The following is a 144,179-nucleotide window of genomic DNA, read 5'->3' on the forward strand; positions in this document are numbered from 1 at the left end:
CATTTGCTCGCTGGATCCTTTCGGCCAATAAACTGGCTCATAGCATTGATTCTTCACGGGCACGTGAGAGGGGAACGAGAGAAATCGTCCAGCCACGTGCTGCTGTCTGGCTCTGTGTATCAGTCTCTGATCCGGCACTGTAACTCTGCTTAATATCACACACTGAAAATATGTACATTTTTTCATGCGTTTCCATGTTTCTTTCTTTTTCTTTTCTTTTTGGCTAGACGTCTCTATGGACTTCCCTCCATATGGTCATTTTCTGTCTGTTTCAGTCTGTCCTTTCGTCCAACTATCTTCTAACCTTTAAAGCTATAATATATAATAATATTTTACTTTTGTGCCAGTTTTTCAAAGCAAAATGTATATAATTTCACCCTGATCTAGATACATTCTTTTTCAGATTACCAAATCTGGTTTACTAGTGCTCTACGGAGCCCCTAAAGGGACATGGTGATGGAAAAAATATGAGATATGAGATATGACAAAAAATATGAGATATGAAATATATTATGAGATATGAGAAAAAATGCATTTCAATGATTTTGCTTTCTCTCAGAAAAGTTTTGTAGCGTTCACCCAAGAAACGTTGCGTTCGCTCACAAAGAACATTTGACTGGTTCATCTCTTATGATTGTGCGAATTTAGTTTACAAACAGTGATTAAAAAACTATTTAATTGATATTTGCAGCTGTTTGGTGTTATTTTATGGTGCCAAAGTCTCTTTTTTTACTTTACTCTACAGTTAAACTAATCAAGAGCAAAATAAAACATACTGTATGTGTGTGTATATTACGTGATACAATTTGACCAGTTTTAAAGTTTCATTACATTTTTGTTCCTGAAATCCACCCTTTTGCTGGGATAATCCTGATTTGTTTGGTTCAAAGGTATCCCAATCTTAAAACGTTTTGAAAAAAATAAAAAAATAAATAAAACAATGATTTGATCCCGATCAAAACCAAGATTGGATTTTGTGATCTAATCTGATTTCAGAATGCTTTTTTTTTTCTTTTGAACAACCCATTTTCAAGATTTGATCCAATCCGATTACTTTTGAACTACTGGGCCCACACTCTAAGGGCCCTATTTTAGTAATCTGAGCGCATGGTCTGTAGCACATGGCACAGGTCCACTTAGGGCGTTTCCGAATCCACTTTTACTAGTTTAACGATGGAAAAAACAGTCGGCGCACCAGGTGCATGGTCTCTTAAAGAGTCATTGGTGTGTTTTGGGCGTAACGTGTAATAAACCAATCAGAGTCTCATCTCCCATTCCCTTTAAAAGCCAGTTGTGCTGGCACCATGGCGGATTCACTATTTGCATGGCGGAATTTGCGAATGGAAAGACTGAACACTTCTCCAGAGAGGAATCCTTTTATTTTTAATATTTAAAAATGTTTGTGTGCTGCTGCTCATCCCTGTGTGTGTAATAAGCAGAGTGTACGCCTGTTGTGCACCCGCCTACAGGCACATATTACTAACGTGCCCTTTAAATAACACAAAAATAACTTTAGACCATTTGACCATTGACCAATGACTTTAGACCAGGTTTTTGTTGGTCAATGGCGCAGCCATTTTCAGTTCCTCAAAATAGCAACACGGCAACAATGCGCCTGAACACACCTCGTTTTCAGACCAGCACACCCATGGGCGAACAGATGGGCGTGCGTGCATTTGCTATTTAAACAACGTAGTGCTGGACGTGAAAATGATAACTGCGTCAGGCTGAAACTAGCAAAAAAACACTTACGTTGCGCCTGGCATCACAATGCGCTGGGTGTATGACAGGGCCCTAAGTAATTCAGGGGCCTATTACCACAACTTAAATAAATGCATGGTTGTAAGTTAAAAAATCTAATTTATTGTTTAAATGAAACATTTTAAGTTGCAAACATTATTTTGTAGAGTTCTGTTGACAAAATAATGTTGATCAGTACATTACAACTTAATATCGTCTGTAATGTAAACTCAAACTTCTGCGCTAATAGTTTTTTCTATTTTTAATTAGGTTGTAGTAACTAAATGAAATTGTCTTGATAACTTCGGAAATTAGGCAGTGGATTTCTAGTTCCCAGCATGCTTTGCATAGGACTGGATAAGGAGAATAAATGTTGAAATTAAGTGTTAATTTATTTGTTTTTAGTGAAGGGAAAGATCTGTTAGTGTTTACTGCTGTTATATTTGACATTTAAAAGAGTTTCTGTAATGTTGAAGTTTTTGTGGTTAACATTGTGCTATAGAGTAGATACATGAAGGTAAACACTACATTGACTCTAAGCAACGACTGGGCTAATGGCAGTGACAATAATATCTTACTTGTTCATTAAATATACATGTAACATAAGTTTTGTTAGCTTGTGCTATGATAGCTGTTGATCTGAACTGAAATAGATAAGATTAATTGGTTAATATAGGGCTACAACTCTGGTAGTTGGAGCGACTTAATTTTTTTGAGTAATCAACTTAAAAATTTGTGTTTATGCTACAAATTATTAAGTACCTCTAACTCAATGTAGCTTGTTGGTTGAACATAAATTCGCTCAAAGCGGTCATAACTAAAAACAATTGATGCAAACTGTTGCATGAGCTAACACATTATTTTTAGAGTGCAAATGATACCATTTCATTCTGCAATTAGAACGAACCAAATCACTAAAATGAACCACACATCCTAACGGTGCAGACAGCGCCTGTTTGACTGCAAAAGCTACACTATTTTTGTTAATCCATCCACCCATCCATCCATCCATCCATCCATCCATCCATCCATCCATCCATCCATCCATCTGTCTGTATACCTCTTTGTTCCTTATGTGCCAAATTCTAAGCAACTGTAGCCTACTTGGAGTTAATTGCTTCCATACAATAAAAACACCTGCATGAAATGACTGCTCACTAAAACAGGCCGAGTGGAGACTCGTCTCTGAGTAACTGCTCTAACACAGATAAACAAACAATCAGGCACCCAGTCATCTACTTATGGGCAAATGTGGACTGAGGTTTCTGTGCTTTTGTTGTACTTAAGTGCCCAGCATGTGAAAATTAGTGCAGAGCAACTGATTACCCAGTTTGGCTGCAAGTGCCATAAACGTCATTCACACACAAAACTGTGTAAATGCAGAGCCCCCCAGTGGCAGGAATGGTTTAATGCATACACTGTGAACCCTAGAGCTCAAAATAATGAATTGGTTTTGAGTAAACTTAAATTAAACAAATTAGTTCAATTAAAATAACTTTTATGAGTATTTAGAACTTTCTTTTTCTCTTGAGTTCATAAAACTGACACATAATCTGAAATGTTTCATTGTTTTGAGTTTTGTGAACTTGTTTCTTTTAATTTAAACTAACATAATTTTTTTGATATCCCAGCATGCTTTGCCATGACACTCGAAAGGGAGAGTAAAATGCTAAAATTAAGTGTGCAAGATAATGTTAATCCTGTAGAAAAAAACATGCTGGTTAGGTAGTTTTGAAGCATGACAGCTGGTTTGAGCTGGTTTAAGCTGGTCATTAGCTAGCTCCAGCTCAGGACCAGCTTAACCCTTAATCGTCCCTTGGGGTCCAGCTGACCCCACTGGACTTTTCCTCCATTTTTTAAAAGTGTTCCCTTCATCTCAGGGCAATGAGACTCAGTGACTTTTCCTAAATAATCTATCTAAACATGCAAAAAAATCTGGGCTTGATTTGGTTGTTCTAAAGGTGTGTAAAAAAAAAATTACCGTTTAAGTCCCTCGGGGTCAGATTGACCCCACATTGAAAATGAATGGGAAAGTGTAAAAAATACATTTTTTTCAATTTTTTTGTCAATTTTTTTTACTAAATCCAGTATAAATCTGAAAATTTCCACATTTATATCAAGGTCTGGTTCTAGAGCATAAACACAAAGTAGAACAAACTTACTGTCTCATACACACACGCACACACACACACACACACAAACACACGCATGTGTGTGACTGCAACAGAGAGCATTTGTATAGAAACTGGCAAATAAAATCAACAAAACTGGCATAAATCTGAAAGATTTTCATACATAAATGAAGTACTAATACTAGAGCACAAATGCAATATGGAACAAGCATGTTCACTCACACACACACACACACACACACACACACACACACACACACACACACACACACACACACACACACACACACACACACACACACACACACACACACACACACACACACACACACACAAACACAAACACAGGTGTCTGGAGCATTTTTTTGGATTTTGGCAATGAATGGGAAAATGTAAAAAAATGCTTTTTTTTTCACTTTGTTTGTAAAAAAAAAAAACTAAATCCAGTATAAATCTGAAAATGTCTACATTTATGTCAAGATCTGGTCCTAGAGCATAAACACAAAGTGGAACGAACTTTCTGTCTCATACACACACGCACACACACACACAAACACACACATGTGTGTGACTGCAACAGAGAGCATTTTTATAAAAACTGGCAAATAAAATCAACAAAACTGGCATAAATCTGAAAAAATTCCATACATAAATGAAGGACAAATACTAGAGCACAAATGCAACATGGAACAATAATGAGAAAGAGAGGGAAAAGGACAAATAAAAGAAAGATGAAAGGCAGCTTAACTTTTGCATAACTTCCCTATGGACCTCTATTGGATAATGTGGTCATTGCACTATCTTTCTCTTTAACTATAATTCCTAAAGTTTTTCCACAAACCTACAGATGGCAGTATTGTATCCCTAACACATAGAGCAATGTCCAAAAACTATTTATATTTATTTAAGATCATCATTCAAGTGATTTTTTCATAAAAAAATATTTTTTAATGAGCCAATTTATGACATAGTTAAGTATTTGTGCAGTAAATAGGTAAAAAACTTCCAAATACCCACAAAAACACAGCATAAATGTATAGTTGAGAAGTAAATACAAAAAAATGATATATAGTTTTCCATGTAAAAAAATTATATTTCCTTATGCAATCGCTCTGTAAAAGTTTGGGGTCTATCTGACCCCAAGGGACTCAAACGTAAACCCTACTTGAGGGGCGATTAAGGGTTAAACCAGCTCATGGCCAACTAAGGACCAGCATAAACCAGCTCAAACCAGCTGCCATGCTTCAAAACATACATAACCAGCATATGCAGTTTTTTTTTTTTTCAACAGGGAAGTGGGAGATTTAGTAGTGTTTCATATTTTGCTGTGCTAATTTAGAAGAGTTTCTGTTGTGTTGGGTTTTTTGGGGATTACCATCATGGTGGCGAGTGAGCTTGGTTTGAGAAGAGATACACTTGAATGCCAAAAGTATAAGGACACCCCTCCAAATCATTGAATTCCAATCACTGCCATGGCTACAGGTGTATAAAATCAAGCACCTAGGCATACAGACTGTTTCAACAAATTTGTGAAAGAATGGATCACTCTCAGGAGCTCAGTGAATTCAAGCATGGTATCATGATAGGTTGCCACCTGTGCAGTAAGTCCATTTGTGAATTTCCTCACTACTAAATATTCCACTGTCAACTGTTAGTGGTATTATAACAAAGTGGAAGCAATTAGGAACAACAGCAACTCAGCCACAAAGTGGTAGGCCACGTAAAATCACAGAGCAGGGTCAGCGCAAGCTGAGGCACACTGTGCGCAGAAGTCACCAACTTTCTCAGGGTCAATAGCTACAGACCTCCAAACTTTGTGTGGCCTTCAGATTAGCTCAAGAACAGTGCGTAGAGAGCTTCATGGAATGGGTTTCCATGGCCAAGCAGCTGCATCCAAGCCTTACAACACCAAGTGCAATGTAAAGCATCAGATGCAGTGGTGTAAAGCATGCCACCACTGGACTCTAGAGCAATGGAGACGTATTCTCTGGAGTGACCATTCATGCTTCTCTGTCTGGCAATCCGATGGATGAGTCTGGGTTTGCCGGTTTCCAGGAGAACGGTCCTTGCCTGACTGCATTGTGCCAAGTGTAAAGTTTGGGGGAGGGGGATTATGGTGTGGGGTTGTTTTTCAGGGGTTGGGCTTGGCCCCTTAGTTCCAGTGAAAGGAACTTCTAATGCTTCAGCATACCAAGACATTTTGGACAATTTCATGCTCCCAACTTTGTGGGAATAGTTTGGGGATGGTCCCTTCCTGTTCCAACATGACTGCGCACCAGTGCACGAGGCAAGGTCCATAAAGACATGGATGAGCAAGTTTGGTGTGGAGGAACTTGACAGGCCTGCACAGAACCTCAACCCGACAGAACACCTTTGGGATGAATTAGAGCGGAGACTGCGAGCCAGGCCTTCTCATCCAACATCAGTGCCTGACCTCACAAATGCACTTTTAGAAGAATGGTCAACAATTCCCATAAACACACTCCTAAACCTTGTGGAAAGCCTTCCCAGAAGAGTTGAAGCTGTTATAGCTGCAAAGGGTGGGCCAACTCCAATTAAAACCTACAGATTAAGAATGGGATGTCATTAAAGTTAATGTGCATGTAAAGTCAGGTATCCCAAAACCTTTGGCAATATAGTGTATATGTTAAATGTTCTATATTGCGTACTCATTCAGCAAATTGTTATGTACGGTAGTCCAGTAGTGCACAACACAATGAAATTTAAAAAGCATACATAAGTTCACAACACAACTAAATAAATCCACAACACAACGAAAAAGCCGCAACACAAAGAAATAAAGCCGCAACACAACGGAATCAAGCCACAACACAACGAAATAAAGCCACAAAAGAACGAAAAAGCCACAACACAACACAACGAAAAATCCACAACACAACGGAAATGCTCCCGACCACTAGGGGACTCTCGGAGTGCGGTAAAGGTAGTTTTCCTTGCATTGTTCTATAGATTCGCCAATCTTACAAATATTTAAACACTATGATCAGTTTTAAGTGTGCAATTGTATATCGACATGAAATATCAATTCAAAATCACCTACGTGCATTATAGCTGCATATTTATACTCGAGAACGCTTTGACCCGCTGCCACGGCACTAAGGGAACGTCTGCCAATTCCACCAAGTTGAAACATATAATTTGTAATTTGTGAGCTTCAGAAAATCTGCAACAGTGAGTAATTAAAGACATGTTTTTTATTGTAATTTGTTTATCCACATTCATGTAATTGTGAATTGATATTGTAATTACATATGCATTACGTAATTACGTTAAAAAAAAAAATTTCACACATAAAAAAAGAGGGGGACAGTTGTGGCCTAATGGTTAGAGAGTCGGACTTGTAACCCGAAGGTTGCGGGTTCGAGTCTCAGGTCCGGCAGGAATTTCCGGTGGGGGGAGTGAATAACCAGCACTCTCCTCCACCCTCAATACCACGACTGAGGTGAGACCCTTGACCTCCCCGGGCACCGCAGCAATATGGCTGCCCACTGCTCTGGGTGTTCACGGTGTGTGTGTGTGTGTGTGTGTGTGTGCACTTGAATGGGTTAAATGCAGAGCACAAATTCCAAGTATGGGTCACCATACTTGGCCACACGTCACTTCACTTCACTTCATATACTGGTTCCGTTCTGTACCCCAGGGGGGTTGACTTGCTGCTCTCCCAGCTCTGTCCAGAGCATGACGAGTTTTTGCCCAGAAAAGAACCATACCTCCAGCACAAACTGTATGCTATTATTGTAATAAACAATATACTTGACGAAGTGGTCCTGACTGAAATTACATTAAACTGACAAAAAAAAGAGCTGAATCTTGTAATAGCTTAAAAAAAATAAATTTAAAATGGCTTAACTTATTTTGATGAGTTGGAATAACTTATAGATCATGTATTTTTTTTTAAAGTGTAATGAATGAAAGTAATTTACATATTAATAATGAATAAAATATAATGCAGTGCATATATATGGACAGTTTGGTTTACTGATAATAAAATATTAAGCGCTTTTTCCATCCACACTTTTTTACACTTTTCTGAAAACTCTTTCGCACAAATCCACCTCTTAAAAATTTGAGATAGTTGCGGAAAAAGCTCCGCTCCACTTATGAGATGGTTAAATCAACTTAACGGCTGGGTTGCAGTCTCAGCAGAGCACGAAGAAAGCAGGATGGATAGGATGCGAGAAAGATACATCATTCACCTGTGCATTAAAAATCGTCTTTCAGCGCCATATGCTGTCACCATTCCGAACAGGCTTTCCCAAACTTTCCAGAGACTCCCACCGAGCTCCATCCGTCACACATCCATCTCCACATACACGAAGAATGCTGAAGCGTGTCTGTCAGGGTTGATCAACGCATGGGATGCGCACTGAAAACACATCTGTCCACACTTGAGCAAAGTGACTACGGATCAATCACATATGCAGCCAGGTTTTGATTGCTGGCCCCAAAAGCAAGTCTTCCTTCAAGGATTTCATTGTATCCTCAGCTGTGCAAACTCAGCATTCACGACCTTAACTTTTGCAAGTCAAGTTTCAGACATGTGCACAATACACATCAATCAACAAATGAGAAGCCAAAACATCTCCAAGTTTTACAAATAAACAGCCGAGGGAATGTGGTTACTAATCCTAGCGCTAAGGGTGTGATGAGTCAGCTTCGCCTTACACCCCATGACATTTTCACGCTACATAAATTAGTGATTCACCCGTCCAGTTGCTGTGGTGAATATTCCCCTTTCCCACGCGTCGATTTGATGTCACTATCCACTTTTAGAGGTGCATGATTTGAAACGCCGCCACTTCTCAGCCACTCCCGGCCTGTGTTGTGCATGCGTTTCCATGGCTCTGCTGTAATGGTTTCACAGGGGGAGTCGGTTCTTGGATGGGGGCTAACTGTAAACGTGTTGTGGTTTTGGAGGTCCAGGCAACATTTCTTGCATTTCATCCGCTGGAGGCAATTGCCGGCGAGGCCAGTACTGAGTGAGGGCTCGGATCAGCAACATAAAGCCTGCCATTTTTCCAGAATCACGCAACAGCTGAGTTACTTAAGCTTTTCATGAAGGATGAGGACAGAGAGTTGGCTCAGAAGATATCCCAAGGAAGCTGCCTCACCATTTCCACATAACAGTGGCTCTCCTCTCAAGAAGTGGGAGATTCCCTCTTTCTCTTTTTCTCCATCTGTAGGGGCTGAGCTCAAAAAGACACACATCACAGGCATTGAACATCCAAAGGTTAAGTCACTTGTTCCATGGCAGAGTTACCTTATACGCCCGGTACTGGCACGAGGAGATGTTTTATTGATGCCACTTGCTGAGTGTCTTCTGGACCACATTTGAAAAGAGTTGGCATAGAGTGGGATGAAGAGAAAGACAGAGAAGGTGAAGATTAAGATAAAGGAGGTATCTGAGGAAACCTTGTCCGCTCCTTGACCTTGACTTTCCAGTCCATCTTAGGATCAGGAACAGAAGTAATTGGAATATCCAAGGGAAGTTCTGACATTGCTTTACTTTTTCCACAGTCACGGTCAAACCACTATTGCATAACCTTGGCTTGGTGAGATGGCACTGTGTACCAGGTTGTGTTTAGCATACATCATCAAAACAGGGAAGTGACCGTTTGTTTTCGTACAATGCCCAAATTTAGTTGGTTGTGTAATCTCGGATTTCCTTACTGGGGAAATCCGTGTTCTTTTGGGGGATTCCATCACCATTGTGCACCAACCACAAGTTGCACCAGTCAAACTGACCAAAAATGAAAGATTAATTATTATTAAAGTTATAAAGCTAAAATCAAAAGCTATTCAGTCAAGAGCAGTGAGGGATTTCCTTGTCTTTTATGGTTTGATTAAAAAGCAGAATATTAGATATGAATATTAGACTGCTGTCACTTTAAGACATAATGCACAGATCCAAAATACTGATACTGATACACGTGTTGTCTTTCTCGACTGTTTACGTTCACTTAAGACATAAACTGCTATGTTTGCTAGGATACCCACAGGCATGTTGACAATTTTTGTGTGAATTTGTGCGTTCAAGCGCAAGACTTGAAATAACTCAATATTTGTGTGTTATCTGAACACATGGTACAGGCTTTCCATGTGAGTGCTTCAGATGAGTGCGCACACACATATTCTCACAGAACGCGCAAGTTCTCTTTCACGTCTTCTTGCGCTTGTATGTTTAAATTGGCAAGGCTTAAATGAGTTTAGTTTAAACACAGTTTAAGCACTTGCGCACTATTAACACCCGGGTTATGACAGCGTAAATGACTGGTCATATTAGCACATACGGCACTCATATTGAACAAAGTTTAAAAAGAGTGACTGTTTTGTCTAGGTTTTTTGATCATCACTGTTGTAATGTTTTGGGAAGCCAGAATGTGTATCCATCAACAGAAACATACATTAGCTGAACTCTGTCTGTCTGTTTTACACGTTATTATTTTCAACAAATTATATTATAGATGTGTTGTCAGATTTAAGATGAACTATGGTGCAAGTGTATGCCGATACGTGGGTGGAGAAGGGTACAGTCTGATTTTTTGCAGAGAACAGTTGCACCCCTAAGGTGTTTTGGAGCTGTAACTACTCTCTGCTGGACGGTGGCCCTCCAGGAGCATGGTTTGACACCCCTGCTTAAGACAAAAGCTGATTTGGCTATACTATTTACAATATCTGGGAATATTACAGGTTCAAACTCTGCAAAGGGTTATCCATGAAATATCGCCATTGTGCCCTGGTGCAAAGGTTTGCAGAAACAATGAAGAAATATAGCTGCAAGCAGCAATTTTCGAGGCCAAGGACAAAATGACCAATGGGACATGCAAACATGGCTGTGAGCCTCAGAAAAACTGCAACAGTGAGTAATTAAAGACATTTTCAGATTCTTGTCAGAAATATCACAAATACAATCAAACACTTGTAATATGATGAATTTTGTGCCGCCCAGGCGTCTTGAACTGCCCCCGCCACCCAGGCGTCTTGCACTGCCCCCGCCACCCAGGCATCTTGCACTGCCCGCGCCACCCAGGCATCTTGCGCTGCCCGTGCCACCCATGCGCCTTGCCCTGCCAGCTCCAACTCCTGACCTGTGGCCAGTGATGTCTCCAGCCCCTGATCAGCGTCCGGTGATGACTCCGTCTCCCGTCCTGTGTCCTGTCATGGCTCGGTCTCCCGTCCCACATCCTGCCATGCCTCTGGCTCCTGTCCCAATTCCAGTGAGGGTCGCAGTCAGCCATCCAGACCCGCCTGATGGACTGATGGACCTCTGCCAGGACACCTGAACAGCTGGAGCCCGTCTGGTCCGTCCCTCCAGCACCGCCCTGGCCTCTAGCCAGGTCTCCTGACCCGCCAGAGCCCGCCTGGCCCGTCCGTCCGGCACCACCCTGGCCTTCAGCCAGGACTCCTGACCCGCCGGAGCCTGCCTGGTCTGTCCCTCCGCTCCCGCCCTGGTCATCTGCTGGGCTTCCTGAATCGCTGGAGCCACCCTGGTGCATCCCTCCAGCTCCGCCCTAGTTTTCTGCTGGGGTTCCAGGCCTGCCTGAGCCTCCCTGGCTCAACCCTCCCTGGTCCATGCTGGAGACTTTCTGGACTGTCCTGCTGGCTCTGACTTGGCTCCCCTCCCCCTTCCCCTCTCTGTCTCTGTGTTTTGATTTTCCTGTCTTGTGTTTCGGCCAGGTGGCATCCCTTTTGATGGGGGGGTAGTGTCAGGGTTCTGTCAATTCAGTCTAGTTTACTCTTGGTTTGTGAGAGAGCCCTGACACTCCTGTATTGTTTGTCTTGTCTTGTGTGAGCACGCAGCTTTGAGCATGCTCGAGCTGCGTGCTCTTCTGTCCTTGTGTTTTGTGTGCGGGGCGTGGTGTTCGGATCCGAGCACCCAGCACCAGTCTAGTTTGGGTTTCAGTTTTGTGTTGGGATTCGGACATTCAACTCCGCGTGTTTGTTTTCTCTCACGAGAGCACGGATTGAGCATTCGCTCGTTCTCGTGCGCTCTGTCTTGTCATTTGAGCGTGTGCTCTTCTGTCTGTGTGTTGTGTAGCACGCGGTTCATATTTACTTCGGCCTTGTGCTTTCATGTTATGTTTTGTCTTATGTTGTGTAGCACATGGCTGGTGTTTTTCACTGGCTGCGTGCTTTCATGTTGTCATGTTTTGTGTGAACATGCAGCTGATGAAATCTCATCATGTTCATGTCACGTTTGATGTGAGCACATGTCTTGTCAAGTGTTTCTTTTTGCCATGTGCTCATGTCTATTGTTTAACCCCACCCACCTTGTTTCCTGATTATTGGTTAATTTGCCCCACCTGTCTTCCCTGTTTAATCTCCTTGTGTTTGCAGTCCTGTGCGCAATCGTCATCGAATGTACCTTGTGTTTCCCTGCTCCCTACGCCAAGCTCATGTCAAGTCGTGTTTTTTCCCCTTGGGGTGGTTTTGTTTTGTCTTGTTTTATTTTATTATTATCATTAAAAAGCCCATTCCTCTGCATCTGAGTCCTCGCCTCATCCCTTCACCAACCCTGACACATGCTCTCATTGATGTGTTATTCAAGAACAGCTTGATCTATTGAAAAGCTTTTGATATCTTTTTTGCTGGCATTGTATGAAGATGATCTGGGCCAATTTTACTGAAATTCAGACCAACAGTCTAGAAGTTAGAAAAAGAAGGTTTTCAAAGAAATTCAAAATGGTGGACAGCAAATGTGATCAAATATGACATAATTAGTGTCATTGTTCGTAGTATTACTCAAGGAATCTATCAAGACCAGTTTCATTAAAATAGGCTAAATTAATCAAACTTTGTTTTGAAATGTAATGAAAAAAATGTTCCAAAACTATTTGAGTACCTTCATGGCATGAGCCTGATGACACATACAAAGTTTCTTAATGATATGCTAAGGCATTCGTAAAATATAGCATTTTACAACAAAATACTGTAGTTAGCACTAATTTCCCATAGTAGGTTTTTACGTTCAATTATAGCACCAATCCCACCACTTTTGTACGTGTCCTCAGAGTGTGCTCATAGATAAGAGTGTGTCAAATTATGTAAAAATATCTTAGTTATAGACACACACACATACACACACACATATATATATATATATATATGAGCAGATAAAACATTTCTGACTTTGATTGTATTTTTTTTGTCACTTACAATGCAAATTTTTACATTTGGCCTCAAACATTTTCAGTTGCTATGATTTTGAATTTTCTAAATAAAAATAAAAAACGGTAAATCACAACTTCGACAAACCATAAGGCAAAACATAGCTCGTCAAGGATTCAGGAATCTAACGAGGTGACTGCTGTGAAAATAAGTCAACCACATCCAAAGTTATATTTTTTTAAATATTTATTTTAACCACTAGTTTAAACTGACCCAAAACTTCTCAGGCTCCTTGAGCGCATGGTGCCGATTACCCATACCAAGTTTCAGAACAATACGTTAATGCGTTCATAAAAAAAAGCATTTTACTACAAGATTCAAAATGTCAGACGTCTAAAATGAATGATATGGTAAAATTGGTTATCATTCGACTTCTTCATTCGAAATCTAACGAGACCAATTTTATTACATTTTTTGGCAAACCATTCAGAAGTTATAAGCCAAAAAATATATGTTTCATATCTCTGGACCAGCAGGTGGCACTATGCCGAAACGCTGCATGTAGCCTCAAGTCATGCTTGTGATGAAATGTACCAAGTTTGGTCTAAATACACAAAAGCGTTGCGGAGATATAGCATTGTGTCCAATTTGATGTGCTCTTTGTCGAATTTGTTCACGCGTTATTCAAGAACGTTTGGGTTTATCAAAAAGCTTTTGATAACTTTTTGCCAGTATGGTCTGAAGATGATCTGAATCGACTTCCATGAAATTGGATAAACTGTCTAGGAGGAATTCGAAATTAGTTTTTCAGAAAATTCTAAATGGCAGGAACATTTTCATGATGGACAATGGCATATGGTGCAATCGAATCAGCCAAGGATTATATCTAGCCATGGTTGGTTAAGACTACTTCAAAAGAAGACGTTGGATTTACAAAAACTGGGAACATTGTAGGTTCAAACCCTGCAAGGGGTTATCCATGAGCTATCGACATTGTAGAAACAGTGCAAATTCTTGTCCACTTGGCAGGAAACTATAGCCAAGAATTACCACTGCCGACAGTTCAAATCCATGCCCAGCCAGCACAGTCATGTGGGGCCCATATGGGCGTCACCTGGGCTATCTAACTGGGGCCCAGCCAGTTTTGTCCTCACTTTCCATGTAGGCCCCACATGGGCTAGCCCAGATGAACTGAACACTGCTCAGTGTGCACACTACAGGCTGTTAAATGTAACTGAATCAGTGTTGGAGTTAATGAGATAATTAAGTGATTAATGAGTAATGAGTGAATATTACTGAAGACTCCTGATGATAACAAGCAGAATCACTGAAGGACAGAGAAACACAAAAGACTTCAGACACGACTTCACAAACAGCATTATCAGCTTCCCTTTTTACCTATTAGATTGACTTTCTGTTATCTTAGTTTTTATTGATAATTCCCACTGAGCAAAGGTGTACGTTGAAAAGACGTCCACTGAGGAGCCAGAATGAAAGTTTTTATGACGTCTGTTTTTGACGTGTTCTGCACGTCCGATATAGACGTTCATGGAACCTCAAGGTTAAAAACTAGTTTGAATGTGCTCATTGTGGACATATTTCCCATTTGTAATTGCAAAGCAACTCACAGACAGTGTGTGTTTGTCCAGAAATCATGAAAATAAAAGAAACTTAGCACACACCTTTGGACACTTTAGACAATTTAGCATCTGTAATTCACACATCTTTGGATCGTGAGAGAATCGTGGGATTCAATCCAGGATCTTCTTGCTGTGAGGAGACAGTGTTTCCCACTGAGACACTGGTGCTGCCCTTAATCACAGACATAAGACACACTTTGACTATTTCTGTCAGACGTCTACAGAAGCTCTTACTGAGAATTAACAGAGGTTTAGATGTTGATATTTATGGTGAATTTGAAGTCACCATTGTGGTGGGAAGCGTTTGCTTTAGTTGGGCTCTTGGTCCCTGTACTTGAGTTAGCTTTTCTTTGGATGTTATAACTGTGTGTGTGAAACACAACACTTATGGCTGAGAAAGCAAAGATAAAGTGATTTCAGGTGTTGTCAGCGCCTTGTTGATGACTAAATCATCAGAAGTTTAGAATCTGATGTTGTGCTTTTGAGTTTTAGGTTCTTGTTCGGCAAATAATAATTTGTTTATATACTATAGTCCCAGAGGCCCAGTACTTCGGCTGGTGGTCAGGGTGACTTGACGGTTACGGTGTGGAACAAAGCCCCGACGCTCATGCCTCGGGCCACACCCCCGTCTTGCACATTGCAACCCGCGAGCGTTCAGATGCAGATCGCGGGGCCGGCTCCGGCCCTCCCGCGCATCTCGTTTGGCGCTCCGGAGGAGGATGCGATGTCGATCACCGCATCACAAGGTGGGCTCGAGTCCTCTGGAGATGATGACTCGGCTGTGCTGCCGCCCTCGGGCGTGCCAGCATTGCCCGAGTCAGATCCAGAGCTGACAGCCATGTTGTCTCGGGCAGCCGCGAGTTTAGGGATCGAGTGGAACCCTCCACCCTGTCCCAAACGCTCAAGGCTCGACGATTGGTTTTTGGGGGCTCGCGCTGACACCCGTCAGTCCCTGCCCTCAATACCTTTCTTTCCCGAGCTGCATGAGGAACTCACGCGGTCCTGGAAGTCCCCGTTGTCTTCCCGCGACCGTTCGGTGGCTTCCTCCGCCTTCTCCGTCCTCGATGGGGCGGCAGCTAAAGGGTACACTGGGATCCCTCCAGTTGAACGTTCTGTTGCGATGCAACTGTGTCCTCAGAGCGCTTCAACCTGGCGTGGTGATCCTAAGCACCCCTCCAAAGCCTGTCGGTTCACATCAACCTTGGTGTCGAAATCGCACAGAGCCGCAGGGCAGGCTCCCGCTTCGCTGCATGCCATGGCGATCCTCCAGGTCTACCAGGCCAGGATCCTCAAGGACATGCACGAGGGTGGAGTTGATCCGGGGCTCTTAAATGAGCTGCGTGCCGCCACCGACCTCGCTCTCCGGGCGACGAAGGTGACCGCACGCTCCCTGGGTCAAGTGATGTCCACAAATGTGGTCCAGGAGCGTCACCTATGGCTGAACCTGGCCGATATGCGGGACACCGAGCGGACCCGGTTCCTCGATGCCCCCATATCCCAGGCCGGCCTCTTCGGCGGGGCGGTTGAGGACTTCGCCCAACAGTTCTCAATCGCCCAGAAGCAGACTGAGGCTATCAAACACGTACTGCCCCGGCGGCCAGCTGCTGCCTCCACCCAGCCGCCGGCACAGTCGCCTCAGTCTGCTCCACGCCGAGGACGCCCTCCTAAGGCTCCCGCCCCTACCACCCGGTCCAAGCAGCAGCCTTCACCCGGGCCGGGTCGCGGAGGAAGCCGTAGGAAGGCGTCCAAGTCCCCTCAGGCCGCCCCGCGCCCCGCTAAACGCCAGGCCAAGCGGCGCTCCTGAGACGGACGGCTCAGGGATGGGAAATTCTTTCGAGGAGATGGTAGCAGGACCACTCCTTCCCCCGGTGGAGGGCCGGGGGAGAATCCTTTGTTCAGCTGCTGGCCCCCGGGTCAGCAGCACCCTATGTTGGTCAAAGAAAGAATTAACACTCCCATCCCTGAGCCCACAGAGTCCGGTGATGACGGTGCGCGCCACCCACGGGTCCCGCCACTCGCATCCCACTCTGTCGCCAGCCTCCTGGCAGAGCAGACCCCAGTGGAACGTGCGTCCTTCCCTGGTCTCCTCTGTCAGGACGCAGCTGTCAACCGTGCCCCCGCACCGGGACGCCCCCACAGCCTCCCATGTCCGGGCCGGTGACGCTGCATCGCTGCAAGCCCACACCGGGTACGTCTGTACACCGTATGACCCCGCTGGTGCAGTTTCTGGATGTCTGGCTTCAGCTTCCAGGGCTGTCCCGCTGGGTCGAGCGGACCGTCAGGCGCGGCTACGCGATTCAGTTCGCGCAGGTTCCTCCCATCTTCCGGGGAGTCCGTTCCACCATGATCGGGGCCAACGCCCCCGTCATGCGAGCGGAGATTCCCACCCTACTGGCGAAGGGTGCGATCGAACCTGTCCCTCCAGCCGAGATGAATTGCGGGTTTTACAGCCCGTACTTCATTGTACCCAAAAAGACCGGTGGGCTACGGTCAATCCTGGACCTGCGCGTCTTGAACCGTTACCTTCACCGGTTTCCGTTCAAGATGTTGACAGCGAAACGCCTTTTCGAATGCGTTCGTCCACACGATTGGTTTGCAGCGATCGACCTGAAGGACGCCTACTTCCATGTCTCCATTTTACCTCGACACAGACCGTTCCTACGGTTTGCTTTCGAGGGGCGGGCATATCAGTACGCAGTTCTACCATTCGGGCTATCTCTGTCCCCTCGCGTCTTTACGAAGATTGCCGAGGCAGCCCTTGCGCCCCTTCGGCAGCACGGGGTTCGCATCCTGAACTACCTCGACGACTGGCTCATACTGGGTCACTCTCGAGAGCAGGTTTGCGGACACAGAGATTTGGTGCTCCATCACCTAGCCCGTCTGGGCCTTCGGGTCAACTGGGAGAAGAGCAAACTTTGCCCCGCGCAGAGGATCTCTTTTCTCGGTATGGATATCGACTCGGTCGCCATGTGCGCGCAGCTTTCGAGCGAGCGCGCGCAGTCTCTGCTGACTTCCCTTCGACAACTCGAGGGCAAGAGTGCGGTTCCACTGAAACACTTTCAGAGGCTCCTGGGGCATATGGCATCTGCAGCCGCGGTAACGCCGCTCGGATTGCTTCATATGAGACCGCTTCAGCACTGGCTACGCGATCGAGTCCCGAGATGGGCATGGCGGTCTGGCAGGCTCCGGGTACAAGTGACTCGGGCCTGCTTACAGACACTCACCCCGTGGTCGAACCTCAGTTTTCTACGGACCGGAGTGTCCTTAGAACGAGCTTCCAGGCATGTTGTTGTGACAACAGATGCATCATCCACGGGCTGGGGTGCCATGTGCAATGGACAAGCAGCCGCGGGCTCCTGGACAGGACCCCAGCGCCTTCTGCATGTCAATTGCCTCGAGTTACTGGCAGTACGGTTCGCCCTGCACCGCTTCCGAGCGTTGCTGAGGGGTCAACATGTGCTAGTCAGGACAGACAACACGGCCGTAGTAGCGTACATCAACCACCAGGGCGGTCTACGCTCCCACCGTATGTCTCAACTCGCCCGCCATCTCGTTTTGTGGAGTCAGAAGCGCCTGAGGTCCCTTCGTGCTGTCCACATCCCTGGAGACCTGAACTGTGCAGCCGACGAGCTCTCACGGTTTCAGCCTCTCCCCGGAGAGTGGAGACTCCACCCCCAGACGATCCAGCTGATATGGGAACGGTTCGGCGACGCACAGGTAGATCTGTTTGCCTCCCAGGACTCTTCCCATTGCTCCCTGTATTATTCCCTGACCGAGGGCACCCTCGGCACGGATGCACTGGCGCACAGCTGGCCATCAGGGCTACGCAAGTATGCGTTTCCCCCAGTGAGCCTTCTTGCACGGGTACTGTGCAAGATCAGGGAGGACAAGGAGCAGGTCATTTTGGTCGCCCCGCTTTGGCACGGCCAGACCTGGTTCCCAGAACTCTTACTCCTTGCGACAGCCCCTCCCTGGCCTATTCCTCTGAGACCGGACCTCCTTACTCAGAGACGGGGCACCTTTTGGCGCCCGCGTCCAGCGTTCTGGAAGCTCCACGTGTGGCTTCTGGACGGGACACGGTAGGTTTGAGTAGCCTTCCACCTGCGGTGGTCGCTACCATCACTTCCGCTAGAGCTGAGTCTACACGACGTCTCTATGCGTTGAAGTGGAACCTCTTCGTCACATGGTGCTCTTCCCGCCAAGAAGACCCCTGGAAATGCCCGATCGGGTCCGTGCTATCTTTTCTCCAGGAGGGGGTGGAGCGAAGGCTGTCTCCCTCCACCCTTAAAGTGTACGTGGCCGCAATATCTGCCTACCACGATCTCCTGGGAGACAAAAAGGTAAGTCAGCACGACCTGATCATCAGGTTCCTGAGGGGGGCGAGGAGACTGAATCCTCCTCGCTCTCCTCTCGTTCCCTCTTGGGACCTCTCAGTAGTCTTAAGTGCTCTGCAGAGGCCTCCCTTTGAGCCTTTGCGGTCGGCCGAGATTAAGTTCTTGTCTATGAAGACGGCTCTGCTGACCGCATTGGCCTCGCTTAAGAGGGTCGGGGACCTGCAAGCATTTTCGGTTGACGAAGCGTGCCTTGAGTTCGGGCCGGCTAACTCTCACGTGATCCTGAGACCCCGGCCCGGATATGTGCCCAAGGTTCCTACCACTCCGTTCCGAGATCAGGTGGTGAACCTGCAAGCGCTGCCTTTGGAGGAGGCAGACCCAGCCTTGGCATTGCTCTGTCCAGTACGCGCTCTCCGCGCCTACGTAGACATGACGCAGTGTTTCAGGACCTCAGACCAGCTCTTTGTCTGTTATGGTGGAGAGCGGAAGGGAAGCGCTCTCTCAAAGCAGAGGTTGTCTCACTGGATAGTGGACACCATTGTTTTGGCATACCAGCAGCAAGGCCGACCATGTCCCCTTGGTGTGAGGGCACACTCCACCCGGAGTGTGGCCTCCTCTTGGGCTCTAGCGCATGGCGCCTCGCTAACAGACAACTGCAGAGCTGCAGGCTGGGCGACACCCAACACATTCGCCAGATTCTACAATCTCCGAGTGGAGCCAGTGTCCGACTATGTACTCGCCCCTACGGGTGGCCGGTAATGGGCCAGGCTCAGGTGTCTTCGCTTGCTCGCCATTCCACTCCAAGGACTGGATACGTGCGATATTTTCCTCAGGTGAGCTCCCCGAGAGCCCTGAGCTCCTCCAGCACTGCTTACGCCGACATCAGTTCAGTCTGCCCTTTCGAGCCCAGACCCTCATGTCCGGCCAGGTGCTCCGTGTGCATGGTTCCCCTCCGGCGACCCCCACACGAGTATTCCCACCGTAAGCCTCCTCAGTGAGCAGGTGTCTTTCCCTTGGCAAGTCCCTGCCACCCCTAGGGTTAAAAATCCACCTTCGGCTGGTACCCTAGAGATCTTCCATATGCAACCCTCAGCGGGTCATTTGTGTATTCTCTAAGTCCTCCCTACGGTAGGCATCTTGGCATTCCCTCACTGGGATATGCTTCCCAGTGTACCTTGGTAATCCTGTGTTAAGTGGGAGTCCTACGGCCTTAAGTGGCGGGTCTCACACTTACGCAGGGCACTGGATGACAGCCGAGTGGCGTTGTTGAATAGGATCCCCCATTCGTTAGTCACTAACGTACGTCGTAGTGACTGAACGAAAGGGAACGTCTCGGTTACGTATGTAACCCTCGTTCCCTGAGGAGGGAACGGAGACGTACGTTTCCTTTGCCACGTCAGCTGTGCTGCCTGGAACGCGGAGTTCAGTCTTGGCTCCTGCAGCAGTAACATAATGCGATGTTGCCAGCGTACTTCCTGATATACCCACGAGGTGGGGCGGAGTTACGCATGCAAATTCCGCATGCCCATGGCATTGGCACTGCCATTGGGCGCTGTTGAATACGAAGAAGATGATTGGCTTCTAAGCGAAACCCCCATTCGTTAGTCACTAACGTACGTCTCCGTTCCCTCCTCAGGGAACGAGGGTTACATACGTAACCGAGACGTTTTTTGAAGTTGTGTCTGAAGTCTTTTGTGTTTCTCTGTCCTTCAGTGATTCTGCTTGTTATCATCAGGAGTCTTCAGTAATATTCAGTCTTTACTCTATTAATCACTTAATTATCTCATTAACTCCAACACTGATTCAGTTACATTTAACAGCCTGTAGTGTACACACTGAGCAGTGTTCAGTTCATCTGGGCTACCCCATGTGGGGCCTACATGGAAACTGAGGACAAAACTAGCTGGGCCCCAGTTAGACAGCCCAGGTGACGCCCATATGGGCCCCACATGACTGTGCTGGCTGGGTGGTTGTGCCGCCTGAGGTTAAGACTGCTTCAAAAGAAGACTTTGGACTTATTGCTTTGGATAAAAGTATCAGCTAAATGACAAATTGGTTAATAGCCACTCCAAGTGCATTTAAGGCCACTTGTCATTGAGTAAGCTTTTGGCAGACACCTAACAAGAGGTAGGCATCTTTCCAAAGACGCAAATGTTATCTTAAAGACCTGGACATAATGTAGAGGTTAATCTGACAAAGAATTAAAGCATCTAAAACACACAGCTGATGTTGCTAGTACAAGTAATTTCTGGTGCGTACAGAAAGTAAATTGTTTACAGTTTGAAATAAAAATAAAAATGAAATAAAATCTAAATTGTAAATCAAACAATAAATCAAATTGTTGTGCACTATTCTTTATTCGAAAAATAGAACTTGTGCTGTGACCACCATGAAAATCATTGTGGAAATAAATAAAATTAAAAATATACATATATAGAACAATCTTCTGTGATAATGGACTTTAACATTTAGAATAAATACATTTAATACACTTGTGTGTGTGGCAAGTGTTTTACAAAAGTAGAAAAATTAACCACTGCAGGAGAGTCACTAAACACAAATCACATCACTAAAGTTGAAATCAATTATGTATAATGCAAATCCTTAGTCAGTAAGCAGTGTCTTTGCAAAAAAAAATAGCCACGAGGGCCAAAAACGTTACATGTTTAAGTTGCAAACATAAATATGGAACTACTCTTTTTTTTTGTATTCATTAGTATAGCTATTGCAAACGTTCTCTCTTCAGTCAGTCCGTGTTTCAAGACACAAGGAATTATGTCTCACATTGCAAATAAAAACGAAGAGTAAGAATCAAAGTAAAGGCACTGACAAATGAAAAACCATAAGAAAGAAATACAGGCTTTCCATTACAAAAGAGAGGAACCGACATGATGCCTGGACGTATGTTATCTGGTGTAGTCACATGACACGGATACTGTATGCGTCACTAACGTGTTCATAAATATGGCTTTGACATTGCAGTAATAAATCAGCCCATTGGTAAAAACAGTAAACATAATCACAAATACATTGCTTTTCTACATTAGATCACAACCTGTCCATCCATCATTATGATGGCTGCACACTTCACACTTCGAATCAAATCTTTTGTCCATTTACTTTCTTCACAAACTATCTTCCTGCAAAGTCCACCATGGCAGAAGAAGACCTCTCTTGCATTCAAGAAAAAAGGCAAGTGTCTGTTGAGAAAGTACAATGTCTATTGGTGCTGTGTCAAAGAAAAAAGGTTTTATAATGTGTAAGGCTGTCAAAATTTGAAAAAGAGAAGAATTTCAAGTACAGTACCTTGGGTTTAGCAGTTTGAAACTCTAATTAGAAGAGCTCTCCCGTCTTGCATCAAGTGCCCTATAATGAAGACATACAACATAAAAAGTACACAAATGAACAACATGCAATTCAACTTATTCATTACAGTGACAGTTTTTCATGCCTTCATACTGAATCAATAAGTACATCAACTATTATTGTCTTGACTGACGGCTTGAAATGAACTCAGAACGGAAGCTTTTCTGCCAGGGTTGAGTCTAAGAACCAAAGAATGTTCATGGTTTGCTTTCAGACATGTATTATATGATCTATTTTACATTTATATATATGTGTATATACTCGGGGGAGGACTTGAGGGCTTGAGTTTATGTTCGGGTACTACCTACGCTACAAATGACCTCAACATCATTATGGGGCATAAACTACACAAAAATGTAACTTTTTGAGTACCTTCAGGGCATGGTGCCGAAGACACATACTGAGTTTCGTAACGATATGCCTGTGCGAAACCATTGCATATAACAATATGCAAAACCATTGCAGCTTTGAATCTTTTTGTCATTTTGTTTTTAAAATTACAGCCATGTTTTTTAAGGCACACCAATGTCATAATAGACTATGACAGCAACTAAGACAAAGACACTGCATGTCAATTTTGAAGTGAATCAGACCAACGGTACTGTAGTTAGAGCCAATTTCATGTTTTGTTTAATTATAGCGCCACCAAGTGGCACAGTCCCACTGCTTTTTGTGTGTGTGTCCTCGGAGTGCCCCCATACATAAGCTCGTCAAATTTGGAGTAAATATCTCATTTCGTTTAGGTGTTATAGACATTTGTATTTCTGAGCATATAAAAAATGACCCACACCTGAATTTGATTGAATTTTTTTTTATTTGAATTAATTATATTAATTTGGCCATCCTACGGTGGTTTCATCTTGATTGGACTAACGGTTTTGAATATATTCGCCAAAGTTGTTTAAAAGCTAAATCACAAATAAACCATAAGGCGAAACCTAGCATGTTTGGTATCGTTAGACTCGGATTCAGGAATCTAAGGAGAAAATAAGTCAACCACATACAAAGTTATAAGCATGTAAATATTTGATTTTTCCACGGCATCATGCTGATTACCCATACAAAGTTTTGTAACAATACACTAATTTGTTCATAAAATACAGCATTTTATTACAAAATTCTAAATGGCTGATGCCCAAAATGGCCATCATGAAATTGGATATCATTCGTTTCGGCATGCCGCCCCGAATCTAACGAGACCACTTATATGAATTTTGGGTAAGAAGTTGCAGGCAAAAATATAAAAAATGTTGTATCTCCAGACCAGTAGGTGGTGCTGTGGCGAAACACAACATGTAGCCTCAGGTAATGCTTATGATGACATGTACCAAGTTTGGTCTGAATATGATAAAACGTTGCGGGCATAGAGCTTTACATCTATTTTCGCAAATGCTTCGTAAAATTCGATTGCACGTTATTTGAGAACGGTTGGACAAATCACCCTGAATTCCATAACTTTTTGTTGGCATGGTCTGAATATCAGAGCAACGGCCTAGGAGGAGTCCAATAAAATAGTTTTTTTTCGGGTAAATTCAAAATGGTTGAAACATTTTCATGATGGAAAATTACATCATATGATTAATGATCGAAACTACTTAGTCTTGAGCCAAGGAATCAGAGGAAAAAAATATTTTTAGCCCTTATGGTTAATAAGTTATTAGCATAAACATGAGTGAAACTTTGGACAGTTGGTGGTGCTAGAGGAATTGAGTTAGTGACTCCAAATTTGCTTTGGTGACAGTTCAAACTGTCCTCTATGAGTGTGCCAAATTTCACAACTTTAAGCGGTTCTATGGGCTGCCATAGACTTCCAGAGCGGAAGAAGAACGTCAATGATTTCACCTTCGGTGCTTGGGGCCCCTAACAATGACACTGTGTGTGGCTATTATTACCAATAAAATGAAGTCTGTATCAATAAATTCCATCTTTGGATTTACATATACTGTTTAATGTCTCAGACATGACATATATGGATTTACACAGCAAATTATAATTTCATACATTTTGTTAAGAGATTAATGTTTTAAATGGAACATTTTAATATATAAATATTAAATTATTGAAATAATAGTGTACCTTTTAACTATGAAACTAAAACCGACACCACGGCAAGTCTTAATGAGTGAGTTGAATCCTTCATTCAACTGATTCTTTCAAAAAACGCTAATTCATTTAACTAAATAAACAACTGTATTTATGAATGAGTAGTGTAATTCAATCATTTAGCTACTCATCTGATTCGTTCAAATACGCTGATTCTTTTGAGGAACTAAACACTGTGTTGCTCTGAGGCGCAGCGGTTGTTCTGCAGTTTGTTCTTTGACAGAGCAAAAAGAGAATGTGTCTATGAAAGTTACTCAGAAACTTGTGGTTTATTGAACTGTTGTATAAAATCAATGTCACATTTGCGATAGTGCAGATGTTCGGAAAAATAGCCCTTGCCTATGTGATACCTCATATGTCATAGGCTTATGTTATAAATAAAAAAACAGGGACTTTTTTACTCATTTTGATGACATTTCTGCCAATATAGTATGATGGCAATGAGAAGGGAGAGAGCGCTCAAAACTTTTCAGGTCGCACGATTTAGTAGAAAATTAATAGAAATGATCATTCTCTGTAAAGAAACGAGGACATAATTATAATTTATCAAGATCTTTCTAAATATGCACACGTTGGGGCTAAAAGCCTTAATGAAGCTGTATAAAGTAGCCATGTGATCACAGTGGAGCAGATCTGCGATTCAACATGTGTTTATCTATTTGTGAAATAATGATAAATATCAGTTTACGCCGTTTAATTATGGCCTCGAAGCTTGCAGTCTGAGGCTATTAGCCCTATTTGTAAACCTCGCTCGCACTGGCCAGACAGTGGAAATGTAGAAAATATTTTCTGACTGTCATATAACTGAACAAATCAAACAAACGTAAAAACAGGTAACGGAGGGACACCCCCTACTGGGTGGGCCAGTCAAGCCCAATGGTAAGTCCAGCCATGTGTATACTTGTGTTTCCATGTGTTGGTCTTGTTTATCAAACAGTGTTCCAAAACTTAGCAAGCTGCCTTGCTGTTTACAACCTAAATAGGCAGCATACGTAAATGGATCCATTCCAAAGAGGCAGTTCCAGTAAATGGAACCTTCTAAGGGCCCATTTTGAAAGTTCCGCAAGTGAAGCACATAGAAGATAGTACAATCAAGTGTTAAAATGATGCTAGCTTAGAAATACACAGCACACACAAATACGGAGTACTAATTGCCATCTATTTTTTATTTCGGAGAGTCTATTCACACCACATGCAAATAGCGTGCCTTGTTGGCAAGTGCTATTCACACTAGCTCCGCCTAACAATGCCTGGTTGGGCCAAACAAGATAAAAAAACAAAAAACGGTAACACTTTACAATAAGGTTCATTAATTAACATCAGTTAACTACATTAGTAATGATCTAATAATGAACTGCCCTTATAAAGCATTTATTAATCTTTGTTAATGTTAATTTCAACATTTACTAATACTTTATTAAAATCTTGTTAACATCAGTTAATGCACTGTGAACTAACATGAACAAACCATGAACAGCTGGATTTGTATTAACTAACGTAAAAAAAGATAAACAAATACAGTAACAAATGTATTGCTCATGGTTAGTTCATGTTAGTTAATACTAATGTTAACTAATGAAACCTTATTGTAAAGTGTTACCAAAAAAACACTCATATAATGTCTTAAATGGGGTTCGAATCCGCCTTTTGCAGAGCTCGCTCTTATTCCTTTTTTCATCACATCACATCGGAAAGGCATTTACTTTCAATAAAAAATAAGAAAATGTTCTAAATGTGGAAATCAAGTGCCTAATGAAATGTTTAATTATAATAAAAGCATTTATTGGGTAGGGTTAGTGTTAAGGTGTAGGGAGGGCTTTTATTGTCCCATTAAGACGGCATCCATTTAATAATTTTAATAAATATAATAATTTACACTCTGTTATTATTGCATCTTATTAATGTACAACAATATTGAGGTGCAAATAGTATGTATCTGTCAATATAAAGTATAAATTGCATGTAATTACTATTTCCATTGCAAAGAACTTCTACTTTTATATGGTGTAAATAGAAAATATAACTAGTTTCATGCTATTTCACTTAGTGTAAAAATCGTCTATCGCTAAGAAAATATGTTATTTTCACTTAAATAAATATAATCTAGTTGCTATTTACACAGTGCAAATAGCATATATCGCTATTTGCACTTAGTGCAAATAGCCTTTTTATTTTTTATTGCTGCGACAGAATTTTGGCAATAAGAATACAGCAAATTTAAGTTATAATCTTTTTTTTTTTTTTATTTGTTACTTTTTATATAGCGCTTTTCCAGGCACTCAAATCGCTTTAGATAGAAGGGGGGAATCTCCTCAACCACCACCAATGTGCGGCATCCACCTGGATGCTGCGACGGCAGCCATATTGCGCCAGAATGCCCACCACAAGAGTGATGAAGCCAATTGTATATATATATATACATACAGTATATATATATATACATACAGTATATATATATATATATATACATACAGTGTATATATATATATATATATATATATATATATATATATATATATATATATATATATATATATATATATATATATATATATATATATATATATATATATATATATATATATATATATATATATATATATATATATATATATATATATATATATGGGGATGATTAGGACGCCATGATGGACAGGGGCCAATGGACAAATTTGGCCAGGATGCCGGGGTTACACCCTTACTCTTTATCGAAGGACATCCTGGGATTTTTAATGACCACAGAGAGTCAGGACCTCGGTTTAACGTCTCAATCAAAGGACGGCAAGTTGCCAACCATTTAGAATAGCCTCCTAGTCGGAAAGTCACCTACAAAGACCTAAAAGGCCTCCCTCCTACGTAGGAAGCTTACTAGGTTTTGGTACATAGCCTGAGTGTGTGTGGCTTGGCTCCAAACTACAGTGAGCGATCTGTCCTGTGCTTGCAGCTGGTATGACAGTTAACCATTACTCAACCCCAGCGTTCATTTTTCAGTCTGGTTCACTCCACCTGTCTGGAACTCTATACGGCACCTGGCACAGGTAGAACACCCACGAACGGGCCTGCTGTCTGGATTTGTCTTGCCATGCCATTGTAGCTCAGAACATTGAGCTCTTTTGAAGACGTATTAACTACCAGTGCACAAAGAGTTTAATTCATATCCAGAAATGGACTGTCTCGAAAAAAGACATACTTCAAGATACAAAAGAAACAAATCTCTGCTCTTCAAAGGTATGAAAATAATTGTTCAGTTTAGTATTAAATATGGCTTTTGGATCTGAGCAAGGGCACCAGTTTTGAGTCTTTAAAACTCCCTTAATATATTTGACTATTATATGATTGGGTCAATAATCATTGTTGTGACTTTTCAGCACTATGTGTCATACATGTAGCAATTCTATTTATAATAATTTAGAATTCTTTTCAGGCAAATTTTTTGACATGATGTGCCATTTTGATATTTTCGTTAGTTAGTTTCCTTGATCGGCTAGTTTAAGTGTGTTTGGATAGACAGACAGACAGATGGAGGACAGGTGGACAGATAGACAGATGGATAGACTGAGAGATAGACGGATAGACAGATGGATAGACTGAGAGACAGACGGAAAGACGGATTGATAGATGAGAGAAAGACGGATAGACAGATAAACAGATGGATAGACTGAGAGATAAACAGATAGATAGACTGAGAGATAGATAGATAGATAGACAGACAGACAGACAGACAGACAGACAGACAGACAGACAGATAGATAGATAGATAGATAGATAGATAGATAGATAGATAGATAGATAGATAGATAGATAGATAGATAGATAGATAGATAGATAGATAGATAGATAGATAGATAGATAGATAGATAGATAGATAGATAGATAGATAGATAGATAGATAGATAACTCAATAACTATTTTTACCCAATTTTCCTGTTCTATTAAATAAATCTTTTAGCAATGTGCATCGGGAACAGCAGATCAATCTGCACCATCCAGCCTAAGCGCGCAGTGCTTTCATTTCATCACTCTTGTGTTTGGCTTCCAATAGAGCTCATAACTGAATAAAACAGGCTGAGGTATTACTGCAAGAGGCTGTTTGGCAAGCAGAAGCAATTTACCCATTCCTTAAATAAACAGCATTAATATTAATATCTATATATAATTTTAATCTCTTTTGCTATTTTTGCCCGCATGCCAGTGTTTCTCCTCCATCACTGGCACGTGTGCCTAAGGTTGCTGTCCCCAGTTCTATAGAATTTATTGATTTACGTTTATGTGCTGCTGAGGTCATGCTTTACTGAAGGACAAGGGAAGTTCGCTTTCCAGTAAGTGATGCATTTAGTGGTTTTGCAGTCTGTTATTTGGCCCGGGCCTCTTACTGGTCGCCACAGTGCATGTTAAAGAAAAGTTCTGGGTTCAAAACAAGTTAACACAGCATATGTGATAGCCTATGCAGTCGATTACCACGCAAAGTAGTTCTGACTTGTTCCTCAGCTTTTAAAACAAACAAAAATTGTGTTTATAGCAATGTACTTACAATGGAAGTCTATGGGGCAAGAAGCATGCAGCTCGTATTGTTGTTAAAACAGAATTCTTGCATACAGAAATGTTATTTAAAAATGTAAATTGTTTATCCCTGTGAATGTCTTGCCCTATAGATTTCATTGCGACTGTAAATGCATTTTTTGCTAATTTTTACAAACTGAAGGACAAGCCAAAATATTTTCTGTGGTCATCAACAACATTTCACATATGCTTTCGGTTGAGCTTAAGTTATATGGAAACCAGAACATTCTGATGGTGCACGTGTATTGGGTCTATTATCACGGGTTTGTGTTTGTACAAACACTTACCCTTGGTGCTGTCGGACAAAATCTGCAAACTGGCGGTCCTTGGCATACAGCTCGATAATTCGAATACGGTCCTGGATTTCCTGTCATGAGAGCGGGAAGGTGAAAGAGAGGGCGAAGAAGATAGACAGTTATATAACAAAAGGAGCTGACCTCTTTGCCCCAGTCCTCCTTTCACTTCTAGACGTCTAGACCACTTTAAACCAAGAGCAAAGGTGAGACATAATCTCATGAAGGGTTTCTTTAATTACAGGCACTTTTACGTCTCAGCAATTGATTTTTAGTCAAACTAATACGTTTAAACTAGTGCTGTCAAAGCGATTAATCGCGATTAATCAAATTGAATAAAATTGAATATAAATCAATTGCTGGGATGTAAAAGGGGCTGTAATTAAAGAAACCCTTCATGAGATTATGTGTTTTACCTTTGCTCTTGGTTTAAAGTTAAACAAAAACGTTTATGTTAGATGCGAATAATCGTGATTAATCGATTTGACAGCACTAGTTATAGATTTTTTTGCATCACAGTTTGGAAACTTTTTAGATGCATTTAAAAATGAATTTTGGCACACATTCAAACATTTTTATTTATACATTTTAATTATTCACTCTTGTTCCATTTCTGATAAAACCCATTCATAAATATATTGTTACAATTTACAAATAACTTCATACAAATTCATACAAAATCGCCACCTCGTAAAATAGTTATTTTTTCTTATCAATTCAATTCATAATCAATTCAATATATTGCACAATTATTAGCTTACTTTTGACAAAATATTGCAGTATCACCGTTTTGCATGACTAATTGTTAATTTTTTTTATGTCGGAAAGATGTATTTTTATTTATTCATCAACTTAAAGATTAACAACCAGATTCAATACACATCATGTGAGCTGTACTTCCATCCCATCTCCATCTCCATCCCATTCCATCCATCCCAAATGTGAAACTCCGTCATAAAACGAGTTACATTTTACAAACAATTTGTACGAATTCATACAAAATTGCCACCTCGTAAAATAGTTACGTTTCTTATCAATTCAATTCATAATCAATTAAATTTATTGCACATTTATGAGCTTAGTTTTGTCTACATTTTTGCAGCATTGCTGTGTTTCGCATGACTTTTTGTTGATTTTTTTTAATGTCGGAAATATGTATTTTTAATTATTCGTCAACTGAACGATCATCAACCAGATTCATAACATATCATGTGAGCTGTACTTCCATCCCATCTCTTCATTTTTCCAGACTTTCAATCTTAAAATGTGAAACTCCATCATAAAACTACAGGTAGTTACATTTTACAAAACATTTTTTACGAATTCATACGAAATCACCAGTTCATAAAATAGTTATGTTTTCTTATCAATTCAATTCATAATCATTTCAATTTATTGCACTATTATTAGCTTAGTTTTGACAAAACTTTTGCAGCATTGCTGTTTCACATGACTTTTTGTTGACTTTTAATTTCGGAAAGATGTATTTTTTATTATTCGTCAACTTAACAATCAACAACCAGATACAATATAACACATCATGTGAGCTGTACTTCCATCCCACAAAACCTTGTTTTAGACTTTTAATCTTAAACTACGACACTCCATCATAGAAATATTGTTATTTTACACTATTTTGGTATATAATTACATAACTATGATAATTAAAAAAAAAAAGTAGTAGTTCTGCACCCATTAACACTCCACTAAATGTTTTATTGTTAAACTGAATTGCAGGTGTTAGTGAATAAAATACATTCTTCCTCTAAAACTGTTTAGTGCCTTCAGTTCTGACTGTTACATAAGAAATATGATTTATCTACCCATCAAGTATTGTTTTCCAAAGAGGACATGCTTGTCCATTCTCCATTGTTCAATGTTGCCAGGATATTCTCCAATGTGAATATATCAGTCACACAAACTTTGACAGTTTCATTGCTACAGGGAACAGTGCTTTAGTTGAAGGACATGGAGTGTTTTTAGGAATATTTTTGAGGAATATTCTATGCAAACATGTGGCATGGTGAACGCTATTAAAACTTTAAGTAATTCTGCAGACCACTTGCATAAATGCACACAGCTGAACAGCTGTGTACACAATGCGTACCATGAGCGCCTGATTTTATCAACAGACTCTTATGGCAATTCATAACTATTTTATTTTAATACAATTTTGAGTTAATTTGTGCAATCTCATGTATGATACTCTTGATGGTTAGGTTTAGTGGTGGAACATGCTTTCTTGTTCTAAAAATCGTAATTTAAAACAAAAGTTACTATTTTATGAGGTGGAAATTTCATATGAATTCGTGATTTGTGCAAATTCATACGAAATTGTCCAACCCCGATCTCACGGCAATTGGCAATTGTCTAATTCGTACAAATTAGTACAACCTCACTCTTACGAATTTGTAGGATTTTTGCTAAATCGTACGTATTTGACGAGTTGCCCAATTCGTATGATTAACCCTAACCCCACCCATAAACCTACTCATCACTGCGGTTCAGACAAATCGTACAAATTCATATGAGTGAGGCTATACGAATTTGTACGACTTAGCCATCTCATTCAAATACGTACGAATTGGTCGTGAGATAGTGTTGAATTGTCACCTCATTTTCTTCACCTCAAATTTCTAAATTTTATTAGCTTAGTTTTTACAACAAATTAGGAAAGATGTATTTTTAATTATTCGTCAACTGAACAAACAACTACCAGATTCAATATAACACATCATGTGAGCTGTACTTCCATCCCATCTCTTCATTTTTACAAGGTGGCAATTTTGTATAAATTCCGTACAAATTTGTATGAAATCACCCCCTCGTAAAATAGTTGTTTTGTATCAATTCAATTCATTATCAATTAAATTGCACTTTTATTAGCTTAGTTTTGACAAAACTCTTGCTACATTGCTGTGACGCATATGACCTTCAAAAGTTGACTTTTATGTCGTAAAGATGTATTTTTTATTATTTGTTAACTGGACGGTCATGTGAGCTGTCAAATCCATCCCACAAAACTTTGTTAAATGAAATACGGCATCTTCTAAGGTCTATTAACATGCACACAAATGCATTATTACAATACCTCTTTCGTAAGTTCACAGTTCTCATAAATGTGTCGTATTTCATCGCTGCTGAAGTCCGTGGAGATCTCAGCGCTGCCGGTGCTGTGCCCAGCGGTATATGGGTAACGGCGGTAGTACTGATTGTAGCCCGCAGTTGCTTCGCTTTCAAACATGGGATTGTACTTAGTAGCTCTTTCCAAAGATGGCACATTCTCTGCATATCTGTCGAAATGTCAGGCAAAAAAAAGTCAGATTATAAATAACAACATCAATGTATCAGAAAAAAGAAACAACCTTGATGCTAATTTGGGAAACACTGGTTTGAATCTGATCCAAAACATGTTCCTGTCTTTCTGTATAATGTCATACTACATACACTATATTGCCAAAAGTTTTGTGACGCCTGCCTTTACATGCACATGAATTTTAATGATATCCCATTCTTAATCTGTAGGGTTTAATATGGAGTTGGCCCACCATTTGCAGCTATAACAGCTTCAACTCTTTTGGGAAGGCTTTCCACAAGGTTTAGGAGTGTGTTTATGGGAATTTTTGACCATTCTTCTAGAAGTGCATTTGTGAGGTCAGGCACTGATGTTGGACGAGAAGGCCTGGCTCGCAGTGTCCACTCTAATTCATCCCAAAGGTGTTCTATCGGGTTGAGGTCAGGACTCTGTGCAGGCCAGTCAAGTTCCTCAACCGCCAAACCCAGACTCGTCCATCAGATTGTCAGACAGAGAAGCGTGATTGGTCACTCCAGAGAACACGTCTCCACTGCTCTTGAGTCCAGTAGCGGTGTGCTTTACACCACTGCATCTGACGCTTTGCATTGCACTTGATGATGACTTAGATGCAGCTTCTCATCCATGGAAACCCATTTCATGAAGCTCTCTACACACTGTTCTTGAGCTCATCTGAAGGCCACATGAAGTTTGGAGGTCCGTAGCTATTGACTCTGCAGAAAGTTAGAGACTTCTGTGCGCCTTAGCATGCGCTGACCCCGCTCTGGGATTTTTACGTGGCCTACCACTTCGTGGCTGAGTTTCTGTTGTTCCCAATTGTTTCCAATTTGTTATAATACCACTAACAGTTGACCGTGGAGTATTTAGTAGTGAGGAAATTTTACGAATGGACTTAATGCACAGGTGGCAACCTATCACGGTACCACGCTTGAATTCACTGAGCTCCTGAGAGCGACCCATTCTTTCACAAAAGTTTGTAGAAGCAGTCTGCATGCCTAGGTTCTTGATTTTATTGACATTTGGCCATGGAAGTGATTAGAACACCTGAATTCAATGATTTGGAGGGGTGCCCTAAAACTCTTGCCAATATAGTGTGTGTCAATAAATTAAATTAATAATTAAATAAACTAATAAAAAAAACTTTGTGGATATGCAAAATTGTGCAATAACTCCAACGGTTTGTATCTGGAGCCGAGGATGCCCTTGCTGTGGGCTTGTAAAAGTAGGAGATCGTCCCACCTATTTATGTCTGCCCAAAGGTCAGATAGTGGAGCCACGGAAAAAGTGAGTGGATTATCTCGGCCTGAGTGAGAACGGCTCAATGTTCTACTGTCCTGGCATTCATTCCTCTATAACCTGTTGATCAGGATCACTGATAGATCCCCTGCAGAGACATTGCGTCATCTTATGTCTGCCAAGATTTATCCTGGTGTTGGTGAAGCAAATCTGCAGTGTTTATGTTTACAGACAAAGTGATAAATTAATTGTTTTAATAAATAAATAAATAAATGTATAAAATTTTATATTAATAATATTCATAATGTTCATAATAACATTATTATAATTGTTATTATTACAACCCCAAATCAGAAATAGTTGGGACAGTATGGAAAATGCAAAAAAAAAGAAGAAGTGATTTCTAAATTTACTTTGACTTGTATTTCATTGCAGACAATATGAACACAAAATATTTCATGTTTTGTCTGGTCAACTTCATGTCATTTGTAAATATGCATCCTTTCCTGTCATTCAGACCTGCAACACATTTCAAAAATGTTGGGACAGGAGCAATTTAGGGCTAGTAATGAGGTAAAATGGTTAAATAATAATGTGATTTGAAACAGGTGATGTCAACAGGTGATTGTAATTATGATTTGGTACAAAAGCAGCATCCTAGAAAGGTCTAATCCTTTAGGAGCAAAGATGGGCCGAGGATCGCCAGTTTGCCAACAAATACGTGAGAAAATTATTGAAATGTTTAAAAACAATGTTCCTCAAAGAAAGATAGGAAGAGATTTGGATATTTCACATTCAACAGTGCATAACATAATTAAAAGATTCAAGGAATCTGGAGGAATTTAAGTGCGTAAAGGACAAGGGCGCAAGCCTAAGCTGAACAACCGTGATCTCCGATCCCTCAGGCGGCACTGCATCAAGAATCGTCATTCATCTATAAGCAATATCACCACATGGGCTCAGGACTACTTTGGCAAACCTTTGTCAAGTACCACAATACGTAGTTACATCCACAAATGCCAGTTAAAACTCTACTGTGCCAAAAGGAAGCCCTATGTTAACAGTGTCCAGAAGCGCCGTCGACTTCTCTGGGCTCGGAGGCATCTGGGATGGACCATCACACAGTGGAAACGTGTACTGTGGTCAGATGAATCAGTATTTGAGGTATTTTTTGGGAGGAATGGATGCCGTGTGCTCCGGACCAAATAAGAAAAGGATCTTCCAGACTGTTACCAGCAACAAGTCCAAAAGCCAGGGTCTGTCATGGTATGGGGTTGTGTCAGTGCCCTTGGCAAAGGTAACTTGCACTTCTGTGAAGGCACCATTAATGCTGAAAAGTACATAGAGATTTTGGAGCATAATATGCTGCCTTCAAGAAGACATCTTTTCCAGGGACGTCCATGCATATTTCAACAAGACAACGCAAAACCACATTCTGCACACATTACAAAGTCCTGGCTGCGGAGGAAGAGGGTACAGGTACTTGACTGGCCTGCCTGCAGTCCCGACCTGTCTCCAATAGAGAATGTGTGGCGCATTTTGAAGCGCAAAATGCGACAACAAAGACCCCGTACTGTTGCCCACCTTAAGACTTGTTTGCAGGAAGAATGGGACAAAATTACACCTGAAACACTTCATCACTTGGTGTCTTCAGTCCCTAAACGTCTTTTAAGTGTTGTGAAAAGGAATGGCAATATTACAAAGTGGTAAATGCTTTACTGTCCCAACTTTTTTTTAAATGTGTTGCAGGTCTGAATGACAGGAAAGGATGCATATTTACAAATGACATGAAGTTGACCAGACAAAACATGAAATATTTTGTGTTCATATTGTCTGCAATGAAATACAAGTCAAAGTAAATGTAGAAATCACTTCTTTTTTTTTTATTTGCGTTTTCCATACTGTCCCAACTTTTTCTGATTTGGGGTTGTAGTAGTTTTGGCTCTCATTTTGATTTATTATGAGTCAGTGGTTCCACTTTATTTACTTATTTCTGTATTTAGCTACAATTTAGCAGTGAGTTTTCTGTATTTGGTTCCGTTGTGAGTATTTGCAGGGTGTTTCTGTATTTGATTGCATTGTGAGTATTTGCACTGTGTTTCTGTATTTGATTGTGTTGTGAGTATTTGCACTGTGTTTCTGTATTTGGTTGTGTTGTGAGTATTTGTAGGGTCTTTCTGCATTTGGTTGCGTTGTGAGTATTTGCAGGGTGTTTCTGTATTTGGTTGCATTGGCCCTCATTTATCAATCTTGCGTAGAAACGGGCGTATATGTTGGCGTAAGATTATGCTTACACTCCTCTCACCGCCTGATTTATGAAGCTGTGCGCACCTCTGAAATCCAGGCGTACGCAAAACCTGCCCTTGATAAATGCCGTGCTGAAAACGATCGTCATTAGAATAACACGCCCCTATATATTCAAGTCTCATGCCTCCCCCACGCCCTCATTTTACGCCATGGACACTCGGAAGACGGCAATGAAGCGAAACTTCTCTGACGTGGAGATCGAGACCATCACCAGGGAAGTGGAAAAAAAAAGTTTTGTTTTATTTGGGAGTTTAAAGAGTGGGATTAAAGGCGCCCACAAAAAGGTGTACGGTGGAAATCCAGTTTAAATAGCTTTTTGGATGAGAAATTACCTATCACAATTAATTATTTTACAGCACGTGTTTTGAAATAATATGCATTTAATTTCGTATCACATCACATGTATTCGGGTGTACAATAGTGATGATGATGTGATGTGGAGTACCATTCATTCACATTAATATAATTGCATGACAATTTGTTAGATTCTTATTATTATTATGATTTGTATTATTAATGACGCTTATTGTTATTTAGAAGAAGAATTTCGTTATTATTATTATTTATTTTATTATTATTTAAAAGAAGAAGAATGTCATTTTTATTATTTTGTCAGTCTGAATTATGTTCAGTTCCAGTCCGTGCGCAGCTAACCGGGCCTAACCAACGTCAGGTAAAGCGCACAGGCTCGCAACTGGAGGAATACATATCAAATGCTTTGGTAAAGTCACACAAATTAAACATTGAAGTCCATGTTGCACAAAAATAAACACTTAAGTTTATAATTACTTCCCTATTCGCACGGGATGTGGGGAGCTCTGGTGATTTGTAATAATTGCAGAGAACGTCTGTGATCTTAATCCCGTGCAAATCGGCCATGTCTGTAATATGTAAAGTAAAAATTCCCCCGCAAATGACCTACCATATTTCGCCGAACACCGAGGTCCTGTGATAATATTAGTCCTGTGCGAATCGGCATCTATTTGGCCGGGATTAGGCGGATCGTATATAATTTTTGCAAGGTTTTTGTGTCCTGTGCGCATTTCTATCTTTATCTTTCACGAAGAATGGAGCTATAGGCTGCATATAATGCGCACCGTTATGACTTCCCGTGCGGCCGCGCGGATTATAGACTACTACTTTCACTTTAGAATGAGCACAATTTGGGAGTAGCCTAATTGCTTGAATGGTGTGTTTAATATTATTCTTAATGAAAAACACAAAAACAGAACAGTACAATGACAACTCGCTTAAATGGGCACTTTTACATTAGCTTTGAAACTGAATCTTCCGTCGTATATTGTTATTATACGAAATTATTTGTATTACTAAAACAATCAAAATTATATCTATACGACTGTTTATAATTTCATACAGCTATATAACGAAAAAACATTTTCAAGTAACATCATATCCGGGAGATAAGTCAGTAAATTCGAGTAAAATCACAGTTTATCTCGTGCGAATGCGCCACGCAAAATTCAGATGTGGGGGAGTAATTTCTAAATCACACGAGGTCCCCAGATAATACTTATCCCGTGCGAATAGGGCTTTATTTGTTGTTGTTGTTGTTGTTGTTGTTGTTGTTGTTGTTACAGTGGGTCATAATATAGCATATCTTTGTCAGTGCGTTTTGTGGTGTTAGGAATTGTTTTTCTGCGCATTTTCGCACTAACTCAAAACGTGCGTACACCACCTCCTGAGCTGGTGTAGGATTTGAGCGTGCGGTACGCCAACGTCCATATTGATAAATCTCAAAGTCACCGTGGTTTTGGGTGTACGCCAGGTGTACGCTGGAAAATTGGTGTACGCAAGATTGATAAATGAGGGCCAATGTGAGTATTTGCACTGCGTTTCTCTATTTGGTTGCTTTGTGAGTATTTGCAGGGTGTTTCTGTATTTGATTGCATTGTGAGTATTTGCACTGTGTTTCTGAATTTGGTTGTGTTGTGAGTATTTGCAGGGTGTTTCTGTATTTGATTGTGTTGTGAGTATTTGCAGGGTGTTTCTGTATTTGGTTGTGTTGTGAGTATTTGCACTGCGTTTCTGTATTTGGTTGTGTTGTGATTATTTGCAGGGTGTTTCTGTATTTGGTTGCATTGTGAGTATTTGCTGTGCGTTTCTGTATTTGGTTGTGTTGTGAGTATTTGCAGGGTGTTTCTGTATTTGGTTGTGTTGTGAGTATTTGCAGCGAGTTTCTGTATTTGGTTGTGTTGTGAGTATTTGCACTGCGTTTCTGTATTTGGTTGTGTTTTGAGTATTTGCAGGGTGTTTCTGTATTTGGTTGCGTTGTGAGTATTTGCTGTGTGTTTCTGTATTTGGTTGTGTTGTGAGTATTTGCAGGGTGTTTCTGTATTTGGTTGTGTTGTGAGTATTTGCACTGCGTTTCTGTATTTGGTTGTGTTGTGAGTATTTGCAGGGTGTTTATGTATTTGGTTGTGTTGTGAGTATTTGCACTTCATTTCTGTATTTTGTTGCGTTGGGAGTATTTGAAGGGTGTTTCTGTATTTGGTTGTGTTGTGAGTATTTGAATGGTGTTTCTGTATTTGGTTGTGTTGTGAGTATTGCAGGGTCTTTCTGCATTTGGTTGCGTTGTGAGTATTTGCACTGCGTTTCTCTATTTGGTTGCTTTGTCAGTATTTGCAGGGTGTTTCTGTATTTGATTGCGTTGTGAGTATTTGCAGGGTGTTTCTGTATTTGGTTGTGTTGTGAGTATTTGCACTGTGTTTCTGTATTTGGTTGTGTTGTGAGTATTTGCAGGGTCTTTCTGTATTTGGTTGCGTTGTGAGTATTTGCTGTGCATTTCTGTATTTGGTTGTGTTGTGAGTATTTGCAGGGTGTTTCTGTATTTGGTTGTGTTGTGAGTATTTGCACTGCGTTTCTGTATTTGTTTGCGTTGTGAGTATTTGAAGGGTGTTTCTGTATTTGGTTGTGTTGTGAGTATTTGCAGGGTGTTTCTGTATTTGGTTGTGTTGTGAGTATTTGCTGGGTATTTCTCTATTTGGTTGTGTTGTGAGTATTTGCACTGCGTTTCTGTATTTGGTTGCGTTGTGAGTATTTGAAGGGTGTTTCTGTATTTGGTTGTGTTGTGAGTATTTGCAGGGTGTTTCTGTATTTGGTTGCGTTGTGAGTTTTTGCTGTGCATTTCTGTATTTGGTTGTGTTGTGAGTATTTGCAGGGTGTTTCTGTATTTGGTTGTGTTGTGAGTATTTGCACTGCATTTCTGTATTTGGTTGCGTTGTGAGTATTTGAAGGGTGTTTCTGTATTTGGTTGTGTTGTGAGTATTTGCACTGCGTTTCTGTATTTGGTTGCGTTGTGAGTATTTGAAGGGTGTTTCTGTATTTGGTTGTGTTGTGAGTATTTGCAGGGTGTTTCTGTATTTGGTTGTGTTGTGAGTATTTGCTGGGTATTTCTCTATTTGGTTGTGTTGTGAGTATTTGCAGCGAGTTTCTGTATTTGGTTGTGTTGTGAGTATTTGCAGTGTGTTTCTGTATTTGGTTGTGTTGTGAATATTTGCAGGGTGTTTGTGTATTTGGTTGCTGGTGTTTTTTTTCTGTTCGCATCTGTTTCCTTCAGTTGCTGCAATAATTAATTTATTATTAAATAAAGAAAGAAAAAGAAAAAACAACAACAATAATAATATGCACTATATGTATTATCATTACTACAAGCCAGTATACAATGACCCCAAAAAGTATTTGGACAACCCCACTTAAAAGCATATGAATGTCATATTAACTGGTCCCATGGTCATTTTTAGTGCATGCTTTAAGCCAGGTCTAGTTCATCACAACATGGTTTACATATGTTTCATATCTAATTCAGTCACAGTTATCTAATACAGTGTGGATTTAGTGTCCAAATACTTCTTGGGGACACTGTATGTTATCTAGAGCCGATGGATATAAAAAGTTGGCATATCACCATATCAGCATAATGATGTATTGGATATAAAATGTTCACGACAAAGCTTATGACAGGAACAACTTGTTCGAAAAAGATAATTGATCCAACCTGCACTTGCCTAAGAGCATTTGTTTTCGTAACAACCAAAGAGAACATATTTTGTGTTCCGGCCTATTTGTTCATCAAGGCCATAAAAACTATTTATGTTTGTGCCATAAAACATTTCCATGCCCCCCATATGCATATTCCAGAGCACAGATTATTTTGTTCCTTTTCAACCAGGTGAGGTAACCAAATGTCATATTTATAAAGCTATTAAACATGTTGGGAAACACACTTTTTTTCTTTTCTTTGGGGCCTCAAACTCACATTTCAGAGTGCTTATATTTACAGCATTCATTCACAGCACTGACAGACTGAATGGCAATTCATGCTTCAAATGTGCATTACAACACCATAGAATTCATTCAAATTAATTGAACTGTTACTAATAATCCTCTTAGCAGATTTGTAGTCCACTAAGGAGTCCTGCTTGTTCCGAAGTTAATAGAAAAACATAAGCCTCTTAATTTCATCCAAAAATATGATCTTATGATTTATTTGGAGCATTAAGAATGTGTTTGTTATGCTGTAAGCACAGTTTGTACCGTAAAGGGTCTTCTGAATCATCCGTGTCATACTGGTCTCGCAGAGTCCTGGCGAGGAAAAAGATCACGCCTGACGCCACGAGGAGGAACCCTGCAACCGAGGCGATGGCGATGCCAACCACAAGTGGTTCTGACACATACTCCTCACAGTGTTCGCCTCGATACCACCAGTTTTCACCAACTCGACACCTAAAACAAGTGACATGAGGGTTAGTGAATTTCTTGTTTGGTTGTAGTGTTCCTTTAAGAGTTGTTTTCACAGCACACACCTGCAGATGGCTCCCTTGCCAGGTATGATGTCACATTTCCCATCATTCTGGCAGAAGTCTTCCTGTATGTCACAGATACTCTGACATGGCAGCCCGTCCACGCTAAAATAGCCAGCATTGCAAACGCACTCTGCCTCGCCTGACCAGCGGTTGACTAAACACTGGGAGAACTCATTACACGCTTGGAATTTACACGGATCAGCCTTATCACCTACCGGAAAGAAAAAAGTCAAATTGTTCATACATATACAGTCACATCAATAATGGTGATGAATTATAAATTATGTAAATAGGATCAGCACAGACAGTGTTCACAACATTGTTAAATAAAACAAAAGCTTGATCTAAAACTATTCAAAACATTTTTAGTATTTGATAATAAAGCTGAAATATAATGAAATATAAATATAAACTTAAATATTTTTTATAATACTTTTAATAATTGAAGCAATTAAATAATTAACTAAATAAATAAAAAACTGAAGTAAAAATCAATTAAATCTAAAAAATAACATTTCATTTTTGTATAAAAAAAGGGTTAAGCAGTTCTTAGAAATGTATTTTTTTAATTTATGTTGGTTTCATATGGTTTTGAATGTCATGCAGTGTAACCAAGTAAAAAGCAATAAAATATCGTCCTAAAAATTTGAAAATATGCGAGTGTATGCATATCTTATTATTATTTGCAAAAAATAAAATATATTTTTCCAGAAAATAAGTTTCTTTTTTTTTTTTCAAATATTGTCAATTATTAATTTATAAATAAATATAATTCGGTTTTCAGGGAGTCGCACCACATGACATGTTATTTAATAAAAGATTATTTTCAGAAATTTCAGCCAATTCAGAAATTAATAGAAGATGTGTATTTGAGTCCTTGTTTGCATGAATTGATTAATGTATTTTTAAATAAATGCAAAAAATATCTAAGCAAAAACATGAGCATTAAGTCATCTATTTATCGGATAACGTATAAGGTGGAATATACAATGACGTTAGAAGTATAGATGTCAGTTGGGAAATGTGACCTGTATATGCAACTGTAATGTACTGCAATGCATTACTAATGTGTTGTCAAAACAAAGCTAATTTTCTGATTCGAAGGATTCAGCATTTGGCCTTTAAAGATGCTGTGTGTTGACAAAGGAGCTCAGACAGAATTGACATGCCCACACACAGAGACACAAACAAATATGACTCACTTGTCTGATGCGTTAAGCGCTGCACGTCTCACTAGAACAAATCACCTCTAATCTGTCTGCAGTATGGAATCAATCCATCTATCACTCATCCTATCAAGGCCTACTGTTTTCTAAAGCCAGACTGGAATAACCCTAACCCTATGTCCTATATTGCAGAAGAAACCTGCTCAATATCAAGGTGTATCTGTAAAATGCACAGTTATCAAAACTTGCTGGCAAAATTCTAGGGCGTTTCTAGGATTGAAATTTGGTTGCTTGCTTGTTTTGGGTCGTTGCATATTGACAAAAGCAAAAGATCCCACCCCTAAATCTGTCCAATAATTTTGTCCCTGGGTAAATCTATGAGATTTTTTCGCCCATTTTAAAGCCTATTCAATTAGAATTATTCAGTAGCCTTTAAGTACTGGTATCAATTGAAGAAATGTTGTAACATATATAAGTAACATATATAAGTCACAAAGTCTCACTAAAACAGTTATACTAAATAACAAAACAAAACTCAAGACTACTCATAGTCTTAGGCTCAGACAAATTAAACATAAGTGACTATTGTTACTCATAGTCTTAGGCTCAGATAAATTATACATAAGTGACTATTGTTACTCATAGTCTTAGGCTCAGACAAATTAAACATAAATTAGGCTCAGAAAAATTAAATATAAGTGACTATTGTTCCTCATAGTCTTAGGCTCAGACAAATTAAACATAAGTGACTATTGTTACTCATAGTCTTAGGCTCAGACAAATTAAACATAAGTGACTATTGTTACTCATAGTCTTAGGCTCAGACAAATTAAACATAAGTGACTATTGTTACTCATAGACTTAGGCTCAGACAAATTATACATAAGTGACTATTGTTACTCATAGTCTTAGGCTCAGACAAATTAAACATAAGTGACTATTGTTACTCATAGACTTAGGCTCAGACAAATTAAACATAAGTGACTGTTGTTACTCATTGTCTTAGGCTCAGACAATTAAACATAAGTGACTATTGTTAATCATAGACTTAGGCTCAGACAAATTATACATAAGTGACTATTGTTACTCATAGTCTTAGGCTCAGACAAATTAAACAAAAGTTAGGCTCAGACAAATTAAACATAAGTGACTATTGTTACTCATAGTCTTAGGCTCAGACAAATTAAACATAAGTGACTATTGTTACTCATAGTCTTAGGCTCAGACAAATTAAACATAAGTTAGGCTCAGACAAATTAAACATATAAGTGACTATTGTTGCTCATAGTCTTAGGCTCAGACAAATTAAACATAAGTGACTATTGTTACTCATAGTCTTAGGCTCAGACAAATTAAACATAAGTTAGGCTCAGACAAATTAAACATATAAGTGACTATTGTTGCTCATAGTCTTAGGCTGAGACAAATTAAACATAAGTGACTATTGTTACTCATAGTCTTAGGCTCAGACAAATTAAACATATAAGTGACTATTGTTGCTCATAGTCTTCTTAGGCTCAAACAAAGTAAGTGACTATTGTTGCTCATAGTTGTCTTAGGCTCAGACAAATTAAACATATCAGTGACTATTGTTGCTCATAGTCTTCTTAGGCTCAGACAAATTAAGTGACTATTGTTGCTCATAGTCTTCTTAGGCTCAGACAAATTAAGTGACTATTGTTACTCATAGTCTTAGGCTCAGACAAATTAAACTTAAGTGGTGCACAAACTGTGATTCGTATCTAATAGTCCCAGTCATGATTGGTGCTAGTAATTTTAAGTTAAAAAAATGACTTCAAATTGGCAGAAAATGCTTAATATGCAAGGGAATCTATCCTTTAAAGAATCAAATAATGTTTAGTGAATATTATTGGCCACAGGCAATGCCAAAAAATGCACTGATGTCACAACTATTTGTTTGTTTTCCATGTTGTGTTATGTATGTTTTTTGAAGTACCTGATTCAACATCCAATGAATACTTGTCTATTGCAAGATTCATGGTTTGGTACGCGGTATTACAGAAGTCCTCTAAGATCAGGTACACTACTGTTGTCACGCCATTGGGAACTGGCTTCCCAAACTTCATCTTGCTGTTTACCACAATGCTGCCATTCCTGAAGTTCAAGATCTCTAAATTCTGGAAATTACTGAGGTTGGATTGTAGATACGGCACAAGCTAGAAAAGACATATATTGAAAAGAAGAATTAAAAGTGTGTTCCAGAGAGCAGCAATACAAGGCAGAATCAAGAAGGTGACTGAAGGTTCTAATTCCATCAATTATCTCATTAGTCAGTGTTCATAAAGACAACTATGTTAATGGAGTTAACGGATAGTATGCAAAGCCCCTAACAAACTCTCCTAATGTTCTACAACAACAACAACAAACATCAACAAATCTAAACTGGCGTTGTCCTGTATGTAAGTTTAGAATGTGCTTTACGGAATAGTTTACCCAAAAATGAATTTGTCATCGTTGATGACTTCCATGAAACACAAAAGATTTTCCACCGTTCACTTTCCTTGTATGACAAGTGCAATGAAAGTGAATGGTTACATCAGTCCCAAACATTCTGTCTATCATCCATTTGGGTTCCTTAAGGTCGCTACAGCCTAGTAACATGTTTAAAGACAGTTGTCATTAATGACTCAAGGCCTTCTTACTGATGCTTTGCTTCCCATAAAGTAGAGCAAGGTAATTACATAATAACTTTTAATTCCTAGCTAATTGGCTATATTTATCTAAATACCAAATATAGGATCATAGAATGAATGCGACAAATATATCTTACCAGCTCCTGAAATCGCTGCTCAAGAGCCTTGTATTCAGTAGAGCTCTTGTTGAACAGATCTTCTGAAAACATCATGTTGGTGACCCTGAGGCTGAAAAACACTATTAATGCCCTTCCAGGACTTGCTGGCAAGGCAATACTTGCCAAGTCAGTTCCACGGGCGAACCCACTACCATTATCTTCATCAGGGCTTGGTCCATCAAATGGGAAGATGTCAAATGAAACTTCAAATTCTGTTACATTAGGGTTAACTGGAGGATGAACTTTCATTGTAGTACTATCAGAGTTCACTAGTTCGGTAGGTAGGATGAGGTCTGTGATGTCAGATTTTGACCCTACTGTGTGTTCTTGTACTGAGTTGTCTGAAGTTTCTTCAGGATTAATCTTGTCAGTAGGTCTGAATGTTGGTTTATAAAATGATGGTACAGTGGTGGAACTAACAGTCTCCAAATGTTCTGAACCATCTTGAATGACAGACATTGTGGATGAATGAAATATTGTAGTTGAATGCCCATTGTCAACATTCTCTGATAAAACAGACTCCTCTGCAACTGTTGCAACATAAGTGTGCACTGCATCAGTTGGAGTCTCTGGAGTTGTCTCTTGAAGAACCGAATGAGTGGATGATTGGGTAGGTAGAGGTTCTGTGGTTGATTCTGGTACATGTTCATCCTCATCTATTGATGAATGTGATATCCGAGTGAACGGAGAGTCCTTTTCAGGAGACAGGGAAGCTGAATGATCTAAACTTGGTCCATCAGTGGCTATTGTTGTTGGGGCTGTTGTTGCGACCAAGATCTCATCCCCAACTATATCCTCTTCCGAGAGTTCAGTCACTGGGCTTTCCGTAGGCACAAGCTTGATGCTTTCCATCTCCTCATCTAGAATCTTGCCTTCTTCATTTGATCCTTCCACCTCTGTCCATAGGAGTGCAGGTAACTCTGTGATACCTTTGGTTACAAGATGATCAACAGGTTCTAAATAAGTGGTAGAACCTTCCTCAGAAACTGTATCAATGTCTAGGATTACAGGTAACTGCGTGGTTGAAGAGATTTCATATGGCTTTGTTGTGGAGGCCAGCGTTACAACTGATGCACTCACAGTCTCCTGGATCTGTTTGTTCTCTATTGCAGTAGTATACTCATTTGTAGTTACTGCTGTGCTTGGTGGGATCACAGTGGCCATAACAAGTCTTTCTGTATAGTCTGCATCAGTAGGTGAACTGACTGTATCAGGACTGTATGATGCATCCACATCTTGAGTTTCTGCTGAAGTGTAGACATGTAGCAAGGGTCGATTGGTCACATGTGTGCCCATAGTGGTAGATGCATCTGGAAAATAGTCATCATATTGTTCAGGGGCTACTTGGGTCTGCATAGAAAGCTCGACAGTCAAAGTCTCCATAGTCAAAAAAACTGGGGCTTGGTCAGTTGTTGTGTAGTGAGGATGGGTACGAATGTCTTGTGTCACAAGAATCCTGTCCAAGAATTGATCTTCAGGTGGGACATTTTGGTGAGGACGTTCAAGCTGTTCTTCTATAGATTTCCGATCTTCCTGAGGTTGGTGTGTATCATCATCATCCTCATCCTCATCGTCCGTCAAGACTTCTTGTGGTGTTCCTGACCCCCAAGGCCAGATGTCAGGGCCTAGGTGATCCCCAGAGAAACCCGAGCCCGAGCCAAGGTCAATAAAATCATTCTGAGTAGTCACCTCAAGATCAGGAGGTTCCACAGGAGAAACTGGTGTCTCTTCTATCTTGTGAGGTGTTTCTGTAGGTAAGGCAATTCCAGTTATTGTGCCTGTGATAGAACTGACTGTAGTTGCAGTCTGTATGAATTCCTCTTCTTCAAGAATGCCATCGTCTGAAACAGGAACACAACATTTTAGAACCATATTACTGCCTTTGTTGGGGAAATAATTCACAAGAGATAAGACTTACTCTCCGCACCAGGAGCAGGTGGGCTGCTTGAGGTCTCAGATTTAGAGGTAAACTCAGTGTCCAAATTCTTCAAAGACACTTCTGCTGGGGACAGAGTGGTACTTTCTTCAAAGATTATTACATCATTTGCATTTGTGTCCTGATTTTGTCCATCCTTCCAGGAATCAAAGGTGTCAACAGGGTCAAAGAAGTCATTGTTTGTAATGAAGATGTCATTGTTGGATAATTCCTGCACAGGAACATCTGGTGGTTTCTCAGAGGCAAGAACATTATCCTAGGATTTAATGATTAGTTAGTTAGTTACTATTGACTGGTGAATTAGAGATAAGCCAAAAAGATAAGCCAAACGCCCTTTTAACTTTCCTTACTGAGGCCTACATCCACTGAATGCCCGTATGTGTCCGTTATTAAAATTATGTCTCACCATTTGAACATCAAAAGAGTTGGCAGAGTGAAAAGAATACACTTATGGTCTAAGTGGAACACATTTTCCTTAAACTTCTCACTGAATTACACTAGAAAATATAATTTTTCCAGATAAATGTCCATGGAAAAATTGAATACACATAGTAAAAAAAAGCACACATGTGCATGAGATTCACACCATCCAGAGGATCTGTTCCTAGATGGTTCATTGGATGATGCATATTTGACCAGAAACCAGGTTTAGCTGTTCCATACACCAAACATTAACATTCATGCAGATTTGCAATATGTCATGTTGTATACATAATGACTGGTTGTATATACATCCATGAGTTATTCACACCATTTTATTTTCATGCAAGTAATGAGTGAGGTGCTACTGGAACTAGATCACCGTCAGTTGCACACATTGGCCTCATTCATGAAACACGAGCAGAACAAAATTCTGTGTAAATCATTCGTAAAACCATTCTTACGTAAACTGTCACATTCAATTCAGTGCGACAATTTACATAAGAATGGTTTCATGACCAATTTACGCAGAAATTAGTTCTTCTCATATTTCTTGAATTAGGTCCATTGATCATTTAATACAGAACAAATGGCTTAACTCTCTACAAAATATTTTGAGCATCCTACCAGTTAGGTTTCTAATTTGACTTTACAGCTGACCTAACAAACTAATATCCATCTTGAACAAGACAGATCAGATAAGGCATCAACTTGCATTGGCGTTTAGTAACTAGTATGCATCTTTGGAGGCAAGCATACTATTACCTGAGAGAGAGAACACACTTGTTCCCAGATCCAGACTTGGACATAATGCACCAGCCAAAACAAGACAGTAAATCTACTTAATAAGGGTATTGAAAAAAGTGCCAGTTTTGTCAAATGTAAGAGGAAAAACCGAGAGTAAATTCTAAGATTATTGCCATGTTTGGTATCCAATGTGTCTTTCTAATTAAACTACAGACTGCTCGGCCTCTGCAATAAATATATGTCACACTGAGATTAAAAACAGATTCTTTTCAATATTTCATAGTGCCTGAGCTAAACAATTTTCATAAAATAGCATGCTTACTTGTGTCTAGAGAATACTTGAGCTGGAAAATTGACTTGAATAGTTTTACAGACCTGCCGTATTATCCCATAGCTGTGCTATAATCTGTTTTAATGACATGCTATGAAAACCGAATTTATGTGCAAGGTAATCGTTCTTATCATGTAACAACAAAAACCTACATGTGATTGCCATTAGTGTGAGTCATTTTTCATTTAACAGCTTTGGAAGGATTCACATTCACACTTGAAAGTGATTGCATTGCAATGAGGTGAAAAAAAATCCTAAACTGCTGCTCTGAATAGTGATTCTGGACTGGACAGTCATGGTTACCAGTTTACTGGGTGGTCCTGCCAATGACCATTGACTCACCATCATGTCATTGGAGTCAAGCGGTCTGCTGGTTGGTTTGGAAGGCAGCAATGTCTCCACTGTGAAGCCAAAACAGAGACAAATCATATCAAATTATACTTAAAACTGCTCAAGCACAGTTCATACCCATACTGGCGTCTCAAGAGAGATTTGCTCTGAGAGCTGCAAGATTAGTCTGCCAAAACCAGAGATAAGAACCATGAAGGCTCCTTGCTTCTGTTAAAACCGCATACAGCCAAGCAGTGTAAGTAGATATCCAATCATTGTCAACATGCTGCATTCCGGGTTAATTCAGCTACAGTTTGCAATTTACCACTGTGACAGAACACAAACTTGAACCTGAATGTTTATAAGAAACATCAGGAAGAAGCATTCAACTCAACACCCTGATGTCTTGGGTTCCCTATAATGGATCCACAATGTGCCTCTATTTCTTAGAGAACGTCTTACCATTTTCCAGTTGCAAAGAATCAGGGTCCACATCCAGAGTGGTGTTTCTGATAAAATTCTCCTTGTGGAGGGCTTCAGTGATGTAGTTTCGGAAGTCTGTGATTGTGTAGACCACAGTGGGAAGCTCATCGGGATCAGTGAAGGAGTTCTCAACCATGTTGGAATGCAAGTTTATGTAATCCATGGTCTCATTACTTATTCCCGCACCATCGCCCTCGAGAACCACAGCGTAGTGCACCACCACTGCCAGGCCTCTGAGGAATGAAAAGAAAACAGTGACTCTTGCGGTCGAAAAACAACATAATGTGCTTCGTCAAAGGCTTTACTGGCTGTAAACCGGCCTCAAGACTGGAGCTGTTATGCATGAAATGACAGCAACATTAAGAAATAAATGAACAGCTTAATCTACAGTAGAGCAAGTTGGAGTTTGTCATGATGGAGCTTGCTATCTGTTCAATGATGTTTTGTCAGTTTGTCACATTTAATTGTTATATTTAACCAGTTGTACAGTACATTGGCTGTACAACTTTGTTTAACACATCCCTATGCCTAGTAGTAAATATTGAAGTAAAATAAAAAATAAAATAAGAAAAGAATAGCTTACAGTAAACAGCCTAAGATGGCTTGGTAGTTTTAGCTGGTTTAAAATAGTCTAGTTGTTCTTCCAGAACTACCAAGTTGGGGTTAAGCCAATCTGACTAGTCTCACAGCCTGGTTTAGCTAATCAGTCTGCTGGTCTTTAATTCTGTCTGAAAAGTGCCCAAAATGTCTTTAAAGCCACCAAAACAGACCAGCTTAACCATCATGGATAGGCTAGAAGACAGGCTAAACACTTTAGGCTGGTTTAAGTTTTGTAGGAGTAAAAAAATGCCAGTCTATTATCTAGCTTGCAACCAATTATACCACAGAATATTCAGCACAAGACAGACAAAATCTCCATCAGGATTCAATTCCCGGGCTAAATGCTAATTAGCTTTATGTGGCTTTAAGTGAGAACATCTCTGTTCTCAGGTGGTTTAAAGGACCTCGTGGAGCTCACAATATGCAGTTATCCATTGTGTGGTTTAACCGAGCCCTCACTGATAAACCACAGGGAAATCTTGCCATGATGACACTCGAGAGCAGAGAACATTTAGCATTTAATCCCATAATGCTTGGCAGCTGGGCATGCATTTAGCACAGCGACTTATCCCACTTAAGGTGGCAATTGGCCAGACAAAACTGACACACACATATGAGTATGAGCATCCTTTCAATCAATTGGTTTTGCAAGGCTAATGAAGCTGCAAGCACATGACTTTACCAAGAAAACAGTGTGAAAGTGATTTCAGAGCAATGCTTTATAAAACACTACACATGGTGGGTGGAAAATTCAGGCACATGAATTTCTCATTAGATGTTTTGGAGGAGATATGGGTCACGCAGCTGTGTGATATGGCAGGGTGGAGAGATGGATTTATCAGGTCCGGGTGAAACATTGCACAGAGTAGTATAGCCCAAATAATATTAATATCTGTTTTCTTCATATGTGATTAATTTTGACTTGTAAAATGAATGCATATCGCTCCAGAGCCAAATAAAAGTTAGGATACATACCCTTCAATGTCCTTCTGTGGCCTGGGATATTTTATTAAGGGGAAAAAAGAATAATATAAAGAAATCAACATATATAATTGTTCTATTTTTTATCTGTATGCACAATTTAATCATGTAAATTACTATTAAAAAAACATACCTGAATTCAAGGACAAATATTTTCTTGAAACCTGGGAGCCTTTCAAAAACCTCTTCAATCTTCAACAAAAGAAAGGATAAGCTATACACATACAATACTGTATATATGTACCCTCATGGGCATGCGATTATAGACTTTAATAATCTAAATGCTTCATTCCCGACATACTGTTTTCACTTGTCACACTATAGATGCAACTCACCTTTTCAATGAACAGCTCCGATAGATGTTGATAGGGGTAACTAGTTGGATCTCTCAGAGAATCATCATAGCTTTCACCTCTTAGCTTGATACTCAGCTCCACAATATGGTCTCCAAAAGGACGTATGGGGCGGACCAACATTTCATCAACTTCATTTCCAATCTATATATATAATTAAGAAAAGTGTAAGAGGAACTCACAATTACTCAGTTAAACAAGTTATATAAGTCTTAAGTGAAATAATTGTTATAATTATAAATTGAATGTGCTCACCATGTTGTTTTCATCTAAAATATCATTGGAAATGTCCTGTGGCAAGATTTGTAATGTGGTGGAGAAAGTCTTTTGAATAGTAGTTGTCAAGTTATTCAGTACAACTGTGATATCCTCCACTTTTGAGATAGGAGTTGGAGTGTCGTCCTCTGCAGGTTTCAGTTGGACAACATGTACGTCAGGTGTTTCAGGTACTTTCTCAGGCACCTCTGAAAGTTCAGATGTCGACAAAGGTGTCCGAGATGTGACTTCAGGCGTCACTGGCATGGCTTCACTTGTCTTCAGTATAACTTCAGGTGCTTTAGATATGACATAAGTTGTCTCTGTTATGACATCAGTTTCTGTAAGGACCTTCGGTGTCTCTGTTGCGACTTCAGGTGTCTCAGGTGAGGAGTCTCCTCTGGTCTCATGTACATCTTCTATGACTTCATGTATGGTTTCCACCACAACTTTTTGTGTGTCCTCTAGAATTCTTGATGGATATGTAACTTGTATGTCCTCATTTATGGCAGTTGTCAGTATATTTTTTTCCAACTCAGTAACAGTAAGGTATGGCATTGTGTCTTCAAAAAGTGTTTCCCCACCACCTTCACCCTTTTTAGATGTTTCTTCTAGCTTATATTTCATGCCTTCGGTTACAAATGCTAAAATGTCATTTTCCGGGGTAACAATGTCAAAAGAGTTATCAAGTGTAGCCTCGGGTGTGATTCCAGTTGTGGCCACACTTGTGAACTTAGTAGAAGTTTCTGTGAAGTTCTCTTTAACCAAAAACCTTTCAGTGCTTTCCTCAGATGATTCCTCAAAGATGGCAGCTTCAGTTACATTCCCTAATTCAGCAGTAGCATAATTTTTTCCTCCCTCAAAATCTTCAAGCGAGTTTTCAATAACTGTTACTTTCTCTGTGCCAATGTCTTCAAATACAACCTCAGAAGGATGACCTTCTGTTGCCTCTGTCATCATCTCGCCAGATTTCGTAATGGCAGTTGTGTCCTCATCCACAAGCGTGTCTCTCTCAGTAAACACATCCGAAGCTTCTGTAGTTTCCTCTGTCACTTTGGGTATCTCTCCAGCTGTCACCTCCGTAACTTCTGGGGTCTCAGTTATAATGTCCTCTTCCTCACCTAAATTATCCTCTGTGACCGTTGTAGGCTCATGCGTTTCCTTCGACACCTCATGAGTACTCTCTGTCTCAGTATCTGGTAGTTCTTTAACTATTGTCATCTCTGGTGTAGGTTTGCCCTCTTTAGTGTAGGGTGTCTCTTCCTCATCTTTGTCAAGTAATGTTACAAATGCAGTGTCTTCCTCTGTTGATACAACAGAAGTTTCCTCAAGTAGGCCTTCCCCTGTAAAATTTCTAGCATCCTCAGTTGACGTATATGCAGGTGCAGTGGGTGACATCATTTCTGGCAAAGTGGTCACATATATGATTTTGACAACACCCTTATCTGTCACAGATTTCGACAACCCTTCTGTGGGGGGAACCTCTAGCAGTTCAATAGGAGTTGTCTGCTTTGGTTCCTTTGGTAAGACATTCTGAACAGGGGATATTTCAGTAGGATAACCTACCAGAGGTCCATCAGTGGACATCATTGTAGCTTCTGAGATAACATCAACATCTACATGTTGAATGGTAACAAGTGCTGATTTACCAGGACTTTCAGTAACACCTCGTCCAACTTCAAGTTCAGTTTCTGAAATAAAATTTTCAGTGTATTCTCCAGTGACTATTGAATGAGTATTAGTACTTATTCCTGAGTCCTCAAGGGTTGTAGGGAGATCTGTCTCATACTTTGCGGAGGTGAAACCTCCCGGAGTTCTGCCAGTGGGCATCAATGTAGCATCTGACACAACATCAACTTCTACATATTGAATTGTAGCATCTACTGTTTTAACAGGATCTTCAGTAGCACCCTGCCCAATGTCCAGTTTAGTTACTGAAAAAAGCTCTTCAGTAGACTCACTTGTGACTCCTACAGGAGCATTGGTATTTATACCTAGTGAGTCCTCAAAAGTTGTAGGAACATCATGATCATATTTTCCAGAAGTAGAATCTTCAGGATATCTATCAGTGGGCATCATTGTAGCCTCTGACACAACATCAACTTCTACATACTGAATTGTAGCATTTTCTGTTTTAACAGGATCCTCAATAGCACCCTGCCCAATGTCCAGTTTAGTTACTGAAATAAGCTCTTCAGTAGATTCACTTGTGACTCCTATAGGAGTATTGGTAGTTATACCTAGTGAGTCCTCAAAAGTTGTGGGGACATCATGATCATATTTTCCTGAAGTAGAATCTTTAGGATTTCTATCAGTGGGCATCATTGTAGCCTCTGACACAACATCAACTTCTACATATTGAATTGTAGCATCTACTGTTTTAACAGGATCTTCAGTAGCACCCTGCCCAATGTCCAGATTAGTTACTGAAATAAGCTCTTCAGTAGATTCACTGGTGACTCCTATAGGAGTATTGATAGTTATACCTAGTGAATCCTCAAAAGTTGTGGGAACATTATAATCATATTTTCCGGAAGTAGAATCTTCAGGATTTCTATCAGTGGTCATCAATGTAGACTCTGAGACAACGTCCACATCTTCATGTTGAATGGCAATGACTGTTGTCTTAACTGGACCATGAGTAGCATCCAGTCCCTCCTGTTTGGATTCTGAATGAGGCTCTTCAGTGAATTCATTGGTGATTATTGTAGGAGTATAAGTGCTTTTCCATGGTGAATCCTCAAAGTTTGTGGCAATATCTTTCTCATATTTTTTTGAAGTGGAATCTTCTAGAGTTCTAGCAGTGGTCAATAATGTAGACTCAGAGACAACGTCCACCTCTTCATGTTTAATGGTAACAACTGTTGTCTTAACCGGATCATGAGTAGCATCCAGTTCCACCTCCGGTTTGGATTCTGAATGAGGATCTTTAGGGAATTCACTGGTGATTATTTTAGGAGTATTAGTGCTTATCCCTGGTGAATCCTCAAAGTTTGTGGGAATATCATTCTCATATTTTTTTGAAGGAGAACCTTCTGGAGTTCTATCAGTGGTCAATAATGTAGACTCTGAGACAACGTCCACCTCTTCATGTGGAATGTTAACACCTGCTGTCTTAATTAGACCATTGCTAACATCCTGTTTCACAGTGGTCTCAGTTGTGAGTTCAGTAGGTGAACTAGTGCTTGTCCCCAGTGTGTCCTCAAAGGATGTGGGGATAACATATTCATATTTTCCAGAAGTAGAATCTTCTGGAGTTATATCAGTGGTCATCAATGTAGATTCCGAGACATCATCCACCTCTTCATGTTGAATGGTAACAACTGCTGTCTTAACTGGACCATGAGTAGCATCCATTTTCACCTTCGGTTCGGATTCTAAATTAAGCTCTTCAGTGAATTCACTGGTGATTATTGTAGGAGTATTAGTGCTGAACCCTGGTGAATCCTCAAAGTTTGTGGGAATATCATTCTCATATTTTTTTGAAGTAGAATCAGTGGGCAATAATGTTGACTCCGAGACAACATCAACTTCATGTTGAATGGTTACACCTGCTGTCTTAACCGGACTATTGGTAGCATCCTGTCCTAACTCTGTTTCTAAATGAAGCACTTCAGTAGAGCCACTTGTGTAGGTGACTAGAGTAGGAATAGTAGTGCTTATTCCTAACGAGTCCTCAAAAGTTATGGGAATCTTATAATCATACTTTCTTGAAGTAGCCTCCTCTGGAGTTCTATCAGTGATGAATAATTTAGACTCTGAAACTATGTCAACCTTTTCATGTCGAATGGAAACAAATGGACTATCGGTAGCATCGTGTCCCAACTCATTTTCTGAATAAAGCTCTTCAGTAAAATCACTGGTGACTACTATTGGAATAGTAGTGCTCATTGCTATTGAATCCTCAAAGGTTGTGGGAATCCTGTAATCATATTTTCTTGAAGTAGACTCCTCTGGAGTTCTATCCGTGATCATTAATGTATACTCTGAGACAACGTCCACCTCTTCATGTTGAATGGTAACATCTAATGTTTTGACAGGACCCTCAGTAGCATCCAGTTTGACTTCCAGTTCAGTTTCTGAAACAGGTTTCACAGTGGTCTCACTTGTGAGTTCTATAGGTGAACTAGTGCTTATCCTTGGTGAGTCCTCAAAGGCTGTGATAAGATCAGGGTCTGGAGTGATGCCAAGCGTCATTTGAAGCTCTGCAGCTCTGGTGGTAAATAACATTCGGTCTGCAATGGTCTGTGGTGTGACATCCTGTGAATCTGTTACTGCTTCAGGAATCAGAAAACTGACTGGGTGAGGAAAGAGAAAGAAAGAGATGGAGGAAGTGATATAGATAATAGTAAATATAGTAAATATAGATCATATAGGTTTTAACTTTGTAAATTTCATCCATTAATTACACGCTGTTAATTATCTTCAGGATAGCAGGGACAAACTCCATTTACCTTATTGTTAAGGCTAAGACCATGCACAAATAATTAGTTATACTAGACTAAATAGCAGAACTTTATCTGAGGATCCTGACACCTCTCACTACAAGCCACTGAGTACCTAAAAAGGATTAATGTCTATTCTGAGAGAAGTGTATATCCTAAACCAGAGAGCACTAGGACTCTGTTGATATGACTGCAGGGTCTCATGTGGACATTAACAATGCAGATGAATCAGAGCATAACTTAAATCAACAGACTGCAAAATCAGTCAATAGAAAAAAAGGACTTTAGCTAATTATTTTGAAGTATTTATAAACACAGGGAATGTTAACACAGATCCATTGTTTAAGACGTATATTGTTTCAAACAATGTTGTAAACTAGACTGACCTTGTTTGGTTGTGGCCACATTTGCTTGTGTTGGCGCAGTAGTTGTTGTCTGATGTCTGTGAAAGAGAAGATAATTACACACTGCTTTTAAAAGGTCAATAACATACCCCAAAACTACAAAATCTAAACTTCTTATTGGTAAATGAGTTTAGTTTTCTGCTTCAGGAAATGAACTGAACCATAAGGAGGGCTCTCTAAAGCTAGCAGAAAGTGAACTACCTTTAGCAGGGACTAAAGGCACAGTATGATTCAAATTTTTGCATTCTGAAACCAGGGGTCTATATCCAACTTTAACTATTAATGGGTGGTTTTGTCTGCAAAGCACCAGTGTGTTCTCAGAATTTGCTGCCTTAGCTACCTAGCTAAATAAATTGTGTTTCGGATCATTCAATTAATGTTAGGGTTAGATTACATACGTTACAATCTGAGCTCCACACTGAGCATTTGCAGATTCATTTATATTAAGGCTGCAGGACCGTACTAGTGTATGTAGCACTATGTTGTTTTGTGCCCATTAGTAGCCTGGGAGTCCTACCTGCATTCAGGCTGCCATGGGCTGGTAGGTGCACTATCATAAGACAAATATAGGAATTGTGTGATTACACTGTTACTTTACAAACAGATGTGGGTTTTTTGTCTATATTAGCACACAATTATGGTAAATATGGATACAAGACAAATGTGCTGTGTTGACAAAGTTTGGTGTCAATTTGTGTACATTGGATTAAATCAGCAGTGTAAAGCTTGAAATTAAAATATTATATTATTATATTCATGTACCAAGATGGTAAATGTTTGTAAGCAGTTCTCACCTTGTTGATGTCATTGAAGCCACTCCTACCCTCTGCAAAATACCATAAAAGTCAGTTTGCTTCTTTTTGTTTAGTTTGTTTCAGTATCTTTGAACTGATAAGTTAAAAGTGTTGATTTGATAATTATTTGTACGGTATCATTACATTGACAATGATACTTACACTTGAAATCAGAGCAAGGTGCTCAGCTGACTGGCTAAAGCTCCGGCCGATGTCAAACACGCTAACACTACTGTTTTGACATTTTCTCATCCAGGCCTGGTACTCCTCTTTCTCGGGTAAGCGATCCCAGAAGATTTTGAAAGCCTCCCAAACTGTTTCCTGGCACACTAAAGGTACAGAAGAAAATCCAAACATACACAAACCCATAAGCATGCAAACCCAAACAAAGCAAACACAAATACTCTCACTTAAATGCAGGGGGAAAAGGGTACATACAAAAACAGCCAAAACATTGAGGATAAAGTACCTATTTTTGACTCTTTCTGAATATTTTTTACAATATATTTTTACAAAGTATCAATAAAATAGTGTATAAAACAGTCCATTTCTGTTTATTAGTGCATTGCCGCATTAGCTTTAGCAACAAGCTAACCTAAAACCGGAATCAGTCACGAATTGAATCTCCAGAGCACTTTGCTATTCAAACAATGCACTTTGTAGATTTGCTGTCCATATAGTGCACTTCAGAACACTCACTTATGAGGTTCCATTTCAATTGCTGCCAGTGTAGACAGCAGACAGTAAGGCAGCTCACTAGATTTTGGAAAGAGGAACTATAAACAGTGGAGAAAAATAATCTGCCAAAACACCAGCTATGAACTCTGCTGTAGTGGAAATTGACATCACTTATAATGGATACCCCTTTCATTTAGAAGTCAGAAATACAGAAATAACAGAATCGTTTCTTTATTTCTAAATTAAATAAAGAAAAAGCAATAACTAACATAATGGAAACATCTCTTATCCTTATCCACACATGTCAATTGTTCCAGACAAACATAGTTTCTTTTATTTCTCAGTTTGTGAACCAAAATTACTATTTCGGTATGTGCCGCATACTTTCTCAATGTACCCAAGCAAGTGGAAAATGAAATGCGCAGATGGGGTATGTTAACCCTTGCTAGACATTTTGCGGCTCCAGTCGAAATGTTCCACCTACATCTGCCCGCCATACCGGCAATGTATGACGACTACCAGAACTCAAGTGCGTAGGAGGGCAGAGGTCAGCAGTTTTCCTGGCAGAGCGAAGGATCTGATCACTGTCTACAGTGATTCAGTAGCAATGGGGACTTCAGGAGAGCGAGAGGGAGAAATGGGGAATTCTGGCCTTTCCTACTGGAACGACACATTTTGACTTTAACAGTGCTAGACAGACACCTCAGATACTTTGCCAGCCCCCTGCTGGCAGCCACACCTTCTTTATCAGCTTTAAAAGGAAAGTTCACCCCAAAATAAAAATGTATGTCATTATTTACTCAACATCATGTTGTTTGAAACCCATATGACTTCTATTTTTCCATGGAACTCTGAGGAAAATGTTGAGCTGAATATCTAGGACCTTTTGTTTCCATACAACCAAAGTGAAAACATTTCAAAACATATCATAAAAGTAGCTAAAAATGTGCACGCTATATACAGTATTAAGTACAATATATTTATGATATGATAATTCATTTAGCATATACATTGGGGACACACAACACTACGATTTAAAATTTTTGTAATTTTTTTAAATCAATGATTCACTCAAATTGTTATGGTGATTATATCATTTGTAATATTTCTTTTATATAAAATTAAACAAAATGCAATATAGACATTCACAAGTCGTCTCAGACTTTTGGACCCCACTGCACATGTAATAAAGCATCAAAGTGCACTATAATAGGTTGCCGTGGCTAAACATAATCAACTTTCCATTAACACACTGCAGGAATAACCTTTATGTAAAATGGCAACAATTGTTTCTCGAGCTGTCGTAGTTAGATTCACTAGGGTCATCTGGGTCCTATTAATGCAAACAGCGAGAGACATTATTCTCAGCGGTGGTCTCCAGTAGGGTTTAATACTTTGATTGCGTCTAACTTCACATGCTAATATGTGATCTTTAGAAAGAGCATGATGTGGAAAAGTGTGTTGAGTGCGTCTGAATATTTGTGCACGATTATAAGCAAGGCGGAGACAAAGAGAGCGTGTGTTTCTGTCGTTTCGAAACCGTGGTTCAAATATGCGGTTACTTGGACGTTAATGAAATTGGTCAGGTTGGCTTAGTTTATTATTATTGATGAAAAGTAGAGCCGTATGAGCTCATTTTTCTCGCATAATGATCTCAAAGAGCATCCATTCACACTATAGAAGTCTTCTGTACCTTTACAATTACCATTCTTGGCCGCTATCCCAGAAAACTGAAATCTCTGGATCTTACCTCGCAGGTGAAAGTAGTTGAGATGATTCTGTACTGCCTGTTGCACCGTCTCATGTGAGCAAAGTTTAACTCCATTGGGGAACAGAAGGTCTCTTTTACGTCTGGAGAGAGCCGTTTTCCCCTCACCAGACACGTAACTCTGTGTTTTACCTTTACTTGCCACCAATGAGCGATTCAAAACGTCATTGGCGTCCAAAAAAGTTGTATATCCATTTGATAAATAATCCTCATGAGTTCCAGCACCTGATGAGGAACGAAGAGTACAATGTCACAAGATTGCACAAAACAAATCTCCTCAAGATCCATATGTAGAGTAGATACATACCTGCATCAAGGGAACAGTGTCCGGTCAACAACAATAGTACCGCCAGAGCCCACCAAATGCATTTAAAAGGTAGATCAGGCATAATGATTTCTTATTCCAGCACACTTTAGAGAAAGAGTTATCAATTTTTAGTTTACGAACAGCTGTAATTTGGGCATCCTTCCTTACAGCCCCTAAAACTTCTATATAGAGTTGAATTAATTAGTCTGCATTGTCAGTACAACCTTTCCTTCTCTCAGAGGGATGCGATCACGTAGCTTTGAGCTGACGTCTCCCCATGCGGCTTAGCAGATGGCTCTTTGGAAGATTTTTCTTGCCCACTAATCCTATTTGTTAATTCTTCTGAGGAAGCTTGTCGAGAAACCAGTGATACTCCTTTATTGCCCACCTGTAGGATCCGTCTGGATGCAGACACATCCAAATTCCAGCGTAGATTGAGTCCTGTAATTTGCGGTCTGATCCACTGATGAGTTGTGACTTGTGCTCCATTGCTGCTATTGTGTGCAATGGGATTTCAATCTGAAGAGGGTTGCGATGATATCATTGTACATGCTTAATTACGCAATCTACCATGATGCTACAAGGAAAGATCTCTTGTTAAGTGTTTGACTAGATGTGACATCTTCTAAGGTTATCCCTTTGTCTACAAGTTCGCCACGTGCTGTGACCATACAGCTTACAGGGACTTCATCTTTATTGGGTTTTGGGTGTTATCCATCATGGCAGGGATAGTATGAACAGATGGCGCAAGCATGAGCCAAATAATGCCAGGTTTGGTAAGGTATCAATGGTTTGGTGGAGGATATTTAAACCACAGCTGTTCATTCAACATTTATAGAGTTAAATTTACTACATATTACTCTTTGTAAAGAGAAACTTTGACTGTTGGCTTGGCAAAGAATTGTCTGAAAGCTTAAGTTTAGTTTAAAGTCTTATGCAATTTGAATACTTGGATAGACAGAATGATCGATAGACAGACAGACTATTTACAGACAGACAGATAAATAGACAAAATTACAGACTATCGACAGACAGACAGACAGACAGACAGACAGACAGACAGACTACCGACAGAGAGAGAGACAGACTATCGATAAACAGAAAGACAGATAGATAGACTATCGACAGGCAGACAGACAGACATACAGACTAACTCTCAACAGACAGACAGACAGACAGGCTATCGACAGACAGACAGACAGACATACAGACTAACTCTCAACAGACAGACAGACTATTGACTGGCTAACTCTCAACTGAGAGACAGAATATCGAAAGGCAGACAGACAGACTATTGACACTTGACAGCCAGACAGACTAACTATCAACAGACAGACAGAGAGACTATCGACAGACAGACTGACTATCGACAGACATACAGACTAACTATAAACAGACAGACAGACAGACTGACTATTGACAGACAGACAGACAGACTATCGACAGACAGACAGACTGACTATCGACAGACAGAGAGACTATCGACAGACAGACTATCGACAAACAGACAGACAATCGACAGACAGATAGATAGACAGACAGACAATCGACAGACAATCGACAGACAGACAATCTATCGACAGACAGACAAACTATCGACAGGCAGACAGAAAATCGAGAGACAGACAGACAGACAGACAGACAGACAGACAATCGACAGACTATCAACAGACAGACAATCGACATGCAGACAGACAGACAATCGACAGAATAGATAGATAGATAGATAGATAGATAGATAGATAGATAGATAGATAGATAGATAGATAGATAGATAGATAGATAGATAGATAGATAGATAGATAGATAGATAGATAGATAGATAGATAGATAGATAGATAGATGATGGATGGATGGATGGATGGATGGATGGATGGATGGATGGATGGATGGATGGATGGATGGATGGATGGATGGATGGATGTGTGAATGTGAAGACTGCCAGATGGTACCGACACTGACCTAAAGGACACAGGGTTCAAATCCGTTCTGTTGGAGATGTGACAGATCAAATCCTGTGCGACATCTGCCATATCTGAAGCTTTGTGTTCTCTCACTCTTTCACTTCTTCGTTTTTTTATGCTTTCACTCATCCTACTAACAATGTCCAAAATGCAGCAGAGAAGAATTTCATGCATCTCAGCGTCATAATAATAAATATAATTTCTACCACATCTCAAATCACCATTTATTCTGAGGTGGAAATTACATTTTAAACTTTTTTATTATTATTATTAAAACAACAGACTCCTTTGGCTTGCTTGTCTTGGTTATGTCCTTGGTGAACAATTACACAAGTATTCGGGGGTCGGGGGGGGGGGGGGGGTGCACAATTACTGGTCATTTTGAATATGTATTATTATATACTATTAAAGTATGTATTATTATTTTGAATAAGCTTATAATTTTTATTTTCAGCTTTCATTTTAATTTTACTTGATTTCAATTATTTCTATTTATTTTTTACTTCAATATACCACAGTTTTTAAAATATAATAATTCATATTTTTATGATGGATTTTTTTCGAATAAAAGTTTTATTTATTTGGACGAGGGTAAAGCAAATAAATCTATGCATAAAAGGCATTTTTACTGACTATAAAGAGGACTCGCTTATCGTTACAAGCTGAAGAGTAATTCTTAGAATAGACCTTTTGCAGTCACAACACAGGCCTCCTTCACAACTACTTTCTCCAGCAGGAAGTTATGTAAGCGTTTAGGTAACGCTTGGCATCGGTTGGCATGTGCATGGGTTTGTGTCCTAACAGAAAGAGAAAGAAAGGGCTGGAAGAGGTCATCACGGGCAGCACTCCAACAACCTATTGAATTCAGACAGTCCGCTCGACTCTACCTATTTATAAAACAAACCTTGCATTTTTTTTGGACTGCAACACTATATCTGCCATCCAAGCGCAAATGACAAAGTTAGCGACAGACAGCAACGGTGACATTTCAAGAAGGTTTAATCGCTAGGCGTTATTTATTGGATAAAATGGTAAGTAGTTGGATGCTTGCCCGGCAGCAATCTGGGCGACGATCCAGAGAGCCAGACTGTAATCATCACAGACACTTACATTCACATTTACTGTACTTGCTTGATATGATTTAGCAGAAAGCCACTTACAGTTCATATATACTTCTTAAAGGAACAGTTCATCCAAAATATGAACAGAGATATGTTTTGTAGAAAGCCCTGGCTGCTCTTTTCTACACAGTGAACGTGAATGGGGATGGGAGTTATCAAGCTCCAAAACTGGCATATCGCTCATATATATATATATATATATATATATATATATATATATATATATATATATATATATATATATATATATATATATATATATATATATATATATATATATATATATATAATATTTATAGTTATAATGTGTTATTTTTCACTGTTACACTGATAACCAACTCTATATTTCTTCATGGCTGGCGAATTCACAAAATTAATTAAATTAAATTAATTGTATTATTATAAAAAAAAATGGATGACTAGTAATTTCCCACTACTTAATTCTGGGGGGAAAAAAACCCCAAAAAGATTATTGGACCAAAAACCTCTGCACGTAATAACCTATAATACTGTTTAACACTTGATGGCTGCTCTGTCAAGTCTTCATTGTCAGTTAGGAACCTGGGTGTGCTCTTTGATACCAATCTTTAATTTGAAAGCCACATTTGTAGATTTTAGCATCTGTAAAACATATATCTAAACTACGACATATGCTCTCAATGACAATGCGGAACAGTTTGTGACCTCAAGGCTAGATTTTTGTAATGCTCTACTGGGTGGTTGCCCTGCATGCTTAATAAACACACTCCAGTTATCAACAAAAATCACAAAAGAAATCTCTAGAAATAAAAAAAATAACTGCAGGCGGTAGATCCTTTTCCTATTTAGCACCTAAACTCTGGAACAGTCTAGCATTATTCAGGAAGCAGACACACCTCTGCTAAAAACACATTTATTTAACCTGGCATACACATAACACATTATCAGTTTCTATAATTCAGATCAGTTAAATGATTGTTCAGCTGCATAAATTAGGTCATCCGGAACCGGGAACACTTCTTATAACAATGTACTGGTTACATCATAAGAAGAATGGTATCTACACTAATATTAGTCTCTCTGTTTATCCTTAGTCAGCCAGATTCAGGCTGTATCCAGATCAGATGGTGGATCTGTGCCTAGACACAACCAACACGCAGCCCTGAATGTCAGCAGAGATTGTGTGAAATACTATCCCCAGTGAAGGCCTGAATCATAATCATGCACTGTTTGTTCATTGGCCAGAGGAGAACTGGCCTCCTGGCTGAGCCTGGTTTCTCCCAAGGTTTTTTCTCCATTCTGTCATCTCATGAAGTTTGGGTTCCTTGCCACTGTCGCCTCTGGCTTGCTTTGTTAGGGACACTTAATATTCAACCATATTGCTGATCTAACTGCATTGACACCATTGTATGAGAACTGAACTGAGTTGGACGATGACATCACTGTTTTCTCCAGAGCTGCTGTATAGATAAATGAACTAAATTAATAACTAATGATTTTTACAATCAACATGAATTAACACTGAATGTACTGAATGCTGGACAGGGTTTTCTTCTAGAGCTGCTATACAGCAGAAACAAATTAAACTTTGTTGTATTATTTATTTTCCTGTTATCACTGCAAAGCTGCTTTAAAACAATCTGTATTGTAAAAAGCGTTATATACACTCACCTAAAGGATTATTAGGAACACCATACTAATACTGTGTTTGACCCCCTTTCGCCTTCAGAACTGCCTTAATTCTACGTGGCATTGATTCAACAAGGTGCTGAAAGCATTCTTTAGAAATGTTGCCCCATATTGATAGGATAGCATCTTGCAGTTGATGGAGATTTGTGGGATGCACATACAGGGCACGAAGCACCCGTTCCACCACATCCCAAAGATGCTCTATTGGGTTGAGATCTGGTGACTGTGGGGGCCATTTTAGTACAGTGAACTCATTGTCATGTTCAAGAAACCAATTTGAAATGATTCGAGCTTTGAAGTAGCCATCAGAGGATGGGTACATGGTGGTCATAAAGGGATGGACATGGTCAGAAACAATGCTCAGGTAGGCCGTGGCATTTAAACGATGCCCAATTGGCACTAAGGGGCCTAAAGTGTGCCAAGAAAACATCCCCCACACCATTACACCACCACCACCAGCCTGCACAGTGGTAACAAGGCATGATGGATCCATGTTCTCATTCTGTTTACGCCAAATTCTGACTCTACCATCTGAATGTCTCAACAGAAATCGAGACTCATCAGACCAGGCAACATTTTTCCAGTCTTCAACTGTCCAATTTTGGTGAGCTCGTGCAAATTGTAGTCTCTTTTTCCTATTTGTAGTGGAGATGAGTGGTACCCGGTGGGGTCTTCTGCTGTTGTAGCCCATCCGCCACAAGGTTGTGCGTGTTGTGGCTTCACAAATGCTTTGCTGCATACCTTGGTTGTAACGAGTGGTTATTTCAGTCAAAGTTGCTCTTCTATCAGCTTGTCGGCCCATTCTCCTCTGACCTCTAGCATCAACAAGGCATTTTCGCCCACAGGACTGCCGCATACTGGATGTTTTTCCCTTTTCACACCATTCTTTGTAAACCCTAGAAATGGTTGTGCGTGAAAATCCCAGTAACTGAGCAGATTGTGAAATACTCAGACCGGCCCGTCTGGCACCAACAACCATGCCACGCTCAAAATTGCTTAAATCACCTTTCTTTCCCATTCTGACATTCAGTTTGGAGTTCAGGATATTGTCTTGACCAGGACCACACCCCTAAATGCATTGAAGCAACTGCCATGTGATTGGTTGATTGTATTAATTGCATTAATGAGAAATTTAACAGGTGTTCCTAATAATCCTTTAGGTGAGTGTAAATAAAGGTGACTTGACTTGACTATTATTATTATTACTAAAAGAAGGATGTGAGTGCCAATTAAAAAAAATATATAATTTTGGTGATATAATAATAATAATAATAATAATAATAATAATAATAATAATAATAATAATAATAATAATAATAATAATAATTATTATTATTATTATTATTATCATCATTATTAATAAGGAAAAATAAATAAATTACCAATAGATTATTATGTATTATTTATATAATTTCTAATTATATTATTAATTATAATTAATTAATATAATTTTTTTATATTACTATGATTATTATTATTTCTAAATCAAGGATGAGAGTGCAAAAACAGAGAGAGTAAAAAAATGTTGATGATATATTTAAAAATAATAACAAGACTAAAGAATAATAATATTAATAAAGAATAATTAGGAATGATTAAAAATAATGTAATTAAAAAATAAGGATATGATTGCTGAGACGATTTTTTAATAATTTTGATGATGATGATGATGATGATGATGATGATGATGATGATGATGATTATATAATAATATTAATTTAAAATAAAAAATTATTATAATAATAATTATTATTATTATTACTAAAACGATGATGAAAAAAATAGATCCTAAACAATTTTAATCATTTTGATGATGATGATAATAATAATAATAAAGAATAAATCATATGAATTATTGTTATTTCTAAAATTGTTATTATTATCACTAAAGCAAGGGTGTGATTATTTATTATTTAACTATTTTAAATAATTCTGCTGATATAATAAAATAATTAATTAAATAAATGATTATTATTATAATACAACTATTTATAATAATAATAATTATTGTTATTATTATTATTATTATAATTATAATTATAATTATTATTATTATTATTATTATTATTATTATTATTATTATTATTATTATTATTATTATGTTATTATGTATTATCAGCAATCAGATCCTTGTTTTAGTTCCTATACTGAACCTGAAACCGGTGGCCTAGTTGTCAGAGCAGATTATGGGGTATGAAACAGGGTTGAGGAGGGTGTGCAGGATCCCGTCTTTTCAAAGGCTTTAATTCGGCTCTAATCTCAGAGTCTAGTCGAGATGAACTAATCTAGGGCCATTTAGTGTAAAGTTGCAGCAGTGGAGCCTGATATTGGCTCAGTGAGGCTACTTCCATTGTCAGACCTGATTAGAGGAAAGCCCAGCAAAGATCCTAAAGATTCTAAATCCCACTGAAATATCCCAATCAGGCCTTGACTTTAAGGCCACACACACACACACACACACACACACACACACACACACACACACACACACACACACACACACACACACACACACACACACACACACACACACACACACACACACACCAACACACACAATCACGGTTAGAGCACTGCTGTCCATCTATGATGTGGGAGAGTCAGTAAAGGTCTCAACAATCATATACTGGAAACAGTGGGGTCCAAAAGTCTTTTTTATTTTATATTTTTATAAATTAAAAAAAGACATTATTAGTAAATAAATTAGACTAAAATAAAATAAAATAAATACAAATTTAATTTGAGGCATTTTTTGTGGAGCAATAGAAACAAAAGGTATAGGGAACTGTCGATTCTTGTACAGGTACAGCCATAATCTCTTGATTTTCCTTGCGGGAATCCTTCACTATCCTCAGGAATAATCTCCCAGTCAATAACATTTGAATTAGTGTGAGAAAGAGAGGGCACCCCGCAGCGAGCCGCTTTAAATCCCATTCCCATCCAACACTCGCCCACTCTCCTTCAATCCCAATACGTCCATGTGTATTCAACCGTATTCCTCAATGAAGGATGAGCTTGATGTATAATAATGATATTGAAATTATATACAAAACATACATCTCTAATTTCAACATCGTATTTTCCACCATATTGGATTTTGATCTGAATTAGAATATCAATAATTATCCCAAAAAAACTTGTTACATCATCGCGACCAAACAATTGAAGGGGGTGTGGCCACTTTTACTAAAATATCTATAACTTTTGAACGGAGTGAGATATTTTCACCAAAGTTAGTACACATATGAATGGAGCTTGGCTGGTTGGTGGCATAAAACAGCTATAACTACGGAACCGTTAATCGAATTAACTTGAATATTAGCATGCAATGTCTTTGTCCAATGTGCCACGATTGTCAATGAGGACAGCCGTGTATCTTGAAAAACATGGCTGCCACTAAACAATTAATTTTGAGCACCTATAGACAAGGTTAACAGAGGCTGATTGGAATGAAACTCGATGGGTTTGACTTCAGACCCCAAAGGTCTGAGATCTTTTACAAAATAATTTGGCCACTTGGAGGTATATTATGCGATGTTTTACAATATTCGCATCATACACCGATCAAGCATAACATTATGTAATCCTAATATTGTGTTGCTGCCAAAACGGCTCTGACCCGTCAAGGCATGGACTCCACTAGACCCCTAAAGGTGTGCTGTGGTATATGGCACCAATATGTTAGCAGCAGATCATTTAAGTCCTGTAAGCTGCGAGTTGGAGCCTCCATGGATCAGACATTATTAGTTCAGCACATCCCACAGATGCCCGATTGGATTGAGATCAGGGGAATGTGGAGGCCAAGTCAACACCTCAAATTCGTTGTTGTGCTTCTCAAACCATTCCTGAACCATTTTTACTTTATGGCATGCCACCAGGGAATACTGTTTCCATGGAAAGGTGTACATGGTCTGCAACAATGCTTAGGTAGGTGGTACATGTCAAAGTAACATCCATATGGATGGCAGGACCCAAGGTTTCCCAGCAGAACATTGCCTAAAGCATCACACTGCCTCCGCCGGCTTGCCTTCTTCCCATAGTGCATCCTGGTGCCATGTCAAGTCAAGTCAACTTTATTTATATAGCGCTTTTAACAATGCAGATTGTTTCAAAGCAGCTTTACAGTGTTAAACAGGAAAATAATGCAGCATAATTTTATTCAGCTGTATAGCCATTCAGGAGAAAACGCTGATGTCATCAGTTCATTTCAATTATCATACAGTGACAGTGTGGGCTTTAGATCAGTAATTAGATCAGTAATTTAGTTTATATGGTAAATTTAGTTTAATAAATATATTTATTTGGATATTTAGTTGAAACATTTAGTGTATAATAACAATTAAATAATAACAATACACAACGCACTTACTAAGGATTGATTAGCTGCTGAGTTCACGAATATTAATCACGTTGACAGCATTCGCTCAAACTGATTTGCTTAAATCAAAACAGGGAGAGTAATAGATGAGCGCCAGCCAATGAGATTGCCGTTTGCGCATTAGTTCCGCCCACTACAGGAAAAAAACTGCATATCTTCGGCTTGTTCTTAAAAGCTGAATAATTCCAAATGAACTCCATTATTTTGACAGGAAAATACAACAAAGAATATTGTTAATATGTAGCGCGTCAATTGTGCGTGGTATGTAATTTTCAAGCATGTTTAGGCCCTGAAAAATGCGATTCATTTGGGAGAAGAAGAAGAATCGGCTGAGCAATTACAATAGGGTCCTCACACAATCGGTGCTCGGGCCCTAACTACATAATCATGGAAAATTATACAAATGTATCTTACTAACTGCTAATGACAGGTTAGCTACACATAGCAAGTTAATTAACTGACTCAAAAGGCTGAAACATCCTATGGTGTGACAGATAATATCCACTGATGTGATACCTGTACTGTTATGCCTTACAACGAGCAGCCATATACTTTAAAAATGTGATTTTTAAAAACATGGTTGATGATTTAACAAAATGAAATGTTATTTCTTCTTTAACAAACAAATGAATTACATTTAAAAAAAAAAAAAAAAAAAAGTTTCAAAGATATTTGCTCTTGTCAAGGAGCTGATTTTTTATTTATTTTTTAGCTGAGTTTTGTTGATTTAAAGTCAAGTCAAGTCAACTTTATTTATATAGCGCTTTTAACAATGTAGATTGTTTCAAAGCAGCTTTACAGTGTTAAACAGGAAAATAATGCAGCATAATTTTAATCAGCTGTATAGGCATTCTGGAAACATTTCAAGTATCATACAGTGACAGTGTGGGCGTTAGATCAATAATTCGATCAGATGTGTTCCATGTGTTCCTCAGGTAAGCGACGCACACACACCCAGCCATCCACATGATCCATGTAAAATAAAACATGATTCACCAGACCAGGCCACCTTCTTCCACTGCTTCGTGGTCCAGTTCTGATGCTCACGTGCCCACTGTTGGCGCTTTCGGCGCAGGACAGGGGTCAGCATGGGCACCCTGGTCTGCTTTCTATCAGAACATTCACTTATTGAGCAATTTGAGCTACATAACTTGTCTGTTTGATCGGACCACACGTGCATCAATGAGCCTTGGCCGCCCATTACCCTGTCTCCGGTTCACCACTGTTCCTTCCTTGGACCACTTTTGATAGAAACTGACCACTGCAGACCGGGACCACTCCACAAGAGCAGCAGTTTTGGAGATGCTCTGACCAAGTCGTCTAGCCATCACAATTTGGCTCTTGTCAAACTCACTCAAAACCTTATGCTTGCCCATTTTTCCATATTTCTCACACGTTAACTTTGTGGACAAAATGTTCACTTGCTGCCTAATATCCACCCACTAACAGGTGCCGTGATGAAGAGATAATCATTATTATTCACTTCACCTGTCATGACATCAGTCATAATGTTTTGCCTGATTGGTGTATGTTAGGTCTCCTCATTCTGAAAGATTTTGTGAGGCATGGTGATTTCTTCTGCATAGTAGACATTATTCTATGATAAATATATGAAATAGGAGACTGAAATGAACAGAAAAAAAAAACACGTTCTATGTTGCATTCTGACATTATTTTCAAGACAATTAAGAATATTACAGCCAAACATGCTTTATATTTTTATGTTAGGTTTTATATTTTAGCTATTTTAGAAAATACATAAAATTGAGCCTGACACACATTTTTTTTCTTTGAAACACCCACACAATTGCACAGCTTGAAAATGTTTCCATTTACGACTAAATACTTTAATTCTTCGCTGTCACGCATCCAATTAATACAAGTCTAAATCTATAATTATTTTCTTTGGAAGCAAAATGCACATGAAAAACCAATCAGCATGGGCCATCAAACCAAATGCTTAAAGCAGCGCACCAGGGGTTGATAATGTCTGTACAGTGAAAGCTAACTTTAATTTTCTTTCAAAAACGTCCATTTCTTTTCATCACTCTCCATTTTGAAAGTTTTCCATTAATGAAAAGCATTTTAAATATATGCCAGGTACTGGATAAATAAAGTTTATGATGTTTATTATTATTTTAGTAGGTAGTGAGGGGTCCAGCTGAGCTCTGGCCAAGTCACACAAACATTAGAGAAAGCAGGGCGAAGCTTTGTTTCATTTTATCACAGACGGTCGTGTTCTCTTCTGCCTCTGGAAAAAGGACTGCTTTTATGTTCTTTTTTTGTCTTTAATGGACCAAATAACTGCATTATGGGGCTTCCAGTACGGCTTGAACTCTCAGGAACACAATGCTTGTTTGTAGTGATGGCACTATTGGTTCCAGCTGTGGCTGTCAGGGATATAGATTTATATTTAGTGATGTTCAGTCCGTAAAAGCATCACGCCGAATAAGATAATTTGGAAATCTGCTGTTGAAGCTAAAAAAATCTGGAGCAAGAGTTTTAAAAACACTATTATGTAGCAAAATCAGCATTTTTATGGGTTTAAATAAAAAACTAAAAAATAACTTTACTGGTAAAAAAAATTCTCTCTACGAATTTGCGACAGATGAATGTAACATTTTTGACACGTCTCTGAGTAACATTAGTAATTTATTTAAGCCACAACTTCATTCTTTAAAATAATTCTAATGAACAACGCAAAGGGCATTTTGACTATCTTGAGCACTTTTTATAATTACCCAAACATAGTTCACCCCTTACGCTTGTTATTACATCCGTCATAAACTTAGGCTATGGCTGTTGGTTGGAATATTAGAACTAAAAACATAGACATAAACTTACTCATGGGCATCGATCACTTCACTGAATAATTGCAGACTAAGAATTGAATAAATATTATTACCATACGATCCATCACAACATCAATGTCTGTCAAAAAATAACGTGCATAATACATGGTAGTATTCGCGAAAAACAGAGGTCGAGGGAGTTCATGCATTTCTTGGAAAACTCACTACCAGATGTTTTGACTCTGTCGTGGCCTTACGAGAATAGGGAGAAAATGGCGTCCTGAGCTGCTTTAACATGCTGTCTGTCAGAGATGATAACATGCATAATACATAACACGCGAGCATAATTTTTTCTTCACTAGCTGAAATTGAATCAGAATGATCAGAAACGGAGTGAAACATTCACACTGCATGGTAAAGAGAATAAACGCCAATCCAATTGAAAAACTTGCCAGGTTAGTGAACGCGTGACTGATATTTTTCTGATTCTGAAATTCCTGATTTGAATATTTTCAATAGCTTTCTATTCTTTTTTTTTCATAATTTTGGAAATAGATGAACTGTTAAATGTGATCTTCAGGTGAGAATTATCAAAGTTTGATAAAATATGCTGTTGCTGCATAAATAGACACATAAATCCCGTAGCAGATCTAGGCAGGTGGAGCTGGGGGAGGTAGAGGGGTTCAGAGGAACTCTAGCTTACAGCAAACACTGAACGGGATATAGAACAGCATAGGCCAATCAGAAATAATGTGATTGCTTGCAGATTGTATGTAAAGGATACGAGTTTCAAAAGTTTCATGACTGTACTATGAGGTATTTAAATAAGAAATTCAAACTCAATTTAAAATATTCAACTTTTTTATTCAAGTAAACTACATTTTTGTACAGAAATCAATAAAACATGAAATAAGTCACGCTTAAAAGCCATTTTAATACAAATAAATACAAAGTTAAATTATAAATATATCCTTTATCTTTTAATCAGTACAAAACAAACAAACTAAACGAAAGGCCCTAATTGTTGTTTGTTTACTGACAGGACATTTTCCCGCTGTTTTTATTTGAGGCTCTGCTCAGCCCCGCCCCCTTGTCTCCGGTACAGCTGCAGCACCAGCTCCCGTAGCTCCTCCCTCTTCCTGCGCACCTGATTCCGTGGAAACCAATGTTCCAATCGCAGCGGGAGATCAAAGTGAACCACTGGATTCTGAGAGGAGAAACCACAAAGAAGCGCTGAGTAGAAGTTTAACAAATCAAGGACCGGTATTTGTACTATGTAAAGCTGAACTTTGGAAGCAGGTAAGGCAGCAAAAACACCAAAACCAGATCCCAAAATCGCATACTATCCATCCTATACAGTATTACCGTTGATTTTTAAAGTATCCATCTGTACATAGTATTCAGGTTAACAAACAGTTAAACTTTATTTGGTAACACTTTATTTTACAGTGTCCTTACTATACATGTACTTACCATAGTAATAACAGTAAATTATGCATAATTACATGCAACTAACCCTCACAGTAAGTACATGTACTTAATTAATATTACTCAGTACTTAAAGGTAATATATAATTACACTATAACAATGACACTTTAAAATAAAGTGTAACTTTATAATAGCGTCTGTGTTACAGTATAATTTTAACATTTAAGTACCGAGTAATAAGAATTAAGTACATGTACATACTATAGGGTCAGGGTTCGGAATAGGGTTGGGTTTAGGTTTATTTGCATGTAATTATGCTTAATTTATAGTTATTACTACAGAAACTAACTACATGAAATGTGTAACAAACACCCTAAAATAAAGTGTTACCAAACAATCTCTTGTGTTCTGCATAGATTTGGTTTGTGATGGTTCTCTGGCCTGGTATTAGCAATATATTTTTTTGTTTTAGTCATTTTTACTTTTTATCATTATATTTAATAATACATGCAAATAACATATTATTAATATAATAATAACAATTAATATGTTGTTTCACATTTATGAAATATATTAAATATATATATACACACACACACACACACACACACACACACACACACACACACACACACACACACACACACACACACACACACACACACACACACACACACACACACACACACACACACACACACACACACACACACACACACACACACACACACACACACACACACAGTACATATACAATTAATATTAATATTACACTGTTCTTCTGAACTTTCTATTCATCAAAGAATCCTGAAAAAATCAATTGTTTTCAACATTGATAATCATAAATGTTTCTTGTGCAGCAAATCTTCATATTAGAATGATTTTTGAAGGATCATGTGACACTGAAGACCGGAGTAATGATGCTGAAAATTCAGCTTTGCATCACAGGAATAAATTACATTGTAAAATATATTAAAATAGAAAGCAGTTATTTTACATTTTAATAATATGTAACAATTTTACTTTTTTTTTGTTGTTGTATTTTTAATAAAAATAAATGCAGCCTTGGTGAGCATAAGATACTTCATCTTAAAACAAAAAATCTTACCAATCAAAAACAATTTTGAACAGCAGTGTATATATACATTTGATGAATATATAATTTATTTAATTTGATTCTTTTCTCTTGAAATAATTTGTGGTCAATGAAAACCCTGTCTTCCACAAATCAATACAACATTTTATGACATTGTAGTTTGTTGCAAATACTGCTACATCAACTAAATTCATACTTAAAAGTATGTAGTTTACCATTTCTAGCGCAGTGCGTGCTTTGGGACTCAAGGCTGGAAACAAAACAGGTGGAACTTGAGTTCCTGAGATCTCAATCTCTTACTTACGTTACTGAAAATCAGTAAATCAATACGTTACTCAAAACACAGATCACAAAATGTCAGGCAACTTGAATGACCAACGTTTCTTTAGTGCTGTAAAGTTAGACTATACTCTGACATTTAGCACTGAGGGAACTAAAAAGCACTGACCCGGTACAAAAAGCACCACGGTAGACAAGGTTTCGGGAGAAAGCCAACATTTTGCGATCAACTCAGTATGTAGGTACCTGCAGGAAGCTCTCCACGTACTGCAGCAGGTACAGGCCACAGTCGCTGCTGTTGTCCTGCAGTGGGACCCTGCAGAGACTCCCACTAATGCTTTCACTGGTAAAAGCTCGAGGGCTTCCTTTCCGCACCTCCCATTCCACCTGCAGGTACCTGAGGGATGAGTCCAGGTCATATTCATAGGTAAGTCACATGTAGTATGAAGGCACATTTACTTCTCTGACATGACTGAATACCATGACACCTGTTCAAACTAGGGCTGCACGATATATCAAAATAAAATCAATATCGCGATATGGCTTCGATTGTCAAATGGCACAGGCTGCGATTTAATTTAATAAATTGTATATGCACAACCGGTTTCAGAGTGAAGCGTGGCATTTTTGCACCTGATATTATGAGCTGCAAGCATGTAAATGAACACTAGCTTCACTCTGAAACCGGCGGTGCATATTTTTATTTGCTGGGAACTCAACAAAATAAATTAGGATTGTAAGATGTAAATATTAGTAGAGCGAAATATATTTTATTACGCCATGCTTATTTTACAGGACAATAGTGTTAATTATTATTATTTTATTGTCATATTGAAATGTGGCCTATGAAAACTCAATCACAATAAAATCATAATTTTCTAACGATTATATAGTCATATTAAACTGGTCAAAAACATTGGGAATGTGGCCTATGAAAACTCAAGTAGAGAGATATAAAAAAATAATAATAATTAAATGAGAAAAATTTGGTGCAGGATTTAGTTATTTACAATATTTCCGAAATTGCTAGTAAAATTCACAAATAATTACAAATAAATGCCAAGTAACACATTGAATTAAACATGAAATGTTTAAGTATTTCCTTGTAAAACATACTCCAATAAATGTTGTTACATTTACAAAATATATTTATTACACTGAACATTGAGCCCTAAAAAGATTGTCATTAAAGTCACCATGAAATCAAAATAATTGTTTCATTATATTTTTATGGAATATAGCAGTATTAATTATAAATTATTTATCTGTGCACATATATATTTTTTTTAATCATTTGCCATTATAAACTTAATCCAAATAACTTGCAGCAACATCTCTGCGATGATGTGTTTACTGGTGTGAGGGTGGGGCAACCTGTCACTCACACAAAATCGACCAATAGCAAATCACAAGCATCCAATCAATTTCCCATCGACAAAACCAAGCCCCGCCCAACAATTTTTTTTTCTTTGAGAAGCTGTTTCACTCAGATATATCTTACGATAAGGAAGAAAATGTTAATGCATATATATACACGCACACACACACACACACACACACACACACACATACATATACAGTGCATCCAGAAAGTATTCACAGCACTTTTTGTTATGTTGAAAAAGCACCCGAGCTCAATTTTGAGCGTCATGCCAAAGGCTGTGAATACTTATGTATGTGATTTTTAATAAATTTGCAAAGATTTCCAACAAACATTTGTCACATTGTCATTATGGGGTATTGTTTGTAGAATTTCGAGGAAAATTATTAATTTAATCAATTTTGGAATAAGGCTGTAACATAACAAAATGTAGAAAAAGTTATATATCAATACAAATAACAGCAATTGCATAACTCCATTCCCGTAATTGTAATTGCATTCGGGTGAATGACTCACTCGCGTAACAGCATGTAGATCCGCTGATGGTAAGACAGCTTTAGAGAGTCCATGACCAGGATACAGGGCCTGAAGTTTAAACAGGGAAAAAGACAAACAGCGGATCAGATAACGGGATCAGGAAACCATCTCACCTGAGGAGCCCTCTTTTAGCACGTCAGGCTAATACAGTGTCATGAAGTATTTGGCCCCATGATATTTGCCCCTTGATGTTGTTGTGTATCAGATGAAGATCAAGAGATATTGAAGACTGTTTTTACCTCCTGCAGACGCTCTCTCTTGTGCAGCTGTGTGCTGTGCAGTCCTAAAAACACATGAAGACCCATCAGACCCCTTCATGCTATTTTCCTGTACAAACTGTAAAGTCTATCCAAAGATTATCTGATGATAACCATCTCAATGAGTATTTAAAATGTTTGTGTAGTGAGATTACCGGTAGGTTTTGTGATCTCGACTCACTAGGTTTCAATCCGTTTCCTTTTGGCAGCTGTGAATTGTCTGGAATTACAGAAGACAAACAAACATAAAAGATTTTTTCCCTTTTTTGTGTCGTTTCTACAAATTGGTTTCCCTGTAGATAAGGGCACACATGTTCTTTGGAGTGAGAACAATTAGATGTGTTTAATAAAATATTTAATATTTTAACGAAAAAATTACCTTACATGAAAAACAAAACAAAAAACCATCAGACTTGGAGGTACACAATTAATCGTTAAAACATCACAATCTCGATTCAAACACCCACGTGATCTCCTTTCTAAATGTAGAATCACAGTATCATTATTTCCATGTTACAAATATTCATTTTAATCACAGAAGAACTGGAAAAGTTGCGCTTCAAATAATAATTGTATCGATTACATCGTTCCGCCAGTAGGTGACTGTGACTGTTAAAACAATGCATTGTCATTGAATCATTCATTCAAGAGATTCGTTCAAAAATGCTGATTCATCCAGTAATGATATAAGTGAAGTATTTATAAGTGAGTCATTGAATCATTCATTCAAACCAATTTTTTTTCCATTAAACTTTTCAAAAAGACCACAGCAATTAACATTTTGTCAGAAATCTTGTTTTGGTGTCTGTTTAGAATCATGAGAGAATCGTGTCTCTATTTTAAACAAAAATATTGTGATTCTCAATTTATCCAAAATCGTGCAGCTCTAATCAGACCAGAGATGGACAAAGTACACAACTCTATTACTTGAGTAAAAGTAAAAGTACTTCTAGTCAAATATTACTCAGTTACAAGTGAAAGTTCTAAAAACAGATTTTTACTTAAGTAAAAGTACAAAAGCATTTGTTTTTAAAAGTACTTGAGTATCAAAAGTAAATTTCGTTTTTTATGTCAATGCATTATTTTATTATTGTTGTATAAATGCACATTATGTCACCATGGTGGTTTAAGCCAGTCAGTGATGCTCCATCCGACATACTAGCATACGACTACCTTAAACTCATTTAAATACTTGTATAAAAGTTACAAAGCTGCTGTCACTTTAAGGCCAAATGCACAGATCCAATACACTGATACACATCCGATGTTCTCCCAACTGTTTACTCTTCTCTTTCTCCCAGACGTTTAAATTTTTGAACATTTTATGAGACATGCATCAAGTGTATTCCAACTAAACTAATCTTTAATCTTTTCAGAAAACTGAAACATACTTTTTAAGTATGGCCATGGGTGCACACACTGCGCAGAGGAACCGCCTTCTTCCATTTTGCTATAAACTGATCAGTGTTCAAAAAATGTTGGGAAACTTCACATGACCCTATACAAGAGTGATTACTGATAGGCTGTCTGCAAAAAAAACAACAACAACAAAAACCTTTTAAAGAAGAAAAAATCATCCACTGACTTTCAAAGCTGCTACATAAAAGACTTTCGCCTTTGAGGACCTTGATAGAAATGTAGTGGAGTAAAAAGTACGATATTTGTCTTTCAAATGTAGTGAAGTTAAAGTCATAAGTTTTCCAAAAAAATAATACTCAAGTAAAGTACAGATACAAGTAAAGTGTACTTAAGGACAGTACTCAAGTAAATGTACTTAGTTACTGTCCACCTCTGAATCAGACTAATAGAGAATAACTTCAAAAATAATCAATCAGACAACATGGCATAAACTATTGTTATTGTATAATTTTTTTAGAATTCACTGTAGGAAATATTAACCCATTTTTACACACACACTGTATATTTATATACATGCATACATGCATCCCTGTTACTGTTCAATTCTCCCTAAAATCGTGACCTAAGAAGTAAATCTCAAATAAGTAACTTTATATATTTAATTTTAATTTTTAATTTAATATTTAATAATATTTTCTAAATGTTACAACTAGTAAATAATCATTTAAAGAGCAACGTTTTAATTTTTTTAATAAATACTGTATTTTCAAATACAATAATAAGTGTATTCATCAACTTCAGCCTTTGAACTCCGATACCAATGCTATTGTAATTTTTAAAAAAGATAAAAAATAAAATGGATAGCATAATCACATGTAATAATCAATTCAACGTCAATCTGGTTAATTAATTAAATAAATAAATAAATAAAATACAAACTTTAATTTAAGGTGTTAGTGATACCTCTTTGACATTCCCCTGCTGAGCTCACTTTGGCTGTCTGGCTCCCATCCCGGGACACAGGGCCTTTGTCTCTCCACTGTACGTACTGAGTCCGTTCCAGACCGGGAAAACAGATCACCACGAGGTACCAGTGAGCCCTGGACAGACAGTAAACAGAGCAGGAAAACAGCAGAGGAAGTGGAAGTCAGTGATCTGTGATAAAGCCTTGTTTCCATTGCCAAAAACATCCTGTAGCAGTAGGACTGGATACCGATACTGCTTTTTTTTCTGCTTTTGATGTTATATATATATATATATATATATATATTTTTTTTTTTTTTTAATATATATATATATATATATATATATATATATATATATATATATATATATATATATATATATATATATATATATATATATATGATGATATATCCATTATATCTGCTCTGAAATGGCTAAAAAGCATGCAACTAATCTACTGAAATGCTCTAATTTGCCACATAAAAGTGCATTAAAATATGAATACTCACAAAGTTGCTTAAATTCAATTCGCCAGCAAAACCATTGTGAAAATATCGTGAATATTTGCTATATCACCCAGTTTTAGTACAAGATCTGCTAATCCCAGGACTGGGAGAAAGGACATTCCCAAGCTTGTGAATCATCTGTGCCATGCTGTATTGTGCGAGTGAGCGCATGTCCATGTTTCAGTGAATGTCCTAATGTGGCAATTTGTTTTTATGAGAACATGGAGAACCACATCGGAATCCCCTGTTCCCCTTCCCAGATTGGCATTACAGACTTGTTCGACCTTGTCTCAGTGATTTATCCTCTTGTCCATAAAGTACAATCCAACATCCTCTGCTGTCCTCTGCTATCAAACAATGCTGAACATCTACACGGAGCTTCCTCGTTCCGCTTGGTCATAAAAACAAAAGAACAGTCTGTAACGTGTGTTTGAGATGTCGTAACTATTTGTGAAGATTTGTGCAACGCTCTGACGTTGAGAGTACTCCAGGTTGATGGTCTCGATTCGTTTGGTCTTATTTTACGTTTTGAGAGTTAGCTCTGTTCCAAAACATCAAGTTTACGCATCACAGGTGCGGCTGGAAATATTAAATTATAAATAAACATACACTACTGTTCAAAAGTTTAGGATCAGTTTTTTTGAAGTAAATTAATATTTTTATTCAACAAAGACAGTGAACACATTTATAATGTTACAAAATATTTATTTCATAAAAATGCCGTCCTTTTAAACTTTCTATTCATCAAAGAATCCTAAAGGAAATGTATCACGGTTTCCACAAAAATATGAAGCTGTGTTTTCAACATTGATTATAATAAGAAGAATTAAATCATCATATTGGATTGATTTCTGAAGGATCATGTGACACTGAAAACTGGCGTAATGATCCTGAAAATTCAGCTTTGATCAGAGGAATTAATTACATTTTAAAATATATTAAAATAGAAAAAAGCTATAAATATAAATGCAGCCTTGGTGAACATAAGATACTTCTTTCAAAAACATATCTTACCAACCTATATCTATATAATTTTTTTTATTACCCAATATTTGGTGCTAACCTGAATCATGCATGTGTGTTTTAAATTTAAATTCCCCACTTACTCTTGATTAACAGGTATAAAAAGGTAGTCCTTGCTAAAGATGTCCACGTGACGTGTCCATGTTCTCACTCTCTGATGTCGTCTGTGCGAGGCTCTGGGAAAACATTGCATAGACAATCCCATCAGGATGAAACGCACATTTACAACAAAATTCACTAAAGAAACTTTCATTTTTGGGTGTACTGTCTCTTTAAATGCTTATACTGGATTTAAAATGGACAGTACACCCAAAGATGAAAATTCCTTTAGTGAATCTAGCTGGAAATCAAAGACTGTAAAAAGGTCTTTGAGTGATTTCTTACGTGCTGCCAGTCTCCTCCGGGCAGCTAGTGTCTTTTCGTGTAAGTTGTTTGTAGAAGAAGCTGCTGAAGATGTGAGATCTTTCAGCCACATCTTTGTCGGCTCTTTCCAACAGAAGGTACCTGAAGGGAGTATTTAATATTAGGGCAATGGAAAATATTGCATCACATTTCACAAGCTCTGAAGTACCATTGGACTCACTTGAGGTAGAAGTCGATGATGACGTCGTTGAGAAACTCGCCATCCTTGAGGCACTCCAGGTCCTCGGTTGTCACTGTAATGCCGCCCTTGGAGGGGGGAGGTGGGTACTGGATCAGCCTGGTGGAAAATTTTCAAACAAGCTACTCATAGAAAGTGTAACTTCAGCTTCCAAAAATACAATCCTCCTTGCTAATCATGACATATCAATATTGACTTACAAATTAAATCTTAATTTCACTGCCTGTATGGAAACTTCAACAACTTGATGGAAAGTTAGTGGTATGGAAACCTCTCAAAAGGGCCAGGGAACGTCAACGTTTGGGTTCCAGCTACTGAGCTTGTGGCTTAATCATTGCTTTCAGAAAAAAAATTAAAGGTGAAATCTGTCATTTCTGCACCTCTAGTGGCACCAAACTGAATTGTGGCAAGTCAAAACAAGTTTTCAACACTCCCTTGTCTTCCATTGTGCAGATAAACAAGCTGTCCAAGCCCAAACTAATGCAACTGGTTAATTCAATCAATATGTATGAATATGTATGCTTTCTATCAAAGGTTTTCTTTGCAACACAAATAAGTTATTTAACCTGTTGTATCCATTATTTAACTGATTTAGATCCTTATCATACAAGGGGGTGCTAAAAAAAAATTACATAATTATGGCGTCATTCAAAAATAGCTATTGAGTCTTTGTCGAGGGAACCAGGGTGATTCAAACTTCCAGGCTGACCTATTAAATACATCACATTTACAGAATTGTATAAATGAGACTGAATTCATGAAAATAAATAGCTGCCTTTATATTTTAGGAAAGGGTACAGTATCATCATATTCGGGGTACTTGGCATTAAACATCAACAGTACCTGCGGGGTGAGCTCTGTTGTCGGCTGTTGCTCCGGAGGGGTCTCCTGACTGTCGGCTCTCTAAGCCAGTTACTGGTCCCACTCGCGTTCTCCTGTTGGGGAAAAGTGAAGAAGGTCAGATAAGAATCTAAACAGTTGGTGATACTCCAAACGCCTGTGGTTGGAGTACCCGAAACTACTGACCTTCTCATTGGCTATGGTTTCCACTCAAGCATGCAAATGACATTGGATTTTGTTGAAAAGAGGATTGTAAATATGGGTTGGGAAAATGTAAAGAGAGCAAACATGATATACTCAAAGTGGCAGTGGACTTGTGGGTGATATGGGTTCAGAAAAAGGAAAATGAAAAGTGAGAAGAGCAACGCCATGTGCTGCCTGTTTAGGGCGGATAGCCGGCTTCATTTCTGTAGAGCGCTGAGCCAGATCATAAAACGCAAGAAAGGAAAGTAAGGAGAACGCGTCTGAGGTGGCCTACTTCCATCTCTGCCAGCTGGCACCATCAAAACCGACAAAAGAAAGAAACGTGTCATGCCCCAAGAGTCCTGACGCCCACACGCAGATGTTGCCCCCAAAAAGGACCCAAATAGGTACTAAAGTTGTAGGACCCCCAAAATGCAGCAGCCATGAGCCCCCACCCACGTCATAAAGACTCTGGAGAGAGTGACACAACGGCCACTTCCACAGAACTCAGGAGAGGGAACTGCTCAGCTACTATCCATAAAAGCAGCCAACTTTCCTTCTGCGTCTCATATCTACACACCAATACAGCCTCCATGGACCATGGCTAACCTCACTCCTGCTCTTATATTGGGCCGTATAATTTCTCTGGTGCCTCTATCATGCCTGCACTCAAGTTCCTGCCAATATCTGGCCAACCCATTGAACACTGTAAGAGGAAGCAATGGAGAGGGGCAAAGGAATGGATAGATGGAGGGAATGAAGGATGAATGGACAAAGAAACTGAAGGCTGGATAGATAAATGAATAGATGGATGGATGGAAAAAAGAATGGAAGAACGATAAAATAAATTGATGAGTGGATGGATGAACAGAAAAAAGAATGGATGGATGGACAAAGGAATGGGTGGATGGATTGGTGAATGGACATATGTTTGGACAGACAGACAAAAGAATGGATAGACAAATGGATGGATGAATAATAGATGAAAGAAATGGAAGGATGGATGAGGGACAGACAAAGAAAAGGATGGAAGGACAGACAGAAGGATAGACTAAAGGATGTATGCATGAACAAAGGAACAGATGAATATACGGATAATGAAATGGATGGATGGACGAACAAAGGAATAGATGGAAGGACAAAGGAATGAATGGACAAGGAAACTGAAGGGCGGATGGATGAAAATGGATTAAGGATGAAAAAAGAACGGATGGACAGACAGAAAAAAAGAAAAGGATGGACGGACAAACCAAAGAATAGATAGACAGGATGGATGGATGGATGGATGGCAAAAATGAATAATGGGTGAAAGAAACTGAAGGATGGATGGAAAGAAACAAAGAACGGATGGATGAACAGACAGATGGGCAGACTTAAGGATGGATGTATGTATGTATGAACAAAGGAATAGATGAATGTATGGACAATGGGATGGATGGATGGACAAAGGAACAAATGGATAGATGGACAATGAAAACGATGTTCGGATTAAAGAATGGATGAAATTATGGAAAAAACAATGGATGGATGGATGGATGGATGAATGGATGGACAGACAGAAAGGATGGATAAATGGATAAAAGAATAGCTGGATAGGCAAAGAAATCAAAGTGTGGATGTATGGATAAAAGAATGGCTGGATGGACTAGATTAGATGGATGGCCCAACAAAGGAATGAATGCATGGATGGACAGACAGATTTGTGAACTGACCTTTGCGGTGTCTTGTCCAGCGTCCATCACGTTTTGTCCCAGCAGTGAGAGGAGGTGTTCGCCCCTTGGGTGACAATGAAGCCGATTTCGCCCATCCGCCCAGGACAGAGCGTTACTCAAAGTGCCCTGACCGTATCTCAGGCCAATCACGTCCATGAGCGATGCCAACAGGGCCGCCTGAAGATCCTCCAACTGACCAGTCAACACCAGCAGGACAAAAGGACAGGCCTGTCCTGAAAAAAAGAACAGAAAAATATAAACCGCATTCTTTATTTCTTTTTATGAAGTTTTATGAGTTTGTTTCATTTGATTTGTTTGCTGCATTTAACTCAGATCAGATGGTGGATGATCGATCTAGAAATGCTCACTGGGTGGCCAAAATTAATAATAATAATAAAAAAAGAAAAGCTTTCCTCCCTTTCCTAACACACACACGCTACATAATAGAATGGCAAACAAGAGCACCAGACTGAATGAATTAATCTTTTAATGGCCGCCGATCACACGCACACACACACTGCAGGTAATGCCTGTATGTTAATGCTTTAATACTGGTTGACGGCTCGTCACACAAGCTTCGACTACTTCGATAACCGCATGGTGCCATTAAAACTGACTGCGCTCTCATTACAGAGATCAAGGGTGTGTGTATAATGTGTATACAGAGTAGGGCTCGGTTTGTCTGTGTGTGAACAGAACACATGGTGATAATCACAGCCAATTAGGAAAAAGGGTTAAATGTTTAATATACAGTAATGAGGAGCAGGATTTTGGACCATTGTTCAATGTTATTATTATCATTAATAAATGTAAAACCTGTGCCAAATCCAAGCGTGTGCATGGATTATTCCGATGAAAGCAGACCCTGCAAATGAGCAGGACTAACGCTAGAAAAATATATATTGTAATATATTTATTGTATATTTGTATATTGTATAGGAGCAGGGTTTGATTGTTTATATATATATATATATATATATATATATATATATATATATATATATATATATATATATATATATATATATATATATATATATATATATATATATATATATATATATATATATATATATATATATATATATATATATATATATATATATATATATATATATATATACATACATACATATACATACATATACATATACACATACATACATACATACATACATATATACATACATACATACATACATACATACACACACACACAATAAATTATACATTTTATCCATTTATTGTATAAAATTATATTTATTGCATTATTGATGTTATTGATAATAAACCATAATAAAGAGTATAACAACTCATTCATCAAGCTGTTTAGAGCAGGGCTGTACTATTTTTTGATAAAAAAATACTAAAACCCCAGAAAACCACAGGGAGCCCTCAAAGTAAAAATTTTGTTGATGAAAGCTGGTTTATAAGCACATCTCCTTACAAATTTGCAAAGATGAAAACTTATAGCGTTCCCAAATGCGCGTTATAAATAACCTTTTACATTTACTGTGAACTGATCTGCTTCAGACGCTGAAAACATCGAATCATGAGCTGTTTGCGTGTTAAAGAACACAGTGCCACACTTCATTCTGAAACATGCAGCGCATATATTCATTTAATTAAATCACAGCCTTTGCAGTTTGATAAATCGCACTAAGCCATATAGTGGTTTCATCAGGGGTTCAAGTGTGTAGCCCTATTATAATTGCTACAATTTTCAAGGATCAGCATTCTCCCCTAAAAGTGGTCAGGCAGACCAAACCGCAAGACGTAGAGACTTGAAACATTGAGGGCTGGTATTACTCACACCGTCTACAACGTCACCAAGGCTCGCCCCTATCGGCCTGACGGGGCCTACAGCGGTCAAAAGTGGCTCACAACTCCTAAATCGCTAGGTGTAGTAGGCTCAAGTGTCTTATATCGTTGGAATTCTTGGCTCAAGCAAGCAAAAAAAAATCCATGCCTCTGTGAAATTTTCGGGTATTTTGGATTTTTTGAAAAAACTACTTTTGCGAACAAGTCCTAGGTTTTTGGCCCTACCGGAACCAAGCCAGTGCAGCAAGATTCTCCAGAGCAGGGGTCTCCAACCTTGCCTCTGGAGAGCTACCGTCCAGCAGAGTTTAGCTCAAACCCTAAACAAACACACCTGATGCAGCCAATCAAGGTGTTCAGGGTTACATGAAAATTCCAGGCAGGCGTGTTGGACCACGGTTGGAACTGAAGTCTGCAGGAAGGTAGCTCTCTAGGAGCAGGGTTTGATTGTCAGAAATTTCGATTCACAGTCTCTAAGTGCCGCCAAAACGTTCCAAGTGGGCGGAGACACTTTTACTAAAATAGACCTAACTTGTGAGCGGAATGCGATATTTTCACCAAAGTTGGCACACGTTTGTAAGAGCTCATTCTGTGGCCGCATGAAAAACTGGTGCTGACATGGAAAAAACATAAAAATGTCTATAACTACGTAACCCTAAATCTGATTGTCTTGAAAATTAGCAAACGCCTTCGCATTATTCACGTGTGTAAAGGATGGTATGCCACGCGATTTTTGGTAGAACTCCACAATATGGTAGAACTCCTCATTCTGAGCAACTTTGTCTGTGGGACCGCCGCTGCCAATCGAATCGTTTGTTAAATATTGGAGATTATTTCAAAAACCAACATTCGCGAAATAGTATCTCTATATTTTTTATTTCGATGAATCATGTAGCCCTCGATTAAAGTTGCACTTGGGGCATTGATACAAAAATATATTAATAATATATTAAAATACCCTGATGTGTTGTCATATAGGTATGCATGTACGTTTATAACATCTTTTTTTAAATATTTTTTAAAATGTATTTATTATTATATTATATTTATTTGTATTTACTATACAAACATGTTTCATCCAATGCAACATTTAGAACAAGAACCAAAACAAAAACAATGAATGCTATGTATTGTACTTTCTTCTTCGACTACTGCACAATACTAGATAATATGACTACTGCATATTGCCACTTCTGTCTCAACTGTTGTATGCGCATTGTCCACGTGGACACCAAAACTGGGCTTCCGCGGACGGTGTGCACGGACGTTCGCGGACCCTCCTGATGACGAAAATTATGGCACGAGGACAGTGCGCAGATCATTGCCGAACATGGACGGCTGATACTTTGGGCTTATCATACAGCTCATGTGGATCCCTACTGAGAAATCTCCAGGACAAGCCTCACCTGAAGTGTGTACTGTGTGCAGCACAGACAGCTCTTTCTGAAGAAGCCTGGCTTGAGCATCCGACACCACGAGGAAGAGGAGAGAAGGGGCGGGCTCTTCCGTGCTCGATAACAAACTGCCGTCACGGGCCAGTCCGCCATCCCACACGCCGTACAAGCGTAGCTGAGAGCACGACACGCTAACGGCTACCTCACCCTCCCCATCCACACCTACAAATACAAGAAACAAGCAGGATTATTTGACTTTGGTTACAGATGTTTTAAACGCAGTATTTTAAATATAGTATTATGAAGCTTCACTAAAAAGTAAAAACAAAACTGTTGTGTGAATAATTCAATGATTCGCTCAAAACATGCACACTTGTTGCAACCGAATCAACTGCCGATGTAGCCTGAAGAAAGCCACTGAACCAATCTTTTCGGCAAATGGACTCAAAAAGATAGTATTAGAGGGAAGGACAAAAACTGACTGGACAAAACTGTCAACTCGTCAACATGTGTAGACTATTTTCCTATTGATTTCTGGTTTATTTAGTTAGAAATTGGCCTATTTACGGAAAAAATATTTTAAAAGTTTTCATTAAAACTAAGTAACTAGCTCGTCCTCAAAAGCGACTTTCCTATTCTGTGGACGTCCCTCAAGGTGTGTCCAAAAATCACAAATCGAGTAGAACTTTGCGATGTTAAAAAAAAGTATGACCTATATAGTATGAATGTGTGTAGAATGAATAAAATCTGAACCATCACATTTTCTCAACTCCTCTTCTGCATTTTGGGATTTTGGTAGAAATAGTAGGTCTATACTATTTTATAAATAGTCTGACAAAGACATACAACTCTTTGCTTGAACTGTTTTTGCCTATTATATAGTAGGCATTTTCTAATGCAGAGTTAGACTGTGCATGCTAATTGCTAATGGATAATGCTAACCAACAGCCAAATATTTACCCAATCTAGAAACGGTACATTCTGGTATGTAACGGCCATTTGTCTAAAGTTCCACCACATTTTTCTTGTCAGAAATATATCACATTACTCAAGTTAAATGGGTTTCGAACAGCAACTGACGTTGATTAACTTCTAGGCGTGCACTAGCACATGTACGCCAATGCTAACAGCTAAAAGCTGCAAGCCTATCACGAAGGCTTGATACAATGCTCAATTTGGCACTTGAAGCAGGATGGCCTTGTTCAAATGATTTGTTGTATTGCCTCTCGAGTGGGTAGCTTATGTACAAAGACCCTAGAAAGCTAAGAATAGAAAGACACTTGTCTGAAACCCTCATAAGCATCTTATACACACACAGGTGCTCTATTGAACACATTCAGTAATACGGGGATGACTGAAGTCACACAAACATGTTCACTGCTCTTGCTCTGTCTCACACACATAAATAGAGCCTTAATCTGAGCCGTCTTAACGGTGAAACTAATCGAGAGGAGGGAGCGTGAGAGGGTCACAGACAGTTGAAGAGCGCTGTCACCCGGGACAAAACGGGGTGAAGGGTCGAAGAACTCTGGAGTCTGCAGGACGCTGATCCAATGAGCGAATCGGGTGTAATTACACTTCTCCGCCACACGGGGCAGTCTTTGCTATAAACTATAAAGTATAAATGATCAGAAATGCTCACTGGATGTCCAAATTGTAAATCATTATTACACTAACTCACTCTTCCCTTTGCTAACAAGCACGTGTTGTACAATATAATGTGAAACACCTGTTTAGACGAGTCTAGTTTTCAACGCTCTTCCCAGCTTGAGCACCAGACTGAATAAATTAGTCCTTTAATGGCCTCACACACACACACACGTCACACACGCACACACACTAGAAGTAATTCCTGTATGTTAAAATGTCCTTAACATCCAACAACTTGTTGATGGACTTCTCAAAGCAAAGTAAACCAAATTGACCTATTTTTCTTTTTTAAGCATACTAACACAGTATGTTTCTGGCCTTATAAACTTAGATAAATAGTTAGATATAAATATATAATTAAATAAATTAAACACATTTACATTTACAGTTAGAATTTTAAACTTATTTTTTTACATTTTATTTATGTATTTAATATTAATTTTAAAATACTTTTATATAATTAATTAAAAATATATTTTTAAGTAATTATTAAATATTTTATTACATACATTTATAATTTTATTGTTTTATAAATGTAATGTTTTTTTTACATGTATTATTTAATAATCATTTTAAATTATTTAAAAAAAATTACAATAAGGTGTAAATGTATTATCAAATAATTATTAAATAAATTATTGAATAATTGTATATTTACATTTATAATGATCAAACAATAATTTTAATGTTATACATTTAATACTTAATATTCTTTTTTTAAATTGTATAATTAGATGGAAATATATGAAATACTATTATTTAATATTTAATAATTTAATTTAAACTGAACAATTACATTTTACATGTATTATTTAATATTCATTAAAAATGTATTAAAGTGGTACATAATTAAAAGTAAATATATTATCAAATAATTATAAATTATTTAATATTTACATTTATAATTTTCAAACTATAATTTTAAAGTTTTTACATGCATTACTTAATATTAATTTTAAAAGTATTTTTCAATTGTATAATTATATAAAAAATATAATTTAATTGAAACTAAACTAAAACTTACATTTATTATTTAATATTAATTTTAAAATATCAACAAACGTATATTAAACATATTTTTAAAATATTATTATTATTTGTTTTAATACAATTTGGTGTAAATATATTATTAAATTAATAATACATGAAATGTTTTTATAATTATTAGTATAATAAATACAGTAAAAAATTATTGAATACTTTTATATTTAGTTTTATATTGTATTATATTATTTAATATTTAAATTCTTTAATTATTTCAAATATATATATTTTTTTCATATGTCTCATACATAAACAGAAAAGTAATTCTTATTGTTGAGCCCTGAGACAACAGAACAACTCAGATTGTACAAAATAAAAATTGATTTAATGGTCCAGGTATCTTGTTTCTAGGTTGTTCTTTCTCCTCATTTCTCAATCCCTAAAATTTGTTTTCTGAAAGAAACAAACAAACAAAAAAACAGATTATTACTTGTAAATACCTTTCAGTGGTACAGATATGCCTTCATCTGTGATCTATAAAAGAAAGAGAGGGAAAACACTGCATTAAGAGAAAAGCCAAACATGGACGGGATAACAAAGGGTTGGCAGGCTGTCAAACTCCAGACTACAAACTCTGTGCATTTAACAGATTGAAGATATAAAAGAGTCAATCTGCTGTTATTTCGCCACAGATGGAAAAGCAGAAAAGAACACAGTCACATAAAAAAGTGGTCAATACACCCAAACCAGAGCAGAGGACGTTCCTGCTGGAATTCGTTCTGATAAAGACAACAAATGCTTGACACGTTCTCTCTGTTCCAAAAGTGAGCTTCCTCGCTGTCTACATTGGCAGTTTTTTCGAAGACAGCATCCAAACTGAAATTAACCTCATAAAGTGACTGATTCAAAACAGTCTACATAGACAGGAAATATGCATAATATTCGACAGGAAGCAGGATACATGTAAAGAATACAGAAAATGTGCGTTAAATATAGACGTGTAACAAGGCATTAGTTTTCTTGGTAAGATAAGAATGAATGAAAAGTCCTACACTTCATATGTATCAATAAAAATAAAAAATAAACTTTTACAATTATTTCTGTAAGGCAAAAATGCACAAAACTGGTAATTTGTTAGTGCAAAACAAAATGAAATTATATAATTTATATGAAAAAACATATTACTTGTGCAAATGAATGATGACATAGAATTTGTATTTAATTTTGCTTGTGAACTGAATATCAGATTAAATAAATCACATAGTGTATATTAAAAAGTGTAATTTAAAAATAATGTAACTATTACATTGATAAACAAATTATTTAAAAAAAATTATCACTTTGTCTGCCATATTTTTTTTACCAAGCTCATATTATTATTATTGTTATTATTATTATTATTATTATTATTATTATTATTATTATTATTATTATTATTATTATCCACATTCTTTTATGTTTTTTACTGAGCTTATATTTTTAATATTATTATTATTACTATCCACATTCTTTTATGTTTTTACCAAGCTCATATTTTTATTATTATTATTATTGTTGTTGTTATTATTATCCACATTATTTTATGTTTTTCACTGAGCTCATATTTTTTTATATTATTATTATCCACCATTTTGGATGTTTTTTTTTTAACAGATCATATTTGTTATATTATTATTAGTATTATTATTATTATTAGCCATCTTGGATGTTTTTTGTTTTTACTTATCCTATTTTTTATATACAATCTTGGATTTTTATTTTTTTGCTGAGATAAAAATAATGATAACAAAAAAATATTATTATTTACAATAATGCAAATTATATTTCTATTTTGATATATTTATGCATTTACTATACATATTTAACATGTATACAATTATATTAATAACAATTACCTTGTTTATTTACAACCTTGTTTTACCCTGCTTTGGGTCATAATATGTAACATGGAAAACATGGAAAAATGTGTCTAAAGGTTTAATAGATTCTAGTCTCTTTCTAGGTCGATGTTTGATTCTTAGACACATTTTTTCAGGCTTCACATGGTAAAAAAAAAAAAAAGATAGCTCGCTAGGTTTTGGACCAGAGATACTGAGCTGTTAAACACATCCCCACGTTTCGCACGTGCCCCTCCAGGCTACAAACAGCCCACGCTCGTTAAACACATCCTAAACAAACAGCCCCCTTCATGAGTCCATAACCATCGCTTAATGGCTTATAAAGAGAGAGGAAAAAACCCTGAAAATAACACTGTGTTATGTGCTTTTGAAGCATTACTGGATAAACAGTGATACGCAGTTGCTGTACTCCACTGTAAGGGCCAGTTTAGGTTACAGCCATAGCTGTTGTTCTAATAAAAACAGCTTTCTGCCGCTCTGCAGTGTTTTGAACTTAACAGTTGGAATTTTCTGGCAAAAAAAAACGTTTCGTTGGTCTCTTAATCACATCTGCAGCCCGACGTCGGCTAGCTGTTGTTTTGTGGTTTGTAGCAGGAACGGCCAATTAAAATACTGGAATAACAGATGTCCGTCATTAAGCAAACAACAACAAAAATCGAACTGCGTGATTGGCCAATGTGCTGAATGAAAGTGCTGGAAGCATGTGTTGGAAATGTATTCAGAGAGATCTGGAAGATCGAACTCAGAGTACTAATCCATCAGATAAGAGAAATGAAGGGGTCATGACATGTACTTTTTCATTTTAATGTTCCTTGAGGTTCAATTATCATGTTGACAAAAAAATAAATATGCGGAGAAACGATTATTTTCAGACCCTCTGTCTGAAATGATAAAATTAAGGGGCGGCTCCTTTAAGGCTTATCTGTAAACAGCCACTGTTATGATTAGCTAACGTCATTGCATAGGAAACAGCATCAACGGCCACTGCATGAGTACGTGTTTTGAAAACATTATCCATATAAAACCGTCACTTACAGACAAAGCATTATGAAATCATTTACTCATGGTTTGGGATGGAGCTGTTGTCAGAAGCAATACTGGGTGCGTCATCTTTCAACAAAAGCATCTTCGCAAACTCCCTATTAGACTGAGCCTTGTTTACAAAAAACAAATGCTCCGAACAAACATATAACACTCCGACGCAATCCGGGACACCATTAAAATAAAGCATACACTTACAGAGTGTATGCTTCTGGGGGATAAAAACATTTGAGAGGCTGTGGGTAGAGGCAGGAAAAGTGCAGGTCTCATTTCGTGGTTTCATGTCGAAAGGGTGTGTTGTTGTGGATATTTAGATCTGGTGACTTCGTTCTTACATTCTTTGTTTAGCTCATGGCCAGCATTTAAAAACAGCATGACCAGCTGTAGTGCGAAAATCTACTCACCTTCAGATAAAAGTTTATATATTTCACATATTTACAATAATTCGAGGGGACTTGCATGATCAAAGGTCCCGTTTTTCCTGATTTTTTGAAGCTTTCGTTGTGTTTACAGTGTGCAATATAACGTGTTCATGTTTCGCGTGTAAAAAAACAGTATTTTTCACACAATTTACTTATCTGTATACCGCTGTTTTCACTGTCCTAAAAACGGCTTGAGGATTTCCTTATTCTATGAAGTCCCTCCTTTAGAAATACGTAACGAGTTCTGATTGTGCCAGCGATTCCCGTGTTGTGATTCGACAGCAGCTTAGCGCATGTTGCCCGGAAATGTCACGCCTCTTACCATAACGGGGAGATGCATGCGCTCAAAGTACAGCGTCCCTGAAGGCCAAACAAAGGTGATTTGACTCCGGGATGAAAATAACAGCGTCTGGACGACATGGCGACAAACACACTACAAACGCAACCGAACGCAACACTTCCTCTTCTCAACGTGGGAGAGCAACTAGACCACGCCCCCTTTTTTGCGTATTCTTGTGGGCGGAGGATAGTCATCAAACTGTTCTACTGACGTCATTAAAGCAGGGAGTACAGGGATGTGGTCCAAACCGGCCGTTCGCTGTAGGCTTTGAAAGGGAACTTTGTTAAATAAAATATCTCGCTTGGCATTGAACTTTGAGCTTTATAATTTTACAGGTATTATTTATGCTTTAACAGCAACATTACACACTAACTAAAGTTTGAAAAATGGGATCACGAAGAACAGGACCTTTAAAGTTGTTGTTAAGTGTTAGATTTAATGAATTTTAATTTTTTATAATCTGTCTGCAAATGTTTGTGTCCCCCAGGATATGTCATACAAATAGCCTCTGTGGTCTATAGAGTGGTTTTACAAAATCAGTTAAATACTCTTAAATGAAAGTTTACATTCAATCATTTAGTCATTAATAGTCATTTAGTTAGCTATACTGAATTCAGTTTTAGGTCAACAATACATAGATTTTTCAGACAATTTCTGTCAACTTTCTAAGGCAGAAGGAAGGGACCGGTTTTATGTGCATTTTGAAGTATCGCATCAGAAACGAGTGATGGAAAATTTCAACAAGAAAAACGTATTTTGCAAAAAAGTTTTTACACTCGCTTGAGGTGGTTTTTGTCAAGTGCGAAAATAAGAGTTAATGTGAATAATGGGAGAAGGAAACACATTTGCTGAATAAATTAGCGAACATTAAACCCATGTGACAGTTTCCACTGATGGTGTTTTCTTTACTGTTGGTTACTAGGTTACCAATACCACGACATCTGCTCGAAGAATTTGATGGAAACGCACCTAATTCAGATTGGTTTCTTTTTCTTTTTTGCGAACTTTGAAAATATTTGCTTCGCGTTTGGATGGAAATCCAGCTACTGTCAGGCAGTAGTTTTTCCTCCTGGGGCTTTGGGCCCCCCTCCTCAGGCCCATTTAATGTTTATTGTACACAAAATTTACAATATTTGTTTTTAAGTGTGTGTTTTGATGATCATATTTCATACATCAGGCTTTTATGGCTCATATATGTAATTCATTTCAATTCAATGATAATTAAGAGATGGACAAATAAATGTTCCCCCTGTTGTGTCATATTTGACATTTAAATTGCCATTAAAATTTAAAATAATTTTAACATTAAAATATGATGTATGAAAAATCAAGGAAACCCAAGTTGCTTCAGTCCAGTAAATGTTAATCTTACATAAAAAAAGTATGATATATAAATCAGAGGCCTGAAGTAGATTCAGGTTTTCCAGCAAAGTTTTGCTTGTGTTGATAATTTATAGGCCATAGAGTGTAGGCAACAAATATTCATAAATAGACATGATACTTAGTGTAACATAATTTTTACAAAGAATGTTTACTTTAAGTTATGAGAGAATAAATGTTTTAAAAATGTGGCTAAAATGTTGTAACACGCATTGCAAAACAAGCATTCTTTTTTTACATGAATTTACACCATCAAAGAGGCGATGTATCCCAGGGGATACAAACAAAAGTATGTTTAACAAAAAAAATAAACATGAAATAGTATTATACGTGTTCTAATAAGATGGAAAATAGCAATAAATAAATTCTAATGTTTCTTATGGTTGTGCCCTTTTTAGGGTTAAACTGGTATCGAAGTGAACGTTCTTTCACTCTACCATTTGTCCTATTATCGACTCAAGTGTGTGAAGTATGTCTAAAACCAAACATGCATCTGTATACTGTATTCAGTGTAGAATCAGAATCAGACTTCTGTACAGACGTCAGAAGGATCTCAGGGTCTGAAAGAAGTGGATGGTTTATTTTAATGGCGTCCCGGATCGAGTCTGAGTATTTTTTTTGTAAACAAGGCTCAGTGTAATAGGGAGTTTGCAAAGAAGCTTTTGTTGAAAGATGAATGCAGAATCAGTGATTTTAATGGGTTCTAATTGCTTTTAACACAACGCTCACATCCAGTGTAGACAAATGTCAGCCGTTAAGCAACCAAATGCCAGTGGGTGGGGCCTATGGTGTGATGATGTTTAACTATTTGTCAATGTCTGGCTCTGGAGGCAGTCATATGCAAATATATTTGCCAATTACAGATCCCGCAATATCAAAACAAGCCGTTTTTGGAGCTTGATGAGAAGCTTTAATGAGGAGGACGTTTTAAGCTATGAAAGATCATGTCATGACCCCTTTAGGATCTTCTGGATGATGTAAAATGGTCTGGTGAACCGCTTTTCTAATTTAATAGAATTATAAATGATATTATTAAGACGTTCTCACCACAACGGTCCCGTTAGCCTGAGCCTTGACTGTGTCGTAATGAAGCCTGCTGAAGTCTAGCTCCATGATGGAAGGCACTTCTACTTTGGTCGTTGATCTTTCAGCTCCTGCGTTTGTCTTTGGGCTCTTTTGGTTCCCTGACTGAAGTATGAAGAAACAGAATATAATCAGTGAAAATAAATATATAAATAAATACAAAAAAAAATCTCAAGACCTTTATTTGTTACCTACAACATTGTTTGTGTAAATAGACAAATATTTGGCAGGAAATATGGATCAAGTTTTTACAATTTTCAACTAAAATATAGCATAAAAGTGAAGGAGGTTCACAATATATTTTTTTTGTGAACATGCAATAAATATTACACTGATTCTTGGGACAAAACATGTTGCTGAATCTGACATTAGCTTTTATTAAACAATAGTGATAATTAATAAAATACTTATTTAAAATATTTAATTAATAAAAACAAATATATGAATTCATATTGCATTTTAAAAATGTACATTTAATTAAAATATTTAATAAATAAACATTTTATAAATAAAATAATTAATTCATTTTTTCATTTTTTTTATAATAAAACTTGAATTTATAACATCTATTTTTACATATACAATACCGATCATAATATATTTTAAAATGTAATTTATTCCTGTAATGTAAAACTGAATTTCCAGCATCATTACTCCAGTCTTCAGTGTCACATGATCCTTCAGAAATCATTCTAATATGCTGATTTGCTGGTCAAGAAACGTTTCTTATTATTTGTCAATGTTGTAAACAGTTTTAAAGCTTCTTATTTTTGTGGAAACTGTGATACATTTTCAGGATTCTTTGATGAATAGAAAGTTAAAAAGAACAGCATTTATTAGAAATATACATATTTTGTAACTTTATAACATGTCTTTACTGTCACTTTTGATCAATTTCAAACAATAAAAAAAAAAACCTACTGACATCAAACTTTTCAATGGTAGTGTACCCTATATTGCCAAAAGTTCTGGGACACCTGCCTTTACATGCACATGAACTTTAATGACATCCCATTCTTAATCTGTAGGGTTTAATATGGAGTTGGCCCACCCTTTGCAGCTATAACAGCTTCAACTCTTCTGGTTTAGGAGTGTGTTTATGGGAATATTTAACCGTTCTTCTAGAAGCGCATTTGTGAGGTCAGGCACTGATGTTGGATGAGAAGGCCTGGCTCACAGTATTGCCCATGGAATATTTAGTAGTGAGGAAATTTCACAAATGGACTTATTGCACAGGTGGCAACCTATCACGATACAATTCTTGAATTCACTGAACTCCTGAGAGCGACCCATTCTTTTACAAATGTTTGTAGAAGCGTCTGCATACCTAGGTGCTTTTAAACACCTTTGGCCATGAAATACTTTTTCTCAATACTTTTGGCAATATAGTGTATATTTTATTGATATGGTACCAACCTTATGCAGAATATTACCAGATTTGTCTTGTTGTCGTCTTAATTTGTTTTTCTCATTTTCCTTGGATGTAACAAAAATAAAACAAAATCCGCTTTTCTAGAAATGACAAAAGATAAAAAGACAGCAGCCCTTTTCTTTTTTTACAGAAACATGTTTCTTATTTCGTTTGCATGTCAAACTGAAGGTGAGCACACCAACTGATATTGACAAACACCTGAGTCGTATTGCTCTAATCAACCTCAAACTTTCCGACCTTGTGATCGAGAGCCAAAAGCTTCACTCAAAAGATGTTTCGAGTTCAGAATTGAGCCCAAATCCAAAATGCTGGATTCCAAATTTCGAAGCCTCTCATTCCAGGGTGCCACAATGGATTTGTTCATCCTGTCACGAAAAACAATGCTAACTGAAGATGTGTCCAGCTTGGACGAACAATACCACTCATTCCGACAATGGAAATTTGTTGAAAGAGTTTGGTGAATCATTATAAACGAAGGCAAATTCAAAACTCCACAACCATACTGAACAAATCTAGACTTCAAAAGACAGATGTACATGAAGATAAGTCTGGTTCTTCGGCACAGTTTCAAAGCTTCTTTAAACGAGGAGTTAAACACAAACACTTTATCGAAAGGGAGAAAATTTTTTTATGTAAAAAATAAACCTGCATTGTTAATCCTTTGGATATTTTATTTAAAAAAATTGCAAAACTCTAACCTTTCATTGAAGTAAAAGAATTGAAAGTGGAGGGGAAATCACATTATGAAATAAATGTTTTTCTCCAAAACATGTTGCCCCCTTTTATTTAATACTTTTTGCACCCTCCTTTTTCCAAGATAAAGGCTCAGAGTCTTCTACTATAATGCCTGATGAGTTCGGAGAACACCTGACAAGAGATCAGAGACCATTCCTTCATACAACATCTCTCCAGATCCTCCAGAAAGCTCTTTTTTGTTTGTTTCATCTGTCCATAGAACGTTTGAAAAGTAATTGACACTACTGGAACTTCAAACGAGACGGGTTCTATGGACATATATAACTGTTTTACTGTATTTTTGTTCAAATAAAAAGCAGCCTTGGTGAGAGACTTCTACCGATCTCAAACTTTTCAATGGTGGTGTATGCAAGTATTTGTCCAGCTTTGGGACACTTAATAAAACAGTATAAAAGACACACTTGTAAGGTGGAAAATAATCAAAGATATTTGAAATAGAACAAAATCATCTGCTTTGCTGCTTTGCTTTGCATCGTCGTGATCAAGATATTGAAATTGACTCAACCTCCTCCCCCTTAACGCCATCAGAGGGGCCAGTTGGAGATAGAAGAACAAAAGAATGGATGGCCAAATGGCCACACCTTTGATACAATGGGGGAAGTTTTGTCTGATTGGTTATTTTCAAATGCCTTACGGTTTGGTCTGATTGGTCAGTTTTAAAAGAGTCAGATTTGAATTTGGTGACATCAGGGAAAATGATAAAAGAGGATTTCAACTGTAGCTCGCTCTCTTTTGGATTCTCTGGCTTTCTCTGGAGAGAGCTGTTCTTTAGCTCTTTCTCTCTCTCTCTCTCTCTCTCTCTCTCTCTCTCTCTCTCTCTCTCTCTCTCTCTCAGGTAACATTCTAGGCAGAGGCCTACTGAGCATAATTAAGGGTTTATGTTTAGAACTATTTGAAACTATTTTAAGTGTAACCATAACTAGAATTTGTGTTTCCTTTTAGAAGAGATTTATGTCTATGATGTAATTGACATTTTACATTTACTTGATTGTTAATAAATTGTTAAATTTTCATCCTTTCTGAATTAATCTGTAATTATTAACTATCTCCAATGTGGAACGGTATAATTGCAACAAAGGGTTAAAACGGAACGATCAAATGTATGATTAACTATCAAATCTAGATGACCAAACAACCGGTTGGGATTCTCTTCTAAATGCGACAACTATGATAAATGGAGTCAGATAAAGAAGTCCATTCTTCCAGCTGAAACAGTGAACGCGTGAGGCCTTCACCGCGGTTCGCTACCAATCCTTGGAGCGAATTCATGCGGTCTTACACACTGAAGTGAGGATTTTATTAAAAAAAATTCAGATATGTGTACAACCCTTTAATACGGTGTAAAAAAATACTTGCAATTTTAATCTGTTAAGGCTTTACATCGTGTCACGAGGTACTCTTTTGGAGGAAGTGGACTTCTGTACGGTCGATTGCCAGAAATTAGTTATTTTAGGAGGCTATAAAGATTTAAACATTTATATTTTTCTTACAAAAACGCATCGCTTCACTTCAGAAGGCCTTTATTAACCCCCTGGAGCCATGTGGAATACTTTTAGAATGGATGGCTGTTCAAAATCTTCAAAAATTGTGTTTGTCTGAAAAAAGAAAGTACACCTAGAGGAATCATTTTCATTTTTGGATGAACTATCCCTTTAAAAGGAACACTCCACTATTTTTGAAACTAGGCTCATTTTCCAACTCTCCTAGAGTTAAACAGTTGAGTTTTAACATTTTCAAAAACGAAAACGTTTCGGTCTGGCGGTAGCACTTTTAGCATAGCTTAGCATAGATCAATGAATCTGATTAGACCATTAGCATCTCGCTCAAAAAAATGACCAAAGAGTTTTGATATTTTGACTCTTTGGTCATTTTTTTGAATGAGATGCTAACAGTCTAATCAGATTCAATGATCTATGCTAAGTAGGGCTGGGTATTGACACAAATTTCACAATTCAATTTGATTTCGATTCACAAGCTTTCGTTTCGATTTGATTTTCGATTAATTTCGATTACAATTTTGGATATGTATCAGGTATAATACATGGAAAATTTTCTCAAGGAAAAAAAATTTCTGAACTAATGTTGTAAACTATGGGAGTCAGTTGATACTACATTAGCCTACTATTATTGAAGGTAAAAATTAACTGATTTGTATACAAACACTTAAATGACACTAAATTATGTTTTTTTTATAATAATAAAGTTATAATATTAACTTAACAATTACATAATCATAATTCTACTCCAATTAGTTTTTTTAAATATAAACATTTAAATGGTGGCTGTCATAAAAACTTGCCAGGAAATAAATTTCCTATGTAATGTGGTGCATATAATTAGCAAAATGCTCCTCTCTAGAGTTAATTTTTCTAGCTGACTAACGAGTTTATGGACACTGGATATGGTTTTTCTCAGGTAAATGTGACGTTACATGACATTGTTTACAAGCCGTTTTACTTGCATCTTTCTACATCAGTGTCTGCAAAACACTGATTGAGCTATTCTATGTGACATGATACGGATTTCGGTAAGTTGTCCTGTACCTTTTAACACACTTTCAGAAGCTCTTTCATGTTTATTTCGCGCTGTTACTGGTATTAAGGCGGAAGAGAAGATCCGTTCATGTACGCTCCGCGCTGTTCTCTTGAGCTAAGCTGCGGCAGAGCGATCTCGCGCCACAGCGCGAACACGGTATTTATGTTTTTGAATTCCGTTAAAAAATAGACGTAATTTGAAATCTGAGACTTTGTTTCATATCAATAGTAATAAAGCACAAAGAGTATTGCAGTTTATTGGATGGGAGGCACGCTACAATGTTTATTTCATTCATTAACTGAAAACAGGATGACTAATCGAATCGAAATTGTTTTGTAAAAGTGAGAATCGATTAAAATCGAGAAATCAATATTTTTTACCCAGCCCTAATGCTAAGCTATGCTAAAAGTGCTACCGCCAGACCTGGAGATCGGTTGAATGGATTCGAAAACGGTAAAACTCAAAAGCAGTGTACAGGAAACGCACCCCAGCGTTACTGACAGACTGGGAAAAGAGGTGATGCAACATCAAATATGTGAAAAAATTTTTTTTGAACATTCAAGCATGAAAACCTATTCTACAGCCCAAAAACAAAATCAACACTTTGAAAAAGGTCATAATATGGCATCTTTAATTGTTGATCTTCAATAATAAATGTCACCATAAATGACTTCCTGACTGGGTTTGATTTATAAGTAAATTTGTAACATAAATAGGCACTTTTGAAATTAGCTTTGGATAAAAACGAGGGTAAAATGAATAATTGCAATGTTTATCACACAAAGTCATTAACTTTAGTAGGGACATCTAAAATCTACACCCATTCTTTATCCGTTACCTGAGCGTCCCTGATCCCCTCAGAGATCCGCTGCTCTTGCAAACTTTCAGGGACGTCATTCATCTCATTGGCTCCTTCATCATCGCTGGACAGCACGACTGTAGGGGAAAGAGATCGACCAATCAGAAGCAAGGACCAGAACTATGCGTTAGTCAGATGTTCTCGCTTCCACTGAAGCACACATGAATCATAAGGTTTTGCACATTATATGCAGATAATATAATTTGCGATGAACTTGTATATTAAATTAGGAACGAATGAAGAATAGAAGTGGTGGTCTCAGACTTCTGGACCACACCGCACATGTCTAAACGTTGCGGAGGACAAAAAAAAACAAACTTCAGGCCTCCTAGATAAACTTCTGATGCTACATTTTCCAATGAGGTAAATGCGAGTCTTGACAGATGTTTCCTTCAGTAAACAGTTTGTATGTGTATTTGAAAAGTTCACATGATTAACATCATCGAGGGTCAAATGATCGTTTCAACACTGTGTTCTTACTATTCAATATTATGTTTCTAATAAAGTTACAGGCCCATTTTTACTTGCATTTGGCACTTGATAGGTGTTAATTTTGGACCATGTATTTATCCTTTTCTCTCCTTCTCTGTAGCAGAAGCTTCTCTTTGGCTGGGTCCCATAATGGGCTTTGGGAGAGAAACGGGGACATGGGTAATCCTCTCTCTTTTATTTCATCCTTCACCTCCTTCCCTTCCTCTTCCTGTCTACCAATTCATCAGAAAACAATAACAAATTCAATGTTGCCCATCTGTTTTTGCTACATTAAAAATGTCTCAAATTGAACAGATTTTCAAACTAAGTGGACATTTGTTAGCCATTCGAATCAATCCATTCAAATCCTCTTTGTCAGATCATCATAGAAGAAAAAATTAATGTGAACTGAAGCTTTTAAGGATGGAAAAAGGATGAAAAAACACCATAAAACTAGTCTTATGAAACCACACGATAGCTTTGTGTGAGGAAAACGACTGAACATTAGTTTGAGCCAGATCTTTTCAATGAATCAGTTCACAAAACCAGTCTGAGTGAACTCACTGACTTAATGATCCAGACTGGAACAGAAGATTATCAGTGAAGAGTGAAGCTGTTTCTCAAACAAAGCTATCGAATGACTTCAGCAGACTTGGAAAAACATGCAGGTGCATAATTACTGACAGAAATTCCGTTTTTGGATGAACTATTCCTTTAACGGCAACCATAATAGGGGATAAAGTGTTTAGGACGAACAAGTCATAGCTGATCATGAGGAGGAGGATGGTATATCTGCGTTCCTCTCTAGTAGACAGAGGTGTAATGGGCTTTACTCAGACCTTGAGGTCAGGATTGTAGTAATCTAGATTGTGAGAGTGAATGCTGCTATTCTGCACACCACACAGTTAAAGACATTAATCTTTATAAGGTCATCCTTCATCCAATGACGGCTCAGAACAGACGCCACCTCCAAGAACAATGGGACTGACCGTCTCGGAAAAGACTTCTATTTTTACAAGTCGGTTTAATTAAGTTTCACTCTCTTTTTTTGCGTTCACACTTATTCTGCATTTCTTAATCCTGATTTCACTTTGTGCATTGGTGGACGTTTACTATTTTATTTAGGGATGCACAATATATCAGTTCCATGTTGGTTATCAGAAATAGGCTTTTTTTTCACCTGTCAGATTCACTGTCTTTTTACATTCACACTCAATTTGAATTTTCTAATCCAAATACTTTGTCAGCTTCTTTTTTACTTTTACTTTTCAGGTTAATTCAGTTTCACTTTCTTTTTATGTTCAAACTCAATTTGAATTTCTCAATCCAAATCCTACTTTGTCCATTGATGAAAATTTACTAATTTATTTAGGGATGCACTATATATCTGTACAATATCAGTTATCAAAAATGGGCTTCTTTTTGTTACCTGTAGGGTTAATTCAGTTTTACTTTCTTTTTATGTGTCACACTCAATTTGAATTTCCTAATCCAAATACTTTGTCCATTGGTGAAAGTTTACTAATTTATTTAAGAATGCTACTATATATATCTGTAAAATATTGGTTATCAGAAAATGCTTCTTTTTTTATCTGTCTGTTTAATTCAGTTTCACTTTCTTTTAACGTTCACGCTCAATTAGAATTTCTCAATTCAAATTCTTCTTCGTCCAGAAGTCAAAGTTTACTCATTTATTTAGGAATGCACTATATATCTTTACAATATCAGTTATCAAAAATGGGCTTCTTTTTGTTACATGTAGGGTTAATTCAGTTTTACTTTCTTTTTATGTGTCACACTCAATTCGAATTTCTCAATCCAAATTCTAATTCATCCACTGGTGAAAGTTTACTAATTTACTTAGGTATGCACTTTATATCTGTACAATATCAGTTACCAGAAAAGTGGTTCCCTGTGGTTACGAGTTTTGCACAGGCAAGCAACATTCACCTTTTTGTTAAAAAATGTACATATCTATTTGGTTGGAGATATCTTGACCTCCAGACCATTTCCAGGAACAAGGTCTGGTGCCTCTGCCAATCAGTGTGTTTAAGAAATACATCACATTTTACTTCCATTAAAGTCAAAGGCAGCACCGTTCACTTTTTTCAAGTGTTTATGGGGTAAGTTGGCATACAAGGCATGCAAAAGCTATTAAACGAACTACCCAGCACCCTGGAGGGTAAGAAAGTTTAAATAAGGCAAGTTTGCCCTCAATGTTTGAGAAGTGGTGGAAAGAATAAAACAAAAAGAAAAAAAAAAAAAAACATACTTGGCTCTGTGGAGCTGGGCTTGGTTCTCTTGTAGGTCTTGCAGAAGTAGGGCTTCCTCCTCAATCTGTTGCTGTAAACAGACCCAAAAGGGTCTTTGCTCTTGGCCTCTGTTGGGGGAATCAGCAGGTCTTTTCTAACAGGCACAGAGGTGGCAGCTCTTTCTGCAGAGGACCTGAGATGCCTAGCTGGAGCTTCCTGAACGTAGCGGCCTAAATGGAGGTTGGATTCATGATTGGACGGTTTGGAAACGGTTTCTTCATTCGACACAGCTCCATTCTTGTTTTTGCTTGCTGCATTCTGGAGTCAGAATACAAGGGACAACAACAAAGAATAAAGTGGTTAAAGATGGCGTAAAGGCTTTTGAAATCTCAAATATTTTAATATTAATTAAGTAAAAATGACTGAAAGCTTCAGAAAGGCTGCAAAGCAACTTTAGCATAACAAAATTATTTTTTATGACCCAACACTTGGTAGGAATCATAATTTCGCTACATGACTACCAAGGTCAGTATGACCAAAGTAATCGGTATGAATCCTACTATGGTGAAAGTTCAGCTCAATAATATCAATTAGGTAGCATGGCTGAACGTCAGGCCGACTGTTTCTCATCATAAGACCTCAATGTATCGTCATGAGTCATGGGTATTATTTTGTTTTGCCTGTATATGTTTTGACTCTCAAAATGACAGTAGCTGTTGACTTGCATTATACGAATCACCAAAGACCACAGTTTCAGCTAAAAATCTTATTTACTGTTCAACTGAAGAAAAAAAAGTCACCTACAACTTAGATGGCAAATTAGGGGGAACTTATGGGTGAATTTATGACCCAAGACTTAGTAGGATTACTGCCATAGTAGGATTTGTAATACTGCAATCAGTGTACCAATGACAACATGAGTTAATGAATATTTATGAGCCCTACTATGGCAAAGGCTCAGATCATGAATATTAAGTAACAGGACTGAAGGGTTTTGAGGCAACATCACATCAATTTAACATATTTTATATTTGTGAGCCAACACAAGTCCTTCTATGGTGAAGGTATGCTTCATGAATATTAATTAGGTAACGACTAGATGGTCAGTGTGACCTCAGTTACATTTTTTATGCCAATACATTATTCTGGACACTCTAGGATGATTATAGTGTACCATGGACCTTATGATCTAAGGAATATTTACGAGCCCTCCAATGGTAAAGGATCAGATCATGGATATTATCTATTCTAGATACTCCTGGAAATGTACAAGGCAACCTCAGGATAACCTAATTAATATTTATGAGCCAAGACTTTGGTATAGTACATATTTCATGTAGCAACATACCTTTGAACCAACTAATATTTACAAGTCTTATTAATGTTAAAGGTTTGGTTCATGAATGTTAATTAGGTAACATGACAGGGTGGTCCAGGAAGGTGGTTATGCAAAGTAAGTGTGACCTCATTTAAACTGATGGCATTGTACAAGTACAGTATTTTCCGGACTATAAGTCGCACTTTTTTTCCTAGTTTGGCTGGTCCTGTGACTTACAGTCCGGAGCGACTTATAGTCTGGAAAATACGGTAGGTATGACATTATCAGAAAGCCTTAAAGGGGCTATATGCAACTTTTTCCCCAAAATAAACGTAACAATAGCCTTTTTATTTTACCATTTATGACTCAAACATCTCCTGATGAGCATACTGACACCTTGTCTGCTCACAGTGGGTGCACCTATAAGCCTGTATCCTATTTTTCCTATTTTCTGGCGGGTAGGTTTTTCCCGCGCTGTCTGCGGATGTGACGTCACCACCGCTGCGAGAGCGAGCAGAAAATAAGAGCAGTTCTATTTTTTGGCCACAGGTGTCAGTCGCGAGTTTAAATTTCAGAAAAACGCATATAGCCCCTTTAATTAATATTCATGAGCTAAGACTTTGCTGGCTCATAAATATACATTTGTTCAAACTGATGTGGCCTCTTAAGCTTCCTGGGTACAATGGGGAATTCATGATTATTGATTAAGTAACATGACTGGATGCTCCAGGAAGCAACACCAGTCTCAAATTAATATTCATTAGCTAAGACTTCTCCATAGAAAGATACTTTATGGAGGTTTACACTTGACTGGCTTTCACTGAATGACCAGAACACCATCTCACCTCAGAGATGTCACAAACAGAACCTGTGGACTTTAATTTGCGGTCAGTCTGCGAGGCGTGATCCAGGTCATCTGGAGTAGACGACCGTGGAGAGCTGCCTTGTGTCCTTTCCGATTCTTCTTCCTCCTGGAAAAGCCCACATGCCTCCAGTTGCCCCGGATCCAGGCCTAACAAGATGGAACGACGGAGAACTTGGTTAAATAAAAAAGTAGAAAATTCTGGGACTTTACAAGCAGCACATAACCTTCTCCTAACGACTGTTTTTTCTCTTTACGCACTCCCCAGAACATATAAAACGGCCTTATTGACCAAATATCATTCCTCCACCTTGGTGGAGGTCACATCAGCCATGAAACGGGGCTAAATTGTCAAAATCTCCAGAGACGTGGAACTAGACATAATATAAGCACGAGGGCCAGCAAGAAAGAAAGCAGCAGGACCATTTTAACAGATCCATAAAGTTAAGCATTTGTTTATTTATCAGCGATCCGAAGCCAGGAAAACTCTGATGCCGTCCAATATTATGTAGAGCAGGGAGTGAAGGAGGGTCAAAGGAAAGGAGACAGCTGCGAGATGTTAAACCTAGTGCCTGAAGCACAATGGAGGGAAAGAAGAGAGAGACAAAGCTGATCATTAAGGTACTTAGAGATGCAGAGACTTAGTAAAGCCCAAAAACGAGGCATTTTCCCTCATTAGCTTCCTGATAATCTACATCAGATATCTCAGCCAAAGTTTACAGTTTACTTTAACTGCTTATTTAGTTTAATGATCCAACTCATTAGGGAGAAACCAAAGTCTCTTTCTGAATTACGCAGTCGCTGTATCGTGTTTATGTTTTTGGCAAAAATCAATATAAAGGTCAATTATAGTTTTCATTTATGGTTCTTTTATTATATATTTGTATCTTTTCTGAAGAATATGGCATGTTCTTCAAAAAAGAAAACGTTGTGTCACAGTTCTAAAGCGGCTGTCAAGTCAATAAAATCTATAATAAATTATAAAAACAATACCTATTTTATTATATAAATATATATATAATTGTGCATTTTAATTGGACAGTATAACCATTAAACTACATATCAGGGTCGTGCGGCCCATATAAGCACTGAATACTCTGCATTCCCAAGTTTTTCATGGAATCGCTGATTAACATTAACATTAAATTACTATAAATTCCCTTGTTTGAGTAGTACCATAAAGCTTACAGGATAAAATGCTGGTAATACGTGTGTAACTCTGTCATTCATTTATTTGCCAAACGACTCGGCTAATTTGAGTAATTTTCTTCAAATCTGCCACTCAATGAGAGTTCTGGGTAAGCAGATCCACCGCAGCTTTGGCTCCTACGCTCTGTTGTTATGTATCGTCATCATTGTCCCATGTTCTCATTGGTTTGCTGGCATATGGTGGATTTAATGCGCAGGGTAAGCGGTCCACGAATCGCTCGCCCAAGAGAAAAAACGTGCTGTTACTGCCAGATCTCGATCGACGAAAATCACACTGAATTTGATACAAAACTAACGACTAAAATCAAGTGAAAATTTCATAACAAACTATTTTCATAATATGTCATTTTCTCCAAAGGGAAATTTACTTTTGAACGAAAACTTATAACCTGTTAAAGACAGACCTACAGTAACTATCCGGGGCTGTTAATCGTAGTCTATGTGTTTGTTAAAGTCATAAATTACCATTATTGTAACTTATTTTTTAAAGAATACTTATGTTTTATTATACTTACATTTATTCTAATTACATTTTACTCATATTTTATTTATAACAGGGTACTAATATTTATTATACATATTTTTTACTCTTAATGGAACACTCGCCTTTTTTTGAAAATAGGCTCATTTTCCAACTCCCCTAGAGTAAAACAGTTGAATCTTCTACCATTTTCGAATCCATTCAGCCGATCTCCGGGTCTGGCGGTAGCACTTTTAGCAAAGCTTAGCATAGATCATTGACTCTGATTAGAGCGTCAGCATCTCGCTCAAAAATGACCAAAGAGTTTAGATATTTAAAACTTGACTCTTCTGTAGTAACATCGTGTACTAAGGAAAATGAAGAGTTGGGATTTTTTAGGCCGATATGACTAGGAACTATACTCTCATTCCTGCGTATATATATTAGTGCTAGGCAAATTAACGTGTTAATGCGGGCAATTAATTTTTTCAGTGTAACGCATTAAAAATATTTAACGGTTATGTATTTATATGACCGATTTCAAAACACTGCATCATGAAGCTTCGAAGCGTTATGAATCAGAGAGTCGAATTATGATTCGGATCACGCGTCAAACCGCCAAACTGCTGAAATCACGTGACTTTGGCGATCCAAACCGCTGAATCGACTCACTGATTCATAACGCTTCGAAGCTTCATGATGCAGTGTTTTGAAATCGGTCATCACTATACAAGTCGTTATTTAGGGGGTTTTTTGCGCACAAAAACTATTCTCGACGCTTCATAAAGTTATTGTAGAACCACTGTAGTGAGATTGACTTTGTAACAACGTCTTTAGTATCTTTTAGTGCATTGTGCCAATGGAGGCCTTTCTGAGCCATCGGATTTCAATTAAAATATCTTCATTTGTGTTCCGAAGATGAACGGAGGTCTTACGGGTGTCGAACGACATGAGGGTAAGTAATTAATGACAGAATTTTCCTTTTTGGGTGAACTAACCCTTTAAATGAACTTGTGAGAAAAGCGCATCAGATCTGCGTCATGTTCGGCAGCGGCACTGATGATGTCTGTCATTAATGTTCATCATAGAACGGGAACAGAAAAAATGTTAGCTTTAATGAGGATTAATCTATATTTAATTTATTATTTATGCAGTTAAGAAAGGTGTTGATAACTTCATTCAATTTCTGTGTAGACTATGTCTAACAGGGAAGGCCATGGGTAAATATAACATTTATTATAATGGGTTTATGTAAAGATTGTTTAAACTTCAATTAAATTAAAAGTTGTTATTTTTTTAAAGCCTACTAAATGTTGAAATTGGTAGCTTTCAGTTATACTGTAATGTAACGTCATTAATGTTTCATAGACACATTAGTATCAGTGATACTGGCCTTCATTCATAAAAAGACGCAATTACAACAACTATTTAAAATATGCTGTCTATAAATTATTTCTTCATTAATTTGGAGAGTAACTGAAATGATTACAATATCAAAATATTAAAAACTCCAATGTCAACTGCGATTAATAATATATATATATATATATATATATATATATATATATATATATATATATATATATATATATATATATATATATATATTATTAATCGCAGTTGACATTGGAGTTTTTAATAAACAGTTGATATATACACATACTTCCCGGCTCAAAAAAAAAAGACGCTGTTTGGATTTAAATAGGCAAATCCTTAAGAGTCAATGATTGGATCATTATGATAGAGTAGTTCATCTAACCCTAATTGATGGAGTATGTTGCTTTTCATTTCTTAAACAACCATGTAGGAAGATGCATCATGGCCATATTCCAGGATGACAACGTCAAGATTCATCAGGCTCAGACTGTGAAAGAATGGTTGGGAGGGAGCATGAAGGATACAGTATATATGCGTGTATATGTATACACAGAGACACACACACACACACACACACATGAAATTACAATACTACATTAATGATGCTAAAATAACACGGATGTACCTTTACGAATCTTGAACAAGCTTTCAGATGTCACTGTATGGTTCTCATCATGGCAGAGAAGAGTATCCGACGCTCTTTTGGGTCTCCATCTGAAACACATACACATACATGTTATAAAACCCACTTGATCATACCAAACTCTCCTGCTCTGGACCACATGCACAAACGCCCATACCATGGTTCAGATTCTCACCTGTTATTTCCTGTGAAGTCTCTCCCTGCGGTGGGAGTTTGACACTGGGGTCTGAAACCAGGCGTCTCGGACACCTTATTAGGTGTCCCGTTCACTCGAACAGGGCTGATTTTTATTGGCTGTTTGTTCATTTTAAAACTGATCATTCCTCGTGTGGCTCCTTTGGGAATGAAATCCGAGCAGGTGTGCGTGACGCGGCCTGGCATACGCACGTCGGGTGAAAGATCCGGTCTCTCACCGCTGAGGGATGGCCTGATGGGTCTGAAACAGAAAAATGGGCACAAATAAAAATAAAATGTGCTGTTATGCAATTGATAATGATATTTTGCTCTCTAAATGTGGCTCAGATCCTTGTTACAACGTACACCGATCAGGCATAACATTATGAGTACCTTCCTAATATTGTGTTGCTGCCAAAACAGCTCTGACCTGTCGAGGCATGGACTAGACTCCTGAAGGTGTGCTGTGGTATCTGGCACCAAGATGTTAGTCCTTTAAGTTGTGAGGTGGGGCCTCCATGGATCAGACTTGTTTGTTCAGCACATCCCAAAGATGATCGATTGGATTGAGATTTGTGGAATTTGTAGGCTAAGTCAACACGCAAAGCATCACACTGCCTCCGCCGGCTTGCCTTCTTCCCATAGTGCATCCTGGTGCCATGTGTTCCCCAGGTAAGCGGCGCACACACACCCGGTCATCCAAATGATGTAAAAGAAAATGCGATTCATCAGATCAGACCACCTTCTTCCATTGCTCCGTGGTCCAGTTCTGATCCTCACGTGCCCAATGTTGGTGCTTTGGAGGTGGACAGGGGTCAGCATGGGCAACCTGACTGGTCTGCGGCTATGCAGCCCCATACGCAACAAACTGCAATGCACTGTGTATTCTGCATTAACTCCATTAACTTCCTGAGCAATTTGAGCTACAGTAGCTCGTCTGTTTGATCGGACCACACGGGCCAGCCTTCGCTCCCCACATGCATTAATGAGCCTTGGCCGCCCATGACCCTGTCTCCGGTTCACCACTGTTACTTCTTCCTTGGACCACTTTTGATAGATTCTGACCACTGCAGACCGGGAACACCCCACAAGAGCGGCACTTTTGGAGATGCTCTGACCCAGTCGTCTAACCATCACAATTTGGCCCTTGTCAAACTCGCTCAAATCCTTACGCTTGCCCATTTTCCCTGCTTCTAACACATCAACTTTGAGGACAAAATGTTCACTTGCTGCCTAATATATCCCACCCACTAACAGATGCTGTGATGAAGAGATGATCAGTGTTATTCACATCCCCTGTCAGTGGTCATAATGTTATGCCGATCGGTGTACTATAAGTCTGACTACTCAAAAGTTGCACACTTAGGTTTTATGCTTAGGGTTAGGGATTGTTTCAAATCTTTCGACCCGTAGTGTAACGGTAAAGCTGTTCTCAGCAAACACCAGTTTCAAAGTAAATAAACAGCTCCATCTAGTGCTGATATAATAGATGTTATTTTAAGTCTTACCTCACGGATTCACTCCTCTGACCGTCTTTTGACAGCGTATTTCCATTCGAACTGGTTTTATGAGGTGTTTTTCCATTAAGAGTGGCTGAACCCCATTGCATCTGAAATGTTTGAAGAACAAAAGGAGTGGATTTACATAAAACTACAGTAGTTGGCTTGACTTTTAAGAGCTAATCTATTCTCTCAGATGAGACTGTAAATGGAGAACACATTTTCATTGGCTAATTATATGTATTTTTGTCTATATTAGTGTATATTATGGTATCATTACCTTGAGTGAGTTGCTGTCCTGCAGTCGAGACAGCGGAGACTGCATGCCAAGACTGCATGAATCTGACGGCTGCTTCTTTTTGGGGATTCTGAATGGGACTGCCATCTACAACAAATACAGTATTTGTTAGGATATTCAAGTCATAATGTATTTGTTACTCAGTTTACTTTTACGCAATAATAAATCAAGCTTAGATAACACGTATAATTTGTATAAACAGAGTTTCTGCAGGTTTTAAAATGTAAAACCAAGTAAAGAACATTGAGTAAGGAATAAATTGAAGAATTTAAAGAAAAACTAAACACAATTCTCAAAATGTAAATTTCTAGGAAGCACACAAGACAAAAATACAACTTCCAACGAATCTCTTATTACTTTTTAATTCATTTTAAAATAGAATATTCCACTAGAATATGGAAATAGCCATAACTTTTACTGTCTGCAAAAACAAAACATGCTTTTCTTCCTCAGTATTTGTCTTGATTTCCAGTGCAAATGTCTAAAGATTCTTAAATCAAGTCAAATTTACTTAAAAAAAGCAAAACGACATAAGAAGTCGAAATTGATAAAAAAATTTGTGAGTTTATGATTAAAACATGAACACATTTCTGCTTATGAAAACTATTTTCTTAAATAAATATAAATATACAGAATCAGATATTCTGGTACAATTTACATATACTTTGCACTGCTGTTTGATCTTTTAAAAGGTACTGAGTGTTCTAACTAACTAATAATAATAATAATAATAATAATAATAATAATAATAATTCTCATAATAATAATTACATTTATTGTGATAATGGCAGCCTGAATATTTTTTTATTGAATTTATTTTATTGAATTTATTAAGCTCATCGTTTATTTATATAAACCAATTTTATATGCAAAATTTAAACCTTTCCAAGTAGCTCAGGTTGGTAATCTCTGTTTGATCTTTCTGTCTTAAACGTCCTTAAATACCATTGACATGAGGTATATATGGTTTGTATTCCCACCTGCCAATCAAAAATGCTAGTCTCACTGATCACTACTCAAGCAGGCAGATTCGCATATAAAACACCATGCATATAATCTTATATAATAGAAATACTTATTATAATCATGAACGTGATTGATATCAAACAGTTTAAGCTTTTAGCATTGGCTATTGCACTCCAGGGCCATTAATATTACACATCTGAGCTGATATTGGTCTTATAAGCTTCATAAATGCCATACTTACAGCACACACCTGTCTGATACACGGACTATAAATATCAGGCATGGGGTATAAACGGATAAAGGCACTGATAAATCATTCTGGTCAGCAGAATATCAATAAGTGCACTAAGAAGTGAGCATCCCTCTCTGTTTATGTCCGACGTTCTTCCCGATTCTTCTTCTTCTGCAGTCGACGGTTGTGGCGGGTAAACAATCAGAGTCGTGACAGCGACATCTGGTGCTCGGTTGAAAATATAGACCGTCCAAAATGAATGCGTTGTGAGAAATAATTGTTTGTCAGAGTTTGTTTCTGATGCAATAACATTCAAACAAATCTGAATATTACACCAAACTACCAAGAATATCAACCTTTTATGAGACATACAATGCTCCTTTTATCGTTGGCATATATAGGGCATATCAGAAAAAATATCACAACATATTATATATAGTAGGCTACATACAGTGTTGGATGTAGCAGTGCCCTCCTGTAGTAAGTGCAACAGAGGATCGGACTGTTCAGCCAGAGCAGGCGCTGCAACTCAATAACAGACTGAAATATGGCGCAGAGTTCTATTGTCTCCCGAGACAGACGGATGCCAACAACTTTTCAAATTTACAACAAAATATCTGAGTTACTTTTTTTTTTAAAGTTACTTTTTTACATTTACTTGACTGACAGCTCTCCTGTAGCCTACCCATGTTGGGAAAAATCGAGAGTATAGTGCAGAAGAGGCGTTGTGTAAACATGATGGTTATTGTAGTTCTAGACTAAATGTTAGCATTTATTCATCTCACTTGTACAATAAAGATTCAGTACTCCTCAAAATGAATAAAGTCGGTCAAATGCAAATGGTAACCTCCAGTAATTCAATATTAAATAAAACAAATATTTTTATGCATTTAATCTTTATTGACCAATCTCTTGCTGCTGACTTTGATGATTCAGTTAAACCATGAGCAAAAATGACTTTATTTCTCCTGCATGGCAGCACAGCACAGCAGACCTGCGCCCTCTACTGTTCATGCGTGAATTTTCATTTTTACCTCAGCCTGAAAAAACTGAAACTAAAATTAAGACCATAACAAACATTGTGTTACTTTGAATAACATTAATTCAAATAAAATAAAATATTAAAACGCTTTTATTTGACCTAGTTCCTTAAACTATGAAATAGAAATTAATAAAAGCTTTATATACAGTGTATAAAAATGACAAAACACAAAAATTACAACAACAAAAAATGACTGAAAATAGAAAATCTAAAAATGGAAACTTCAAAATAGGCAATTAATAAAATCTCTTATCTCAATTATATTAAAATAACATAATTAAGATCCGTATAAAAAGCAGCATCTGATATGTCCATATTCGAAATTAAACAAACAATGCATATAGGCCTAAAACAAAAACACCAATGGCTATATAAAAAACTTATACAGTATAATTTATATGTTTGTATTGATATACTTGTTATTGTTTATTTTACACGACAATTGATATGCATTAATATATAAAATAATTCGATGAAAACCTATGACAAATAAGGCAGAACTGCGCATGTGCGAGACATTTGCAAATTATGAAGACGCGTTACTATTAAATTTCAGCTGAAAGTTCAGCTTAATTCTTCCTATAACTATCCGTTTGCTTTATTATAATTTTGTGCATCATGTTGAAAAGGTACGTTGTGCTGAAATTGTCGTCGTATAGCAGTAGACATCTTTCTCTGGCCTTCAGGACAAAGAGATTCAGTTACGATTAGCTAGAGGCGTTGCTAGCTAAGCTTTAGTCAGTATATATCTGTAAATATTCGTACATTTATGATGATAACGTGTCCGAAATATTCCCAGCAACAGAGAAATATAATTTACAACTAATACGTTCAAAAATTGTCCGTCTGTGTTTGCGCAGATATGTCGGGGTTAGCTTTTATTTCTAATAATAGCTTGTCTGGCTACTTAAACATGAACAAACTTGAATTCATCAAAACGAAATTAAAGTATATCAAATGCTCTTGAATACATGCCTATATTATATAACCTACATTGTATGACGCACTTCTGTAGTTTATGTGTTAGTATTATTATATCTGACGTCAAACTGCACCTGTTGCAGCTCATTTCAGAGATATATATATATATATATATATATATATATATATATATATATATATATATATATATATATATATATATATATATATATATAACGTGTATATATATATATAACGTATATATATATGTAACCATACTACATTAAATAAGAATCTAGCTTAAAAGACTTTTAAATGATCCAAATACATTGTTGTCCATTAACATTTGTGTAAATATATATAAAATAAAGCTCATTTAAAGCAACCAAGAATTTCTTCACTAAACAACTTCTGTATCTTCACACTTCTAAAGCCGCCTGTCAATATAAACTGCACTACTAGAGGTTTCATCACCCGCATTTGTCATCGTAAATGACGTTCTGTTGACCTCTGTGTCACTGCAGTACCTGTTGTTGAAGTCTCAGTCCCCTGAGGAAAAGATATTTCTAACTAGTGCCCTGAGACATATCTTTAATATTGGGAATAGTAGTTTATCACAGTTTGTTTCTGTATGACTGTTTTTGTGTTTGTTTTTGCAGTGTGTTGATCATCTGTTTCTTTATACTAGTTTCGAATGAAGGTAAGCACATAATATTGCAGATATGTATTTAAATCAACTTGAAAGTCAACATCATCTTAGTCGTTCACATGTTGCTTTTGTTCCAGCATCTGTGCAGAAAACCATTCAAGGTTTTATCGGAGATTCTGCAGTTTTGCCGTGTCTTTCTACCAAGCAACTTAAAGACTTAAATGCACACTGGAGATATGAAGACAGCAAGAATGTTTATGACATAGAAGAAGGTAAATGGTCGCCTAATGAGCAGGACCCAGTGTACAAAAGCAGAACTGAAACTTTTCCTGCAGAATATTCAAAAGGAAACTTCACCCTCAAACTTCGGAAACTTCAGAAAAGTGACGCAGGGTCGTACTGCTGCTTCATCACTGAATTTAGTCTTCAGATGTGCACAGCACTTCAAGTCAAAGGTAAAAAATATTGCTGTTAAACATCAGTAATTGGGATTTAAAGGGATAGTTCACCCAAAAATGAAAATTAGCCCATGATTTACTCACCCTCAAGTAGGGCTGCACGATTTGGGGAAAATATCGAATTGCGATTATTCTGGTTAAAATTGCGATTGCGATTTAAAGGTCCCGTTCTTCGTGTTTTTTTGAAGCTTTGATTGTGTTTACAGTGTGCAATATAACATGTGTTCATGTTTCGCGTGTAAAAAAACACAGTATTTTTCACACAATGTACTTATCTGTGTACCGCTGTTTCCACTGTCCTAAAAACGGCTGGTGATTTCCCTGTTCTATAAAGTCCCTCCTTCAGAAATACGTAACGAGTTCTGATTGTGCCAGCGCTTACCGTGTTGTAATTCGACCGCAGCTTAGCGCACGTGCCAGCAGTTCCTGTGTTGTGATTCGACAGCAGCTTAGCGCATGTTGGAAAGATCACGCCTCTTAACGTAGAGATGAATGCGTTCAATAATCTCTACAGCGTCCCTGGGAAAGCCAAACAAAGGTGATTTGACTCCTGGATGAAAATAACAGCGTCTCGACGACATGGCGATAAACACACTCAACGCAACAGTTCCTTTTCTCCACGCGACCGTCCGCTTCTCCACGTGGGACAGCAACAAGACCGCGCCCCCTTTTTCGCGTTTCTTTGTGGGCGGAGGTTAGTCTGTTCTACTGCTCTACTGACGTAATTATAGCAGGAAGTACCAGGATGTAGTCCAAGCCAGCCGTTCGCTGTAGGCTTTGAAAGGGAACTTCTGTTAAATAAAATATCTCGCTTGGCATTGAACTTTGAGCTTTATAATTTTACAGGTATTATTTATGCTCTAACAGCAACATTACACACTAACTAAAGTTTGAACAATGGGATCATGCGGAATGGGACCTTTAAAATGCGATTTATTATTCATTAATTTTTACAAATGAAAAATATGTATACCATTTTGTGTTTGTATATTAATGTGACTAATAATAATAATTATGATTATTATTATTGCTAAATAAAAATAAGAAATATTACTATTACAATAACATTCATTATTAAATAGAGCATTTGAGAATAAATATAACAGTATAATAATAATATATATATTTTACAGAAAACTAAAAAAAATTGGGTTACCTGTTAGTATGCAGACAGCCTATGACTAAAAATCATTAGAAAGGTCTAAGGATTTATTGTAAAAAAAATATATATATATTATTATACAAATCTGTGCTTTTTATCTGTGATATCAATTTCTTAAAGTCTATGGCTGTGTTCGAAATCGCCCCCTATACCCTTAAATAGGGCACTATTTGAGTGAACATCCATTTTTAATGGTGTCCGAAACAATAGTGGACGTCTTTGAGTGCACTTATTCAATCCCACCATGCACCGCAATAACGAGTGTACATTAGATGTACGCGCTGGAGAATATGCTTGTTCGATGCCCGATCGGCGTATGACAGCAAAGTCCCGCGAGAGCATTTCGAGAGCAAACGAGAAACAACTCCTTTTGCATTTGAAACGTTCTCTCACTCAACCAGACGGTGTACTCTCAACGCACTGAGAGTCGCACACTGAATGAATGAACTTACCGCTGTCTGATTCGCCCTATTTACCCTCATTCTCCATTACTCCACTACTCCAAAAACGAGCCAACAAGCTTAAAGTTAACCCTATAACTCTTTACTTGTGTGGCACTGAACTTACTTGGAAACGGGAATAATAAAGTAACTAATAAGCATTTAATTAAAAAAAATAATAATAATATTTGTAGTAGGCCTATATATTTCATACTTTATAGTAGGCTACTATTAATATTATGGGCGTCAGAAGCAAAAAAAAATGTCGGTGGGTCCTTTAACAGAAACATTTTACTGGAGTAGATGCAATTTACAAAAAATATATTTAAATATATCGGCTTGTTTAAACGTCTGGTTGAGGAAGACACACCTACGGAATACACAATCTTCATCAGCAGCAATTGTGTAGGGGTAAGAGGCTTGACAATAAGATTTGACTCAAATCGATCAGAGGTTCGAATTCGCCTTTTGCCAAACTCGCACTGATCCTTTTTTCCATCATATATCAGATCGGAAAGGATTTTATTTTCTATGAATATGAAGAAAATATTAGAAAAGTGAAAATAAAGCTACTAACGCGTTTAATCAGTGTTTATCAGGGTATGTAAACAGACGTGCTCAATTAGAGACGATAAGTGAGTGGGCCCAATATCATTGGTCTTAAAAAGTGTGTGAGTCGATGCCATCTCCTGGCGAAACGCGGGAATTCATTCAATGCACGGCGCGACTCTCACAGTGCATTATGGGTATTCTCTAGCCGTCAAGCATACATCGGTTGCAAACTCGTTATTGTGGTGCATTGTGGGATTGTATGAGTGCACTTAATAACGTCCACTATGGTTTCGGACACCACTAAATGGCTGTTCCCTCAAATAGTGCCCACAGCTGAATCAATCATCCATCCATCTTCCGAACCGCACTGGTCCAGCCCAATATCATGCATACAGGTATAAATGATCCTATTTAAGATGATTATTATATTGTTTGATTAAGGTTACATGCTAGTTTCCGTAGCAGAGTTCAGGATAAATCTTTTCATTATTACTGGAGCTGCCAAACAGCAAGCACAAACTGCAAAAACGGCTGCCTTTCCGGCGACTTAGTGTCCGAAATCACTCACTCGTTTTCGAAGTGGACTATATCAGTGGACTAATGTAGGGAATAGTGAATGAGGGTATAGGGGGCGATTTCGGAAACAGCCTATGTCTTTAATATGAAATATGAGCCTCTTATGCATCCACTGTGGGGATTAAAACTCCTGTACATTGAAGAAAAACATATGGATTGTCATATACATTTATTTAGAGAGAAGTTTTATTTTTCTTATTTTCTACCCAAAAGTTTCATTCATACTGGAAGCCAGAGGGCGCCCTCGAGCAGAAACGGCACATTTGCGCCAGAGAAGTAATGATTTGTTTTCAGGAAATCCCTATTTTTTTATGGTCTACGGGAAATCCCTAATGTGAAGCTTGCTGTATGCTGAATAAAACGAAGATAGAAACGCTTTGACTGATTAAACATGAAGATAATACTTCTGCGACAAGATATGGTGTATATTTGAGTTCTTCAAGCCTTCTCGTGTATTTTCATAATAATAAAGTATGCAGTGCTGATTGATATTCTGTGATAAGAAGCCACATCAGCTTGACTGACGATATGAAGTGAGTTAAAACATGTTATTAAACGTTGTATTTGGTTGGACAACAGGTTTATGAACGCTTCACATTACTAGTCTGTGAAGATGTTTGACACATGTTGCTCAAACTCGCAGTGCTTTTAGACGGAGCAGCGTTTACTACTGATCACAGAGCCACTCTTCACTGACACGCTGGGCATTTATTTATTTAATTAAAATCGCAGCCTTTGCGCTTTCATAATCGCACATAAGCCAAATCGCGGTTCGATTTCGATTAATCGTGCAGCCCTACCCTCAAGTCATCCTAGGTGTATATGACATTCTTTATTTCAGACGAATAAAATCTGTTATATTACAAAAGTCCAGGCTAATCCAATCATTAGAATTTGATTCATAGTTGCTCTCCGATCGAAAGACTAACGCGACCAGGTACGCTCGTCATGACATCACGTACACATCTTGAGTTTCACTTTCAACATTCAACACTATTCCACGGAAGGCGGTGGGCTGAAAGTTTACTTGATAAAGTTTTAAATATTAATATTTTTCTTACACAAACGCATTCATTCGCTTTAGAAGGCCTTTATTAACACCCCGGAGCCATGTGGAGTACGTTATTTGACGGACAGATGCACTTTTTATGGACTTCAAAAACAGAGCAACTATAAATCAAATTCTAATGCTTGGATTAGCCTGGACTTTTGTAATATAACTCTGATTTTATTCGTCTGAAAGAAGAATGTCATATACACCTAGGATGACTTGAGGGTGAGTAAATTATGGGCTAATTTTCATTTTTGGGTGAACTATCCCTTTAAGAGTGGTAAAGTGACGTGTGTATTTTTTCCCATGTTCCAATGTCTTATCCCAGTTTAATAGACTGGGTAAACCCAGCCTGATCTGCCGGCGATTTGATTTCGCTCTGCAACTCAGTCTGGAAACCTGTACGTTAATTTCTACTGCTTCTGTTACACTTTTGTGGGAACCAATCACAGACTGGCTTATCCACCTGGACTTTTGTAAAAGTCCAGTATTGGCAGGTTTAAAGCGATGACGGATAGAGAAGCGATGAGTCGTTGTCCGTTGATCACGCCACTTGTGGTCTGATTGGTTGAAGGACTATCCAATTGCATACAGTCATTTGAATTATGCTCGTTTATCAGGCCTCTTGTGCAGTAGAAAATACAGAGCAGACTCCCCAGACCAATGTTCAATCTTAAATTGAGCTTGGTCTGGTGATAGCCAGACAACTAGTTTAATTAACTGCACACAAGGTGTTCGTAGGTTGACAAATTCGACAAAAAATTTAAACAAAATAATCAGCCTGACAAAATAAATTCTGAAAATAACCAGTCAGACAAAAAAAAATCAAATTCTCAAACAAAATTGAAAAAAATGAAAACAAAATAATCAGTCTGACAAAATAAATTGTAAAAAAAAAACAGTCAGACAAAAAAATCTAATTCTAAAACAAAATTGACAAAAAAAATAGTCAGTCTGACAAAATAAATTCTAAAAATAACCAGTCAGAAAAAAAATTCAAATTCTAAAACAAAATTGACAAAAAAAAAACAATCTGACAAAATAAATTCTATAAATAAAAACTAAAACAAAATAATCAGTCTGATAAAATAAGTTCTAAAATTAACCAGGCAAAACAAAAAACATAAAATCTAAAACAAAATAATAAATCTGACAAAAACATTTTTAAACAAAATAATCAGCCTGACAAAATAAATTCTATAAATAAAAATGAAAAAATAATCAGTCTGACAAAATAAATTCTATAAATAAAAATGAAAAAATAATCAGTCTGACAAAATAAATTCTAAAAATAAGTAGTCTGACAAAAAAAACATTATAAAACCAAAAAGATTCTAAAACAAAATAACAAAATTGACAAAGAAAAATTAAAACAAAATAATCAGTCTGACAAAATCAATTTTAAAAATACAGTCAAACAAAAAAACAAATAACAAATTTTACAAAAAAATAAAAACAAAATAATCAGTCAGACAAAATAAATTATATGAATAAAAATTAAAACAAAATAATCAGCCTGACAAAATAAATTCTATAAATAAATATGAAAAATAATCAGTCTGACAAAATAAATTCTAAAAATAAGTAGTCTGACAAAATATTTTTTTATAAAACCAAAAAGATTCTAAAACAAAATAACAAAATTGACAAAGAAAAATTAAAAATCTTACAAAACCAATTTTAAAAATAACCAGGCAAAAAATAATTACTATACCAAATAACAAATTCTAAAACAATTTTTTTTTAAACAAAATAATCAGTCTGCCAAAATAAATTCTAAAAATTCTAAATAAATACATAATTCCAACAAAATAATCAGTCTGACCAAATAAATTCTAAAAATAACCAGTCTGGTAAATAAAATGTTCCGGGTACCTTCCGACACTTTGTTTTGGGAAACCTGTTTGGAAACAATGATTATTCTTGCAATTTTGCTTCTTGGTATTGCTTGTAGCACAGAAATTACACACTTCTCTTCCTCTGGAGTTTTAGGGCATTTCCTAATGATCTTTACTAGCCTAAATGCTACTCTTTTTTCATTCTTCTTTCATTATTGTTGTGTTTTAGAGAAACAGAAGGGAATCCAAGCGAAGCCAGACTCAATTCGTGGCATTGAATCCAAAGCAGAGAGGATCGTCTCTCTGTTGATTCCTTTCTTCGCTGGTACTGTTCTGCTCTGGTTGTGTGAGTGGTGATTGTAGGTAGTTTAACAGTGTGTGCTTTTAGAGCTGAGCTACAGTGAGCCTATGTTCTCACTGAACCAGAGTAGGAACCACAAAATTTCATCATTTTATGTACAGTAGTTCATCAAGATGTAATTTTGATAAACATTTAGACAGACACACAACATGTCTGGCATGTTATTGATCTTACTCAGGACAGAGGCTATATATATAGTCTGTTCACTGGGCTGCAACTTTAGATTTTCGCCTGGCAAAACAGTGAGAATGCAGCTTTCCAGAACATTTCCAGTAGACCAAATCAATAAATGTTTGTTGTGAAAATGGCATTAATTAAAGAGCACCTATCATGGCATTTAAAATGTTCCAAATATTGTTTTAGAAGTCCCCAACAACAGTTTTGCATGCATGCAATGACAAAAAAGACTTTAGTTTTCTTATAATATGCATTTATTTTTACCTGTTTTGACAGCGATTCTCAAATGATTCCTTTAGTGATTCACTTTTCAAAACCCCGCCTTTACGTGACGCTAATCTGCGGTGATTGGTCAGATGACCCAGTCAGTTGTGATTGGTATAGTCTGTGCAGATATTTTCGGAAACGGAACGCCCATCAAAGTCTTATAATGACAGTAATTTGTTAATATGTGTCAGGAGTTATGAATATGAAAACCGCGTCGGTACTGTTTGATTGTAATATGAGCCTCAGCTGATCTCATTCATAAAAAAACTCCTCACGAAGACTCGCGACAAATCAACATCCCTCAGGGCTTTTAGTTCAAAAGTGTGCAGATGAGGAGACATATTGATAGATTCTCATATGTCTGTGTCAAATTTCTAAACAGAGGAGTATTTTTTATTCAATACTTCCTCAAAATGGGCAGAAATAGCCTAATCGTGAGCGATTGAGTCTCTTGTGTGTTGTTTTCAATTCATACTGGCAGCTGGAGGGCGCTCTGTGCACATGTAATCCATATATGGTACAGACAGACGAAGAAGATACCATGTGCCATAATAAAAGTCCATAATAAAAGCTTCCTGAGATCGCGAAACATACATTTGACGACTAATAATAAACACTCAGTCGCGACGATGTATGGTTTGTCTTTAAGCCACCTAGTCTTCAAATGCTCATCCTTGGGCAGATGAAAAAAGTTTGCTTTTGAGTCGCACTTCAGAACACAGCGTCTCGTCGCCATGATGTTTTCTAGTTTTCACTGGCGTCTTGGAGCGCAATAAGTGGGCGTATCGTATTCAAATAACTTGACAAGTTGACGTCAACTAGTCAGAGAAAAAGCTTCGGTCTTCTAACGATTCTTAAAAATGACTCCGAGTCGACTCTTACTTTTGAAAGAAAATAACTATATATACGGTGCACTGTCATATTTCAAGCTATCACAGGATGTTTTTGTTCACTTAGATCTATGTTACACACTACATGAAAGGTAAATTTCAAAATTCCATGATAGGTGCTCTTTAACACTTAGCCTCGTGTTCATAAATGAAAACGAGGTCAGGCGCTTGAGTTTTTCAGTTATCTTGTAGATTTGATGAGATGCAGTGATTTTGTTATGCGCTAATATTTGAGTTGTTTACTAAATTGTTTACAGATTGTAAAGGACATCTGTTTTCAGCAATTCTGTTGCACTACCTTTATTTATTTATTTATTTAATTTAAAAGATTTATTTTTTATCTAATTTAAATTATTCTAATTTATTAAACATGTTTAATTTATTTAATTTTATTTATAAATTTGATTTAAAGGGTTAGTTCACCCAACTGTCATTAATTACTTAGCCTCATGTCGTTCGACACCCGTAAGTCCTCCGTTCATCTTCGGAACAGAAATGAAGATATTTTAGTTGAAATCTGATGGCTCTGAAAGGCCTCCATTGGCACAATGGCACGGTTCACTCTCAAGACCCTTAAAAGGTACTAAAGACGTCGTTACAAAGTCCATCTCACTACAGTGGTTCTACAATAAGTTTCTTTGATTCATAAACTTATTGTAGAACCACTGTAGTGAGATGGACTTTGTAACGACGTCTTTAAGGGTCTTGAGAGTGTAAAGTGCCATTGTGCCTTTCAGAGCCATCAGATTTCAACTAAAATATCTTCATTTCTGTTCCGAAGATGAACGGAGGTCTTACGGGTGTCGAACGACATGAGGGTAAGTAATTAATGACAGAATTTTAATTTTTTGGTGAACTAACCCTTTAACTTATTCAAACATTTGTCCTGTAAACCTATTACATCTTATGTTGTGTAACAGTATGCTGCCTGTAATGCAAATAAATGTTCTAGTTGTTTGTCTGTTGTTTTTTTTGTGTGTGTTTTGTTTTTACTGTTGTTTTGACAAAATGATATGCACAAAATGAAACTGCATAGCGTTTGTCTACCAAGCAGGCCCAACAAAATTAAAAGTGGGATCAAAGAGTGCATTCTGACCAAGAACTGCCATTTATAAGAGGCCGTCTGACTGACATGTAAAGTGACCAATCAGTTTATTGTGTTTTACATTCCACTAAGGCGGATTAATCGGAAATGGATCATGACACAATATTAGACTCACATTTTGATGGTACCATGTAAAACATGGTCATACTGTGGCAGTTTTGTCTTTAATGTCCTGTGTTGAGGAAGAAATAGCTCACTTTCCTTATTTCATTTCTTCTTCCACCTGCCATCACAGTGTCATCATCCATCCATCTTTTTCACAACTGGAATTGTCCAATAATAGGGGTCAACATGGCGACCACTCTTATAAAGAGTACAACTTTTTTCTAAGCCACTGACATCCCTTAAGGAACAAAAATATATGGGAATATACCTTCAAAATATAATGCGATATATTTCATAATACATTTCCATATATGGGAAACTAGTGCTTATATTTTTCAATATAGGCTACTGCAATATATGCATTGACCATGTATGGCTATATATTGATATAAAATATTTAGAAATTAAGACAAAAATAACATTACATGTAATATTCATAACGTTTTATTCTTTATTGTGTACATATATAGCTCATGATCCCATATACATGTACACATATATACACACATTCACAGAATGAGTTACAATCAGTGGTTACAACAGACTTCTAGTTCCCAGCATTCTTTGCTTCTGACTGTTAAAGGAGAGCAAATGCTAAAATTAAGTGTTAGGGGGAGATCTGTTTGTGTTTAATATTCTATTATTTTGGAATTTAAAAGGGTTTCTGGTATGTCTGAGTTTTTGCGGTGACCGTTGTATTGAAGAGTAGAGCCTGTGGTTAGGCTGACTATTGGCCGAACAACATTAAGACTATATTATTACATTTAAAAAGTACCAGCTGAGTCCTGTCCTCCTCAGCACAATGATAGTCTATTTGCTAAATACTTGTACTTGCACAGTAAATGCAGGCGTGCTTGTGCTTTTGTTAATTTGCTTGAAAATATGAAACATTTATTATGTAAATAATTATAAAATATAAGAAATATATTACATTATGTATTTCTCTAGATACACAGATCAGGTAAAACATTATGACCTACTTGAATTTTGGAGAAGTCAAGTCAACACCTCAAATTCGTTGAGCTCCTCAAACTATTCCTGAACCATTTTTGCTTTGTGGCAGGGCGCATTATCCTGCTGAAAGAGGCCACAGCCACCAGGGAATACCGTTTCCATGAAAGGGAATGAACAATGCTTAGGTAGGTGTACGTTTCAAAGTAACATCCACATGGAAACATCCAAGGTTTCCCAGCAGAACATTGCCCAAAGCATCACACTGCCTCCGCCGGCTTGCCTTCTTCCCATAGTGCATCCTGGTGCCATGTGTTCCCCAAGTAAGAGACGCACACGCACCCGGCCATCCACGTGATGTAAAAGAAAACGTGATTCATCAGACCAGGCCACCTCCTTTTATTGCTCTGTGGTCCAGTTCTGATGCGCACGTGCCCACTGTTGGTCCTTTCGATGGTGGACAGGGGTCAGCATGGGCACCCTTACTGGTCTGCGGCTATGCAGCCCCATACGCAACAAACTGCGATGCACTGTGTATTCTGACACCTTTCTATCAGAACCAGCGTTAACTTCTTGAGCAAGTTGAGCTACAGTAGCCAGCCTTTGTTCATCAATGAGCCTTGGCCGCCCATGACCCTGTCGCCGGTTCACCACTGTTCCTTCCTCTGACCCCTTTTGATAGATACTGACCACTGCATAGCTGCAGTTTTGGAGATGCTCTGACCCAGTCGTCTAGCCATTACAATTTGGCCCTTGTCAAACTCGCTCAAATCCTTACGCTTGCCTATTTTCCCGGATTCTAACACATCAACTTTGAGGACAAAATGTTGACTTGCTGCCTAATATATCCCACCCACTAACAGGTGCCATGATGAAGAGATGATCAGTGTTATTCACTTCAACTGTCAATGGTCATAATGTAATGCCTGATGGGTGTAGCAATATGTGTTTTTGCTGCATAAATAAACATCTGCAATATATTATGCAGTACCATATCTGATAACATACTGTATATAACTATATATTATGAAGTGAATTACTGAATATAAAATTACATATATTATATATTAGTAAATATATTGTCACTATATTCAATATATTCCTTATATATTGTTCAATATATTGTATTATATTAACACAATATATTATTCTCTATATTTTCAAATATACCGTTCAATCATTTAATATATTGCTCATTCATGTATAGGGAAATATTTTTTCTTTACGTACGGGATGTTCTTACGTGTTTTAATGTATTTAGAAACTACTACTCCGGACGCGAGCATTGACGCGTCGTGTTGCGCCGCATCAGCTAGAATCTGAACTTTGCACTGAAATCAAATCACCTGTTTAAACGTACATAACTGATAATCCGATGAACATCACAATTAGTTTATAGTTCAAAGGCATTACCCCAAATAATTTTTGGTGCACAAGTTTATTTATTTTTAATAAATATATATATACTTTACCTTTATGGTATTGTCACTGCTAAAACACTGCCACTGCCGCCACCCCAGTAAAGTGAGACTGAGGGGCTGTTTACACGACACGTTTTACGTTTAGTCTTCAAGTAAAACGTAAAACTTTATGCACTTTAGCAGTTAATTTATATGACAACGTAATTTTTGGGGTTCTGAAAACTTATTTTTGGTTTTTGAAAACAATGCCATTAACATCTCTGTGTAATCTACAAAGACGCAAATTTGTGAAAACTGTAACATCATTAGTGTTATAGGCATATATTGTTTCTTCAAAGTGACATCGCCATCTACTAGCCTGGCATGAATAATACAGTGGTTTTTTTTGTCATTTTCATGGATCCGTGTGAACGGGGTCGTTTTGACAACGTTGTCATCTATAGGGGAAGAGTGGGGTAAAGTGAGACATTTTTTACATTTGCTCCCCTCTAAGCGAGCTAAAATGATATATCAGTAAAATTTACACATTTCCCATTAAATCAGGATGTTTCCTAGCAATGGAAATTATCAGGATGTATTCAGGATGAAGGTCGTGAAAATATCATTGTTTTTTAAAAAGTCGTCTTGTGTCTCACTTTACCCCAGCTTCGGGGTAAACTGAGACAGACCACAGAAATCAAGGGGGTAAAGTGAACCACTTACTTTTTCCACTCTGAAACTACCATAACAACACATGTTGTAACAGTTAGAATCCTGACAGCTAGCTTGACAACCACACATTCCAGAAATAATGTCGGACTAGTAACGGAATGATAGGGATTGGTCAATTAAGCACATTTTTTTTCTAAACACTTGAAAGTAACTCTGAACAAAATCAAATACAACATAATATTATTCAAAATGTGTAATTAACATTCAAATGACAGATAGAAACAGTTAGATTAGAACACAGTCTGGGGGTCAGAACACGGGACCCTTTGAGCCAGCTAGTGTCTGGGGGTCAGAGCAAAGGACAATCAGTACCAGCTAGAACAGCCTGGGACTCAGAACACAGGACCCACCTGGATTAGAACATCAGCCTATACTGTAATACTCTACAACTAGGCCTATACTCTACATTCTAGCCCTGAAGGTAACAGGGAAAGATGAGGCGTTGCTCTCTCCGTGTGGTTCCTCCAGGTCTTTTAGGTTGAGGCAGCTTCTTCACCACATCCCTTTTAGGAACATGCGCCCCAGGTTGCCTGGTGTATTGCCTTGGCATGATGGCTTTTCTACAATCTTTATGACATTCAAAAATAAAACAAATGCAATGTAATATTATATTAAAATATGTTTAATATTAAACTTTACTTGTGCTTCATGTCTCACTTTACCTCACAGCATTTGTCTCACTTTACCCCACCACCACATTTTTAGAAAAAATTATCTCTCTTAGCAATTCAGGCTAATCTTCAGCTAGCATCAGCACATGGTTTTATATGTTGGTAGTCCATCAACATGTATGATATACGTTTTTCTTCCTGAATTAATTTGCTTTGGCACAACAGTCGATTAAGTTGACAGCAAGACAATTTACTTTTACATGCAAAAAAAAAATATTTTTGTGGAAAAAAAAACATCCTTACCACAGCCCCATGAGGTCCTCTCCTTCATGGCCAAGGGGAAATTGGAGGGGCTTGAAAACATAATGGTCATATGACCACAAATGTGTTCTGTTGACTAGATACAGGGGGTGCCTCGCATTATTTTTAAGTACCTCATTGTCATGTAAATGTACCCTGATACATAAAAGACTGTCCAGTTTATAAAAGGGTTAATATTATATGGTTTTAATTTCACACATGACATTGACATCCTTGATCCAAACATTGATGTGCATTGAAATTAATGAAATATTTAATACATTATGTAAAGTTTCATAGAAATGCACTGAGGGTGGAAACTAATTTGATGACAATACTCAATGTACAGATACTTGAATATGTACTTAAGTATAGTAACAGAGCACAACTATATCCATCTTTCAGAGGATTAAGGATATCTGAGCTCTACACTACAAAATAAAAGGTTGAGAAAGAAAAACTGATTAACAAAGACACAGTCAATGTTAGTTGAGACACAGTCAAAAGTCCTCCATGGTTCCCTATTCCTATTGGTTTATCTGTGAGACAACACAACAAAGGTAAAGTTTGTAACATTAGTTTGATCAGTCACTGAATTTGAAATCATAATCACAGTTTTTCAATAGAAATCTTCAGATTATACAAACCTTTGACGCAAAGCTCTATGTAAGTTACATTTTGAAATGGCCCTGTGATGGTACAGCTGTACTTCCTTTTATCCTTTTCTTGAAGAATGTTGAGTTTGATGGAGACATTGCCCTTGTTTTGCTCATCAGGGAATGTTTCAACTCTGTTCTTGTACTTTAGATCTTGGTCTTCAACTGTTTTGTTGCCCCCGATTATGTCAAACACACTCTTGCCTTCATCGTCTCTCCAGTGTACCTTAAAATCTGAAATTTTGTCTTGAGGGATAGAGCATGGCAAGACAGCCGACTCTCCAATAAAACCCAAAACTGTGACCGCTGAAGAGCCTAAAAAAAGAGCAAACACACTGTTTGGCTTCTGCATGGCATGACGTTTCATTTTAAATGTTTAATCTCTCACCTGTGATATACAGCAGAAACACAAAGATGATGATGTTCCAACTGTAGAAACAGAAAAGATATCAATAGTTTGCTAACCTATTTTTAGCCTTCATATTTAATAAATATTTTCAGTAACACTTTATTATATATGTGCAATATGCATTCATTTATGCATAACTAATGCACAGATAATCATGAGTTAATGTATGACTCATGAAGAAATAAAACATGTATTAATGATTACTGCTTCAGCCACTAATGAACATTCTATATTATTAATAGAGTAAGTAATCATTAACTTGTCATTAGTTATGTGTCATATTGTATTAATTCCCTAATAACATATTATATTAACTAATAATGTAAATGACTGCTTTAATTACCATAATGGGTCAAAGCCATGCATTTCAACTTCCAGTTGTCTGCTTTAATCAATCATTAGCTAATGATTTGTAAAGGGTCCATGTTGTTAAGAGTCCAATATATGAGCTTTTTATTTAAAATGTGCAAAATAATCAGCATTAATTATTATTAGCATATATTTTATACATTTTTTGCACAAAAAAATCAGTATATACTAGGAAAAACACTAAAAAGTAGCAACTTATCCACACCCCTATATAGGCCGATCTCTCTCTGACCTTGTCTGATAAAGCCAGATCGAACAAGCGTATACTGTACATTTAAGCTTTCTAACCAATCAATTTTCTAAAACCTGCTGTAACAATCTACGTGCACTGAATATTAATCTCATATTTATCTGTAATTAATATAATCTATGCTATTTATGGCAATAAATGATATATTGTTTAAAATTCACTAAAACATACCTGTGTCCCATGGTGGGTTTTTCATTAAAATGTAAAGCAATTTAACAATCTACTGAGAAGTGAAAACTATTTATTAACGCTAAACTGACGAGAGAAAGCCACGTTGTCAATGAGTCAATGTCGGAAAGAGGTCGCATGCAATGTGACGTTTTCCGGTGTCTTAGGATAAAAGTAATGTCATCTTTTTTGACTAGCTAGAAATATATTTGACTTACCATTAATAGCCTATTGTTTTTTTTTTATATTATGTTCCCTTTTAATTTTGCTCCCAAAAAGGCATTTGAGCCCAAGAGGTAATTTAGAGATTTTTTTTTTTCTTACTACTCCAAAATATATTTTATGAGTATTTTAGATTTTTGATTTATTTATTTATTATAAACATCACTGTGGACAGAATCCACCAGTTTTACCCGGTTAGTTTTTCATGACTATATTTCTCTTTCAGTCGGTCACATTTGACGTTACGTTGACGTCACCGACATATTGGGATCCCATTATATCAGTGACGTCGATGTAACGTATCTGGTCCCTCCTTCAGGGAACGAGGGTTGCATACGTAACCAAGATGTTTTATGACAGGTACCGTATGACTGAACAAATAGAATTCAATATTTTACACACCTTCGATGAAGAACTGTGCTTGATTGGTGAAGATGTAAAAAATCCTTCTTGATTCTTGAGTTGACTTTGAAGGGGAGATATTATTTGTTTCAGAGGAAGTTGAATTTAGTTTCATGTAGTTCTTTTCCGCAGGCAAAATCTTGCCTTGAAACACCACATTCTTTCTTTTTGTCATCTCGTCTTTCAGTTAAAAAAAACAAAAGCATTACAAAGATTCCATTTTTAAGATTCCATTTTGGGTGTGCCTTCAAGTTCTTCAAGTCTTCATAGTGACCTGCAAAGATATAAAATAGTTAAGAGAAAAATTTCAATATGCTAAATAAATAATTAACTTAATACACAGGGGTTTTTTTTCTGTAAGAAATTGCCTATAAAAAAATAGTACCAGCATGAAATACAGATGACAGCAAATTAAATGAATAGAAGATGCTAAATTAATTGCTACTCTCTGTCAAGAACATGAAAGTAGATGAGTTATGACTTACCTTAAGGTTATTCCCTTTATGCCTTTGCCACAATCTAAAAAGATTAGCCTGACATTGACCTGCCTCCTTCATTCTCATCTTCCCTGTGTTAAAGCAGTGTTTCCTCTCGCCAGAGTCTGTGAACTGCAGGTGATGAGGAAACACAGAGCTTATAGTTGTGATGGGAGGAGTAGAATCCACCTGACGACAGCTAAACAAAACTATTACAGGAACGACAAGCCATACCAGTTTACACAAGTTCTGATTCTTGTTTTTAACATTATTGGAAGGATACTGGGTGATCTGTCATTGGTGTTGTTTTTAAAAATATGACCATAATACAAATAGTTCCACTGAATCGACTCCTGACCTTTATTTTAAGAATAAGCGTAAAAACTATTTGTGTAATAGGCCTACAGAAGATCTTCAAGACAACACTGAAACATGAAAACTTATTGGATAAGATGGCTCAGAATAAGTCAAAGCTGGAAACCAAACTGCCTTAAACATGTAAAGATGTAAAAGGTCAGTGACAAAAAGACTGACTGAAAGAATGTGCTCTGATTTGCCTTTCTCAGTTTTGCATGCTGAATGGAAGGCAAATCAGAAAGGCAAATCAGAACACATCATTCAACCTGGCTGTCATTTTATTAAGCTTCATTCTGTTTCGAAATGTTTAAAGGTCCACTGAAGTGCCTTGAAACACACATCATTCATTGTGTTTACGTAATTTCCACTGAAACAGGAACTTCGCCCCTTTAAAAATAGCCAATAGTTTATATCACAGCTCGGCTGGGGCCGTTGAGCTCGGTAAAGCTGCAGTTTCCTCCTAATCTCTGAATGTTTCTCCTCATAATCTCCTCCATATCGCTTTAAAATACAGCATTCTGTGCAGAATTCAAACGGGTCCGATATATTTTCTGGTCTGCGGTGACTCGCGCATATGAAGCACTAAGTTCCCCTTACGAACTAAACGGACCAGTTATCTGCATAATATGACTGAAGCCTGATACAGCGAGTAGTTCCTATTGCAACGCTGTTGATAAAATTCTATTGAGAATTTGCCGCTTTAAAATGCTATGGAGAAAGTAAAATGTGACCTGAAAGAGCCACATAAACTAAAAAGACTACACCAACATAAACTACAACTACAAATACAAAGCTTTTTAAACTACTCATGACCACCTTTACTAGAATTCATCACGTTCTGTTGTATTTCTTGTGGGTAAATTTTTACTAAAACTTGACTAAATTTTTAAAAGATAATCTGTTACGGGAATACATTTTTCACTAAGATTTATATTAAGTCAAGTCATGTCAAGTCAACTTTATTTATATTGCGCTTTTAACAATGCAGATTGTTTCAAAGCAGCTTTACAGTGTTAAACAGGAAAATAATGCAGCATAATTTTATTCAGCCGTCTAGCCATTCTGGAGAAAACGGTTATATCATCAGTTCATTTCAATTATCACACAGTGGCAGTGTGGGCTTTAGATCAGTAATTAGATCAGTAATTTAGTTTATATGGTTAATTTAGTTTAATAATTAGATTTATTTCGATATTTAGTTGAAACATTTAGAAAAGTTTATTGTCCCCAACTGAGCACGCCAAGCCAGAGGCAACAGTGGCCTAACAATCAGGTGACCTAATGGAGAAAAATAAACCTTGGGAGAAACCAGGCTCAGTCGGGGTGCCAGTTCTCCTCTGGCCAATTAACAAACAGCGTATGATTATTATTCTGGAAACTTTACAGGTCAGAGGTCCTAATAGATCGGAATATTCGAAGGATCGGAGGCAACATGCCGGAGACGGGTTTATTGAGGCTGATGTGTTGATTAAATAATTATTAAAGTGTAATATTCGAAAGATCGGAGGCAACACGCTGGAGACGGGTTTATTGAGGATGACATATTGATTTAAGTATTATTAAATTGTAATATTCGAACAATCGGTGTCATCACGCCGGAGACGGGTTTATTGAGGATGCCGTGTCGATGAGGCAGTTTCAGGGGAGTCTAATTGACATTACAGCTGTGGTGTGTTGTAGCTATAGTTTCTAAACGTGTAATGTATTATTTTTCATTACAAATGCTATAGATAAAAAGAGAATAAAAGATAAAAAAGGTTAAAAGGTTAACCTCGGCCTTAGCATTGTACTGAGGAGTCACCGATGGTCTTACCTCTTTATTGTAACAAATGTTTAACAATTACAAGAACTTTGTTACTCTTTCAAAAGGCCCTATATAGTGCACTATGTGCCATTCACCATGTAGAAAATAGTACATGTGTAAACAAGTTCCTGTTTTTAGCCGCAGCTTCAGCGTCTGTTTATAATGTAGGGGGCAGGACGCTTAAGATTCTAGAGAGCATTTGATTGGACAGAAAATCTGATGAGAAGCCGAAGTGCAGAGTGATGTCATCGATTCACTCGCTCCAGCACCACCACCTCGGGCAGCCACTCGCGGTCCTCATCCATCCGCGCTGCCCGACCTCTTCAGCACCGCGATCCCCCTCAGCAGCGAGGGCTCTTCGACAGCATGTCCCTCCTTCCTCCTGGGTTTCAGCACCAATGTAACGTTGTTTGTTTGTGTGGGAAGAAGGAGGCGGGAACCGGCAAACATTTAAAAGACTTTAATAAAAAAAATCAACAAAATAACATGACCGGCGGCAGCCCCTCACGGACGACTGCGTCCCTACATACAAAACAAACATAAACAAAATACAACTTAAAATCCAGGCCTGGTCCTCTCTCGTCCTTCACTGGAGCCGCTCGTCCTTATATACCTCCGTGCTCCCTCATGAGACTCATTCTCAATCACGCACACCGATCTCGCTCGCTCCTCCCATGTCTCTCGCTCGTCCACCTCGCCACAATCATTTTGGGACTATTTGCAAATAATAGGTTATTTGCATTAATTTGTGTCAAATTTATTGTTAGTCTCAAGATTCTTCCCATTAGTGAATAAATACATAGATCCGTTATAAATATTTAAATTCCTTAGTGGTTTGGTGGTAGAATTTTTTATAAACCGTGTCAAAGGTTACAGGTTTTAATCCGCCCCCATATAGCAAAGATGTTCAATGAATGTATATTAAGAGCATGGACATGTGTGCATTTGGTTTTGTGATTTCACCGGAAAGAATAGAGTCCCCACAATGGCATTAAGCGTTAGATTGAAGCGCTTGTCTGTGTAAAGACTGTGAACCATAGACTGTAAAAAAAAATTGGACGTAGTGTCCGTGACATCACCCAGAGGATTCTGATGAGCCGTTCTGAAGCGCAAAGTATGGACGAGATGGCCGTTGCCATCTTGGCAGCGTGTCAGCGCGCGTCACTCCCGGATAACAGAGAATGGGCAAAAAGGCGGGACGTGGGCGGAGCTTAAGTGACGCAATGACTAACAGACAGCCGATAAATGGCTATCCACCTGTCAAGTGGCCACGCCCTTAATTATGCAGAACTTTAATGCTTTATATAATGTAAACGAATAAGTTATAAAAAAATTCACCGCCCTCACAGTTGTCATGAAGGGCAAAATTAGCCGTATAGACCCAAACCACAATTTGTACCAGGCTGTAAACATGCTTTATTCTGCTGTAAAGTTGGCCATTTTTACATGGGGCTGAATGAGATTCTGCTCCCTTCTGGAGCCTGTCCCTAGCGGCCAGTCGATGAATTGCAGTTTAAGGCACTTCCGTATTGGCTTCAAGAGAAACTGCGGGAGGTTGCCGCTTGCTGTGAACGAGCAAAAAGAGAACTTAAACCCCGCCTACTTTGATTGGCCATCTCAATCATTTTGACATTGACGAGCGCCGTTAGACCTGAGGCAGACCAGACCAAAATTTAACTTTTAAACCTTTTTGTCATTCTAACATATAAGCGCTGCGTAATGGGGTGCAGGAGAGCAGTGCAAGAATTTCAAATCTTGGGGGGAAATTTGGCCATTTCTAACTATTGGGTGAGGGGGTGGGGGTGTTATACTTAGTCTGGCTCCACCCTCCTACGTACTTCCGCTCAATTTTCATTTTCCTTTAAAGGGGTCATAGAATGGTACATGCACTTTTACAAGTTGATTATACGGAAATGTGTGTTGGCAGTGCCTGTACACAACCATCCTATAATGATAAAAATACATCCAGTGTTTTTTTTTAATCTCCTTATATATTTTCCCCTGTCTCAAATCGAGCCGTCTGACCGTGTGACGTTACATGGTGTACGCCCCTCCTAAGATTGTTGATTGACAGCAGCGTTTCAACACAGACCCGCCCTGAGCGAGCGGTCATCAGTCCGCCATTGTTGATACTCTGGAGCAGAATGGCGTCTAAGCGATTGTGGTGTTGTGTTGTTGGGTGTAATAACGAACACAGCAGTCATTTTGATGTTCCTAAATCCGAACTGCTGAAGACCCAGTGGCTGCAGTGCTGAGTTTTGTTTTAGAAGGGAATATTCCCCCCGATCAACGTCAATGTTTGCGCAATCATTTCTCAGCAGACTGCTTTATAAACGAGGGTCAGTATAAAGCAGGTTTTGCTAATAAGCTGCTCTTGAAAAAAGGATCGTGTTCCTGCTGCACCTCAGGAAGATCGAAGATGTGTGAGTGTAACGTTTTATTAACCTTTATATTAATCTTTGCAAATCGCTTGCACGCTTCACGATGAATGAGGCTAAAGTTTACAGGGTAAGTTACATTACGGCATGCTTTCTGTGTAACGTTATGACGTTCTCAATATAATTCATAATCCCACGTTTATAATGAACAACGCGTTATGTTTGTTATTACAAACTGTGTACTCGGGTGATAAAGTTAACGTGGTAACACTACACTAAGCTTACTTTTGTACATGGTTTATAACGGTGTCTGTTACTGATTAAGAAGTAATGTAAAAAAAAAAAAATCTTATAACATAACATCAATCTGTCAATGAACTAACACATCAGTAAACACATAGCAACTACGCTACTCTGCCAGTACAAAGATAGATCAAAGTGACATGACGTTAACCAACCATTCAGAAACGTCCTGTTCGAACTTCGATGGGTTCGTCATCTGTTCCTGGTCCGACTCCGGTTCAAATTGATAAGGTTGCTTAGATGTGTCTTCAGAGACTCCCGCTGCCATTATTTCTCGAAAATATACCCTCAAATGTTGTCAAGGCAACACTCCACGTGTGTTGTGGTGTTGTGTCGGGTCGAACCGAACGCCCCACAGAGCAGAGGGGGCGGGGTGAGCAAAGCTCATTATCATTTAAAGTCACATACACTGAAATGACTTGCTGAAAACTGAGTTGGTTTTGACCAGGTAAAATGAGTGTTTTCTTACAATACTAATGAGAATTTTTAATTAAAGTATATTACAAACTTGTCATTTAGACACTAAAGAATCATATTAACTTGTACAAAAATGTCATTCTATGACCCCTTTAATTTTCCATGCTTAGGTTTTCTCCAAACAAATTTTTACCGGTCCAATCAGCAAACAGAGGGAGTGGCTGAGAACGATGACGTTGATGTCGTGCGCTAGTTTGAGTTGTAGTTCAGTAATGGTGGCGGAGAAAGATGCGAGTGAAGCCATTCATTCCTGGCACCGCTGCCGAACATCCAGAAGTTAAAGCCAGACCAAGAACAATCTTTGCAGAGTTTTATTGGTAGCCATGATGTTGTGGCCTGGGAAAAGTTTGATTTTCCAGCTCGATCCGTTAGTGGTGAAGGAGTTGGCTGAAGCCGTCCTTCTCCCATCACCCACGTTAAAATCCCTGGCCGAATTACCTACTGTTTTAGACAAACACATTAATTTAATTGCTCTCCGAATCCACATCTCTGAGTTTTCAAGAATATATCTTATATCTTATCTATATCTTTGACCAGAATTTAACCGAGCACTGTGCGGTTGCGTGCGCTGTAATTTGGATGCATTTCTAGACTTGTATCTCTTTAAATGCTGGCAAGTGTTTACAAGAGCAATATATTTAATCACCGTTAAAAAAATTAAACGAAGAAAAGCACGTAAACATTGGAATTGGGCCGTTATTTACGGCAGCATTTATTCTTATCATACCAAGCATATGACAGCATATTTACAGCCTACAATCATGTTATGGACCACGAGAGCAGCACGTTCCCGATCACAAAACTCTCCCCGCCACTGTGAATAAATCACAATCCGAATGCACGAGTTTTAGGTTTTATCACTGAGGTGTGCACATTTATTTGCAGACTTCCATGTGAGAATCAAAGGCGAACAGCGTGTAACATACGTCACTCACGACCAAAAGTTAGCAATTGGTTATGGCAGATCAGAGTGACTCTGAGCAGATCCAATAGTTTTAAACTTCAACAGAGTACCCGCCTTCAAGGAAGTAAATGCTTGTCAATGGAGAGTGGCCAGACTCTCTCTACAAATGAAATGTACGAGAGTCTGGAAAGACCAGGCTAGGGGGGACTTGTTGCTGAAGCTAAAGATGATCAGGTAACGTCGGCCTACAATGAAGTGCTGCGGGTTATTTACCTCAACGAAACACATTGATATGAGATTAATCAGATATTTATACTACATATCTTAATATTATGACTTATCTTCACAAAATAACGCAAATGCACAAGTGAAGCTTGTACTAAGTTATGTGCTAATCAGAATGTAAACGTAACATTAAGCCGTAGATGCATTCTTCCAACAACAAAGTGCTGAAACAGCAACCAAACCCAGAGAATTCACGTTTTATTACAATTTTGTTCTCATTATAATGTTATGTATATATTTTCCTTTCCTTTTCATTATAGCCTACAAATGTGTAATTAAATGGCTACAATTTATAAAAACTGATCTGAGATGAGGTCAAAATCATATATAGACACTGGTCCATGGGTTCACAGAGATCATCGCCTCCCTAGCATTAAACAATGAAATTTTGAAACATTTATGACATTACAAAGACTTTGTGGACAACTTCTGCTACTACGTGCGTGAGGCAAGTTTCATTGAAGGCTAGATTTTATTGAAGAGAGAGAGAGAAGTGTGCCAGGCTCAGTTCCTGTGGTAAAATAAAATGGAAATGGCACATTATAAATCTGGCTCAATGGCCATTGATTTTTCTACAGCAGGTGTACATCTACATATGATGTGGAGTTAATCAGAATGTCAAATTCAGTTTCACTTCATTTAGATATTCATTGGGGAAATTCCTTTTTAAATAAATCTATAGGTCTTGCGTGCGTCAGTGGTCTTTTATTAAATTTTACAGCCTTTATGTTTGTACACCAATATTAATGTTTAGATGAAGCTTCAGGCAATATTTGACAGCAGTTTTTGTTCTGTAACTTATACAAATTATGATCTCACATGAGCCATTTAAAAAAACAAACAAGTAGGCTATGTTGAATGTGGTCTGAGTGTGACTTCCTCTCATTGGCTGCTCTAAAATCGCCCTCTCTTGGTTTCAAAGCTCGGAAAGTATAGTTCCATCTTAAAGCCTTTGTGAAAGCAACCAGATTTCATCAGGTAATGCATTTTAGTTGCGGAAACAACACAAAGATCATACTGCATCTAATTTGTAAGTGTAATTTATTGAATATGTATTGTACTTGATCAAGTTCACGTTTCCTAAGAATCCTATTTTTTATTATTGTTTGATTTATTTATTTATCTCACAGGTCTACTAGTATGGTGTCAAGCTGTAGAAACAGAACTTACAAATTTGGGGAAAAATGTGACTATAAACTGTGATCTTGGTGTAAAAGAGATTTATTGGATGCGACTGAAACCACCAAATCGTCCAGTTATGATATTACGGTTATTTTCAACTTCACCAACTCCTTTTTACTATGATTTAAAATTCAGACCGAAATATTCAGTGCAACCTAAACATAGTCTATTCATAAACAATGTCACTGTTGACGAGTTAGGCATTTATTACTGCATGACCACTGAAGCACCTCCAAAATTCAGCGACGGCACCAGACTTCACATCATTGGTGAGTGAGAATTCAGTGATCAGTTCATAAGGATGTTCAGTGCTTTAGTTGTAAATGTAGGCTATGGCTGTTTTTACAGAACCAACTAAATTACCCGAGTGCCAGAATCACACTGTGGTGAAGTATATTGAGCAGAATCATACCGTGGTGAATTATACTGAGCAGATTCAGAGATCATGGATGATTATTGTCCTCATATCTGGTCTAATGCATGGTGTTCTGATCATTGTCGTCATTGGTGAGTTTTCATTAATATAATTTTATTTTATTTAATCTATTGCTAAAATATGACCATAGTTGTCCTGTCTTGTAGGTGTATGTTGCTACTCTGGAAAAAATGTAAAACATGAAGAGGCAGATTTACAACAAACTCATTTTATGCCTTTGGAACAACTTCAAGAGCCAAAGACAGTGGTAAATTACTCAAACAATAATTTTTGTTGTAATGTACATTTATCTTTACTCTTCATATTTTTAGCTGAAATCAATTTTTTATCACTTTTTGGATCATATAACAGATAACATACATTTATACATACATTTGCAATGCTAATAATGGTTGCCCTGTTGCTCTTTCAGTATACTGAGGTGGTCTTTTCCTCCATATGTGAAGAGTTTGAACAGAACCGGTGCTTTTCTGCCACAGCCCAAAACATAAACAGAAGAGCTTGTGTCTGACCTAATATCAGCAGGTCACCTTTGTTTTAAATATAAAAAAATCATGACATATGCTTACCTGCATAATGAATAAAAAGCTGAATATATATAAAAGGATCTTTTCCTTCCCACATCCACCAACTAGACTCTACAGATCATACGTAGGCAGTGTGGTTGTCCTCAAAGTGTTCCGACAAACTTCTTCTTTGTTTTTCCACACTGGTCACCTGATCACAATCACCTGGTGGTTTAACCTTTAACAATATATCTACATAAAGAAAAACAACAATCATTCTTTCAAACTTGTAAAACCCCACTCACTACCATTCTTTTTCCATTTGAGGTAAAACATTTTTTTTTCAAAACCTGACGGCGATATGTCTAAAGCAAATGTGAATTCTGCTCAAGGGTAAACCACCTGTCTAGAAAAACATGAGATTGTATGAGTCATTTTTTCTCAAGTGACCAACTGATGGTTTAGTACTGAGCTTAGCTTTACACATTATTTGAGCTAAACCACACTGCTTACACTTCTGCTAAGGAGAACAAAAGATTTGAATGCACAGACTTTATGTCTGTTATCTTTTAGCAGATATAATAAACTTGAACTTGAAAAATGAGCAACTGTACCAACTGCAGCTTAGTAAAACCAAGTGTTTATAAAATAAAAATAATATGTGTACACAAACAAGCAAACATTCTGAAATGTAACAATGTAAACATAATTATGCACAAAATATACTGTAACGGTATTTATCACATTTTTACAAAGCATGTGAAATGACATGTAAAACTCAGAAAAAAAGCTGCAAAATCATGTTGTCATTCACACAACAAAGCCACACCACTTACAGGAAGTCAGACTGAACTCTGACCACATTTTGGCCATTTTGAATGCCAAGAGCCAAGTAAATGCTACCAACATACAATTCACTCTAAAAAAAAAAAAAAAGGTTCTATATGGCACCAAAAAAGGCTCTTGACTCGTAATCATAGGGGAACCTTTTATAGTGCTATATAGCACCAATTTTGGTGCTTCAGTGGTTCTTCAGCGGTTCTTCAGAGGTTCTTCACCGGTTCTTCACCGGTTCTTTGACTAAAATGCTATATAGTACCTCTGAAGAACCGCTGAAAAGTTGAGAAAACTTAAAAGTTTAAGGCAACCAGCTGCAGAACATTTTTGAGTTTTCTCAACTTAGGGTCAATTAGTTGTACAAACTTTTTTCATGTTAAATAGTTGAATAAACTTTAAAAGCTGAATTTGTCATACAAAACATAAGTTGGATTTTTTACAGTGTAGTAGCTTACAACCAGTTGCACTCTAAAGCTGAGCAGGGCTGAGTCTTATCAGCATCTGGGTGGGAGACATTCTAGGAAACCAAGGTTGGTGCTGGTGTAGGTGATAGAGAGGCTAGCAGAATGGTGCTCACCCTGACACCTGCAAGGTTTGTACAATCCCAGTATGCTCCTGTCCTAATGGGGGTTTTGTAATGGCCTGTATGTTTGGGTGAAGTCCACAAGACGAACAAGAAGGTTGTCCCATCTGTGATATTTGGTTTTAGAATGGTGTACTTATGTCAGACCACTCTGATGTGGCCTCCACAGAGGACTACTACCTTCATACAGCACATTCGCATACCATCATAATTGTGCTCCTGGAGACCTACTGTCCTACAGGACAGTGGGTCTCCAGGAACAGGGTTCATGACTCACCGAGGCAGTACCCCCAAAGGCACTTTGCATGCTTTTTTTAATCGCTAATAAAGTGACCTTTCGGTCGCATTGTGGTGCCCCCGGAACATGACTTGAACTGAGGGGGCCCAAAAGCCTCCCCAATAAGAACGCAATTTCAACCGAAGGGGACCAAACCCTACCCCCACTCAGAAAGCAACGTACACAGTATATTCAAAGTATACATTTTATTATGTATTCCCTACTAGTGATCCATCCAGAGGGTTTCCCAACCTAGGCTCCAGCATCCCTGCAACCCTAGGTCATGCAGTTTGGAGAATGGGTGGTTATATTCCCTGGTCATCAAACCTGTGACCCTGGTGTTGCTAGCATCATGCTCTAATGTTTGAGCTAAAGGAACTTTAACTTTAACACTGTGTCTTTACCGTACGAGAGGTCGCAACTAAAGCCATAGAACCCATTAAAATAAGTGATGCTGTCTACACTGGATGTGTACACATGCAACAGTAAACTGATGCCATGTTCTGTTTCTGATGTACTCCAAGTGCTCGCTGACACAAAGGACAACTAAATTTGTAACGGTTGCTTTGTCACATCTAGTGTAGACTAGGGTAAGGTATCGTTTGGGTTTTTACAAAGTAGTTTTTTATTCTTGGTATGCTACAAACCAGCTTCAAGGTTCAGCTTTATTTTGAAATATGACCATATTCTCTGGCTAAATATTTTAGAATGCATCGCCTTATTGTTTCCATGGCGACGCGTCATGCTTCTCACATGACACAGCAGCCGGAATAGTGCTGTATGACAGCTTTATCGTTTTTTCTTTTTTATTAAAAATATTCACAAACTTGTTAACTATGTCATGAATAATCTGAAATTCTGATTTTCAAATGTGTGAGTGAATGTGTGTTAGTTGATCTATACTGCGTGATGGCCGCCGCCATGTTAGTTTGCGCCTCAGAGAATCAGATCTGTCGGATTTACATCACATAAATTCATCCTTGTCTCACGAAATACATGAAAGTAAGTGACCGGTGAACTGGGAGAAGAATAGAGTAAACTATATACTATATACTGTGATTCTGATATGAATAAAACATGTAGTCAAATTATAACTGTCTGTAAGGATTGTCATTGCCGCTATAGGCCCTGTGCCAAATGGCACACTTCATATGCACTTTCGGTCTTGTGGACTTACAATGGCTGCCGCGTGCGCGTGTCCGTTAAGTCCACAAGACCATAGGCATAGGGGGTCCCATTTGTCATTTTAGGTCTCAAAAGGGTGCTTGCGAGCACCCCCTTTGTGGTCAATATGCTTCCTTGATGCGCACTTCTGCTGAGCCCGCACTGGAGTGGGTTCCACAGCGGACTTCTCCCCGACAGTCAAAGTGGCGTTACGTCATGAAAGTGCAGACTCGTAGGAAGACTGCGAGGGTTTAGGGTGCCATTTGGGACAGGGCCATAGACATCAGTGTGTATTTTTTGCTAGTAATTATGTGCATTTAAATGTCTGAAACCTAAAATAATATTATGTGGTCGAAAACACTGAATAGTTGAGCGCGTTTGTCTCTGGCTCGGCGCCAGCCAAAGCGTGAAAGCACATTTGAGTGGCACCGAAATGAGGCACTGAAATATGCATTCTGATTAGTTCCGGTAACATACCGGTCATATAGGTACCCAACCCTAGTGTAGACAGCCTCAAGCAGTCACATCCAGTGTAGATGTGTAAGGTTGTAATATGCACCCTTTAGGGGTGTTCCCTTGAGCTTACTTGGCTTCAGCTGGTGTACCCCTAAAATACAATTTTTCCAAATTTTCTCCGACAGTGTATGTTGTAAAAAAAAAAAAATCCTGCTTGTTTCCTTTTTCTCTGTGTAAAATCTAAGTGGCTTTTTGACAGATGGCTGGCATTGAATATATTTGCTATGACAGGCATGTCTAGTCAAACAGGAAACAAGTTCAGATAACAATCACATTAAGCAGTCTCCAGTATGCACTTTGGTGAAATTTGTTTTGGTAATTCATCTGGAAAGCTGTCAATGTATACCTGTGCTAATGCACAATACATATATTGGTGTCTATTGATATTGCTGCTAGTGC

General features: G+C 37.8%; 4 protein-coding genes across 5 annotated transcripts; 1 reads left to right on the forward strand and 3 right to left on the reverse strand.

Annotated features, from left to right (window-relative positions):
- Positions 1-21,318: 21,318 nt before the first annotated feature.
- Positions 21,319-53,076, reverse strand: impg2b (interphotoreceptor matrix proteoglycan 2b). The gene is made up of 15 exons (XM_079807504.1): positions 51,391-53,076; positions 51,118-51,279; positions 50,916-50,974; positions 50,777-50,797; positions 49,181-49,434; positions 48,731-48,789; positions 46,873-47,146; positions 44,934-46,795; positions 44,100-44,319; positions 40,977-41,187; positions 40,708-40,896; positions 32,389-32,590; positions 29,292-29,371; positions 22,282-22,341; positions 21,319-22,175 (listed from the first exon to the last, which is right to left on the reverse strand). Exons 1-14 carry the CDS (start codon positions 52,978-52,980, stop codon positions 22,305-22,307), a joined length of 5,220 nt encoding a protein of 1,739 aa, XP_079663630.1. The 5' UTR covers positions 52,981-53,076; the 3' UTR covers positions 21,319-22,175; positions 22,282-22,304.
- Positions 53,077-53,135: 59 nt separating this feature from the next.
- On the reverse strand, positions 53,136-60,451 carry LOC307120168 (uncharacterized protein; the record flags this gene model as incomplete). Its single annotated transcript, XM_079807055.1, has 8 exons — positions 59,787-60,451; positions 59,462-59,704; positions 57,196-57,362; positions 57,034-57,065; positions 56,757-56,789; positions 56,222-56,277; positions 53,352-55,688; positions 53,136-53,206 (listed from the first exon to the last, which is right to left on the reverse strand). Exons 1-8 carry the CDS (start codon positions 59,866-59,868, stop codon positions 53,136-53,138), a joined length of 3,021 nt encoding a protein of 1,006 aa, XP_079663181.1. The 5' UTR covers positions 59,869-60,451.
- A 12,103-nt stretch (positions 60,452-72,554) lies between these two features.
- senp7b (SUMO specific peptidase 7b) lies at positions 72,555-113,410 on the reverse strand. Of its 2 annotated transcripts, none has more exons than XM_079807638.1 (22): positions 113,241-113,410; positions 112,016-112,120; positions 111,745-111,845; positions 110,238-110,498; positions 110,045-110,133; positions 106,357-106,523; positions 104,214-104,511; positions 101,450-101,547; positions 95,853-95,993; positions 90,225-90,258; positions 87,103-87,312; positions 83,879-84,111; positions 81,987-82,078; positions 81,126-81,242; positions 80,927-81,046; positions 80,626-80,718; positions 79,011-79,147; positions 76,844-76,908; positions 76,671-76,714; positions 76,411-76,479; positions 74,760-74,910; positions 72,555-72,916 (listed from the first exon to the last, which is right to left on the reverse strand). In XM_079807638.1, exons 1-22 carry the CDS (start codon positions 113,280-113,282, stop codon positions 72,770-72,772), a joined length of 2,814 nt encoding a protein of 937 aa, XP_079663764.1. In that variant the 5' UTR covers positions 113,283-113,410; the 3' UTR covers positions 72,555-72,769. The 2 variants fall into 2 exon arrangements, with proteins under 2 accessions (XP_079663764.1, XP_079663765.1); XM_079807639.1 differs by having other exon boundaries at positions 113,250-113,404.
- Positions 113,411-114,766: 1,356 nt separating this feature from the next.
- On the forward strand, positions 114,767-123,612 carry LOC307120446 (V-set domain-containing T-cell activation inhibitor 1). Its single transcript, XM_079807479.1, has 4 exons — positions 114,767-114,902; positions 115,854-115,894; positions 115,981-116,298; positions 122,150-123,612. Exons 1-4 carry the CDS (start codon positions 114,892-114,894, stop codon positions 122,275-122,277), a joined length of 498 nt encoding a protein of 165 aa, XP_079663605.1. The 5' UTR covers positions 114,767-114,891; the 3' UTR covers positions 122,278-123,612.
- The last annotated feature ends 20,567 nt before the right edge of the window (positions 123,613-144,179 follow it).

This window comes from Gobio gobio (genome assembly GCF_949357685.1).
Source record: "Gobio gobio genome assembly, chromosome: 24".
Classification (NCBI taxonomy): Eukaryota; Metazoa; Chordata; class Actinopteri; order Cypriniformes; family Gobionidae; genus Gobio; species Gobio gobio.

What these genes read in the sequence shown, in the direction of transcription:
- senp7b (XM_079807638.1), bottom strand. Translation starts at nt 113,282, where the DNA reads ATGCCTGATATTTATAGTCCGTGTATCAGACAGGTGTGTGCT. An exon ending in GTATCAGACAGGTGTGTGCT is followed by an intron (nt 112,121 to 113,240) that starts GTAAGTATGGCA and finishes TATTTGTTGTAG; the next exon opens with ATGGCAGTCCCATTCAGAAT. An exon ending in CTGTTTGTGACATCTCTGAG is followed by an intron (nt 104,512 to 106,356) that starts GTGAGATGGTGT and finishes TTCTGACTCCAG; the next exon opens with AATGCAGCAAGCAAAAACAA.
- LOC307120446 (XM_079807479.1), top strand. An exon ending in TATACTAGTTTCGAATGAAG is followed by an intron (nt 115,895 to 115,980) that starts GTAAGCACATAA and finishes CTTTTGTTCCAG; the next exon opens with CATCTGTGCAGAAAACCATT. An exon ending in CACAGCACTTCAAGTCAAAG is followed by an intron (nt 116,299 to 122,149) that starts GTAAAAAATATT and finishes GTTGTGTTTTAG; the next exon opens with AGAAACAGAAGGGAATCCAA.
- impg2b (XM_079807504.1), bottom strand. Translation starts at nt 52,980, where the DNA reads ATGATGTCCACTGATGGACCTCTGGTAGGTTATCCTACTGAAATATCC. An exon ending in TTTTAGATGAAAACAACATG is followed by an intron (nt 51,280 to 51,390) that starts GTGAGCACATTC and finishes TTATATATATAG; the next exon opens with ATTGGAAATGAAGTTGATGA. An exon ending in CCACAGAAGGACATTGAAGG is followed by an intron (nt 49,435 to 50,776) that starts GTATGTATCCTA and finishes TTCATTCCTCAG; the next exon opens with AGGCCTGGCAGTGGTGGTGC.